Below are 144,179 nucleotides of genomic sequence, written 5' to 3' on the forward strand. Positions count from 1 at the left end.
TTCAATTTTTATTTGTAAACTTATCAAAAAATTGTTATCACAAATATATAAAATGAATTTGATGCCTAAATTCGCTAGGAAAAAAAAAACTCGAAAATTAATTTTTAAAGAAAAAAAGTGTAAACCGCAAACCGCCCGCACATTTGCAAACCCTATCCGCATAAACCGCAAACCGCCCGCACATTTGCAAACCCTATCCGCATAAACCGCAAACCGCACTGCGGGCGGTTGCGGGTTGACTTTTTCCCAAACCGCATAAATGCGGGCGGGTCAAAACCGAACTGCAAACCGCACAAAACCGATCCGCGAACACCCCTAAATAGAGCAATAGAACCAGAGTAAAATTTTACTCTGATTCTGTCAAATGAAATTAGATAAAAAACAACAAAAATAAATAAAAAACAAACAAATAAACAAAAACAAAACAAATTAATCAACAAATCAACATATCTAATTGAGAAGAAAAACTTCTAAAACTCGATTAACAATCACAAATCTTAATGAAAAGAATACATGTGTTCAATAACACTCATACACACAAATATATATACATATATATATATATATATACATATATTCAAAACTCAAATCTGTGTTTAAAAAAATATATATAACTAAACAACTCCACCCGCACTCTTCTCCACGTGGTCATTGCGAACTCGATGGATCTTCAAATTGCAATAGAAGCTTCAAATTGAGTCTAATTTCGCTTCAAAATAGCAAACACAAGTCTGATTTCGATTCAATTAACGAAGTCGATCCGCAAGTCGCTCGAACTTAGAGTTTGCAACCTTTAAGCCAGATGCAAACTGAAATCGCAATTCCAATTAGAACTTGAAATCCAAAGTTCTCATCGAAGTTGACTCAAAGAACAACGAGTCACAAGAGAGAACCCAAGGTCAGATCGCAAAGGACTCCAGTTCGTAATTGCGAGTTCCAGAAGCTTGAATTCGGGTTGATTATCGAATCGGATCAATTTTGCGATGAAGTCCTTGGTTTCTTAACAGACGCAAATTAGATTAAAGCTTCAAACTAAGCTTCAATTCAAATACATAGGTCATATTGTGATTGTTTGAACCAGGTCAGTGTTCTAGGTCAAAGATTGAATGAATCTTAGGCTTAGATGAACTCGATTTTGGCTGGCCAGAGTCATAGAGACCAAGAAGGTGGAGAGAGAGTGGGTGGAGAAGGTGGGAAGATTTAGTTGAGGGTATAATAGTCTGAAAAAATATTTAAATAATAAATTTTGTCCTTTATGTAAGATTTTATAATTATGAAGGGGTTTAGAAAATTTAATTTTTTTCTTAGTCCTTTTAACAATGAAAGGAAGGTAAAGGGAGTTTATAGGCAAATTTCCCTTTTTCGTGATTCCAAAAACAATCGAATTTTTTTTTTTAAGCTTGATAAGGAAATTAGGGAGGGAAGTGAGAGAGAAAAGGTAAAGAAAGAAAGAATATATATGTGTGTGTGTATATATATATATATATATGTATATATTATTGTGTTACTCATTTGGGGGAGGGAAAATAAGGCTCTATTTGGAATAATTCTCAAATTCGTTTTCTACCATTGAGTTTGCGTATGGTGTTTGGATAGAGTTGTGGAATTAATTTTTCACAATTTTGCAGAAAACTCTGTCAAATAGAGTGCGATTTTCAATTTTTTTTTTTGAAATTTGGCCTAACCGGTCGTCCAGCCGATTGACCGGAACTGTGATTTTTTTTTAATTGATATGTTAATTTTTATATATTCAAAAAAAATATTTTCTGAATTTTTAAAAATTTTTTATGTGTTTTAAAATAATTTTGAGTTGTATGTTTGGTTATGAGTTGTAAATTTTTGTATCAAATATCAAATGTCACATCAACAACTCCCTACTCAATTCGAAACTATTTTCAAAACTATTTTCAAAACTCTTTCATTAAACAAATTTTCCATACTCAAATCATAATTCCAAACTTCACAAACCCAAAATACAACTCATATTCTCAAATCATAGTTACAAAACTCTACTAAATGCAACCTAATTTTTTTTTTGAATTTTTAAATGAATTTGGTTTATGTTTTGAGATAAATGTTTAAAAAAAAAATTGGCGGGGGAGTTTATAAATTTTTTTGGTTTATTTGGTTATATATTTTGAAAATAGTTTTGGAGTTTAGGATGATTTGATATGTTGTTGTAGTTGAGTAAATGTGTGTGAAAAAAAAAAGTGATTGAGAAGGAGAGAGTAGAAAGAAAAAGTTATTGATTGATGTGTAGAAAAGAGAAAGTAATTTTGAATTTTTTTTTTTCAAAACATTTAAACCAAACAAAATTTTAAATTTTTTTTTCAAAAATTGTATTTTGATATACAAACCAAACAAGCCCTATATATTTAAGGGTGATTTGGCATCCAAAATAAGTATACACTTTTTATATTTTTTTGAGTCACATCAATTAATATATCCTCTTTACTTTTTTACAAATCTTTTTTATAAAAAATCAAAAAATACACTTATTTAGAACACTTCAAATCACTTTTCACTTTGTCTTTTTACATTTTAAGTTTAAATAGTTTACCTTTTAAATTAATTTTTATTCAAAAATAAATAGACAATTTGACGTCGGTGGTCACATAATATTAAAAAAAAAAAAAGGTCATTTTTCAAAAAGTCTTATTTTTAAATATTATATTTCATTTAATTCATTTTTTTTTAATATTTCATTAGCCCTTGTTTAAATTAAGGGAAAATTATTTATAAGTCCTATTAGGGAGACTTATGTTACATATGGTCCTACTAAAAAACTTATGTTCTCATAAGTCCTGTGAAAAGTTTGTTAACACATTTACCCTCAATATTAGTTGTTAATATCATAAATAATAGTAAAACCATATATAGGAAATTGAATGTTACCATAAATCATATCTATATAAATGTAACGTAACATGACACTTACATAGACGTAACGTGACACCTATACGTAACGTGACACTCATGATCTACGGTAACATGCAATTTCCTATATAGATGATATTTACATAAACGTAACGTAATGTGACACCTACATAAACGTTGAATGTTGCCATAGATCATATATGAGATCATATAGGAAATTGAATGTTGCCGTTGAATGTTACCATAGATCATATCTACATAAACGAAACGTAATGTAACGTGACACCTACATAAACGTAATGTGACACCTATGATCTATGGTAACATTCAATTTCCTATGTTGTCATAGATCATATTTATATGAAAACGTAATGTGACACCAACATAAACCAGCAATATTTTCACATTCAATTTAAAAGAATAAAAACTCATTAAGTTTACGTTTATGTAGGTGTCACGTTACGTTGCGTTTATATAGGTGTCACGTTATGTTACGTTTATGTAAGTGTCATGTCACGTTACATTTATGTAGGATCTTGTGGAATACATTCCTATCTAAATAGGACTTGAGGCTCTATAAGAAATTACACAGGACTTAACCTACCATAAGTGTCTGAAAAATGACTTATAAATAAGTCTCCCTTAAATCAATATGACTAAATTACCTTTCTAAACTTTTTGGGCATATTTCCATTTTGAAACCAATACACAATAAAAAGATAATAATAGTTCCTCGTGGAGAAAATTTATCCATCATTCTAGAGAGAAAATTTCTCCCTTATTTCATGGAGAAAATCTCTCATTTATTTTATTGAAAAATTTTCTCATTTATTCTAGAAAGAAAATCTTTTACATTTTCAAAACCTTAAATCATCTACTTTACTCCGACGTGAAGAAACAATGCTGTGAGCATTCACATCCATCAAAGTATAGATACTGTGAACATCCACATTACTGGTGGTTACTTATATTTGTATACACATAACCGTTGGCTTAATGTGAGTTGTGGTAAATAAATGTTGATGTGAACTTTTACATTACAAATGTATGTTAGTAAAATAACACATTATTGTTTGCACTTGTATGATTATTTCTGAATGTAAATATTAACATTGATTAATAATGTGATGATCACAACACCAATTGCATCACATTACAATGTGATAGTTCACAACAAGCAATGACTTCTTATAATATGAATATTTACACTATGTAATAATCATGCAAAACTTATACAATAATCATTGATATGTAAACATTCACATTATGCAATAACTATGCAATTATCAGTTTACATTGTATGTGTAACCATCACATATGATAATCCAAAACAACAATAACTTCAGTGGTTGCGAATGTTTACATTCACTGAAATACTCACCTAATAAACATACACACTGAAACGCTACAAACATAAAATAACCAATGATATGTGACCATTCACATCATGCAAAAAATAGCTACGTCCATATTTTGCATTGGTAATCCCAAACCGAACACTTTGTTGTCATCATTACACATCAATATAGATTAAATAAGTCCAAATTCACACCACCAAATAATGGCAATAAACAACCTGTAAACATCTCTCTATAATGATATAACCAATAATATGTAAATGTTCATATTACACCAGATCTAAAAACAAAACTATATCTGAATACATTACCAGACAAAACCCATAACCTCATTTAACCAAACAAAGCTTGCATCTCCATCTATTACAAAAAATGAAGTTGAAAACAAAAAATAGAGCATACAATCATTTATATAAATCCAAATATAAATGAACATGCATCCTTTATATATTAACCTTGAGACGATGTTATCTACTCGTTCTCTCCTTTTGAACAATGTCTAACTTTGCAACAATTATGTAAAAAAAAAAAAAACAGAGCGCAAACGAACAATATTAATGCCGCCTTGATTCGTCATATTCCTTACACCCCAACGGAACCTTAACACAACAAAGCAACCCTACAACGTCAATGAAACTGAATCACAATCAATAGCGTGAATCATGGCAACTGCCAAAATAGAATGATATTCAAAAAGGAAATGTGTATATCCTTTTTGTGTAATATATATCAACAATAAACACTAAGGTATAAGAATCTAACAAATGATGTAAATTAGGAAAAAAGGAACTCATGGAATAAAAATATAAACACATGAGACTAAATAGGTTATAAATTTTCTTGATGGACTTATTAGGTTAGAACATCCCTAAATGGGATTTATCAACAAAAATCCCTATAAAAAATATATGGCCTTGTTTGGAAAGTTGATTATTTAATTTTTTAGCTATTTTAGCCTGATTAAAATATTTGTGTTTGGAAAGCTAATTGAATTTTTTTTTTTTTTTTTGTAATTGATTTGATGGTTATGAGAGAAAAAATAAAATATTATCGGTTAGATGTGACATTTTATTTTATTAATTATATTAATATATTTTGTCTTTTAGTGGGCTATTTTAGCCCAACCCTCTTTCCAAACCTCCCTATTGAAATTTAGGTTTAAGTCATAGGTGTGAGTTATATATAATTAAATATTTTTATGTCACGTGACTGATAATATATCATTTTCTATCTAATTTTGGATACAAATTAACTTTTGGAGTAAATTGAGAAAAATTTAAAACATAAATGACCAAAATGAGAAAAAATAAATTTTAAGTGAGAAAATGATCAAACTGATAAAATGTAATTTGCCCATATATATTTTATAACCAATCCATTTATTATGTACTAAATTTCATCACTTTTTGTGAGAAATGAAATATGATTAGCAAGTGAGTTATATTTTTACTATTTTTCATCATTTCTTGTCATTTTGTAATCAATTTATAAATCAAATACAGGAAAATAGTTTTATTTCTCATCTTTATCCCTAAGGCCTTGTTTGGGAAGTTGGTTATTTTAGTTAGCTATTTAATTTTTTAACTATTTTAACCTAACTAAAATAGTTGTATTTGAAAAGTTGATTGTTTTTTTTAGTTGATTTGATGGTTATGAGAGAAAAAATGATTATAAATTATATGTGACATTTTATCTTATTAACTATTTTAACATATTTTATCTTTTAATAAATTATTTTAACCCAATTCTCTTTCCAAACACTCCCCAAATCACCATATCTAAACAAAGTGATGGTTTTGTTTTGCAATGCAAAGCGTGTGCACAAAAATTGCTAGTTAAAGGGTGCTCTAAATGGTTGTTCAAAAAGAAAAAAAAAAGTGTTCTAAATGCAACCCAAATTGATGTCACTACTATTCTTTTTAGCTCACATATTATTACTTAAGAATGTTGCCAAATGCTCCTACTCTTTTTTGGGTTCCCTTATTTTTTTATGATCTTCACCCACTTAAATGGGTTTCCTTTATTATTATTATTATTATTTTTAAACTCCTACTTTAATCTCAATTATACCCTTCTTCTTTGGATTTACCCAACCCTTTTACTAGCAACCTCTTCCATCAATAGTTCCATTTCTCTCACCCTTCCCTTCCTCGACACCACCTCTTTAACCACTTTGATAACCCCTTTTCCTACCGTACCCTTCTCATTCAACAACCATCACCACTATAAACTCCATCTTACCTTCTACCACCGACGCCATTCCTTACTGCAAAACTCGTCCTACCCCTTTCTTGCCCTCATTACCTAGTGATGCCCACTATTGCAGTCTTTAACATTACAATCAACTTTTTTTTTTCTTCTTTTAAAAAAACCATACCCCTAAACCATAAAATACCTTGCAATTTTTCTCTCTCTCTTTTGCGTGTGTGCCTAAGTATGTGGTAGGCTAAGGTGTTGTGCAAGGGGTGGAACTTGTATAGGAAATGGTGTCAAGGGTGCCTCTATTTACACAGTACATTTTATCTCAAGGCAAACCACTACTCAAGGCACACCTTTAGTAATTTGATAAATAAATGTTTTGCTTAATACACACCACAATCTTGCATCTTTACCCTTACTCACACACCCCACCCACAATCTACCCACAATCTTTCATCTTTACCCTTACTCACACACCCCACCCACAATCTACCCATAATCTTCCATCTTTACCTTCACTTACTCGCACACCCCACCCACCCACCCACGATCTTCCATTTCCCTCTTCATTCTTTGTTTAAACTGGTGAAGACCTATTCTTAATTAGGTTAAAGCAGTGGTGAAGACCCATTGCTCAATACACTTTTTTTCTCATCAAAAACGTCATCGGTGGTGCTTAACACAGTTGGAAACAACTCCACATTGGAGATACAGTAGGTGAGTTCTCATTTGGCTTAGATTTAGGGTTTTATGTATTTTTTTCCATTGCCATGAAATTTGTATTTGAATGATTCAGTTTTCGAACCGTTCAACACTGGAATTTCAAACCCCAAACATCTGTACAGTCGACACTTGACTTTTGAACAATAGCAGTTTGTTCGGTCTATTATTGTCGAACATGTTCAACATCTTAGTGTCGAACCTGATATGTAATTCGGATCTAGAATGTCGAACACTAACAACATGTTCGATGTTGTACTGTCAAACAGTATATATGTGTATGTGTGTGTGTGTGTGTTTTTTTTTTTTTTTGTCTTATTGATTTTTTTGTTGTGAACATTAGCTAGAGGGCCAGACCAATTCCCCTGATGAAATGAAATACTGTGGGAACAAAAGTAACCAACTGAATTTGAAAGAATACATTACATAAAATAAATAAATAAATAAACATTTCAGCTCTTATAAATCATTTACTGAAAATCAACAGACTTTTGACTCAACAGTTTGAGCAAGGTGTAGACACCCCATTTTGACCGCCCTTAAGACTTGGGCGCCACTGATTATTTACTCGATAGGGCAGGCTATCTTGTGTAAAGGTTCGATTTCTTCAGTAAGGAGAGCGTCAAATCCAAACCTCACACCCCACTTTTGGACCAAAATATTTTAGACCTTAAAACCCTCTCTTTCAAAACATTTTAAAAAATGTTTCTTCGATGTTCTGAGGCTCGCATTTTGTTAAATGTTGCGCTTTTCGGTAAACCGAGCAAGGACAAAGTGGAATAAATGAAAGAGAGGTGAAGTCTTTGGAAAAAAATCTTTAAAACACCTTATTTGGGGGTTTGGAGTTGAAGAAAATTGGAGAAGAGGGAAGAAACCCAGTTGGGGAAGAAGTTGGGCATGAATCGTTGAGGGAGAGTCGAGCGGTCCTTGCTAAATCAGGCCTATCCGTTTGTACACTTGGATTTCAGCTATGAGGCCACCACCATTGGAAAAAAGACTTCCGGGGCTTCATTTTGCACTCAAGAATCTCCTAAAGCCAAGTCCGGATGAGGGAGATATGGTTGGTTGAAGTTGGGCATCAATCCGATTGAGCTGGAAATGAGCAGTCTTGACTAAAAGGAGCATAACTTTTTTCACACTTGTAATTTTTATGTGAGGCTTCCACCATTGGAAAGCTTACTTCTGGAGCTTCAATTTAGACATAAGAATGACCTGAAAAGGAGTCCAGATGAAGGAGTTATGCCCATTTGAAGTCGGGCTTGAAAAGTAGATTTTTGTGACCGGTCAGCCAGAAAAGTTGTTGGTTGGCCACCAGTAGTGGTCGATCGGCCAGAAAAGTGGGTTGTCGGCTACTAAAGTGGTCGGTCGGCCACTAGTGTCCCAAACTCAGATATTTTGCAGATCTTTTCTCTCCAGCTGTTCTACATAACCTCCAGCTGTCCCAATTCAGATATTTCGACCAAGGCTTGTATTTTTGCTATATATGGAGGCCATATCTCTTATTTTGGAAGGTTAGAAAGTTTGGGAGCCTCTCTCTTTAAAACCTCTCTCTCTACAATTCTCTCTCTCTCCTCTTGTTTATGCTTCAAAATAGGAATTCTCTACATATTAGCATACAAGCCCTTAACCAAATTAGACCACCTTGGAGCCGAGGCATCTTGGGGCTTATTTTGGGCTGTTGAAGGCTAGTTTGAGCCAAGAAAGTGGCTGTTTAAGTGTTGTGCTTCAAAGGTATAAGTTTTACCTCTCTTAAGCTCTTTGTACATAGTTGTTTTGTCATCTTTTTGTGCTGTTTTGAGCCTTGTTTTCAACTATAAGAAGTTCTGAATTTTGGGCCTAAACATGTTAGTTTAAAGCCATTTTGTGCTAAGGGGTTGTATCTCCCTTCTTGTTGCCTATTTGTATGTGCCTTTGCATCATCTCTTAGCATGTAAAAGTCAAACTTTTTAGGCCTTTAAACCACTGAAATTTAAAGTTATTTCAGTGGCAAAAACCATGTTTTGAGGTCCAAAATAGGAGGGGTTGGCCTCCCCTCCTTGTGTCTTGTTTGCATGAGTAGATAGCCTAACATGTGAGCATGTTTTTCTACCATTTTGTGACTTGACCTTAGCATGTTTTTGCTAATTTTTTGACCTACTTTAGCTCTGTTTTGAGCTAATTTGGCCACTTGAGGCTTGCTTTGTATGCTTGTAGTGCATTGGTGCTTAATAGTCTAGTTTGTGCTATGTGTTAGCCTCTCATTCTAGCTTTTTTTAGCCTACTTCAAGCATGTTTTAGGACTTCTTTTAAACTATTTTAGGAGCCTTGTTTTGTATAGCTATAGTGCAAATGGCATCATTAGCTTAGTGATTTAAGGCCTCTAACATGCTTTGCTTGGGATATTTGCATGTTATAGCCTCATTTTGCATGTAATTTCGGCACCATAACTTCTGTCATGTGCGCATGTATTTCACTCTTTCATTACTTTTGAGAGTTGTGCTTTAAGCCTTGTTTGCGAGCCAACAAATGAGCATGTTTTTCTTGCCTTCTATGTTTCGATCTCAGCATGTTTTAGCCATTGTTTTGGCAAGTTTTAGCTTTGTCCAAAGCAGGTTTGGTCAATTGAGCTTGATATTGCATGCCTTTAGTGTAGTGCTCTTCACTAGCTTTGATGTTTTTGGCTTTTAACATGTTGTGCATGTATTGCTTGCATGTTGTAGCACTATTTTTCATGTCATTTCAGCACTGAAAAATTTGTAACCTCCCACCATTCTTCACTTTTTAATTTGTTTTGAAAGTGTCCTTGAGCCCCTTATTGGCTTGAGTGTCGAATTGAAGCTCTCATGCTTAATGGTTTTAATCCTCTCTTGAGGGTTTCTACTAACCAACAACATGAGGCCTCTTTCATGCTCAAGGTACTTGCGGCTTAGGCCATCTTTCCAATTAGAGGACTTCTACATTGGACTTAATCGGTTAAAGAATGGCTTGGTAATGTAAAATGTGTAAAAAAAATGAATCAAGTAAAACATGACCAAAATAAGCATGCTGTGTTTGCATTGCATTGTGTTCAATCGGACGTTATATTGAACACAAGGTAGATTGGTCCATTTCATACTCAAAGTGATGAAATGAGCCAATCTTCTTTGTCTCCATCACCTTTGATCATGCATAATAGGGTGGAGGTCCTTTGAGTTTTATTTGTGCATTCATTGACTTTGTACAAACTTGACTCTTTGGCCATCATGCATTGAAAATGCTTGATTGGTGGCTTGAGAGCCAAGAATTACACTCCTTTGAGCTTGAGAAATGATAAGGAGGGTAATGGTACATATATTGTGTGAGAATACATTGCTTTGCCTCTGTTTGCTCTCTATTGCAGCAAAAAGGAGAATTCCAGGGAAAGGGTGGCCGACAGCCACAAACAGTGGCCGACCGGCCAGTAGTAGTGGCCGACAGCCACTTCTGGTAGCCGACCGGCCATCAGTGGAAAAGTTGTTCAAAATGCTCCTAAGGTGGAGCAGAAGTAGTCTGGAATTTGGTGTATTGTTCAGAGATCAAAGCAAAGTGCAAGCAGAGGCATCCAAAAGTAAGGCGGTGGGTTTTCGGAACGAAGCTAACCCAGCATGCATGTCTCCCTCGCCCGCGAGGCCACTTTATCGCTTCATTAGCTAGTTGTAACTAATTAATACATGAATTGCAATTAATTAGTTTAATCTGTTTTGTAATATTTTAATTAGCTTAGCATAGCTAGTTAATTTGTATTGTAATAATTAATTAACTAGAATAGTTAATTAGTTGTTTTGTAATAATTAGCTTGGCTTAGCCTAGCTTAGCTTATTTATTCGGACCCTCCTTCGAGAGGGCGCGATGTTGTAATAAGTATGTGTGTGTGTGTGCATGTCTTCCAACCCCACATCTTTCTTCCTTTTATTTAACCGCTTTCAATGGTTAGTTTTAGGGCACGTTTTGATTAGCATACTTTATGCTTGCATGTTTGCATCATTCATTTGTCTTGTATGCACCAGGTTCGGTGCATTATTCAAACTGCATCGTATTTCAATACTTCTTTGAATACGTGTATCAAATTGTTGTATTCATATGCCATCTTAGATAGCCGAGCCTATTAGTTGCATTATTGTATGTGTTGCATTAGGCATTTTGTATAGTTAGGATCATGCATATTTCTAACTAGCTTTTGTTTTAGCTCGGAGTACACTGTAAGTGCTACATTTTAGCATATTTGCATGAGTGTGAGTGTTGCCATGATTGCATGCTCGCCATGAGGCTATTTGCTTACTTGCTAAATTGTATGAATGCCTGTGGGTAAAGGCTTTGTTGCTTGAATTGAGACAATTCGATGATTATGAGTTTTAAGCCCACTTTGTGAAGTGACAAAATCATGTTTTAAAGCTCACTTGAGGATGGTAAATCCGCGTTTTAGCCCACTTGCAAGTGGCACTTTTAAACCATTTTTGAAAACAAACATGAGTCGATTTGTTCCAAAGTCTTGCGACTTAGTCTATACTTGTATCTGTGCGTCACATAGTAAAGTTAGATTAAAAACCGGATAAGAACACATGTGTTTATAAAACAACATATCATGGTAGTAGAGGCCGATCTTTGATCGGGCGAGCGGGGGTGCTCATTTCATGACCTTCCCCTCTTGTACCCAAGTTCCCGAGCCGAGGCAACTTTGGTGATGATGGACACGTGGCCTTTGGCACGAGTCAGGGTTTCCTAAATTTTTCCAAAATAAAATATTTAGATGGCGACTCTGTAATCTGGCAAAGCAGTATAATTTTGGCATTATTTGATTTAAAATCTAATTTTCCAAAATGATTTGCCAGATTGGACTCTTTGGTGTTTATCAGTCTCACATTGTACTTTGTGAGATTAGATTCAGAACCGTGACAAGAGTCCGAACTGTAAGAGACCAATTCGCGCCTCTCCGAAAGGGGGGTGAGCGAAGAAAGTCAAGTCTACACAAGGCTAGAATGGTTTCAATAACAAATAACCCATTCATATTCATATATTAAATTATATGAGAAAGAGCTTCCCTTTCTTTAAGCTGATCTTTATAACCAATCATCTTGTTTCTCACCAAAACTCACCACTTTTTTGTGAGAAAACAAAATAAGAAAAATAAGAGTATTATCTTTCTCACCATTTCTCACATAATCAAATAGACTATGTTTGCCATACTAGGATTTGTTTAATTCTGCTATTTTTTTTTTGTAATTATTTTTTTAAAGTAAGGATGTTACCTAATGTTGGTATGCAGTCTCAGTCAATTTTACAAAACAAGTCACTATGAAGACATTACAACTTCTAATTCTCTATTTTTATTTTTCCAAAAAAAAAAATGTAGAAAATTTGTTTTTAAACTGTTTTAGGAATATTTTCTCAACGCAACTCACATTTTTTTAAAAGACTAACAAGTTTGTTGTGTTTTATAGTTTCAAAAATTGTTTCTACACAAAAGTAAAAATGATGGGTTATTTCGAACTTAAAGAAGCAAGAATTTGAATGATTGTGAGTATTTTAACATAAATGATTTGTGTTACTTCTGTTAACTTTATTGTTTTCTGTTTCATTTTCAGAAATTGATGACCATTCGCGTATTCCACCCACTGCCTCAGAGAGACGACGTCGTGCATTAATAAATCCTGCTCGTGGTTGAGGTCGAGGTCAGGGTCGGGGTAGAGGTCGGGATGGTGATATTGTGTTGGAGGAAGCACCTCAAATCTTGGAAGATGATGTGATTGATAATGGTTCAAGGGAGGATGATGATGCTGCTGCTGATGTTGATTAGGCTAAGGAGGTACTCACTGGTCCGTTTCCTAGGGGGCCATTAGATTCATCAGTACTGATGAGCTTCTTATGTCCCCCCTTACTTCAAAGGTTGGGCTTCACATCCGGCTCAATCAGAAAAGTACTTTGCGGATTTGCAATCTCTCCTAACTTATGCAGAATTTTCAACTTCATAATATAATCAGATGCATTGAATCGCTCAAGTATGATATCAAATTTTGGTTCACAACTCAATTCCACTTTATCATTCTTTAACTTTTTTACTATCTCAATAGTCCTCCAGTGCGGGTTAATGCTATCAAGTGGTATTGGACGACCTTGTCGGATATAATCCGCAATCTCATGGGCACACGATAACCCGTGTGTTCATCGAACAACACATCCACATACTGAAGCATCAATGCCAACATCATTCCACTACAAGAAATGACACTTTTAGCTACTAAATTATTGGTCGCCAAAAGTTCGATATTTGGTTGTTGAAACGATTTAGCGACTAAAAAGTTATGTCGCCAAGTTTGTCGCTTATGCCTTGTTGGCGATGGTATTGGTGACTAAACTTTTTTTGGTCGCCGAAACTGAAACATTTGCCTACTAAATTTGTTTTAATCCGCAAATGTTATCTTCTTGCGACTAAAACCTTTAGTTGCCGAAAGTGAATTTTTGGCTACTAACGTTCGTTTGGTCGGGGAAGGTGTTCCTTTTTGCAACTAAACAATTGGTCACTGAAAGTGAACATTTGGCTACGAAACCTTAGTTAGTCGGCAAAGGTGACATTTCGGCGACTAAATTGTTAGTCACTGAAAGTTCTACTGTAAATTTTTTTCCAACTAGTAGAGACTAAAGTGTTAGTCGCCAATAGAATACATATATTTAGCAACCATGGAATTTTGTCATTGTGACTTTTGCCAACTACATTTGATATTAGCCAAAAACCTCTTAGGTTTCACTTCATTATTTTTTGCCACCAAACGTTTTAGTCATCAAATGATGCTGTTTTTTTCCGTGACTAAAAAATTTAGTGGGCAATAGTTTCTTTCTCTCATTCTCAATTGTTTTAGCTACTAACTATTTGGTCGCAAAAACTTATTTGGTTATGTTTTTGCTACTAAATTATTAGTCGCCAAAACATTTGATTATGTATTTGGCTACTAAAATATTTAGTGGCCAAATACTATATCATTTTTTTAAAAAAATTTCTGAACAACCTGTATCCATTATTAGTACAACCTGTACCCTATAGAAACAATATAATCCATCAACTCTAAATATATTATCAACCATTCAACAACATACACACATTTCACTTCCAACCATCCAAAAAATTAATATTGAACGTCTAATTTTATATATAGTACAAATTCCATATGAACCAAGTCTAATCCAACGTCAATAATTTAATTCCATATATAATAGAGGAATAACCAAATTTAATATCGAAAAGGATATATGTACCACAACAAAAATTTAATCTGTACCACCCCAAAACTATTTTGTACCACGTCCTATGCTAATTTCTACCATGCCAAATTAGCTGATATTTACCACACCAAAAAAGTAATTTGTACGAAACCATTATATATACAGATAGAGGCATAAAAACAATACCCTCTCGTACTTGTCAAAAAAAATCATATCCACATTTGTATGTCCAAAACCATCTGCAAAAAAAGAAAATTTCATTAGTTTGGTGCCTATAGAGGTACTTCTGGATGACATATAGCAACTATAAAAGTGTTCAAACATTAAAAGACAAGGAAAGTAATAGCTATTAAATAATGAAAGACACCCAAACATGGATTGGTAGACGAGCATCCATTCTATGAATTAATGCCAAAAGTTTTGTTTATGGCAACTAAAAGGGCCACAGTCAACAAAAGCACTAAACTGAAACCTATAGCAATTTATGGCAAATAAAAGTTTAAAACAATTTACCAAAAATATTGTTCTACATAAACTAATAAGGAAAGAGTTAAACAAATTATAGTTGAAGATGGTAAAACCAAAATAGTTACCCACCACATGGTGTAACAAGCCCGCGGGGGACCTCGCTACAGCTCGGACTCGACTTTGTAGTCACGGTTCTAAGTCTGAACCAAAGAGTCCAAATCCGGCAAATCGTTTTGAGAAAACAGATTTTGAAAGAAGTGCCAAACATGGACTGCTTTGCCAGATACAGAGTCGCCACCTAAATGTTTTTTAATGGGAAATTTAGAAAACCCTGACTCGTTGCCAAAGGCCACGTGTCCGTCATCACCAAAGTTGCCTCGGCTCGGGAACTTGGGTACGATTGGGGAAGGTCACTTCGTGAGCACCCCCGCTCGCCCGATCAAAGATCGGCCTCTACTAACCATGATGTCTATTTTTGAAAACATTGTGTGTTCTTATTCCGGTTATTAGCCTAGGTTACTATGTGATGCGCACAGCATACAAGTATAGACTGGATCGCCTGAATTGGAACAAAAACATTTCATGTTCGCTTTTTGAAAATGGTTTGCTACCCGCAAGTAGGCTTGAAACATTTGATGATTTATTCCAATCCAACTAACCCAACCTTCACCCACAGGCATTCAGGCAGTTATATCACATAAGCATTTAGCCTCATGGTAAGCATGCTATTTATGGCAGTCACTCACATGCATGCAGGGATGCTAAAGCATAAAACTTACCGGGTACTCCAAGCCAAAATAGAAACTACATTAGAAATCATGCATGATCCTAAGTATACAGAAATGCCTAATGCAACACATGCAAAATGCAACTATAGCAGGCTCGGCTATTCTAAGATGGCATATGAAATGCTACAGCTAACATGTATTCAACTTAGAATTGAAAGTACGATGCAGTTAGTATGATGCGCCGAGCCCGGTGCATGCAAAACAGATGAATGATGTAAACATGCTGTCATACTGTATGCTAATTGAAATATGCCCTAATCTAACCATCAAAAGCGGATAAATAAAAGGGAAGAAAGACGTGGGGTTGGAAGACATACAACACACACACGCACACTTATTACAGTTGTGGCCCTCACGCAGAGGGTCCAAATAAATATACAGTCCCGAAATAAAGGAATATTACAGCCCGAATAATACAGTCCAAATAATGTACAAATTTCTAATTAATTAATGAATTAACTAAGAAAGCGGTAAAACTGGCATGCAAGCCAGGGACTGCCTTGCTTCTGATGGATGATGCATGTCCGGGTTGTCTTGCGCGGAAATCCACCGGGATGCCCCAATTAGCCTCTGTTTAACGGTTATTCTTGAAATGCGCGCCAAGCTTCGAAAAGTTGCTGATTCCTGATTTTGCTGCAACAGAGAGCAGGAAAGGGGCATAGCAATGTATTTCACAAATATATGCATACCTCGATCCTCGTGCCACCAATTACGCATACCCAAGCATGATGGCCGAGCAGTCGAATTGCACAACTCAATATAGAATGAATGCACATGAAAACACAGCTAAAACCTAACTCCATCATGGATAATCCGGAGTGTCGGTGACTGGGAATTGAGACACATTCCGTCACTCGGAGTACGAAATGTACCTCGTTTCCCGTGCCCGGGCTAACTTCTATTCCGAACACGATGCAATAATGCATGACATGCATGAAATGCAACTAAGATACAATCCTAACATACACAATGCTATGGAATGACATGCCTCGAAATACGTGCACACGGGCACGCAAACTGAGAAAATGACAGAATGCGATCTAAGATACAACCTAGTATGCACTATGCTGTGAAAATGAGATTCCTCGAAATACGTGCACACGGGCACGCAAACCGAGGCAATGGCATACGCAATGTAATATGGCTAAAATGGCATGGAAGATGTAACATGGACTTACACTAACATGAGAGAGCCTCAGCCACACTCACATAAGAGGCCGATAAATGAAAAATAAAGTGCCTCGAAATGCGTGCACACGGGCACGCAAACCGAGGCAATGGCATACGCAATGCAAATGATATGGAAAATGCAACATGGACTTATACTAACATGAGAGAGCCTCAGCCACTCTCACATAAGAAGCCGATGGATGAAAAATGAAGTGCCTCGAAATGCGTGCACACGGGCACGCAAACTAAGGCGATGATAGAATGCGATGCAATGACATGATAACATGATATGAGCTTATACCAACATGAGTGAGCCTCAGCCACACTCATATAGGATGCCGATGGATGAAAAATGAAGTGCCTCGAAATGCGTGCACACGGGCACGCAAACCGAGGCAATGACATACGCAATGCAATGGCATGAAAAATGCAACATGGACTTATACTAACATGAGAGAGCCTCAGCCACTCTCACATAAGAAGCCGATGGATGAAAAATGAAGTGCCTCGAAATGCGTGCACACGGGCACGCAAACCGAGGCGATGATAGAATGCGATGCAATGACATGATAACATGATATGGGCTTATACCAACATGAGTGAGCCTCAGCCACACTCATATAGGATGCCGATGGATGAAAAATGAAGTGCCTCAAAATGCGTGCACACGGGCACGCAAACCGAGGCGATGATAGAATGTGATGCAATGACATGATAACATGATATGAGCTTATACCAACATGAGTGAGCCTCAGCCACACTCATATAGGATGCCGATGGATGAAAAATGAAGTGCCTCGAAATGCGTGCACACGGGCACGCAAACCGAGGCAATGACATACGCAATGCAATGGCATGGAAAATGCAATATGGACTTATACTAACATGAGAAAGCCTCAGCCACTCTCACATAAGAAGCCGATGGATGAAAAATGAAGTGCCTCGAAATGCGTGCACACGGGCACGCAAACCGAGACGATGATAGAATGCGATGCAATGGCATGGAAAATGCAACATGGACTTATACTAACATGAGAGAGCCTCAGCCACTCTCACATAAGAAGCCGATGGATGAAAAATGAAGTGCCTCGAAATGCGTGCACACGGGCACGCAAACTGAGGCGATGATAGAATGCGATGCAATGGTATGGAAAATGCAACATGGACTTATACTAACATGAGAGAGCCTCAGCCACTCTCACATAAGAAGCCGATGGATGAAAAATGAAGTGCCTCGAAATGCGTGCACACGGGCACGCAAACCGAGGCAATGGCATACGCAATGCAAATGACATAGAAATGGAAAGCAATCATTCTAACAGAATTTCAGCAATGAAATATGGGGTAAAACAGTCCCGAAATGAGGTGAAATGACACCAAATGCATGGAATAGTCCCGAAATGCGAATTTAGGCACCCGAAATGGCCTATAGCTATGCCAAACATGCACGATATGGACATGCAATGCAAAGACAGAAGCTAGGCAGTCCCAAAAAGGATACTTTCACAGTTATAAACATGGCCAAACAGCAAGCATAGGTAGGGCAAAAATGGCATGCAAGAATAGGGGCCAAATAAGGGATAATGAAGCAAGTGATATAAGCAAAATCCAAACTGAAAAATTTCCTTCTACAACATTGAAGAGGGACCAAAAATATGAATGTTTACAGTATATGGCAAACCTCAAATCAATATACAAACATGCTAAAAAAAAGGGCATAAGATTGAGGCTCAAAAGGTGCTATAACATGAAGTATATAAAATAATCACCAAACGGTCAAAGACCCTTAATAAAACATGAAGAATGGGCCAAAATAAGACTATTTTCAGAACTGTAAAATGGCCAAAAACCAAAGCATGGTAGGCTGCCAATTTATGCAAAAATGGGGGCCAAACAAGGGATATAACTACAAGTGGCACATGGAGGCATCAAATGGTGAGGGGCCCTTCAACAATGTTGAAGAAGGGCCCAAAATAAGCACATTCACAGATTATATCATGCTCAAAAACAGATTACTCATGGGCCAAAAATAGCATGCAAGATTATGACATATAAGAGGATCAATGAAGCAAGTGCATCATGGAGGACTCAAACAGGGTTGAGTCCTTAATGAAAAGTGAAAATGAGCTCAAAAGAGGGCCACTTTCAGTTAGGGCCGGAGCTTGAAACAAAAAGCATATAGGGCTTATAAATGGATCAAGAAAAAGGGTCAAAAGAGGAGAAATGTCACTCACCCTTGAAGACTAAAGCTTTTGTTGCTTCTTGGACCAATTTGCAGCTCCTTTAGCCTTTGAGAAGCCCTCCTTGTTGCTGGAAATGAAGTGGTGATGGTAGAGCTTGGTGGTGATGAAGAAAACAAGGTGTAGGACTTAAGGTTTTTTAGGGAAATGAGAAGGATGGAGGGAGATATGGATCTTGAGGCTTGAAGAACAAATTTTCTAACTCCTAAATGTGATGCCACCAGCTGGTTATAAGGATCAAAAAGGGGGTGTAAAGGTGGGGGAAAAGGAGGCCAACTTCCCCCCACAAAATATCCCCCGGATATTGATATTTTCTGGGGGATAAAGCTATACAGCTGTAAAGTGAACAGTGCAAGGATCTCGGCCGGCCAGTTATTTTGGTTGCAGGTGGCCGGCCGGCCACACCCCCTAGCCGGCCGGCTAGGGGTCAAAAGGGTCAAGCAGATTTAGTGGCCGGCCACCACATGATGGTGTCCTCCCATGTGTGTACAATACAACCCTGTGGTTAAAAGTTCAAGAAAATGGGTCAAGGGTGTTCAACATTAGCTCGGAAGGAGGGGTTCAAAAGGGTCAGGTGGAATTACTGGCCGGCCACCAACTTTTAGGATCCTCCCAAGTGTGTGCATCACAAATATGTGGTTCAAAGTTCAAGAAGATGGCCCCAAGGTGTTCAACATTAGCCCGGAAGTGGGGGTTCAAAAGGGTCAAGTGTAATTACTGGCCGGCCACCAACTTTTAGGATCCTCCCAAGTGTGTACATCACAAATATGTGGTTGAAAGTTCAAGAAGATGACCCCAAGGTGTTCAACATTAGCCCGGAAGTGTGAAAAACGGGCGTCGGAGGGCGTCGGAGGATGTATAACTGGTTGCTGCAACAATTACTAGCCTCCCACCCTTTAGTGACCTTCCTAGTGATAAAACAGAGGTACCTGCCAAAAATGAACGAAAACCGTTGCAAAACGAATGCTCGGGGGCCAAAACGCGCAGTTCGGGGCCTCGGAAATGGGATGTTGAGCACCAAAAGAGGCATTCGGCCACGAAGTGGGTTTCTCAGACCCCAGTGTCCCTCAAAAGGGAGAAAATAAGAGGTATGCCAAAAACCGAGGCAAACGGAGATGGTTAGGCGGTCCCGAACCGAGGCACACGGCCAACGATTTCGAAAAACCGGAAACCGGACTCCGAAATGGGCAGAATGGCCTGCGACCACGAAATGTAGCCTACGGACATTGAGAGATGGTCTACGGGACCTCTCCCTTCCCTCAGGAAAAGAAACAAAGAAAACCGAGCCTGGTTCGCAAACCGAGGCAAAGCACAAAAGAGGGTTCGGAAGTCCGGAGGCAGGGCTCACGGCCGCAACTCTGAAACTTCTGAACGAGCACATTATGCAACATCACCAAGCGCTCAATCAGTGACGTCTGAGTCTTAAGGTCGGTCAAAAATGGGGTGTCTACACATGGGCATTTCATGTTCTACCACATAAACACATTGTCACCCCCCAAACACTTTTTTCGACTATTTTTATGACATTTTCAACTCTAACTCCCAACGTAGGTGCCCTATTTATGTACCGTCTATCACTACATGTCACAATTGGCACCGAGAAGCTTCCCGTTACGTACAAACAGTGGTTTGGGGGCTGTTTTGCATTTTCGGCCCACAAACATTTTTTTCAACTAATTTTATGACATTTTCAACTCTAACTCCCAACGTAGGTGTCCTATTTACGTATTGTCTGTCCCTACATGTCACATTTGGCACCAGGAAGCTTCCTGTTAGGTACAAACAATGGTTCGGGGGCTGTTTTGCATTTTCACCCCCCGAACGCCTTTTTCGACTAATTTTATGACATTTTCAACTCTAACTCCCAACGTATGTGTCCTATTTACGTACCGTTTGTCCCTACATGTCAAATTTGGTACCGGGAAGCTTCCCGTTACATACAAACAATGGTTTGGGGGGCTGTTTTGCATTTTTGCCCCCCCCGAACGCCTTTTTTTGACAAAATTTATGGCATTTTCAACTCTAACTCCCAATGTAGGTGTCCTATTTACGTACTGTCTGTCCCTACATGTCACATTTGGCAACGACAAGCTTCCCGTTACATAAAAATAGAGGTTCGGGGGCTGTTTTGTATTTTTGCCCCCTTGAACGCCTATTTTCTTCTAGTTTTATGATATTTTCAACTCTAACTCCCAACGTAGGTGTCCTATTTACATACCGTCTGTCCCTACATGTCACATTTGGCACCAAGAAGGTTCCGTTACATAAAAATAGTGGTTCGGGGGCTGTTTTGCATTTTCGCCCCCCGAAAGCCTTTTTTCGACTAAATTTATGACATTTTCAATTCTAACTCCCAATGTAGGTGTCCTATTTACGTACCGTCTGTCCTTCCATGTCACATTTGGCACCTGAAAGCTTCTCGTTACGTTAAAACAGTGGTTCGGGGGTAGTTTTGCATTTTTGCCCCCCTAACGCCGTTTTTTGACTAAATTTATGACATTTGCAAATCTAACTCCCAACGTAGGTGTCCAATTTACGTACCGTCTATCCCTACATGTCACATTTAGCATCGAGAAGCTTTCTGTTACGTAAAAATAGTGGTTCGGGGGTAGTTTTGCATTTTTGCCCTCCTTACGCCTTTTTTTGACTAAATTTATGACATTTTCAAATCTAACTCCCAACGTAGGTGTCCTATTTACGTACCATCTATCCATACATGTCACATTTGGCATTGAAAAGCTTTCCGTTACGTAAAAATAGTGGTTCGGGGGCTGTTTTGCATTTTCGCCCCGTGAACGCCTTTTTCCAACTAATTTTATGACATTTTTAACTCTAACTCCCAACGTAGATGTCCTATTTACGTACCGTCTGTCCCTACATGTCACTTTTGGCACCGGGAAGCTTCCCATTACGTAAAAATAGTGGTTCGAGGCTATTTTGCATTTTCGCCCCGTGAACGCCTTTCTTTAACTAATTTTATGACATTTTCAACTCTAACTCCCAACCTATGTATCCTATTTATGCACTGTCTGTCCCTACATGTCACATTTGGCACCGGGAAGCATCCCGTTACATAAAAACATTGGTTCGGGGGCTGTTTTTATTTTTCGCCCCCCGAACGCCTTTTTTCGACTAATTTTATGACATTTTCAACTCTGACTCCCAACCTATGTGTCCTATTTACGTACCGTCTGTCCCTACATGTCACATTTGGCACTGGGAAGCTTCCTATTACGTAATTACTTTGTAGCATAGCATGTCATGGTTGTATTGTAATTTTGTAAACTCGTTATTCTTCCTTAATTAGTACAAAATTGTGCTCAGGAAAAAAAATGAAAAAAGAAAGGATTGATCAGAAGCCACAGAATCTGTTCACTTGTTCCAGAGACTATCAAAATGCAAAATCTTGTTATTGTAGTTTGACCATGATACTAGACAGTCAGCCCATAGTCCAGAATATATAACATACATAGTAAACAAAAATTATATATGCATCCATAAGTATATATATATATATATATATATATAAAGTAGGATGAAGGAAATTAATACAGGTATATGAATGGCAAAGGTAATGCTATTTACATAATTACAACCATGTATAGTGGGAACAAGAGTCAAATAAGAATAGTAGGCCATATATTTTAATAGCATCTTATGGTCCAAACACAAAGTACTTGTCTACACTATGCATATGTGGAAGTATGCATGCTTGCATACAAGTGCATATATACAAATTATAAACATTCAAATCAACAAGCCTTAGCCCCAATTGCTTGGGGTCAGCTTTATTATTCCATATCATTTTTAGATTTAAATATTTATATCAAATCAACAAGCCACAGCCTAAATATCAGTTTTAGATTTAAATATTCAGTCTACTAGATGCCTAACTCTTGTTCATTATTGATGTGTTTGGATCTTGAATTCATGGTGGGAAGTAGTTGTTTTTTTTTTTTTTTTTCCATTTTCCCTTCCATTTTCTTCTCCCTTCACAATTTTTAATACAAATTCTAAATCCAAACACAGCCTAAGAGAGCCAACCAGCGGAGAATTATAATTAGAATCCACTTAACCAGTGGTTCGGGGGCTATTTTGCATTTTTTCCCTCCCAACGCCTTCTTTCCGACTAACTTGATGACATTTTCAACTCTTAAAACGAACATATTTAAACAAAGTAAGTGTGACATTAATGAAATTGTTCTTACCAAAAAGCAAACGTCAGATGACCAACTTAGATTCCTAAGAGTTGTGACAGTTTAGCGACTATGTTATTAAGATGCTCGATCTTTGTATTTTGTCTCCTCCCTTGCTTTTTGTGCCTCCTCCTACTCTTTCAACATCTTATTGTAACATTGAAAGCGTTCCTCTCGGTTTTTCAACATCTCATTGTAATATCTCTCGTGCTCCTCTCACTCTTTCATTCACTCGTTATGATCTTTTTGTCGCTCCTCATGAAGTGCCTCTATCTCAGCTCTCATTGCCTCCATGTCCTTATCAAGTACTCGTGATGCAGCTATGGTAGAGGGTTGTGGGCCGCTTCCAAATCCAAGCCAGTACCTTTTCTTCTCTGCAAGCACTTGCCTTGAAAGCTCCTCATGTGTCAATGGTGTCCTCGACTCGATGGCAGCCGCTTGTATATTGACCATCTCTTGCTGTCATTGCAAATAAATAAGACAAAAAAAGCTAACTAACATATATATTATTGGGTACTAAGTAAAGTAATAGTGAATACAACTATTTCATTGATACATACTTATATGCAGCTCACCGCATTTCAGATGGATCCAGTCATTCATTTTCTTGGAAGTGTGGCTGTCCTCATTAAACTTAGGAAAATCCAACTCTCCATTTTTTGCTACCTGTTAAGACATCATTTTTAGAAAACAATGATACTTTACATTGTTGTGTCTGATGATGCCAAATGAATACATACATGTTAGTTCATAAGGGGACCTTTAAAAATGTTATCATATACAGTTATTAATCAATTAAAGGCATATCAATCACGAATCAATATTATATATATATATATATATATTAGAAACAAAACAAAGGGGGCTTGCAAGAGAATTTGGTTTATAAAGCAATCAAACAGTGCATGCATGATCATCAAAGAATGTTAGCTGTCACATTCAAAATCAGTATTTTCTAGCTAGAGCTCTTAATTGAGTGTGAAATGTACCAAAATAGATAAGTAATGATCAAAATCAATGACTTGTAATTCTATAATAGTCGGCTATATCAAAATCCTAACGAGACATCTTATATAAAAGCATGTTAAAAACTACTAAAATTGGATGCAATCATCAAATGTTTCCATTGAGCAATAATATTGTAGTTTAGACAATTTTCACAAGTGGCAAGGGTATCATTAATAGATTTATTGTCAGATTTTTTACACAATTTTCATAGAATTACAAGTCACTGGTTACCTACTACTACATAACAAATTTAGCATTTGAAGCTTCAATTTCAAACACTAGATATAAATAAATAATTTGTTTGATAATTTCCAGCCATAACACTCACACCATAAACCAATTCTCATTCAATTGGAATTTAAAAATTGATTTAATATAACGACTAAAGAACAAGAATAAATTCTAAACACAAAGGTGTATCACTTTCTGGGGATGTTTTATGCTGTTGCTGTTATATGTCCTCACCTAGTAGAATGGATGACAGAGACTGAGCAATCAAATTTCGAAGGAGATATCAAATTTCTAAATACAAAGGTGTATCACTTTCTCTCACTTCACACTCCATTTTTAGTTGAGATATCAAATTTTGAACAACATTACATGGTTTCAAATTCAATTTCCGAATGAAAATTTGTAGTTTAGAAGTTAAAGAGTTCATATAAAAAAAAATTTATTAAAAAATATGTGTACTAATAGAGTCTAAATTGCCCCTAAAAATCACAACATATTATTTATATCCAAAAAACATATAATGGATTTAATTTTAAATAAATTCAATCTCACCATAGCAGCCATTGCGATAGGAAATGAGCAGAACCCATTGGTATGATTGTACGGCAATTGACTCCTGTTACTCTTGCCAGCTTTTGACTGTTTCTAAAAATAAGACAAGCAGATAAACAAATTTTTGATAAATATTAAGGCATATCATCTTTTTGGCATAGATTTATGTACTCTTTCCTTATTATTTTATCTGGTGAGATACATCTTGCCATGCCATGTCAATCAAATGCTTCCAATCATCTAAACTCAGCCCTCGGGCCGGATGAGCATAGATCTCATCACTTGGAAGTCCCTCTAAGAGTTCGAATTCTTGCTTCAAGGTGTACCTCCAATCTTTGTACAACCCATATGCCTTCTTATTCACAATTTGTTGTGCTTATAAGTCATTGTGGAAATCGTCTCCAATATCAAACTTGTCATACAAGCATAACAAATGGAAATTACAATCATTAAATAAAAGTCTTTCTTATAAGTATACATAATACAAATACATCTTGTGGACAAGTAATATCAATTACAAGAATAGCTTGGATGACGATAGATTTTGTAGTCTCATCAAAATCCAGCCACGACTTGACATCTTTCATAGGGCACAAGCTCCTAATATGAATTCCTAACTCGTTAGTTACTGGACTGGCATACTTGCCAGTCATTGCATTCAAAGCACGATCAATGTGAACATAACATTTTTCCCTTTTCTTGGCTCTAATTGTTTTTTGTATTCCTTTGCCAAGTGTCGGTCCTCGTACACGTTTGGGCTTCGAAGTCCCCGTTAACAAAATAATAATACGAATGTAAATAATGACAAGTGATAATTGACACGTGTGGGCTTGGAAGTTAAAGAGTTCAATTTCCAAATGTAAATAATGACAAGTGATAATTGACAAATTTGATATGCTTTGATCTTACCTACACCACTCGGCTGCGTTTCGGATGGGGGTTGTGTCTTATCAAAATCAACCAATGGTGGGCTAGTGGCATGATAAGATGGTGCCACATTTGATCGTACGGTGACAACAGGTTATGGAACGACTGTTAATCCTAAAGGAATAGCAGTCGACGAGTTTGTTATTGTGCTTGTGAGTGTCCTTTTCCGAAGCCGACCAGTCTTTAAGCCAGGAACCATTTTTCAAACTACAATAACACAAGTAACACTATAAAACATTATATACATGAAATAAAATACATTATAAAGCATGAAATACATGAAATAAATTAGACAACAATAAATTAGAAAGCATGAAATAACATAACTAAAAAAAAAATGGTTAAAACATGAAGACTCAGCTAATGCACACCAAAAACCATCCCAGAACAAAAAAAAACAGCCAACATAACAAATAGAACAAAAACATACCAACATTATAGCCCAAAATCAGCAGCAAACTCACCAACAGCCAATTGAACAAACAAGAATTCAAACCAGTTGCAGGACGCAGTAGAAAGCATCACAGTAGGCAGAGCACTTAGTCAACAAATCAGTCCAAAATACAGAACTAAAACACAGCCCAGAATCAACCTCAAGCAGTACCCATGATCAGTCCATGATTATCAATACTCTTTGATCAACTCTTTGAAACTTGAATGTCTTACAGCTTCACCACCAGCTCCCAAGCCTCACAACATAGCCCCTACTGCCCCAGGATCAACAGCAGAGCCTAACTGAGCATATCAGCCTAGCATCAACACGAAATATTTGCAGCCTGAGCATAACTGAGCATCCAAGCAGCAAAACACCCACACAACAAATTCACCAGATAATAGGATTCCTAGACTAGAACCCAAAAATCACAACATATTTTTCATAAGCATGTCATTTTTCATGATTTTATTACCTTAAAAAAAAATTCAAAAATAAGAAAACATAAAAAAAAAACGAAACATCAAGATGACTTGTATTTTCAACAATATCAAACTTTAAGTCTAGGATGGCAAAGGGTCGGGATTTTCAGATTTTGTGCGTGAGTTCTTAACTTTAAATTCAATTATCTTAGTCATACAATTTCAAACTTTACACTAATTTTGACCTCCCTACTCTTGTACTCGACCCTACCCTATCTCCAAAACATTTTCTATTAAAATCAAGTTTGGTCAAATATAAGTAAAATAATTTTACCACCAAGTTTCATTTTGTTTCATTTTAAAAGAATTACACATTTATGCATGATTACAAAGCTCTAATTCTTGGTCCACATTAGACAAAATAATTAAAAATAAATAACAAGCTATGACATGATGTTGCCAAATTAATAAAACAAGTATTTTGGTTCATTATCATATCCCAATCATAAAAGCAAATACATCAAGATTCTACATCAACATTTGTATCAAAATCACTTTGTAGGTCATATTCTTCTTCTGGGTCATCACCCTTTCTCATTAATCCATCTTCATTATCACAGATGAAGGCATCATCTGTAATACCCTTGGCTTCTACACCTCTGACAGATTGCAAAACTTCCATTGGAATAATTTCGGATTCAATATCATCTCGAAGCAAAACCACATCATCATCAATAGCCATAGCTGGTACAACCTCGGTGGTTTCTTCTTGTTGGAACACATCATCAGGTTCTACGTCATTCATCTCTAGCACATCCCAAATTCCTCGATGTTGAAACTTTTCTACGACTCTTCAATTGGTACCTAATTGGTGTCATGAACATAGAATACTTGTTCAACTTGACTTAGTAATACAAATGAGTCATCTTTGTACCATCGACTTCTTACATCAACTATTGTCAAATGTGGTTCTACACGCATAGTTCTGCTACTACCAGTGTTAAACCATTCACATTGGAACAATACAATTCGACGTCTGAACAAATAGTTCATTTCCCACACTCTGCACAAGTGTCCATAGAAATGTATCAATTGGCCTTCATGGTCCCCTTCCACGACTAATCCACTATTCTGACTTTTACGACGGTTGTCACGGTCGATAGTATGAAAACGGACACCATTACAAATACATCCTGAATATGTGTTCACTAAGCCACTAGGACCATTGGCTAATGACCACATCTCATCAGTTGCTTCGGGGGAAACTTGGCTCCACAATTCATTCATCTACATGAAGAACATGCGTCATGTTACAAGCATGCACAATATTAATGTAACGTACGATTGATTCTATGAGGAGAATACTAGCTTACATGATCTTTGAACCATTTAGGGAATTCTTTGCGTTGTCTGTTTTCGATGTCGAATGCACCGACTCTTTATTGTAACAAGTTCTTGTGCTCCCTAGTTACAAGAAATGCGATTCAAAAATATTTACTAAGATAAAGACTAATCAATTTACAACTATAACATTCTAAATACGTTTGAAGGATTCATACTCTACGTGTTTTTCCACTTCTGTGCTATTGTGTAGGACAAACCAATGAGCCACCATCGCGTTCAGCTACGGACACATCGGACGCCCTTGTCATTAGACCAAAGGGACGGACATTTTGAGTGAATATCGCCAACCCTGGGCCATGGTCACCCATGCCATAATTCCTTTCTGAGCGGTTAAACAATGTTTCAACTCCATCCAAATACATTGAACAAAATGTTGTACATTCTTTGGAAATGTAAGCCTCGGCAATAGAACCTTTAGGATGAGCTTTGTTGGCCACAAACCCTTTTAGACGGCCAAGCAACCTAACGATCAAGCCGATGACGATGTTATACTACAATCTTTATATCAACACTAAAGCGTTAATTAAAATTTGACACTAATAAAAGGGTTGAGTTAATACCTCTCAATTGGGTACATCCATCGATATTGCACTAGACCTCCAAGCATAGCCTCTTGAGGCAAGTGAATTGCCAAGTGGACCATGACATTAAAAAAAGCTGGCGGGAAAATCTTCTCATGCTTACAAAGCATGAGAACGATTTGTTCATCAAATTTATTCAAATCTAAACACCTCAATGTCTTTGAACACAACTGTTTGAAGAAATTTCCCAACTCAAAAAGTGTGGTTCCAATTTCCTTATTAAGGTAGCCACGCATCCCAATTGGAAGAAGTCGTTGTATAAGGACATGACAGCCATGACTTTTGAGGCCAGATAATTTACCAGCGTGAGCTGTCACGCAATTGGAGATATTTGCTGCATAGCGATCAGGGTACTTAATTGATTTCAAAAAATCACAAAAGCCTTCTTTTTCTTTCACAGACAATGTGTACAATGCGGGAGGTTTCTCAAAGGACCTATTAGAACGCCTCTTCAAGTGTAACTCTTTACGTATTCTCATGTCCGCCAAATCTAAACGTGCTTTGTCTGTGTCCTTGTTCTTTCCATCTACGCTCAAAAGTGTCCCAACGACATTGTCACATATATTCTTTTTAATATGCATGACATCAAGGTTGTGTCGAAGCTTCAACGTTTTCCAATAGGGCAAGTCAAACATAATGCTTCTCTTGGTCCAATTCAAATTTAGATTTTCATTCGTTTGTCGTTTTTGATTTTGTGGGTGCTTTCCATACGGCTTGTAAGTCCCATAATCAATTTGCTCTAGTAGTTGTTCCCTCGATAAGTCCAAAAGTTTGGACCCATGCTCCATTTGACCGTTGAAGAGCTTATTTGTTCACCAAGTGCGGTTCTCAAGCAAGTAGCGACGAGCACCCATATACCCTATTTTACTTCGTAAACCCTGGGACGATGCCTTATTGTTACAATTAGAGCAAGCCAAGAAACCCTTTGTACTCCACCCTGACATGTTACCATACGCAGGGAAGTCATTTATGGTCCGCATTACCACCGCATGCATTCTAAAAATTTGCCCATTCGATGCATCATATGTTTGCACACCATGCTCCCACAAATTCTTCAATTCTTCTCTTAATGGTTGCGAGTAAACATCAATGTCTCTTCCAGATGCCGAACATCCGGGAATAAACAATGGCATCATGCAAAATGGCTCTTTCATACACTTCTACGATGGAAGATTGTAAGGCATTAAGATTACGGGCCACATGCTATATGATTTGCTCATATTTCCAAATGGATTGAAACCATTTGTTGCCAGCCCTAGCCTTACATTTCGAGAGTCATCAGAAAATGCCGGATGTTGCTTATCAAAGTCCTTCCATGTTTCACCATCGGCCGGATGCCTTAATATATCATCATCCACACTCTTCTCATTGTGCCATCTCATATCTGCGGTTGTTTTTTTGGACGTATACAGTCTTTTTAACCTCGGTGTCAAAGGAAAGTACCGCAATACCTTGTGTGGAATCTTTTTGCCACCATTATCGTTCAACTTGTATCTACGCTCGTCACATGTAGGGCATTTCTCCAAATTTGTACTCTCTTTCCAAAATAGTGCACAATCATTCTTGCACAAATGAATGTTTCATATCCCAAAACCAAGTCACGTAAGAACTTCTTAGCATCATAGAGTGTCCATGGAACAGTTTGATCACATTCTGGTAGAATGTCCTTGAATACCTGCATAACTATATCGAATGACTTGTTGCTCCATTTGTTGTACACCTTCAGATGAAGCATCTTAATGACGAATGATAACACAGTGAACTTTTCACATGTCGGGTAAACTTTGCGTTGTGCATCTTTGAATAACCTAATGAACTTATGCAAATCCTCCCTCTCCAAACCATTAGGTTCCTTATCGGTATGATTATCCATAAGACCATTCACGTAAATTTCTTCCAACATAATAGGCAATTCACCCAAGAGCGGATCATCGATATCTGTCATACATTCGCCACTACCTCTACATTGGTCATTTGAAATACTAGGATGAGACACGGGAACATGTTCCCCGTGGTGCACCCAAGTTATATATGAAGATGTCATTCCTCTTCGGATCAAGTGCATCCACACAACTTGTCTGCTATATTTTGTGCCATTAATGCAATCGACACATGGACACCTAATTTCATCATGTACGCCTAAATTTGCCGTAGCAAAATCAAGGAATAACTTCACCCCTTGTTGATACTCTTTACTTGTCAACCTATTATTTATCGTCATCCAACTCTTGTCCATTTTTTGTCACGTACAACTCAAGCAAAGATTAACCGAGGAACAAATGAGAACACGCATTTCAAGTTGAGATAGATTATGTTATTTTTTCATTCACTATTTGGCTTGTCACACAAATCTCTTTTAGGGTGGGACCAAATGAAACGATTTGTACCATGAATTGCGTAATTATGGAAATTAATTTAAGAAATGACCCCTAATTTTGGACCACTAGACAACATAACTAGTAGAGCACTACTACTAGTGAAACCATGTGGTCAATAATAGAATGATATATCAAAAGAATCAAATTCCTTTCATGCTCTCAACAGTGTGTGTGCATGACATGTTTTTTATTCACAAAAAATTCTTCATGGGCACCTATGAGCTTGAGGCAGTAAAAACAAAATTTATAACATTGGCTGCAAATAGCTTCTCAATATAACCAGCTGTCCATGACTAACATTGTCAATAGTAGTTAATTATTGTTCTTTTAAATTGATTTTTCTTTCAAACTTAGTACATAAATCAACTTTAAATAAACATATCCACCTCCAAATCTAATGTTTCACACGAATATATAAAGAAGAAGAGGAATAGTCATGACAACACACACATAAATATATAGCACCGATGACACCCAAGGAAGTAAGCCTTAAGTATTCAAATGGCCTTGATTTGCTTGTTGTATTAAGAAAAGGGTATTGTAGACACCCCATTTTTGACCGACCTTAAGACTCAAACGTCACCAGTTGAGCGCTTGGTGATATTACATATTGTGCTCGTTTAGAAGTTTCAGAGTCCCAGCTGCAAGCCTTGCCTCCGGACTTCCGGACTCTTTCGTGCCTTGTCTTGGTTTGCGAATCAGGCTCTGTTTTCTTTGTTTTCTCTTCCCAAAAGGAGAGAGAGGTCTCGTAGATCATCTCTCAGTGGCCGTAGGCTACGTTTCGTGGTCGTAGGCCATTTTTTCCATTTTGGAGCCCGGTTTCCGATTTTTCGGAGCCGACGGCCGTGTGCCTCGGTTCGGGACCGCCTAACCACCTCCGTTTGCTCCGGTTTTTGGTATACACCTTATTTCCTCCCTTTTGAGGAACACTGTGGCCCGAGAGACCAACTTCGTGGTCGAACGCCACCTCCGGTGCTTAACAGCTCATTTTCGGGACCCCGAGCCGCGCGTTTTGGTCCCCGAACCTCTGTTTTGCATCCGTTTTAGTTCATTTTTGGTGGAGACCTCATTTTCATAGTTAGGAAGCTTGTAGGAGGGTGGGAGGCCATCAATTGTTCTAAAAAGCCAGCTTTATGTCTTCATCGTTCTTCGACGCCCGTTTTTCTCACTTGAAAGCCAATGTTGACCACCCCAGGGCCACTTTCTTGAACCCTAAAACCCATATTTGTGTTGTACACACCTGGAAGGCCACCAATATTTGGTGGACGACCAGTAATTGTGCCTGACCCTTTTGAACCCCTCTAAAAAATGGTCTTTTCTCTCTCCTAGTTCACTTTTTCTGGGTTTTGACTACATAGTTGTGTTGTGCACACATGGGAGGCCACCTTTTTGAGGTGGCCGACCAGCAATTGTCATTAACCCTTTTGACCGTTGGTCGGCCGGCCATGGGAGGTGGCCGGCCGGCCCCCTGAACCTTCTGAACCTGGCTGGCCATGACCCTCTCACCTGGTTCCTTACAGCTGCACCCTCTGTTTCCCTCCAGATCCTGTATCCGAGGGGTGGTCTTTTGAGGGGGAAATTTGAATTTCATTTTCCCCCTTTTCTCCTCTCCTCTCCTCTCCTCTATAAAACCAGCCCCTCAGCTCCTTGTTTGAGGGTTACAAAAATTTGTTTGGAACTCTTGCATTAAATCTCCCTCTCTCTCTATTTCAACCCTCAAAACACCCTTAGTCCTACACCATTTACCCTACACCTCATAGCACAAGGCCTCCATCCCTTATTCCAGCAACTTGAGGCTGCTTTCCAGAGGTGAAGAGCTCCCAAAATTGGTCCAAGAGCTGCTGGTCCATTGGTCTACAAGGGTGAGTCCCATTTTCTCTCTTTCTTGTCTTGTTTTTCTTTCTATCTAAGCCATACTTGCTAGTATTTTTGGACTCCGACCAAAACTGTAAATAGTCATATTTTGTGCTCATTTCCATGTTTGATTAAGGGTCTTTCTCTGTTTGAGGTCTCCTACTATCACTTGCCTCTTTATGTCTCTTTTAGGCCAATTTTTGCATAGTATTTTAGGCTTATTTGTGAGTTGTTTTGGACTTTTCCATAAACTGTGAAATATCTTTTTTTGAACCCCTCTTCAACATTGTTGAAGGGCTCTCCTCTGTTTGAGAACAGAAGCTACCACTTGTCTCTTTACCCCTCTTTTAGGCCTTGTCTTGCATGATAGTTTGGCCTTATTTGTGATTATTTTCGTGGCTTTATGTAAGCTAAAAAGTGCATTTTTTTGAGCCCTTCTTCAACTTTGTTGAAGGGATCTTTGCCATTTGGGTCCAGCTGCTGTCCCTTTGTGTTCAATCTCTCTTTTAGGGCTATTTTTGCATGATAGATTAGCCCTATTTGTGTTCATTTTTGAGACTTGTTATAAATTGGAAATATGAATGTTTTGGGACTTTCTTGCATCTGTCTTCATGCTTCATAATCAAATAATGCATGCTTTGTATAGCTGTAAGTCATTCCATGTGCCTAGTTTCGAATTTCGAAGTTCATTCCACGCATCGGGTGCCATCTTTCCATATTTCGGGGCTGTTTAGTATCACATTTCAGCGCTGAAATTTGCATGTTTGCATACCATATTCCATGCCTTGCCATGCTTTGGTAGAGTGGCATTTCTATGCCTTAGGTTCGGTTCTCGGTTTGCTTGCATGCACGTATTTCGAGAGTCTCATTTTTCATCTAATGGCTACTGATGTGAGTGTGGCTGAGGTCCACTCATGTTGGTGTAAGTCCATCATGCATTGTGTATGCCATTTCAATTCATAGCATTGTGTATGCTAGGTTGTATGTTAGCGTATTGTGTATGCCGTGTTACCTCGTGCATAGTGTATGCCATTTCATAGCATTGTGTATGATAGGTTGCATGTTAGGATTGCATTCATGCATGTCATGCATATTGCATTGTGTTTGGGATAGGAGTTAGCCCGAGCACGGGAAACGAGGGACATTTCGTACTTCGAGTGACGGAACGTATCTCAATTCCCAGTCACCGACACTCCGGATTATCCATGATGGAGTTTAGGTCTTGTTGTGTTTATATGTACATTCATTTCATATTGAGTCGTGCAATTCGACTCCTCGGCCATCATGCATCGATATGCATGATTGGTGGCACGAGGATCGAGGACTACATTTCACGAAGAGTAGTCATGCATACATATGTGAAAATACTTTGCCATGCCCCTTTGTTGCTCTCTGTTGCAGCAAATCAGAAATCGACAGCCTTCCGGAGCTTGACACGCATTCCAAGAACAATTGCAAACAGAGGCAAACCGGGGCATCGCGAGGGATTATCCGCACAAGGCAACCCGAGCATGCATCATTCATCATCCGGAGCAGATTTGAGGTAGTCCCTGGCTTGCATGCCAATTTATTGTTTTCCTATTTTAATTTTTGTTAATTAATTAGGATTTTGTACATATTTGGACTGTAATTATTCATTTAGGACTGTATATTATTTATTCGGACTCTCCCCGCAAGGGCACAACTGTAGTAAGTGTGCGTGTGTGTGATGTATGTCTTCCAACCCCACTCTTTCTCCCTTTTATTTACCCGCTTATGATGGTTAGATTAGGGCATGTTTCAATTAGCATACAGTATGATAGCATGTTTGCATTCATTCATCTGTTTTGCATGCACCGGGCTCGGCGCATCATACTAACTGCATTGTATTTTCAATTTCAAGTTAAATACATGTTAGCTGTAGCATTTCATATGCCATGTCTAGAATAGCCGAGCCTGCTATAGTTGCACTTTTGCATGTGTTGCATTAGGCATTTCTGTATAATTAGGATCATGCATGGATTTCTAATTAGCTTCTGTTTTGGCTTGGAGCACTCGGTAAGTTTTATGCTTTAGCATCCTTGCATGCGTGTGAGTGACTGCCATGATAGCATGCTTACCATGAGGCTAATTGCTTATGTGATATAACTGCCTGAATGCCTGTGGATGAAGGTTAGGTTATTCGGATTGGAACAATTCATTCACTGTGAGTTTTAAGCCCACTAGATAGTGACAAAATCATGTTTTTTTCTAAGCTCACCCGAGGGTGGCAAATCCACGTCTTAGCCTACTTGCGGGTAGCACCATCAAACCATTTTCAAATAAACAAACATGAAATGTTTTGTTCCAATTCAGGCGATCCAGTCTATACTTGTATGCTGTGCGCATCACATAGTAAATCTAGGCTAATAACCAGAATAAGAACGCATAATGTTTTCAAAAATAGATATCATGGTTAGTAGAGGCCGATCTTTGATCGGGCGAGCGGGGGTGCTCACGAAGTGACCTTCCCCAATCGTACCTAAGTTCCCGAGCCGAGGTAACTTTGGTGATGACGGACACATGGCCTTAGGCAAACGAGTCAGGGTTTCCTAAATTTCCCCAAAATAAAATATTTAGGTGGCGACTCTGTATTTGGCAAAGCAGTCCATGTTTGGCACTTCTTTCAAAATCTGTTTTCTCAAAATGATTTACCGGATTTGGACTCTTTAGTTCAAACTTAGAACCATGACAATTTGAGAGCAAGAACTTGTAGTGAGCCCAAATACGAACAGAACGGGACTCATCCTCCCGGGGCGTTCGGGGACGTCTACAGGTATAGATATAAGAGAATGTGGGCTGCAAAGGAGAAATCGTCGGTCAAAACAATTTCATTGAAATTTGAACAGTTTTGTGAGAACAAATGTATCAAGAACAAGCCAGGGAAACAGTAAGCTATTTATCTTACTCTAACATAAGGCTCACTGAGGAGGAACTTTGTTGACTTCAAAAAGGTAGAACATAAACTGCTAAAATATAAGTTTAATCATACATATAAAGGTGGCAAATCATTAATCTATTAAGAAAATGGATAAAAAGCTATCAAATGCCTAGCTGATTGGAAAAGTTTACACTTCTCATCATTCAAGCAATTCAATCCTCTATTAGCAAGCCATGTAGACGGAATAAGAACGGAGAGGAATCCTCTAATACATTCTAACTGTAACAAAACTAATAATCTAACAAAATGGTGGTAGCACTCACCCAGCATGATTACAAGATGTGTGGCATGAAATCTCAAAAAGGAGGAAAGTGACAAAACTGTTGACGTAGGTGTTCATAATGGAACTGACATTGCCATAGCAGAACTAGATGTCCATGTAGCAGAACTAAGCGTTCAGATGTGAAAACTGGCAAAGGTAACATGACACTATTTGCTCTTCATTTATTCAGTAATCAATATGTAAGATAAAATTTACCTTGTTGGGATTAGACTTTGTTCTCCTAGTATTCTGAAAGGACTAATGTACTAAAGACCAACATTAAAGTAATTTGAGATATAGGGTCTGGGTTAGTCAAGCGAGCTAAAAAATGCAATTGTTTGAAATAATAAATCGATATAAAATCTCATAAGTTGAAAGCTTTGCATTGTTACGACACACAAATATGTTTCATGGTTTTAGTACCCAACTATCTCTTAGATAGAGCATAACATGATTAATAGACAGATTAATTTATATATACACACACATTTTAATATATACAGTCACACATGAACAGATACAGTTATGCAAACACTTTTTTAGCCTATTATTTACCAGTTCTCATACTAATAGAAGTTTAATTATGAATTTCATTATTGTTAAATTATTTTAGATTTTCTTGTACAACATATGGTAAATGATTGCCCTAATTTCAGTATTTCTGTAATTTGTACACCCAAATTCAATAACATTGGCCTAATTTCAATAACATCTCACCCCAAGCATTGCCCTAATTTTTAATTTCAATCACATTTCAATAACAATGCCCTAATTTTCAGCATTTCCTATATGATTTCTATGTGTATATATATGTGTGTGTGTGTGTGTAAACAGAGACAGAGAAAGAGAGAGGGAAATCGAGAGGAAGACAGTGAGAAGGAGACAGAGAAATCGAGAGAGAAATACAGAGAGAGGGAGAGAGAGATGCGAAATAGAGGACATACCTGGGAGGGAGACAAAACGATGATCTAGCAACCCTTGTGGTGATGGCCATGGAGACAAAGCTATCGAGAAGAGGGCAGAGGGGTAAGTGAGACGCAGTCACAGAGGCCTGAGTGCACCAGTGTATAATCGATTATATATGGGATCAAGGTTGTGTATATAGGATTTGTGTGTGTGTATATATATATATATATATGCATGTATGTATGTGTGTGTGTATAAACAGCGAGAGAGAGAAGGAAGGAAATCGAGAGGCCTCTGTGAGAATGAGACAGAAATCGAAAGGGAGATAGAGAAAGAGAGAGAGTGAGAGAGAGAGAGAGACAAAATAGAGGACAGACCTGGGAGGGAGATAAAGTGATGATCCAGCAAGCCTTGCGGTGATGGCGATGGAGACAGAGCAGTGACAAAGGCGGGAGTGAGAGAATGAGGGAAATGGACTTGTATTGCAATAAAAATAAAATGACACCCAATTTATTCCCGACCAAAATTCCATTTTGGTCACTAATGTTTTTATGAAAAATTTAATATTCCCTTCACAAATTTTCGTCACGTTTGGCTACTGAATTATAGTCAGTAAAGATGGCAGATTTAGCGACCAAAATAAAAATAGTTGCCTAAAACCTTATTTTACACGACTAAAACACTTTAGTAGCCAAAAATGAATTTATAATATCTATAGATTGGACATTTTAGCAACCAAAATATTTTTTAGTCTCCCAAAAGTTGATTTTCCCGACTAACACACATTTAGTAGCCAAAAATGAAATAAATACCAATAAAATAAATTTATAATATCTAAATACTGTGCAATTAGCAATCGACTTCATTTTTAGTCGCCTAAAATGATATTTTTAACGACTAACACGTAATTAGTCGCCAAAAGTAAAGACAATACCGACTGAATGTATTTTTAGTAGCAAAATAGTGGACTTTTACCGACCAAAAAGTTTTAGTAGCTAATGCATGTACCTTTGGCGACCAAATATTTTTTAGTAGCTAATGTGTCTACCACTGGCGACAAACAAATTTTTAGTAGCTAATGTGTATACCTTTGGCGACTAAATTTAGTTTAGTTGGCAAAATTAGTCGCCAAATGTGTTATTTCTTGTAGTGTCCGCTCGCTTACTCTCCGCTATGACATGATCTAATGCAGTAATAGAGATATTGCCTCGGAGCTTTCTAAAATGGGATGGTTTGAACTGGTGTTATACAATGATAAAACTCTTCTCAAACAATGCCTTAATATCAACATGCTGCAATTCAAGCAAACTATGGATCTTGGTCCAAGAACACTCAAAATTAACTTAGTTAGAACCAAGTTGCTGTTTAAGTTTTGTATGTGCACTTTCAACCTTTGTACAATGGAAACAATTAACATAATTAAGTTTAAATACTCAAAATGATAATGACTAATAGTGTGAGTTAGACAAACATATATTACCCGTTCGTTGTAACATTCCCGAAGTGCATATAACTATCTGTCTATACAGCAACAAACTTATCCTTATGTGGAATTAACCAACTTTGTGACACGTATTGCACTGCCTCAGGATATATATCAAAATCCGCAAGTAGCATAGCAAGGCGTTCATTGTATTCAAGCTCAGTTGAGGACAGTACTAAGAAATTCCATGAAGAGATAAACTTGTCCCATTTCTCCTTACTCTCAAACATTTTCTTGCATTTCGTTAGTAAATACTAATATGCCATCGGCATAATAAATATCGATGTAGAAAATATCCTGTCAATAGCATTCATCAAAACAAGCTCCCTATTCGTGACAATCACCTTAGGAATAGCAATGTCATCCAAGAGACTACGCAATGGAGTTAACACCCAAACGTAGATATCAATCCGCTCAAATTGGAGATATGCAAAGGCTACGGAGAATGACATATCAGTGGATGTCACACCAACTATCTCAAGAAGAGGAAGACAATATCGATTCGTCTTATATGTGCAGTCCATGATCAACACCTTTGAAAATGAACGGAGCAAATCTAAACTGACAGGATGTGCCCAAAACAAGTCTGTGACAGTCATCATGTTTTTGTGACACTTATGCTATTCAATGTAATTATGCTTTTCTTATTCACCCAACAACTGTTGCATCTGTGATCTCCCAGCTTTCTCAATAACATTATTCCTATGACGTACATTGTAAATGGTTTTCATAGTGGTTACATTCAAAGCATCATTTGTTTCAAGGTAACCAAAATTTCTTTTGGTCTAACCATGTTTTTGGACATATCCACAAATAATGATGTTTCTCCCTCAGATAATCTCCCTGCAAATGAATGTCCTTCAAAATATTTAGCAGGAGCATGGTTATGCATTCCACATACTACATCTACAATCCAATCATTATCAACCATCAACTTACGAGCCCTTAACTCAAAGGGACACCCGCATTTCTTTGTACCCGTTATCTTCTCAATTTTTTTTGTTTGAATCATCTCCTTTTAATTTCTTATGAACTTTGTATTGACCACTTCTCTCACAGGCAAGATATATCCTTGGTGTCCTATGACCACCACCATAGTCCGATGTCTTGATGACAAGCACAAAACCATTTTTCCTTCTAACATCCCGTACCCAACTGAGCAATTCTTCTTTGCTCTTGAAAACCTACATGTCAAATAACCAAAGTCATTAAACTTGCAGGAAAATATATATATATATATATATATACTAATTTTTGACATGAGACTACCTCATTGGTAATAAACTGACTTGTGTAGTCAACAAGGCACTCAGATCCAACATTAATGCATTTCGTGGATGCACAGTTCTGGAAAAAGGAAAAAATAAAATAAAATAGTTATACGTGTTCGGCAGTATAGAGTCGAACAAAGCAGATATGTTTGACTATTGGTAGCCAAACAGATTTTGTGTGTTCGACGCTTACAAACCAAAACATTGGAGTTTGTTCGGCACTAATAAATCGAACAAATACAATTTGTACGGTTGTGGATAGTTGAACATGAATATACTATTCGACTATGGAAAATCGAACTAATACAAACGGTTTACCACTCAGTAAGTACACGACAATGAAAAAAAGCATGAAAAAATAGCATTTTCCTTGCTTCATTGTTCCAAACCAGTATTGCTAGATGCCTCCATCATTCAATCTAATCAAAATCTTCAATAATATGAATATTTTTTGTTGTTTCTTTTAAGGGTTTTGGGTTTTTGTTTTAGGATTTTTGGATCTTTGAGAGACAAGATACGTGAGAAACGTTTGAGATTCTTGATGTGTATTATATTTATTATTGTCCTTTATGGTAATTATACAAATGGTGTGTATCATAATCCTTTGTTCTTTGTGGTCATTTTATCTAAGGTTAAAATTGTAATAAATTAATAAATAAAAAACTAATTAATGGCGTGCCTCGAGATGAAAGGTGGTGTGTAAATAAAGGCACCCAATAAAAACACCTTAATTTTTTTAATTACTATTGTGCCCTCAAGTAAATTATTTTTTGGACAATCTTAAATCTAATCTCCCAATATATATCATTACACATCACCAACCCCCATCATCACTAGTCATTGCTTGTTAACTCACTCTGTCATTCACCGCCACATCCCAAGCCTTGTTGTTATCTTCACCATTTCACAAGCACCACCAAACCCTGTGATCATCATCATTGCAATCTTGAACCCCATCACCCAGCAATCACATTCATCCCAACTCCCAACTCCGATGACCTACTACCATTGTAACTCACATATAGATCTTGTACCTATATGAATGTATATAACAATATTGAGAAAAATTTTAACAATGAAAGTTATAATTTTTTTTTATGAAATAATAATTATTTTAGAAATATTTCACTAGTATGTAGTGTCTGTTTGGTAGAGCTTAATTTTAGCTTAACTTAGTTTTTAGATTATTTGAGCTGTTTTGGTGTGTTTGGTAGAGCTTAAAATCACTTTTTGTAGTTTAAATTAAGCCAAAAAAGTGATTTTTGCTGAGTGGTAGGAGGGGTGCTTTCGGATTCAACTTAAGCGAAAAGCTAAAAATTGAGGGGCATAATTACTTAAATGCCCTTTACTAATTTGAAGTATTACCAAATTGCCATTATATAAACCACAAAGATCACTGTTCATTTTTAGAGAGAGAGAGAGAGAGAGGCAATTTCTGGCTCTCAACACCACTCTCCCTCCCATTCTCTCTCTCTCACTCACTCTCACATTCACGAACCATAGCTCTCCCTCTCTCTCACACTTGCGAACTAGAGCTCTCTTATCTCTCTTTGCTCTCTCTTCGCTCTCTCTTCACCACCACCATCGCGTTGTAAATCCTAGCTTCGCGATCGAGCTTCCGTGTCTACAATCTCAATTGAGGGGCAAAACCCTAACCATCGCGATCTGAAACCCTAGAGTCATGATCGACTGCATGACGATTAAGGATGGCAATTTAAAACCGTCTTGATGGGGGCCTGATCCCCCGACCTCGATTTGAACGGGTTTTTCCCGAAAAATACTCTCGACGGGACTGGGATGGTATTCAAAAATTAATCCCCGATCAATTTCGGGTTGGGAACGGTGATAAGTGCCCAAACCCTGGCCCCAGCCCCATCTCGTTTGTCCCCGAAATGATATATATATAATATATACTTTTTTGACTTTGATAAATTGTTTCTCTCTCTCTATCTCTCTCTCTCTCTCTCCCTCTCCCTCTCCCTCTCCCTTTACCTCTCCCTCTCCCTCTCTCTCTTTCATTTCATCTTTTTTTTTTCATTTCATATCTTCCCTCTGCTCTCTCTCTTTCTCTTTTTCTCACCGTCTCTCACCGAATCGGCGCCGCCACCTCCTTCTCATCCTCCTCCTCCGACGAGTTCCACCCCCTTCGATGACGACGAGCGCCACCTCATCCTCCTCATTCGACGTTGGTTTCCTCTGCTACGACGATAGTTGATCGCATCTCCTTTCCCCTTCCTCTCTCACCCGCTGCTCTACCACCGCCTCCGCCATTCTACCACCGCCTCCGCCATTCAATGACGAGAGTCGATCTCAGATTTGAAGATCTAGTTGCGGTGGTCGGAGATCACAGATCCATCTCTGTCTTTCTCTTTTTCGCCATTTCTACTCTCTCTCTCTCTCTTTATTTTTTAAATGTGTTGTGGTGTTGTTAAATCTGTTGTCGCTGTTGTTAAATCGCAAATCTGTTTTTGGTGCTTTACAATGTGAAGATTTGTGCCTGTTAAATTAGGGTGAGAAATTAGTATGCACACAACTTCACTTGTTTCTGTTTTTGGGCAGAAACTTCACTTGTTTGATAATAATAGCTTTGTTGCATCAAAAAATGTTATCAATAAACAGACAAGCTGCCAACCAACTTGGTTATGAAATGTAAACCTTGTTATTTTTTAAATCAGCTGTAGATAAAAACTATTTATGGACAACCAAACCCCTCTTATATCATTGAGAAGTTCCTTTGTATGTGCTAATATTTGAAGTTTCAATCTATCAAGAGAAGTTATCTATATCAAATTTGGAGCTGATTTTTTTTTTTTTTTTTTTTTTTTTTTTGCAGAGGAATTTTTGGGGTCGGGGAAACCCGATCCCCATTAGAAGGCGGGGGCGGGGACTGTGATAGGTTCCCTGTCGGGGATTAGGGCCGGGGACGGGGGGATTTCTACCATCGAGGATCAGGGACGGAGAGTGTGATCCCAGGCCTCGGCCCGACCCGTTGCTATTCCTAATGATGATTGACGGTGATGATCAACCATTCGTTGTCGTCTCCCATCTCCCATCACCGCTGTGCCTTTGACGGTGACTATCAACAGCCAACTCTCTCTCTCCATCGTTGGTTCGTCGCTCTGTTCTCTCTTTGTCTTTCTCTCTCTCGTTGCCATCGCGATCTGAACCAATGCCGTTGTCATGTCGCTATTGTGCTTAGTGCCACCACGTCGTCACTGTGCCTGCCAGAGCTTGGGTTTTCAGTTTTTTTTTAATTAAACAAAATAATAATTAAGCATTTTAGACATTAATGAAATAAATTTTATATTAATTGATACTAATTAATAATTTTAATATTAATTGATGCTAGTTAAGCCATTAATTGACATTAATTAATTTATAATGAAAAAATGAAATAATTTTATACTAATTGATACTATTAATGAAAATAATAATTTTTGTAATACTCAGTTTATTAATTTTTATTAATGAAATGATTTTTTAAAAATTAAAACTGAAAAAATAATAAAATAATCATTTTTATATTATATAAAGACAAAAAGAATAATTATACAACAAAAAATCATTTTACAATTTATCAACCAAACAATATTCTACTATTTAAATCTATAATTCCATAACAACACCAAATAAATTAACAATTTATATTTAAAATTATAAATTATAATCTGTTAAATTATAATTTATGATATTTTTTCACAAACCGGCACTAATTTCTCTTGGTTAAGAAAGTGTTTTCAAAGCATTGGCCCCGTTTAGTAGAGTTGTGGGAAAGTGATTAGCTTATACCTTAACAGCTTATAACTGTGAACATAAGCTGATTTTTGACTTATAAATTAAGCTTCTTCTTCCTCACTCAAAGAATAAGTTTATTTTTGACTTACAAAAAATTACAAGCTGTATTGTTAAACTGAATCAAATATATCAAAATAGCTTAAATTAAGGCCTCGTTTGGGAACAGGCTAATTTAGTAACTTTTTTAGCTATTTGGCTAAAATATGAGCTAAAAAAAACTAGTATGTTTGGAATGACTTTTTGACTTTTTACAAAAAGATGTGCAAAAAATAGAGAGAAAAGAGAATCTTTAATTTTTTTGTATAAGTTGTTAACTTTTTGATTAATTTAATAATTTTTTTGACTAAAAATGAAAATTTCCAAACAAAACTTAAACTAAAAACTGAAATAAACTGAAAATAATCCATACCAAACAGGGTCGTTACGCTAAAAAAACAACGAAGTGGATCTAAGAAGATTCCAAGAACTTGAATTAGGTTTTTGCCACCACCACCACCTCTTTCTCTCTTCCTTCTCAGCTCGCCACGTGACGAAAGCAATGAGCGACAAAGCCTCAGCTCCAGGTCCACGTCCAGGTCCAGCCAATGATATCTCGGCACATCAGATCTCGCTTGGACTCAAACGTACCGAAACCGAAAACCGTCCAGGTTCAACGAACCTGAAAGAGCCGCCCTTTCTCACCCCCCTGTGGCCATTTTCATGCTTTCTCTTTGCATTTTCTCATCCTTTTATAAATACCCACATCACACAAATACACTTTTCACAATCAAACACCCAAAATCAAAGCAATTTCTAGAGAAAGAGCTTGAGAAATCTGTAATGGCTTTGGCTGTTTCTTCTTCCAGTTCGATTTCTTCTCGATTCAGTGCTTCCCATGAACAACCCAAAGGTAGAATTTTTAGAATTTACCCTTTTGAAATTATCACTTCTTTTGGGCTTCAAATTGGGTTTTTGCCATGTTTGGATCTAGGTAGGTTTGGTGAATGAAAAAGATCAAGAGACAAAAATGGAGTGAAAAAAAATTAAATAAAATTTTATTTGGGCTTGAATACATGAATAGTTTGATTTCATAGCATTAATGGGTTCATGAATGTTGAGGTTTGAGAGTCTGAATTTTATTTTATTTTATTTTTTTAATGTTTTTGATCAATTTTGCAGCTCCAATGGTGGGTTCTTTTCAGCCGTTGGATCGCCCTCATCGTCGACCGATGACGGGCTTGAATTATTCTCGGAGACAGTGTTCTGTGAAGCCATTGAATGCTGAACCCAAACGGAATGAGTCCATTGTCCCTCTTGCTGCAACCATGGTTGCTCCTGGTCTGTGTATTCTCCTTATTTTCTCATATGTACCTTATAACTGCACCGCATAATTACATAAACCAAACAAAAAAAATCATAATCAAAATAATGTGAAAAAAATTGATGATAACTAAATAAGAAAATGGCGTAACCAAGGATCAATCGTATGGAATGTGTATAATAAAATTCGACCTGTCATGTTTAGGCTCGTGAGTTCACGCATCAGTCATTTTGTTAGCACTCCGTAAAATTAGATCAATCTGATACATTATTGTTTTTAAAAATTGAAAAATGCTTGGGAGCACTAATTAGTGCTCCCACTAATTAGGTGGTGGTGGGTCCCGCCATTAATGATGTGATGTTTTGGTCTTGGAGTTGTGTTTTTTTTTTTTTTTTTTTTTACTTTTTAAATGCATTAGTGCTATTAGTGGTGATATTTTTAGTGGGATGAATCATTGTTGTTAAAAATTAGATTGATCTCATAATGATATATTTTATTGTTTTTAAAAAGTACACTTAGACAAGGGCAATTTGGTCCAATGTGGACATTTGACACTTAGCACGAGTCTTGTACATTGAATTATCTCATATATACATATAGTTATGTATTTATGATAAATTATTTTGGGATGTGTAATGACGGATTTGTCCCTTTGTGTTGGATTTGCAGAGGTGGTAGAGGAAGTAGTGGTGGAAGACTATGAGCAACTGGCTAAGGAGCTTGAAAATGCTTCACCTCTTGAAATTATGGATAAAGCCCTTGAGAAATTCGGCAATGACATTGCAATTGCTTTCAGGTATAAATTTATGGAACAAGTTATTCTTACGGATGCCATTTTTGTAATTAAAAGTCATTTTAATAGGTTCTTTCTCTTGAAGTGATAGTATTGTAATCTAGGCACATCGTTTTGTATAAGGTTTTTTTTTTTTTTTTTGGTATAGCATTATTCTAAATTCTTTGCTATATGGAATTTAGGCTCTATTTGGATGAGTTGATTTGAAATGAAGGAATTTGAGGTTTAACTTCACAAAACTATAGAAAGAGTAGCTAGCTAATAGTGCTATGCTAGATTGATGGATCTGTAGTTAGAAGATTGAATAGAGACAGGAGAGATATATGTCGTTGAGAACCTTGTATACACATTGAAGCTTTTATGGAAGGATTTCAAATAAGTATATCTATTCACCATGCTAGATCAAATCAATCAATGTAAGCTGTCAAAATTGTATGTAACCTAAACTTCATTTGTATTAGAATCTCATTTTTCCACATAGAAAATCAAAGAGCTCACCAGGTAGTTTAAGTTGGTTGAACCAAATCGAACACTTAGCTTGGATCATGACAATCAAAGTCTAAACCGGATTTCAAGCAAGATTTGAACGTTGTATATTTTTGGATTCTTATATGAACAGTTGCTGTTGAATGTCATGCCACAGCCTTTGTGAGCTGAATTTTCTTATCCCATGTTCCATCTTTTGCAGTGGTGCTGAAGATGTTGCTTTGATTGAGTATGCACATTTAACTGGTCGACCATTTAGAGTATTCAGCCTTGACACTGGGAGGCTAAATCCAGAAACATATAAATTCTTCGACACAGTTGAGAAGCAGTATGGCATTCGCATTGAGTATATGTTTCCCGATGCTGTTGAAGTTCAGGGTTTAGTAAGGAGCAAGGGATTGTTCTCATTCTACGAGGATGGACACCAAGAGTGTTGTCGGGTGAGGAAGGTGAGACCCTTGAGGAGGGCTCTAAAGGGGTTACGTGCCTGGATCACCGGGCAAAGGAAAGATCAATCCCCGGGCACTAGATCTGAAATTCCCGTAGTCCAAGTCGACCGTTCTTTTGAGGGAATGGAAGGTGGGATTGGTAGCTTGGTGAAGTGGAACCCAATGGCAAATGTCGAGGGCCATGATGTTTGGAACTTTCTTCGAGCCATGAATGTGCCCGTTAATTCATTGCACTCACAAGGGTACATATCAATTGGGTGTGAGCCATGCACAAGGCCGGTCCTACCTGGGCAACATGAGAGAGAAGGAAGGTGGTGGTGGGAGGACTCGAAAGCAAAGGAATGTGGCCTCCACAAAGGAAACATTAAGGAGGAAAATGTAGGAAAACTCAATGGCAATGGAAATGGAGCTGGCCAGGCCAACGGGACAGCAACAATTCCCGACATATTTGATAACCAGAGTGTTGTGAACTTGAGCAGGACCGGAATAGAGAATTTGTTGAAATTAGAGGACCGGAGAGAGCCTTGGCTTGTCGTTCTATATGCCCCTTGGTGCCAATTTTGCCAGGTAAACAATGTTTTAATTAAAAATGATCTGGTAATATTATATGTGTCTCATATTCTATCTGATTTGTACATATGACCTGTTTGCAACCCACTAGGTCTGACCTTGTTCTTGTTATCTTAGTATATATTATGTGTTATTTTGGGTATTAGGGTTAGGTGAATAGAGAGAACTCTTGTTACAGATGGTTTTGAGAGAGGCAACTGCTTCTTGTATTTTTTCCTGTGGACGTAGGCTAAGTTGAACCATGTATATCTTTGAGAATCACTCTAACAACCTGTTCTTTGAAATTTTGAGCAGGGCATGGAAGGTTCATATGTTGAATTGGCTGAGAAGCTGGCAGGGACCGGTGTGAAGGTGGGAAAATTCAATGCAGATGGTGAGCAGAAGACGTTTGCACAGCAAGAATTGCAATTAGGGAGCTTTCCCACAATAATTTTCTTCCCCAAACACTCTTCTCGGCCCATTAAGTACCCCTCGGAGAAGAGGGATGTTGATTCCTTGATGACTTTTGTGAATGCTCTCCGATGATAATAAACAAGGTCGCATTAATGCAAGAGACTTTAACTCTTTAGAGAAGTGAAGTCCAAGGTTCTCCTTCGGTCTACTACGTTTAACTTAGCAAAAGCAGACTTGGAAATATGATCCACAAAAAAAAATAAAATAAAAAAAACGTAGGGAAGGACCAGAGTGCAACTGGAATTCACTGAAATTTCCTTCATTCCTTGCATGCTGTTTTTGTATAGAGTTTTCTCTTTCTTGTCTGACTAGATCACCCTTTTGGGCAGATTTTGTGTTACATTTTGTTTTTTTAGATTGGAGATTCTGTCAGAGAATGATATGGATTCTGTGAGAGAATGATATGTGTGAGTGTAATTCTGTGAAGTTATCAAGTGAAATGAAATTTCAGAGGCTTGATTCTATTTTCTGCCAACAATTTTCTCTTTTATTTCTTGTTTGTTGTTATATAACCATCCTTGGACCATTGACCATGGCAGTGGTAAGATTGTTTTCCTCTAAAAGTACGACAATGGTCGAAATGAATGTCTTGTTCTTGGGTTTTGAGTGGGGGGTTTCATGGTATAATTCGGTTGAGAGTTGAGACTACATGACATTGTCATGTTATAGAAGGGTTTGGAGTGGGCAAGCTGTCTTGTTATTCTAATCTTTGTTGTTCTAGTCCATTTTTATTTTTGCATATGATTTTGTTTAGTTGTTTGAAGGTCTTGTGTACTTGTATTTTTGAATGGTGCCAAGTTTGTTCAAGTAATCCAATGACTAGCTGTTTGTTTATTGTCCAGTTGTTTATTCTTTGCTTTAGCTTTGGATAATAAACTTTTGTTCCACAACATCAGTGACTAAAGTCAAAACCAAAGATATCTAATACTATAGATTTAGTTCATGGCTAGGGTGTTGTTTTGCAGACAGGAATTGAACTATTTAAGAGTGAGGACATATGTGTTTTGGCGTCCTTTACTTCATTAATGGGATCAAATTCTGGGCAGGAGAACTTCAATATGCAAAGTAACATTGAAGTCAAAATGTGTGCCCGCAAACTTGCTCTTTGGATAATAAAATATGTGCCTCTGCTTTTTCTTTTTCCTTTTTTTAAAAAAAAAAAAAAAATCTTTTTATGGACTAATTTTTGAAGTGTGCCTGGACTAATGGTGCTTCTATTTAAAGAATAGAACAAAGTTAGAGTTATCTATAAAGTTTATTGCAGTATTTTATATTCAAATTTATAGCAGTTACCTTTATTTACTATTTTCTTGTTGCTGTTTCAGGCATGTTATGATTATCAAATACTAGGATCTACAAGTTGCACGTAATTGAAGATAACTTGAATATGTGGCAAAGGAAACAATAGCTTTTGCTACGTGTAGATGAAACTATCTCGTGAGAACAAGAAGATTTTAAGTTACGATGTTTGGTTCTGAGAGGACTTAGGGCTGCATAAGAGGATGAATACTCTGGGTGACCTTATTCAACTGCATCCCCCAGATCTAATATGTTTCCAGGTTTTTTTCATTTCCATTTTATTATATATTGAACTTCTGGTTTCTGAATGTTTGAGTTGTATGGAATCACCTGTATTGGTGAATTTGTTTTGTAGCTGCTAACAGATATTTGACCTATCCACATAACGCTAGGCATCCAGTTGATTAATTTTAAAAAATTGGAATAGATTAGTCTGTCTTTAAACTTCTTAGTATCTTGCTCTACTCTAATAATATTTACTACACATTCTCGCCAGTAATCGACTGCATGAAAATTTTTAAGCCTATCAACCTGTTGTTTTTGCAATGTTCCTTATTTTAATGGGTATAGAGTTGCTTCCATTGTTAAGTGATCAAATCATCCTCTTTGTCTGTCTCTGTCTCTGCCTCTGCAAGGCATGGAAAGTTAACCTGTGCAAAATATAGGTCCATAGAACACCATGAGGGATTAAGCGGGCATACTTTTTTTAGAAACCCTAATATTTTCTTAGAAATTGTTTTTGTCCAATATTTTGGGGATTGCTTCTGTATGATTTTTAGTATATTATCAACAACCATGTTTATTCTCAATTCTGGCATTAAATACAAATCACAACATTACGGTGGTTTGAAATCCAATTGAGAAATTAAATTCCAAACGCCAAAGGATTTTTAATACTCACAATTTGAAGATTTGAGTTGTCATTCTAAAAGCTTGTAGATATATAATATATACATATAATGTGTGTATATATGTATATGTATATATATATATATATATATAGAGAGAGAGAGAGAGAGAGAGAGGGAGGGAGCTCATAAAGAGTGAGACAATGGGAGATTACAAAATATAAGGATGGATAGACTGCGGACAAGAGAATAGAATAGAATGAGGTAGTGAAATTATGTTGAATATACTATGTGTAATGGGATACAATTAAGACATGGGACATGGAAGGGGTGTAATGGGACATTGTGGTGCCTCTAGAGGACTGTAACGTGGAGATGATGTTGAGGTGGCGATGACGTGGTGCTTCTAAGGCTCGCCACATAGCAGTGCAGTATAGATACCCACACATCTCATTCATAACTGGATTATTTTTTGATTGTTTGTCATGTGATCTCACATCAAACTAAATCTATTATCTAGATTTTGCTTATTTTCCTTCAAAAAATTCTTCTTTTCTATACCTCAAAATGTCAACTACCTGTTTAGACAGGGTAGCCGAAGTTACCAAGAATTTGATTGTAACAAAGTGCATATTAGTTTTCAAAAAATGCATCTTTAGAACTGTATTCTGGTTGGTTTGCGATTAGCGACAAGATTCATCATATCTGGAGAAACTATATTTAGAATTTTGCAGTATGTTGCCAAAAGAATTGGAGTTTGGTAAATTGCTTGTACAAATGATTACAACAGAAGTATTGTCATGCAATGATAAGTTTGTAAATTGCAGTAACTAGTCATTAGTTATGTGATGATTAGGAGTCACTGGGGCTTCAAGCCTTATATAATCATAGAGGATTCCGCAAAGTGCATCTCCTGCCTTAGTCTGGGTGACAAATATGGAATTGTCTCCCTTAATCAGCAACAATGAGGAAACATCAATGTTAAAAAGCCGGTAAAGTCCATGAATTCCATGTCGACAAACTGTGTTATCTGTCCCCAGGTTCGTCACCTGAAACACTAGGTGTTCTACCTCCATGTAATTGACATAAACCTGTAACAAACTACTATTAGAGATTACTTAAATAATTTTTTAGCTAATTAACATACTCATTGGCAGTGCAATATTTGTGATGCTCTAACCGTGAGATCAGAATGGGTTGCTGATGCAATTGCTAATCTCAGTTTGTAGCTTCCACTGGTTACTGAATTGAGATTAAAGTTGATTTTCCATGTTGATGGAAGATACTTTCCTTGTCCTCTCCTGTAATACTTAATTTTTCTTGTCAGTAGATTTCACTTCATTGGACTTCAAATATGAAGAACATATTCATGAAAAGTCTAGCTTGAGTTTTATGCTAGTATATTATATGTGATTATGGGAAGGAAAGAGAATGGAAACCTGTCGACATGAGCAAAGAACCAATCTTTCTTTGGATCATTGACGCCTATAGTGAAAACTTGATCAGATTCAGGGTGTATATCAGTATCTCTGTCACACAAACCGTATTGCCTGAATCTGTATTGTGGTAAAATGATTTAGAACAGTTGAAATATATGTGAATGGCTTCTATAGGTTAAATGGACAAGAACAAAACAAGTGCTATTGTTTATCACACAAAGAGGATAGAGTTTGCTTACTTCTCAGGGCTGTTGAGAAATAACTTATTGACATACATTGGATTCACATCAGGAACATAACTATCAATAGCTGTACGATCCGGGAATCCAATGTCCCATACAGTTGGACCTTCTCTGACAGGAGCATCTATCAAATTGCCAAGTTGTGTTTGTGATCCTGGGAAACTCGGAACAATCAGTTTGGCAGAATATATGGTGCCATGAGTGATTGAAAACATTTCTTCAAGTGGAATATATATATACAATTAGTTGAAAACCATTCTTCGGATTGATGCTATAGGTGGGGTCATGAGCTCAAGGTCCCTGAGTGAATATCTAGTGTAAGAGCATACTGTTTTGATTTCAAGTTTGTGCTGCAGATGGAAAAAGGAGTAATGAACTTGTACCTGAGGAGATAGTCATGGGTTCTGTGTCAAGGTAATCACCGATGAAACCAGGAACCCAGCCGTGGAGTCCATAAACATTGGGAATAACATTATTGATGCTTGTGGGGAAGTGGTTTGGAAATACTCTTCAGATCCTGGGAGACGCTCATGATCCTCAAATAGACACCTGAAAAGAAATGAACACTCCGGTCGGGGGTGTCGGAATTAGCACTTCGACGGACAAGTCAGTCTCTATTCTCTCTGGATTACTTGTATTTTAAGTTAAGCACACTAGTTTTCACATACCTTTCTTCGATTGTTGTTCCTCTATTTATACTCGTTTCCTGGGCCTCGGGGCCTGGCCCACTTTTCGCCCATTATCCTCTTATTTATTCGGCTCCATAATTCAATAGCTATTCGGCCTATTTATTGTATTCGGCCTTCTGATCGTGCAGGATGGGGCCGAATAATGTCTGTCTCCTAGGCCTCCAAGTGTACTTCGCTTATCTGATTTCGCTATTTATTCAGCTCCCACAATTGCCCCCCAAACTCCTTATTAACGGCAGTTAATTGGCGTGTTTGGTTTCGAATTTGAAAAGTCAAAAGAAACATAAATTAGGCTGCTTCGCCTATCCCAATGTGAATGTCAGAATGCACACGCTTTTTGTTCATCATTATACGTTCCCGCCTCATTCGTGCATTTCTTGCATTTATTACGATTTGAAACTCCGGTCTCTTCGAATGCATGCTTTTTGAATATTTGAGCCTCCTGGACTGCCAGCCGGTATTCCTCCTCTGTCTTGCGTCTTCTGCAACTTCTTCCCATCTCTCCTTGTCTTCTTTGTCTTGCGTAAGTTTTCTTCTCTTTTTCTTGTAGTCCTATTTTCCGTGTTTATTTTTGATTTAGCATACCCTTGAGTCCTTACTAGAATGGCTAAGCATTTGAAAGACCTCCTTTCTGAGGGTCGTATTTTTGGATTCCGACGACATTTCTCTATCCCTGATGATGTCCATCTATCTCTCGTGACAGACAATACTCTTGATATGGAGAGGGATGATGAAAATACAATCGTCTTTCCTCTCCTATCCATTGTGGTGGGCGGAGTCCATTTTCCTCTGCACCCATTTCTTAGGGCCGTCCTTCGCCATTGGGGTCTGATTCCTTCCTAACCCAATGTGAATTTTTTTCGAATCATAATGGGAGTCGTAGAGTTGAACCAGCGCCTTAGGATCAACCTTGGCATTCCTGCCATTCAGCACTGCTATGCTTTAGCCAAATCCTCCGGTCGGCATGGGCGCTACTTTCTCAAGGCCAAGGACACTGACCATCACTTGGTAACCATGCTTGCCAGCTCTGGCAAGCGAGTTGATGATGTGATGGTCCATGTCCGAGGCAACTGGGAATTTGGCGAAGGCGAAGATCGCTTAAACCCTATACCCAGATGAAGTGGCGAACCAGGTTGCCGTGTAGCTCCTTGCGTTTATTGATCCTTCTTTTACTCGGCTTTTTCTCTAAGTCTAATCCTTTGTTTATGCAGGCAACAATTTGAAGAAAATCCTGATCTCGGCCGACGACACAGTCCTTGTGGAAATCAAGACTGCACTCAGGTTTTTTGGTCGTCCAAACGTACAGAAGCAAGGGAGAGCCGCCCATATACTCTTGCGGTACGAGCCAACTTGCATTACGTTCTCGACCGCGGACAACATTTCGATCCCATTCGGCGAACATATTACGGCTCTTTGTCTTCCCCCGCTTCAAAAACCTTAGGCAAATTGGTTTCGAAGCTTCTGATTTGGAGCAAGACGTAGAGCCGGCGGTCGAGGTGATTGCTGAACCAACGAGAGAGTTCGCTGCGAAAGCCGAAGAGGTTGACGAGGCTCTAAACTCAACGTTTGAGGCAGCCGGTCTTAACTAGTCTAACTCTCCGTCCATTTCGGGTCGGGGGGAATTTTCCTTTGGAGATATTTTTACTGGTTTGGAAGATCTTCCCGGCTCCTATCGCGAGAATATGGCGAAGGAATCTCTTTCCCAACTGGCTCGTAAAAAGAACGTTGAGCGTTTGGCCACCCGTCAGAAAGCCGAGGCCATTAGTTCCAAACCAGCCCTTCCTGAATCCTCAGTGCCGATTGTCGTGGTTGAAACGGCTCAAACTTTTTCCGTTGAGACGGAGCGGTCGGTCGAACGGTTGACTCCAGAGGCCGATAAGGGGAGGGAGAAGCGTCCTGCCGATTTCGAGGATGTCTCCGAAGAAAACCCAGTCAAAAAACGGCCGTGCTTAGAGGAGTCGGATGTGGTTGTTCCTTTTGTGGTTCAACCGAAGATAAAAAACATGCTGATCTCCTCTGACGCATCAACTATGAAAGACCCAGCCGTAGCGTTGAGCCTGGCTTCGTTGGTCTTGTTGTCGGCTGACAAGGCGGCTTTCTGCTCGGAGCCGAACGTGTTGGCAATTGCATTAGCCGCTCAGATAGCTCTTCTGGTATATAGCTTGATCTTGTCTTTTGCGTTTTTGCGTATATTGTCTTGGTTTTAATTTTCTGTTTTACAAACAGTCGGAAGGATAGTCGAGATAGGGCGGCGCCAACATAACACTGTCGAAGAAATTGGCTGTTTAAGATCGGAGGTTGAGAGAGAAAGGAGTAGGGCCGATTTCGAAACGGTGAGGGTGACGATGGAGAGTGCGAGGGTGGAGGCCGAGATGGAAAGAGCGAAAAATGCTGAATAGCAGAGATTGGTCGCCGAGCAGAGGGCAAACGCGAGCGATGAAGCGCTCAAGTCAGCCCAAGAGGTGATTGCCCGGCTGGAGACCGAATTGGAAGAATTGAAGAAGACAAAAGAAAAAGCCGACTCCGAGACTTCTAAGACGTACGAGGCCGGGCAAGGTGCCGCCCTTGCAAACTATGTGGAAGAAGTTCCCAAATTTGAGAACCGGGGATTCAAGCACGGCTGGCTCAAAGCCCTTGCTGCTGCAAATGTGACATTGGCTATGCTGATTTCATACGAGCAAGTGGACATTGAGCCGCTGGAGTCTGACCCCGAGGACCCCGAGGATTGATTAGGACGACATATTGGTTGTTTTTGCCAAGGATTTTCGATGTATTTTATTTTATTTTTACTCAGGGTGATCTTCATGCATAAAGTGATACCTTATTTGTATTCAGTTTATCAATGAAATTTTCCCTTGCTTTGCATTATGTCTGTACTTAATTGCCGTTATCAATTCTTGAATGTAGCTCCTTACTTTTCTTTAGACAATCGTTCTATTAAAAAGATGGATAATTTAAGAATTGATAAATATTCATGAGTCAGACTTTGGATTTATCGAATAGGTTTAAGAACATGCCCTTGCATTTGAACCAATTGGTGCCAGGCCTTGCATTATGTGTGAATGGTGAAGGCATGAGATCCTTTCGGCTTCGTGAAATGGCTGAGGCACGATCCTTTCGGCTTATGGCCAAGGGATTTAGCCGATTCGAGTAGAGAGCCATTGGCCGTTAGGATTAAGGAATCTGCCCTTGCCTCAGATATGAATTGGACCACCGAATGAGTCTGGTTTGTGAAATGGCTGAGGCACGATCCTTTCGGCTGAAGGCCAAGGGATTTAGCCGATTCGAGTAGGGAGACGTTGGCCGTTAGGATTAAGGAATCTGCCCTTGCCTCAGATATGAACTAGACCGCCGAATGAGTCCGGTTCGTGAAATAGCTGAGGCACGATCCTTTCGGCTGAAGGCCAAGGGATTTAGCCGATTCGAGTAGGGAGCCGTTGGCCGTTAGGATTAAGGAATCTACCCTTCCCTTAGATATGAACTAGACCGGCGAATGAGTCCGGTTCGTGAAATGGCTGAGGCACGATCCTTTCGGTTGAAAGCCAAGGGATTTAGCCGATTCGAGTAGGGAGCCGTTGGCCGTTAGGATTAAGGAATCTGCCCTTGCCTCAGATATGAACTGGACCGCCGAATGAGTCCGGTTCGTGAAATGGATGAGGTACAACCCTTTCGGTTGAAGGCGGATTTAGCTGATTCGAGTAGGGAGCCGTTGGCCGTTAGGATTAAGGAATTTGCCCTTGCCTCAGCCCAGATATTAAGGTTAAGGAATTACCCCCGGTTTGGGGTGAATCTAGAAAGTCGAAAACCGGCGGCTTATGGAGTGCGTGCATTAATGAGGTCGCCTCGGGAACGCGGTGTGCCCATAAATTATTTAGAGGGGGTTATGTCCAAATAAAACTCGACCCTGTATATCGAATGTGGGCAGCGAAGAGTGAATGTCTAGCAGACTATTCTTCAACAGTAAAGGGGAAGCAGGACACTGGCGGAGCTGGACTCAATGAATCGAGGTGGCGAACCTCCTCGAACGGGAGTTAGAGCATCTGTTGAGCATGAGAGGCATCGTTCTCCTTGTCGACGAAGTAGGTCACCTAGAAGGGAGAAACGCCAACGGGGAAGTTCCCCTCGTCCGCGCAGTGAAGCCAGTGGGCCACCATGCCCATTGAGCTTTGCAGTTTTTGTCGATAACAAACTGATGACGGAGGTGGATTCAATCATCCGAGATCCAAACGTGGCAGTTGAATTTGCACGACAGATTTTTTCGCCAGAAGTTCAGCAGTCGATGGTTGGTCAACGAGACTTCGAAGTGTTCCGAGAGGGCATCCATGGGGCGGTGAAGGGACTATATACCGCCTACGAAATCGGTATGCGCCTTTGTGCTGCTCGGCAGGAGATAGAGCAGAGGGACGAACGTATTCGAAGCCTAGAAGCTCGAGCGGAGAAAGTCGAGCGTGAGCTGAGAAAAGTCAAGACTGGTGGGGAACAGTCGGCCGGAAAGTTTAATCTGATCGTGGAGGAAAGGGTGATCCAACGGCTAATAAGTCTTGCGATTGCCGATCGAGATACGGCTAGCATGTTTGCGATTGAGTCCGCCAAGACAAGGGCTTACGAAAAAGGCTTCCACGAAGGCCGGAAGGTCGGAATAGAAAAGACCAGGGAAACACTCGCCGAGGAGGTCTGCCGATGCGAGAATCGGGGATTTCGGCACAGGTGGATTGAGGCGCTTAAGGCCGCGGATGCCCTCCGTGCAGCAGGTGTTGAGTCGGCTTCACCGTTATATTATCGCTGCAATCTTCCTTTCGAGGCGTACGAGATAGAGAAGAGCGACGATGAAGGTGGCCCAAATAAAATCTTATGTAAAAATAAATACATTTTGTATTTATTTATCAAATTTTTTAATAATGTATTTGAGGCCAATGTAATGTATTCGCAATTGGTGTAATGAGAACATATATTTTTCGCAATGTTTTTGCTGTTGTACCAACTAATTCATGAGTGGATTTAACTATGACAGTATGATCTTTTCATTTTAACTATGATAGTGTGAACATATACTTGTTCATAAAATGACCATAACCAGGACTTCAATGGTTTTGCACGAATTGCTCCAAATTCGGAGGTTTAGTCGATCGAAACGTCAATTCCGCAAAGTGCCGCAAATTCGACCCAAACATATGGATACGACGCTTGGAATCCGGAGTCTTATTCGGCCCAGGCGCGACTTGCACGGATGGGGCTCCGAATTCGGAGTTTTAATCGTCCCAAAAGTGTCATGCACTGATGGGGCTCCGAATCCGGAGACTTGATCGGCCCAAAGGTGTTATGCACCAATGGGGCTTCGAATTTGGAGGTTTAATCGGCCTAAAGGTGTCATGCACCAATGGGGCTCTGAATCCGGAGACTTATTTTGGCCAATCGTGATATCCACGAAGGGCGCTCCGAATCTAGAGGCTTAATCGGCCCAAATGTGTCATGCACCTATGGGGCTCCGAATCCGGAGACTTACTTTGGCCAATCGTGATATCCACGAAGGGCGCTCCGAATCCGGAGGCTTAATCGGCCCAAAGGTGTCATGTACCAATGGGGCTCCGAATTCGGAGACTTACTTTGGCCAATCGTGATATCTACGAAGGGCGCTTCGAATTCAGAGGCTTAATCGGCCCAAAGGTGTCATATACCAATGGGGCTTCGAATTCAGAGACTTACTTTGGCCGATCGTGATATCCACGAAGGGCGCTCCGAATCCGGAGGCTTAATCGGCCCAAAGGTGTCATGTTCCAATGGGGCTCCGAATCCAGAGGCTTAATCGGCCCAAAGGTGTTATGTACCAATGGGGCTCCGAATCCGGAGACTTATGAACTGAGTTGCGGAATAAGGAAATGGGAGACTTTGCATTGCAAGAGTGAAATATGTACATGGTGAACCATTCAAAACTAGTATCATTCCCCACAAGTCGGGTTTGATGATAAAATTTACGCAAGTGCGTTGAATTTCAAGGCCGTGGCAGACTCCCTCCAGACATGTTTTTGAGCCGATATGTCCCTACTCCCGCGATCGAATCAACCTGATAGGGGTCGCCTCAGTTAGGACCAATTTTCCATCAGCCGGTTTCCTGGCAGCTGGGAGTACTTTCTTTAGGACCAACTCTCCTAGGGTGTGTTTGATTGGGGGGATAAGGGGGGGGGGACTATCCACTATTTGGACTCCATGTCCGGCCTTCCTCCTTATCCGTCGTTTGATTTTTTTTAGTCCGGCGGACTCCATGTCGGGCCGGACTCCATGTCCCCCATATGGGGGATTATCCTGTCCTGGGGGGGGTGGGTTTGTTTTGGGGGGACTAATCACTGTTTGGATTAGATGCGAAAATGACAATTTTGACCCTCTACTATTTAATTATGTATTATATTTAATAAAATTTAATAAAATTTAAATGTCTCAATTTAAAAATAAAATAATTTTATTTAACTTTTTATTAATGTTTTATTTATTTAATTTTTTAAAATAATTTTTTATAGATATTTTATTGATGTTTTATTTTAAAATTTTGTTTATGTTTTATTTAATTTCATTATTTAAATTTAATAGATGTTTTAATAGATGTTTTATTTAAACAATTAAATGTTTAATTTCAACAATAAATAATTTCATTTATTTAAATTATGTTTTATTTAAACATTTAAACATTTGTACATCAACATGTTTATTAAATTATTTCAACATCTGTACATCAACATGTATATTTATTTAACATCTATTAAATTATGTTTTAATACGTCAACATTTGATTACATCTACATTTGTTAATTGTTAATTACATCAACATTTGTTAATTGTTTAAACATAATCTGTACATCAACATTTATTTAATTGTTAATTGTTAATTGTTTAAACATAATCTGTACATCAAAATAATTTCAATGTTAATTGTTTATATAAGAATTTAAACATTTAACCATTAGTATGTTTAATTTCAACAATAAATTTTTATTTGTTTAAATAAAAATAATCTGTACCAGTCAATTTTTTATCAATATTAGTATGTTTAAATATCTTTAAACAAAATTTAACCATTAGTATGTTTAATGTTTACTAAAAATAATTAAAATATTAAAAATATGTTTAATATTGCTATTACTTAGTAAACAATTGAAAATGGGTAAAATAGTCTTTTGTTCATTTATCCTATCCAGTCCGTCCAACCAAACGTTGGATTCACTGAAAATAGTCCTATCCAGACATCTAATCCCATGAAAAAACAAACACAGGATACATATCCAATCCGACCAAATAGTCCGGGGGATTCACAGTCCCAGGACTCAAGTCCGATGGATTCTAATCTCCCATTTTCCAGCCCGTCCAATCAAACACACCCCTAGTGTGTAGCGGCGCAGCTGAACACGTTGATTATACGACTTAGCAAGCTGCTGCTGATATCGCGCCAAGGATGCAAGGGCACGGTCTCTTCGTTCTTCAATCAGAATCAAATCCAAGGCCAGCATCATGTCGTTTTGGCCCATATCAAAAACTTTCGATTTCAAGATTGGGAGGCCGATCTCTAGGGGTATGATTGCCTGGGTTCCAAAGCATAGAGCAAATGGCATTTCCCCAGTAGATTGCCTCGGCGTAGTTCGATGAGCCCACAACACACTCGGCAATTCTTCGACCCATTTGCCTTTAGCTTTCTCCAGCATCTTCTTGATGCCGTTTAAGATGGATTTGTTAGAGGCTTCAGCTTGACCATTGCTTTGTGGATAAGCCGGCGTGGAAAAGTAAGGCCGAATACCATACTTGCTGCACAATTCTTGGTAGACCCCACAGTCAAACTGGGTGCCGTTGTCTGAAATGAGTGCCCTTGGCATGCCGAATCGTGTTATGATATTTCTCCAAACAAAACGTTTCACGTCGGTATCTCGGATGTGCGTTAGTGCCTCCGCTTCTACTCATTTTGTAAAATAATTTGTCGTGACAATTAGAAATCGTTTGTTACCCGGGGCACGAGGTAGTGGTCTGACGATGTCAAGTCCCCATTGGGCGAACGGCCAAGGATTAGTTATGGAGCTAAACTCTTCAGCAAGTAGGTGGGTCAAAAGAGAGAACTTCTGGCACTATTCACACTTTTTCGCGTAACATTCGGTATCGGCTCTCATTGTCGGCCAATAATACCCCTGTGTCACGGCTCAATGAGCCAAAGAGCACCCGCCAGAATGGGAACCACAACTGCCTTCATGTATTTCAGTCAGAAGCTCTTCGCCTTTGTCCGGATGCACGCATTCTAAATATGGACCAGAAAGGAATTTTTTATAAAGCTTTCCTTGCGGATCCAAGTAGTATCGCAGAGCTTTGTTTCACAGCTTGTGCGCTTCTTTCTTGTTCTTTGGGAGCTGTTCGAAAGACAAGAATGCAGCAATGGGATCCATCCAACTCGGTCCAGATTCTATGACATTGACCTGAACTTCCTCCGAGGGGCCAATGCTCGGCTCCGGGACGAAACCTACTTTGATGGTCCGTTTAATCTCTGAGTTAATGGCAGAGGCTAGGCAAGCCAGGGCATCTGCATGTGTGTTCTGATCACGTGTTATCTGATTCAATTCATGATGGTCAAATTTTGCCAGCAAGGAGTTAGCCGTTTTCATGCAAGCCGCCATACGGTCTTTTCTTGCCGCGTACTCCCCCTTGAGCTAATTGATCACCAGTTTTGAATCGCAAAATACAAGCAAACGCCAAGCACCCAGAAGATGTGCATTCCGCAAACCGGTTAGAAGGGCTTCATATTCGGCTTTGTTATTTGATGCTTCAAAGCCGAGCTTGACGGCCTGCTCAATTATTGCGCCGTCGGGAGCTATGATTACTACTCCGGCTCCACTGCCCTGTTGATTGGATGATCCATCACAGTACAACTGCCAAATGTCCCCAACATAAATTCTCCAGTTTGACTTCGGGCGAATTTCATCAGACTTGGAGTCGGTAAGACCCCCAGTGAATTCGGCAACAAAGTCGGCAAACACCTGTCCCTTGATTGAGGTTCTAGGTAGAAATTGAATATCGTACTGACCGAGTTCAAGTGCCCACTTTGAAACATGACCTGATGCTTTTGCACTATGTAGTACTGATCGGAGGGGATAATCTGTTAGCACCCTGATGCTATGCCCCTGGAAGTAATGCATCAGTTTTCTTGCCACCATGACTAGGGCCGGGATGAGTTTTTCTAGCGGAAGATAGCGTGTTTCGGCGTCAACCATTGCTTTGCTCACATAATACACTGGCCGTTGCTCCCCCAGCTCTTCCTTTATCAGTACGGCGCTGACGGCCCGGTCGGAAACTGCCAGATATAAAATGAGCGGGTCACCTGCCGAAGGTGTTGTCAAGAGTGGTGCTGATCGGAGGTAGGTCTTACGGCCATTGAAAGCGGCTTCGCACTCGGCGGACCATTCGAAAGCCTTGCCTTGCCTTGCCGTAGTGTATGAAAGAATTGTCGGCAGCGATTTGTGGACCGACTGATGAACCTGTTGAGTGCGGCGGCCATCTCCATCAACTTTTGAACCTTTTTCACTGAACGAGGGGAGCCGAGCTCCAAGATTGTTGTGATTTGCCTCGGGTTGGCTTCGATTCCTCGGTGGTTGACAATGTAACCTAAGAATTTGCCAGAGTTGATCCCAAACGCACATTTAGAAGCGTGCAGCTTCATTTTATACTTGCGTAAAATGCTGAATGTCTCTTCCAGATCGGCTAGATGAGTTTACTCTTCTTTGGATTTGACCACCATGTCATCAATGTACACTTCCATAGTCTGGCTAAGTTGCTCCTTGAACATGGAAGTGACCAGTCTTTGGTAAGTTGCCCCTGCATTCTTCAACCCAAAAGGCATAACCTTATAGCAGTAAGTTTCTCTTGGGGTGAGGAATGCAGTTTTGTCTTGGTCCTCCGAATGCATGGCGATTTGATGGTAGCCTCTGTAAGCATCGAGGAAGCTCACACGCTAATGGTGTGCCGTCGCATCTACAAGTTGGTCAATTCTGGGTAGGGGAAAACAATCCTTGGGGTAGGCTTTGTTTAGGTCCGTGAAATCAACGCACACTCGCCAAGTCCCATTTTTCTTCTTCACAACCACAGTATTAGAGAGCCAGGTAGGGTAGGTCACTTCCCTGATTGTCCCGGCGTCAAGCAACCTGTCAACCTCCTCAACAACGGCGGCAGTGTGCTCTGCGGTTGACCGCCGGCTTTTCTGAATGATCGGCTTGAATTTAGGGTCAACATTTAAACGGTGCTGTGAAACTGACGGATCTACACCCGGCATCTCATATGGTGTCCACGCAAATACATCAAGGTTGTCGAGCAGGAAGGAAATTAGCTCCTGCCTGTTGGCTTGATTCAGGAAGGCACCGACCATAAATAACTTGTCTGGGTTGCCGTCAATCTCAACTCGATCTAGGGCTTCCGTGGCCTTTTCACTTGGGAGCCGCCCAACATTGTCGAGGCTCTCTCGATCTGGCACCTCAATTGAATTCACTTGCAACTCTTTTGGCGTCTTTTCAACAAGGAGATAACATGCTTGTGCCGATTTCTGGGAGCCACGAATTTGCTCAATGTTGCGCTCTGTCGGGAAGCGTAACAGCTGATGATAGGTGCTTGGCACGGCCTGCATAGTATGCAACCAAGTTTGTCCCATGATGAGATTATACGGCGATGGCAGCTTGACGACTAAGAATTCCACATCCACTGTTCGGGAGCCCGCTCGGACGGGTAGTGTGATTTTCCCCAACGGGTATTCTGGATTGGCGTTGAAGCCGAATAGTGGATAAGGAGCCAGAGAGAGATTCGATTCAGAGAAGCCGAGTTTGGTGAATGTCTTGTAATACATAACTTCGGATGTGCTTCCCGGATCGATGAGTACGCGTTCAACGGTGAATCGGTTTACGCGTAGCTCGATCACCAAGGGATCGATGTGGGAAAGTGTCACTCCGGCCAAATCTGAATCATCAAAAGCAATGCTCGCAGTTTCATGGGACTGTTTAGCCGGAGTGAGTTGATTTTGAGGGTCGGGATTTGACTGAATCGCATGCACCGCGGATGACATTGGTAGGCTGTATATCATGTGGATCACGCCAAGTGGAGGGAATCCTGTCTTAAGGCTATTGCTTTGGTTGAGTTGCCTTTTCGGATGTATTGTTGTAGCCGACCATCTTGTACCAATTCCTCCAGGTGATCTTTTAATGCGTAACACCTCTCAATATCATGGCCGTGATCCTTGTGATATTCGCATCGCCTATCTCGTCTTCTCGTTTCGGGAGGTCCACCATTTTGGACGGCCATTTGAAGAACGGAAGGTGTTGGACTTTGGACATAACCGTGCTGATCGGCGCTGACAACTCTGTGTATTTCTTGTCGGCGCGCCTTGTGTGCCTGCCATCGACTTGCAGTTGTTCATTTGCTCGGTGGGGGCATTGGTCTCTCAATTGGCGAGAATCCCATCTCTTGTCCCGTTTAGCCCGATGCTACGGTTCGGCGCTCTGAGGCGGTACGGAACTTATCGGCTGAGCAATTTCAGAAGGGGCCATCTTGTTGGCCACGTTTCCGGCTTTAACCTGCAAGGCGTCATCCTCCACTTTGCAGTATTCCTCAACTTTCTTCATCAACGACCAGACTGTTTTGGGGGGTCTTCTAGTCAAGGAGCTGCGGAGAGCACTGTTAGGATGCAAACCCATTTTGAAGGCGGTGATGGCCATGGAGTCGTTGCAAGCGTCATCAATAAGATTAAAGCACTCCTAGTAGCGTGTTGAATACGCTCTTAGTGCTTCTCCTGGCTGGATCTGCATTGCCCAGAGAGAGTCGGCTTGTTTCGGCTAGACCTCGTTAGTGATGAATCTGGCCCTGAAGGATTTCTGTAATTGATAGAAGCTCTTGATCAAAGCCGGCTCCAGTTTATAATACCACCTGAGAGCCAATGGTCCCAAACTGTTGGGAAATATTCGGCACATGAGGGCCTCGTCGTCTGCATGCAATGTCATGGCTTGTTTGTAGTGACGGATGTGATCGGTGGGGTCTGATTTTCCATCATAGAGAGTGAACGACGGAGCTTTGAACTTTTTGGACAGGACCGCCCTTGCGATCCGTTGTACAAAGGGATCATGCTGGTCTTCTTCGTCTGAACTGTTTCTTCTTCGCTTATATGCCTTATACGTACACTCTCTTCAGAAGAACTGGTAGCTCGAGTCGACCCTTCTTTTTGGGCTCTGGGGATAATGAGTCAGAGTCACTGTTAGTGACCTGTTGTCGGGCTCGAGGTCGTCGACCACCTGCCCTCAGAGGTTGTTCCGGATCTTGTCGTACAGCTTGTTTGGACTTCGCTACTTCCAAGGTCAAATCCTGACGGAGACGTTCTTTCTCAGCGATCATGTTCTCTAACCTCTGTTCGTTTTGCTTTGCTTGCTCCATAATTGCTTGCATTGCCTCTTGTGCTGATGTCGATGGTGAACCGAAGTTTAAGGCCCTTCTTGCGGTAATATTCTCTAGCCCAAGCATATTGCTTGGAGTGGTTTCATCTTGCGGTGTAGGGTCAATAGTGACTGCCGGAGGATCTTCCGTCACGCCTGCCATGGATGTGCTTGGGTATTCCCACAGATGGCGCCAATTGTGGGGAAGTGGTTTGGAAATACTCTTCAGATCCTGGGGGACGCTCGTGATCCTCAAATAGACACCTGAAAAGAAATGAACACTCTGGTCGGGGGTGTCGGAATTAGCATTCCGACGGACAAGTCAGTCTCTATTCTTTCTGGATTACTTGTATTTTAAGTTAAGCACACTAGTTCTCACATACCTTTCTTCGATTGTTGTTCCTCTATTTATACTCGTTTCCTGGGCCTCGGGCCTGGCCCACTTTTCGCCCATTATCCTCTTATTTATTCGGCTCCATAATTCAATAGCTATTCGGCTTATTTATTGTATTCGGCCTCCTGATCGTGTAGGATGGGGCCGAATAATGTCTGTCTCCTAGGCCTCCAAGTGTACTTTGCTTATCTAACTCCGCTATTTATTCGACTCCCACAATGCTAAAATTGGCATCCGAATCTGTTTGTACCCAAAATTGATAATCCTACGTGCAATCAAAATTTTGTATTTTTTAGTTTGGACATTATAATTCAGAGGGATTGATAGAGATGCAAAAGGACTTGAATGAAATCTTACCTTACGATTTGGAGAAGAAAAAAGAAGGTAGCGTTTGGTAGAGTTTTGTCAATGTGATTTGAGAGTATGAGTTGTATTTTGAGGTTGTGTGTTGTGGAATTATGATTTGAGTGTAGAAAATTTGTTTGGTTATGGTTTTTAAATAGAGTGTTGAAATGTGTTTTGAAGATGTATTTTGAATTAAGTTTTGAAAGTTTGATGTGACATGTGAAATAAGAAAATTTGTTTGGTGATGTGTTTTGGAAATAGTTTTCAAAACTTAATTCAATCAATAATTTATAATCAAGCACTTAACTCATATATCGATATCCGTATTTTTTATCAACAGTAATAACCAAACTATTTTTAAAATATTGAAATTAAAAATTGATTTTTTTTTCAATTAATTTTTTTTCAGTAATTTTTTTGAATAATTTTTTTTTCAAATTTTTTTTCATTTTAAAATAAATCTATGTTAATTATTTTGTGTCAATTAAATTTTCTATCAATTCATTTTTTATGCCTGTACAAACATCTTTTACAATACGTTTTTTATTTTTTTCTAAAATTTTGTTAAAAGTCAACAACTTTTGAGAATACATATTAATAAAAATTAACATAAATACACTAAGTTTAATATTTTAAAATAGAAATCATAACGTAAACCTTACAAAACATTATCAATTTTTTTTCTCATTTATTACACGTTATTAATTTAGTAATAAAGTCGTAACAGATTGTTCAGTATTTGTTCAATATACGGATGTAATATTATTAAAAAATTATTAATATTATAAAAAAATAATAGATAAGAAATAAAAAGTAAAAAATAAAAATAAAAAACAACCTGAACCTTCTGAACCTTCAGAGTAGCTTCAGATAGTCGAACACCAGGAAGTCGGACCGGGACAACCGGGCGGTCATCCGGCCGGCCATCCCATCTCACACCAATTCCCACTCAGTGGAAGCTTTTCAGAGAAGAAATATGAGGTTCACATGATACAGAGAAGAAATATGAGGTTTACATGATACAGAGAAGAAATATGAGGTTCACGTTAAATTTTCAGAGACGATGGAGAAGGACATGGAAGCTTTTCCGATCAAAAGAGAAAGAAAGATGAGGTTCACGTGAAATTTTCAGAGACGATGGAGAAGGACATGGAAGCTTTTCAGATCAAAAGAGGAAGAAGGCAGAAACGTTAAAAGTAGAGAACTGAAGTACAAGCTGTCAAACGGGTTTTCAAACTGTAATTTGAATTAACACGCGGAATTGTATTTTGAATGTCCTATCCAAACGTGAAGCGGGAGTTCACGTGTTGAAAGTTAATTTGAAAATACAAACAAACAGAGCCGAAAGTTCTCACCTTGTTCTCTGTTTGCCAGGATCCTTCAGTTCTTGCAGCTGATAGACCAACATATGCATATATTGCCGGGACAAGAGAACCAGAAACAAACCTGTACTTATGTGTTCACAATGCAAATAAACAACAAATCAATCCAAGACTTACATGTTGCCATACCATCAATCCTAGGAGGAATTATGTTCATTAGCTGTCCTGGACAAACAGTCGTCCTGAAGCTGAGCCACGCTCATTAGCAGTAAGATAATAGGGCGATGATACAAAATCATATGGCCATAACGATTCTTGAAACAGCCTCTAGGATGAGTCAACCATGAAAACAAAACCCATTAACAAATCCTACAGATAATGCCTTTAATATACATTATAAATGATAGTTCTTGTTATTTAAGTTGATTAGTGGATAATTCTTAACAATCACATATATGGTCATATTGTGTTGTGATGCCAATGATATAGTACCTGTTTTTTTGCATCTATCCATAAGTTGTGTGCATTTGATACATGTGGTGTCGAATTGAGGTACACGAAGAAGGGGCCAAAGACTTTCCTCCATGTCTCTCCCCCTTCAAAATGAGCTAATATATCAACCCCAATATAATGAGTTCCATGAAACATCTGTTACATTAAAAATTCAAGAACATTCATTTAGCCTGTTACATCTTTCTGTTTAATGATGTCGTTTTAGAATATAACCAAGTTGTGAAGCTTTGAATCTTTCCACAGTTGATTGAAGAAATAATTTTGACCATCTTATCAAGCTAGTTTTTTGGATTCCAAAGAGAAAAATATTGATAAGTTGGTGCTAACCTAAAGTAATTCATGGTTTATTTTTATACATATCAAATTTGTAATACGATTTGCAGCTTAGCAGAGGAGAGTTACAGCAAGGCAGGCTGGACCAGTGTGGGCAGTGAGATTTGCTTAGTTGGACCACCATTGCGAAACTCATGGCTCGGAAAGATGATCCAGAACCCAACATATGGACCAGAACTTATCCAGCCATGCACTCCACTGTCTTTGTTGTCCATTGAGTACTGATACTTATCGTCAACCTGCACTCATCCACATACAAGACAGGCAAGTTCCTTGTTGGTTAATTTTTCTTGTTGGCAATTAAGGTCATATTCAAGGATCAAATTTCATTTCTCTATGTTGTTTTAGTTAGTTTAGAAATGGAAATGTTTCAGAAACAACAGGAAAATGACAAAAAATATTGTAAACGTATGAAAAACGTTTGGGGAAAAAAAAGAAGAAGAGAGACTAAAACCTATACATGCTCAATAACTAAACAATTGAACATGTTGAAGTTTATGAATATTAGAAGTTACAAATGAAAATTTGTGTCATTTACAAAAGAAAATTTCTTGAGGATGAAAAAAAGAAAAGAAGACCATTTAGTTTCCTCTTCATATACTCCATAATCTCCTCTTCTTCTTTCTACCTTTTTAGTTTCTTATATTCTCTTATAAATTCTAAATTTTCCTTTTTTCTTGAATATTTTTTTGTTACCCCCCAAAAAAATTGTAAATAGAAGACCATTTTTGGATATTATTAACAGGTGTCGAAATAACTTCTTGTTTTGGTATTTTTGTGGTGTTTCAGTAGGTTTTCAGTAGAAAAATTGAAATTTTGATATTCGACATATGTTTCATTTCGGTTTCCTAGGAAACAGAATTGTTTTGGCTGTTTTGTTTTCGAAATTTTGTTCTTCAATCATAATACATGCTTGTTTATGCACACACATGTATGTAATAGCACACATTTGGGATAAGATTATTCACCTCGCCTTTGAGATCTGGATTAATGGGATTTGTTAGCAAAACTGATTCAGGTACAATTAGCTGTTTGCTTCTATCTGGGAGTATATCCTCTGGCATTGGCATAATCCTCTGCTTTTCATCCGAAATTGCCATATAATGAAACCTGCTTCAGTCTTTTGGTGTCAATGTACACTTAAAAACACCAGAGAGTTCTGAAATTCACTTAGGAGACTTCATTTTACTTTTCTCGTCGCAACTTGAACACCATTCTTGTTTGAGCAAGATCAAAGGCACGACACCCTGGAGGACGCTCGTATATTGCGTAGCAATAGAAGCCTGAAACACCACTCCTCATAATGTACCTGGACAATACAAAACATTTTAGACAGTATAAGTTGAATTTGGGAGCAATTTATTGACTGAATTTGGGGGAATATAGAGACTAGACCTTAAGTCAACACTGAGCGGAAGTCTGATGCCTGGGGTTGAAGGATCATAAGTACTTCTGAAAGAGAGCTCCAACTTCTCATTACTCGTGTGTATCACACTGTAGTTAGATCCTTTGAGGCTGTGTAGTAAAAGGGATTATGTTTCAGCTTCTTGTTAACATTTCCTACTCTTGGAGTTTTCTTATGCTCCGTTTGTTTTGTCAAAAAATCTTTTTCTAAAATCTTTTCTGAAAAATGTTTTTCTTATATTTGGTTGCATCCCAAAAACTGAAGCGGCAGTGGTGGTGGTGGCAACGATGGTTGCAATAGGGGCTGTGGTGGTGATAAAGGTGATGGTGTTGAAATATTTTCTGGAAAACGTCTCACATGAAAAACATTTGTTTATGTTTGGTTGCAACCTTGGAACTGATGAGCTAGTGGCAGTGGCAGTGTTGGCAACGATGGTTGTGGCAGGGGATGGGGGCGGTGGGGATATTGTTGGCAAGACCTAGTCCGGAAAAGTGAAACACGTATTTCACCAAAATAAGCTATTTTGGAATAATCATGGAAAACATTTTCAGTTCTCTCTCATTTTTCTGCTATACTAAACGTTAGAAATTCCGTAAAATATTTTTCTTGAAACAAATGGAGCATTAGTGCGAAACAGAGGAGAACATATTCAAAATAAAAATCATACTATTGATATCTATCTTGCCCTCCTGGCAAGCTCCAGTTGAGGTCCCAATATCTGCACATTTTACACAGAAAACAGTGTAAATTATAGTGTTTGAACACAATTATGATCACTTGGGAATTGTGAATTTGCTAGCATTAGCTGCAAATGCTTTCCTAATTGCTTCTTACGAAACAAACCATTCATAGTCTCCCAGTAATAGCCTATATATTTATAGATAGATTAAAAAATTAGAAGGGAAGATAATATTAAATATATATATATGTATATATTATGATCTTTGTAACCTTTAGTAGGAAGGATTTAAATCCTTCATACACCCTCACAGTGAAGCTCTCAATTTAGGTCAGGTTTTACCATTGAACCAATGGTCACCCCTCCATATATAAACTGTCATATCTAAATTTTAACTATTCTCCCTGAATTATTAGTGTTCATATCGTTTTATTGTAAATTCATTAGTCCAAATGCAACCTAAAGTCTCCAACGTAAAACCTCCTATATAAATCTAAAATAGACATTTTTTGATATGTCCGTTGCATTGCTGCTTTTGGGAGTGGGTTGTGCATGAGAATAGGACTTAGCATGAGAATAGGAACCTTAGTTGCACGAAGCGGGAGCGGGAGCGGGAGAGGATAGAAGTTTCTTAGGTTGGGAGCGCCTCGGGAAGCGATAATATATATATATATATATATTTTTAATAGTTATTTTTAAAATATATTTATTATATAAAGGTGAGTTAAATAATTATTTTTAAATATATTTATTATTTTTATCTTAGATATTATTTTTATAGATAATATTTTTAATTTATTTATATATATTTTTAATTTTTAATTTTTAATTGATATATATTATAAATAAAAAATAGTAAAATAATAAAATATGTTAAAAACTAGTAAAATAATAAAAAATAGTAAAATAATGATTTATTTTATAAATCTTATTAGATTTTTTTTATTATATTTGATTTAATTAGATTTATTATATTATTATATAACAAATTATATTATTTATATAACAAATTATATTATTTATTATATAATTATCATTATATAACAAATTATATTATTTATTATATGTTAGAAACGGGAGGGGGAAGACGACGCAGATCGACAAGAAAGAAAGAGAGAGAGAAGAAGAAGAAGCAGCAGGAGGTGAGCACGATCGCGATGGCCATGGCGATGACGATCGAAGGCGATCGCGAGCAGATCGTGAGGGCGAAGACGACTGGAGGTTCGACGAAGGTTTGTCTTCTCACTCTCTTCCTTCACACACTCTCTCCTCTGTCTCTCTCTCCTCGCCGTATCTGACACCAACAAGTTAGGGTTTTTGTTCTTCTTCACCAACGATCCCATCTTGGCTAGGATCGCGTTTCTCTCTCTACAGAAACGCGATTCCTACACTTTTCTTTCTAAGAAACGCGGAGGAAGATTCGTCACCTATTAGGACGATTCCTGCAACTAAGGTAGGAACTGCTGAACTGCTGCCTCCAGAATAGGAATTAGTTGTAGATTATTTTCAATAATGGTTGTAATGGTTGCCTATGCTTCCACAATTCGTGCCACGTTTTTATTTATGATTGTTACATCTTGTAGTGGGTGGTTCTCATTTGCCTTATGAATGGCCTGGGAACTTTTGGAATAAGAAGGCAGTTAGTTATAGTCTCAAAAAAACCTCTCTCTCTTACTCCAGTCTCTGTTCTCCTAAGCCTCTGTTCTCCTCTTATACAAAATTCATATTATTTGGTATCAGAGCCAGGTTACATGGATATGCGGGCCAAAAGCAACGCTGAGTTTCGCAGTGAAGTCAACGAAGCATTAGCTCGTCACGAATCCAACTTCGACCAAATCCACGGCACCCTCCAAACTGTTTTGACAGAACTCCAGACCATGCGAGTCTCGCAAAACACGCCTTCCATCGATAACCCATTTGCCCCAGCCGAAACCTCTCATAACCAACCTCTTTCCACTACCCACAACACTCCAGACCGAAATCGCAACAACAGCCCAGATCGAAACCACACACACTTGAAGCTATCATTTCCTAAATTCAACGGAGACGATCCGACGGGCTGGATCTTTAAGGCTGAACAATACTTAGATTTCAAGAGTGTTGCTCCTGACCAACAAGTTCAGCTCGCTTCTTTTCACCTCAAAGGCATAGCTCTCCAGTGGCTTCGATGGCTAACCAAGTTCAGAGGTCCATTAACTTGGAACGAGCTAACCAAGGCCCTTTTGCTCCGCTTCGGTCCCACCGATTATGAGGATCCCTCAGAAGCCTTGACCCGCCTCAAACAAACTTCGACAGTGACTACCTATCAAGAAGCCTTCGAGATGCTCTCACATCGTGTTGATGGGTTGCCCGAAAATTACTTGATTGGGTGTTTCATTGCTGGACTCCGTGACGACATACGCCTGGATGTCAAACTCAAGCAACCCTGCACCTTGGCCGACACCATTGGAGCGGCACGGCTAATTGAAGAGCGCAATGCTCTACAAAAAAAAGGGAATAGCTCCTTCCGTCCTCAAGTGGCAGCCTTCACCCCACGGTCTTCTCCAAACAACACAGCCGGTGTTCTAGGACCCCCACCCACATCGAAGGTGGGTCAAACCTCGGCCAATGCTCCAGTTCTAGTCCGACTAATTACTAGTCAAGAGGCACGCGAATGGCGCGAAAAAGGGCTGTGCTATTATTGTGATGAGAAATTCACTCCGGGTCACCGCTGTCAAAGACCCCAGTTGTTTATGATTGAAGAGTCACCAATCCTCGAACCTACCATTGCCATGGACCCTCCCGAAGAACCCGAAATGGCCGAGCTCCTACCCGAAATCTCATTCCATGCAATAGCTAGGATGACACATCCTCAAACATTCCGGGTGGTAGGCAAATTACAAAATAAAGCAGTGACTGTCCTCATTGACAGGGAAGCACCCACAATTTCATTGATCAAGCCATAGTCACGAAATTCGGGTTGCCCGTTGCTCGCGATCAGAAGTTGCAAGTAATGGTGGCCAATCGGGACAAAATCGACTGCGATGGACAATCCCTTGGGCTCACCCTCCTCGTCCAAGACTTTCCAATTCAAGCAGATTTTTATGTTCTACCTGCAGTGGCCTGTCAAGTGGTCTTGGGAGTTCAGTGGTTGGCCACCCTGGGTCCGATTGAGACTGATTACAGCCGTCTCACAATGTCCTTCCAGCAAGGAGGAAAATCTTGTATGTTTCAAGGCCTTAAGCAACCTACACCCACTGCCTTGAGTGATAAGGAACTACTCCACCTCAATGGCATAGCCTTAGTCTTTCAAATCATTCCAAGCCATGAACCAACTTCAGACAAGGACCACCCCGCCGACCTCGCCCAAATCCTCACTGAGTTTGAGCATGTCTTTGCCGTCCCCAATACCTCGCCACCAATACGAACCCATGATCACCACATACCATTACAACCAAATCAAGAACCAGTGAGCGTCCGACCCTACCGATACCCTTATTATCAAAAAGTAGAAATTGAAAGGATGGTGAAGGAATTTCTTGACCCAGTACCAGCCCATTTTCTTCACCGGTATTGCTCGTCAAAAAAGCGAATGGAGGTTGGCGGTTTTGTGTTGATTATCTAGCTCTCAACAATATTACAATCAAAGATAAGTACCCAATCCCGGTCATAGATGAACTCCTCGACGAATTACACGGGTCCAGGTATTTTTCAAAACTTGACCTCCGCGCCGGATATCATCAAATACGGGTTCAAGAGGCTGATATATACAAAACTGCTTTTCGCACGCATGACGGACATTACGAATTTGTTGTTATGCCCTTCGGCCTTACAAATGCCCCCTCCACCTTCCAAAGTTTGATGAACGACTTGCTACGACCTTACTTGAGGAAATTTGTTCTGGTCTTCTTTGATGACATCTTGGTGTACAACAAAAATTGGGTTGATCACCTCGGGCACCTCCGTGCAGTCCTTCTTGTTTTATCCAGCAATCAGTTGTTTGCTAAACAATCTAAATGTTGTTTTGGCGTGTTACAGGTGGCATATTTGGGACACCTCATTTCATTTGCAGGGGTGGCCGTTGATCCCGGCAAAATTAGTTCAGTTCTCGAGTGGCCAACTCCCATTTCCACCCGAGGTGTTCGTGGCTTCCTTGGCTTAGCCAGATACTACCGAAAATTTATTAGTGGTTTTGGAGGGATAGCTGCGCCTCTCACTCGCTTATTATCCAAAGATGGGTTCCATTGGACTTCTGAGGCCGCCGCCGCTTTCTCACAACTCAAACAAGCCCTCACATCTCCTCCAGTCCTACGTTTACCATATTTTTCACAATCCTTTGTGATTGAATGCGATGCTTGTGGGGTGGGCATCGGGGCTATTTTGTCACAACAAGACTAACCCATAGCCTACTTCAGTGAAGCTCTCAAACCTTCGGCCTTAGCTCTATCGACCTACGAGAAGGAGATGCTAGCAATAGTGAAGGCCATCTGCAAGTGGAGACCATATTTAATCGGTAAACCTTTCATTGTCCGGACGGATCAGAGGAGTTTAAAATATTTGCTAGAGCAACGGATCACGACACCGGCACAAACACGGTGGTTACCGAAGATCCTTGGCTATGATTATATCATTGAGTACAAGAAAGGAAGGGAGAATTGTGGTGCGGATGCTCTCTCACGGGTTGGAGAACTAGAGTTCCTCGCCGTGTCCCTGCCCGTTGCCGATTGGTGGGCTACACTCCAATGTGAGGTAGCCAACGATCCATTTTATAATCAATTACTAGAATCAATTCCATCACACCTCCAGCCGCAGTACTTTTTACGTGATGGGGTTCTTTTCAAAGGAGAGTGCATCTATTTAAGTCCTACTTCGCCACTACTTCCAGCAATTTTGTTAACACATCACTCGTCACCAAGTGGTGGACACTTTGGCTATCATAAAACATTGAGCCGCATCAAAGCAAGCTTTACTTGGCCTCACATGCGAACTGCAATCAAGGAATTCATCAAAAATTGCGATGTCTGTCAACGATGCAAATCTAATTGCTTGCGACCCGCTGGCCTATTACAACCATTGCCAATACCAGCCAAAGTATGGACTGACATTTCCATGGATTTCGTAGAAGGGTTGTCGCTGTCCCACGGTAAAACTGTCATCATGGTGGTCGTGGATCGCTTGACCAAATATGCACATTTTATTCCACTCATGCACCCCTTTACTGCCATCACTGTGGCTAAAGCCTTTATCGAACAAATTGTTCGACTTTATGGCATTCCAGCATCCATTGTAAGTGACCGAGATAAAATCTTTATGAGTTTATTTTGGAAAACTTTATTTCAGATCCAAGGTACAGCTCTTTGCATGAGTTCTAGTTGTCACCCACAAACTGATGGTCAAATGGAGGTGGTTAATCGCACGCTCGAGCAGTATCTTCGATGCTTCACACATGGGCAGCCAAGAAAATGGATGGACTTGGTTGCATGGGCTGAATATAGCTACAACACTTCCACTCACTCGTCCACCAAAATTTCCCCTTTCGAGGCCGTGTACGGGGTACCTCTACCCACTTTACTTTCCTACATTCCAGGGACAACAAAAGTTCAGGCCGTTGACGACCTCTTGCGCAACCGAGATGACATCCTTAGTGCATTGCGTCGTAACTTGACTGTCGCTCGTGACCGAATGAAATCCCAGGCTGACCGACATCGACGAGAGCTTGTTTTTGAGGTCGGTGATTTTGTGTACCTCAAACTCCAACCATACCGGCAGAAATCAGTGGCTTTTCGCAGCTCTATGAAGCTCTCACCTCGGTTCTTTGGTCCTTATAAGGTTCTTGCTAGAATTGGTCCAGTGGCGTACAAGCTCGAGCTGCCAGAGGGTTCCCAAATCCACAATGTTTTTCATGTCAGTCTTCTCAAGAAACTTGACGGTCCCATCAACATGGCTTCCCATCAACTTCTGCCAGTTTCGGACACATCCGAGATCCTTCCTCAACCTGAAGCCGTGTTGGACACCCGTATTGTTCAAAAAGGACGTTACCGCCCCAAAACCGAGATTTTGGTTAAATGGATTGGGGCGCCAATTGAGGATGCAACCTGGGAGAATCGTTGGCATTTTTTGAAGACTTACCCTGCCTTTATCCTTGCGGACAAGGATAATTCCAGAGGGGAGGAATGATATGTCTGTTGCATTGCTGCTTTTGGGGGTGAGTCATGCATGAGAATAGGAACTATTGAACTGCTGCCTCCAGAATAGGAATTAGTTGTAGATTATTTTCAATAATGGTTGTAATGGTTGCCTATGCTTCCACAATTCGTGCCACGTTTTTATTTATGATTGTTACATCTTGTAGTGGGTGGTTCTCATTTGCTAACTGCCTTCTTGTTAGAATTTCCCATCTTTACCTTCACCTACTCCACTACACACTCCACTTCACCTACCTCTACTCCACTACACACTCCACTTCACCTAACCCACTATCACCTCCACTACACCTACTACCACATTACCTTCACCTACTCCACTACACACTCCACTTCACCTACCTCTACTCCACTACACACTCCACTTCACCTAACCCACTATCACCTCTACTACACCTACTACCACATTTTCTTCTATATATAGATTGTATAGGAATTGTAATGAATGAATCTTGTAATCTATCAATCAAGACATCAATCAATAATACATAAATTCTTACATGGTATCAGAGCAAGGTTAAGAATTTAATATTTTTTCGCTTCACCGGCGGGCGGCAACCTCGCCTTGGCCGCCCGCCGGACCTCAACCTAGTCCGCTAGAATTGTCTACTACATACCTACCTCCTCATCATATCTTCATAACATCTCATTCTCTCTCGGCATCATAGTAGCCGTGATACTGCTCATACTTCTGGACAGCGGAGAGAACATCGTCTTTCTCGATCTTTCCGCCGACGCCGGTGGCGAGATCCAAGGCTCCGGCTTTCGACATCACTCTCCCCAAATAGTCCATCGCAGCTTCTCCACCGGAAAGATACTCCTAACAGCAGCGGAAAAAAGGTGTTTCCCTCAGCCAAACAAGGCTCAATAGCTGTGGTCCTCATCAAAATACGTGTAATTGCTACTCCTGAACTTGGTTTCCCTATCCTTGCTAACAAGCTTCTCAAATGCTTCCGGGCCATGTTCTTCTATGTACTTCTCAGCAGCAGTTAGAATGTCATCTGGCTTACTGAAGATGTCCTTCTTCCTTGGGACATACTAGACGTTAACAGTCTGCTGTGGGTTAAGAAAGAAAGGCCTCAAATAATGCTCATAAACATATGCAGCACCACTGATACTCTTTATGATGGTGGATATTTCAATGCCATTACAACACAGCACCTTGAAATTTATTTTATTTTATTTTCTTATCTCTCTTTCTGACCATTACAACACAGCACCAGCACACTTGTTCCCACCTTTCATCATGGTCTCCACTTTCTTTTTCTTTTTTTATATTTATTTTAATCCATCTTTTTGAAAACAAAACCAATATCACTTTTTTTAATTCCTTAATTTATTTTAATAACATGAGTGGCCTCTCTTTTCCACCATCTCCCTCTTTTTCTACACAATATTTTTGTACCACCGCCCACTCCATGATTTCCATATTAATATTATTATTATTATTATTATTATTATTTTCACAAAAAAAAAAAAAAAAAAAAAAAAAAAAAAATCATTCCAGTTGATTTTTCTGCCTTACCACACCTACCATTCGAGTTTGCCAAACACACTTATTTTATTCATGTCAGGATCAACCCCGATCATAATTTTACACGAGAAAAAAAAAAAAAAAAAAAAAAAAAAAACCACCATAACACACCCAACACCCACAGTGGGATTTTTCTTCTCTACTCTGCTGCAGATCTCTTCTTCTTTCCTCCGTCCTGGGCGGCCCTTGACGGTGCTGCCTCCGTGTTTCCTACGCCGCCGAGCACGTTCACTCCTCCATACTCCTCCACTGCAGCATACGGCGGACCTCCAAATCGGAACATCACAGTGGCCTTCCGCTTCAGCTCCTTATTTTCTGCTTTCAGCACACTTATCTCTGCTCGCGCATCCTTATACATGCGTTGGAGCAGAGCCAGCTGGGAATTTAAATGCTGCACCTCATTTGTCCTACTCTGCAGCCGGTTCGACAAATTTGTGACCGCCGTCATGGTTTCCACGCATGACTTCAGAGTATACTGATTAGCCTCAATATCAGTTTGCACCGCCATTTTTTGCTCCACCGACCGCATCGGAAAGTTCAATGGAGCAAAACCAGAGGTGTTTGGTTGAGGTTCACTGGCCACCGCACCAGTTATTTCTCTTGTGGGCTCGTTCAGTTCTGGAAAGAGCGTGAGCAGGTTCTGGGTAGCTGGACGGGAAGAAGAGGCCATGTTTTTGGGTTGCTAAGTGTTTCAGCGAAATAGCAATTTCAGACTGGTAATGTTCGGAAGGGTTGGTGACAGAATGGCAACAAAGTGTTCCACAGTTTCTCTCTCCGCAGAGGCAGAGTTTTTTCAGCGAAGGGTTGGTTTCAGAGGTTTCAGAATGGTATGCCTCAGCCTCAGCCTTCGTCTTGGTTAAATAGCCGAGGCAGCCACGCGTATCGCGCGCCTCTTGCCGCCCGACAAACTGGCACGCCTTTTCATGGCACATCTTTTGACAAAGTGGACACGCCTTTTGATGGCACGCCTTTTGATGGCACGCCTTTTGATGAATTGGGCACACCTTTTGATGGCACGCCTTTTGACAAAATTGGGCACACCTTTTGAGGGTGCAACTTTTTAAGAGTCCGACAAGACTCTGTAAACTGTCCCGACATTGATTCCGGTTAGTTTTTACAAGTGTCCGACAAGACTCTGTAAACTGTCCCGACATTGATTCCGGTTAGCTCCTTTATGGGTCCGACAAGACTCTGTAAACTGTCCCGACATTGATTCCGGTTAGCTCCTTTATGGGTCCGACAAGACTCTGTAAACTGTCCCGACATTGATTCCGGTTAGTTTCTACAAGGGTCCAGCAAGACTCCGTAAACTGTCACAACATTGTCTTCTACAACGGTCCGACATGACCCCATAAACTGTCTTCTACATCGGTCTGACACCACCATACAGTGTCCTCTACAACGTTATGACACCCCATACAGTGTCTTCACCAACGGTCTGACACGACCATACAGTGTCTCCTATCCTTTTTTATTTTTATGTATTTTCTTGTTTTGTTACTCTCTCCAAACTCAAGTTGGTTAGTTTCTCTCCTCCTTCCCAGGCCATTTATAAGGAAAATGAGAACCACCCACTACAAGATGTAACAATCATAAATAGAAACGTGGCACGAATTGTGGAAGCATAGGCAACCATTACACAACTAATTCCTATTCTGGAGGCAGCAGTTCAACAGTTCCTATTCTCATGCTAAGTCCTATTCTCATGCATGACCCACTCCCAAAAGCAGCAATGCAACGGACATATCATTTTTTAAAGGTTACCCTCTATTTGTTTCACTTGACTTGAGGTCTAGAAGGTTGCCCAGTCCTCCATATTTTATGCCAGTTACAAATCCTTGTGGTTTTGCTATTGTGAGTCTGACTAACCCATTATCCAGTATAACCTGCACCAAAATATGATATGAAAAATATGAGAGAGAGAGAGAGAGAGATGGATTGGTAGAGTAGACACACGTAGGAGCTTTTGGTGATCAAAGTCACATTCTTCTTTGCCATAACAGAAATGAATTTCCTACTCTGCGCTTTCAGTACTCAGGAGAAATGAGAATGGCTAGCTGGAAGTATTGAAGTGCTTTTTTCATTTTTTGTTTTTAGAACTAGTCGTTGGTTACTATGAGCATTAGGGGAAGCATTGGCAACCAAATTCTATATTTATTTAAACATTATATGCTTTTGTAATTCTAGTTTATATCACCTATACATTGGAGCTCTATCCGAACAAAGTTATCTAAATAAATAGATTCTTTCCACTATATGCTGGAAATTTGTGTTAATGCATATAATAAGATAGTGGCATATGATAGTGGTGTTGGTGGTAGATAGTGGCATGTATAGAATATGATAGTGGTGTTGGTGGTAGATAGTGGCATGTATATAATATGATAGTGGCATATGATAGTGGTGTTGGTGGTAGATAGTGGCATGTATAGAATATGATAGTGGTGTTGGTGGTAGATAGTGGCATGTATATAATATGATAGTGGTAGATAGTGGTAATATATAATATGTAAGTGGCATATAATGGGTTATAATGATGTTTGTAATATCTCCTATATAAGGAGTATCATTTGGTCTTGTAAAAAAAGAAGTTTTGAATATAACAGAAATATATTCCTTCTTCTTCATATTTTCGGAGTTCTTCTTCCTCATATTTTCTAAGTTGGTATCAGAGTTATAAAAAACACAGCAGCCCTAAAACTGTCATAGCCATGTCGGAAGTCACGTTCGAAACCCACTTCAACCCCTGCCGCTGCCATTCCGGTGAAAACGTCAAACTCTCACTCTGTCCAAATCACCACCATCCGCCTAAATGGTGATAATTTTCTCCGCTGGTCACAATCTGTCCGGATGTATATCCGTGGGCAAGGAAAGATCGGTTACATCACTGGTGACAAGAAGGCTCCTGCTGTTAATGATCCGCTGTTCGACAGTTGGGACGCTGAAAATTCCATGGTTATGACATGGTTGGTCAATTCCATGGAGGAGGATATAAGCTCTAATTACATGTGCTATCCTACTGCACAAGAATTGTGGGATAATGTTAGTCAGATGTATTCTGACCTAGGAAATCAATCTCAAGTTTTCGAATTAACTTTGAAGTTGGGAGAGATTCGTCAAGGAGATGATTCCGTCACCAAATATTTCAATTCGTTGAAAAGGTTGTGGCAGGATCTTGACATCTTCAACACATACGAATGGAAATCGGTTGACGACTGCAACCACCACAAGAAAACTGTGGAAGACAGCCGTATTTACAAGTTTCTTGCCGGCCTCAACATTGAGTTCGATGAAGTGCGAGGAAGAATTATTGGCAGACCTCCTCTCCTATCCATTGGCGAAGTATTTGCCGAAGTCAGAAGGGAAGAGAGCCGAAGGAGCGCCATGCTTAAGAAAAAAGGTACTGGTGAATCAATTGAAATTTCTGCTTTAATTAGCGATGCTGCGGCCAACAAGGCTGCAAATTACCAGCGCAGGTTTGATGATAAGCCACGGGTCTGGTGTGATTTTTGCAACAAGCCTCGCCATACATGCGAAACGTGTTGGAAGATCCATGGCAAACCTGTCAACTGGAAAAGCAGCAAACAAGGAGAGAAGAATCGTGGCTTTCCTACCGCTAATGAAGCCGATTCAGGTCCCTTCAACAAAGAGCAGATTGATCAACTCTTAAAGCTGATAAAATCCAACTCCTCATCCGGTACTCCTAGTGTTTTGTTGGCACAAACAGGTAGAAATCCTAAAGCCTTCTCTTGCTTAAACTTCTCTCCGTAGATCATAGATTCCGGTGCCTCCGATCACATGACTAGTTTTTTCCATTTATTTAGTACCTATTTCCCTTGTTCTGGTCATGACAAAATCAGAATAGCCGATGGTAGTTTTTCACCTATTGCAAGAAAAAGATTTATTAAACTAACTGAGAAAATTAATCTCAATGCTGTTCTTCACGTCCCCAACTTAGCCTGTAACCTTTTGTCTGTCAGTAAACTATCTAAGGATTCTAATTGTCGTGTTACATTTTTTGAATCCCATTGTGAATTTCAGGACCAGAACTCGGGGATGATGATTGGGCGTGCTAGGATGCTTGAAGGTCTTTACTACTTTGATGAAGTACCTGTTAGTAATAAAAAAACTCAGAGCTTTAATAGTACTAGTTCAATCTTTGTTCGAGAAAAAATAATGCTATGGCACTATAGGCTAGGACATCCTAGTTTTCTTTATCTGAAACATTTATTTCCAGAATTATTTAAAGGGATTGATTGTTCTTCTTTTCATTGTGAAAGTTGCATTTTTGCAAAATTTCATCGCTCTACTTATTTGCCAAAACCTTACCAGGCTTCCAAACCTTTTTATTTGATTCATAGTGATGTTTGGGGCCCTTCTAAAATCACTACTCTTTCTGGTAAAAGATGGTTTGTTACATTTATTGATGACCATACCCGCTTATGTTGGATTTATTTGATGAATAAAAAATCTGACGTGAAAAATTTATTCACAAATTTTTACAATATGATTGAAAACCAATTTCAAACCAAAATTGGTATTTTACATTCTGATAATGGAACAGAATATTTCAATGAGCAGTTGGGTGAGTTTTTGGAAAAAAAGGGGATTTTTCATCAATCTACATGTCGGGATACCCCTCAACAAAATGGCATTGCAGAACGAAAAAATAAACATCTACTTGAAGTAGCACGTGCTATAATGTTTTACATGCATGTTCCTAAATATTTATGGGGTGAAGCAATTTTAACAGCCTCTTATTTGATAAACAGGATGCCTACAAAGATGTTAACATACAAAACACCTTTCGATTGTCTCAAAATTTTTTTTCCTGACACGAGGTTGTTTTCTGATTTACCCGCCAAAGTTTTTGGATGTACTGCCTATGTTCATGTTCCTAGTCAATTTCGTTCAAAACTTGACCCCTGTGCTATAAAATGTGTTTTTTTGGGTTATTCCTCAAACAAAAAGGGGTATAAGTGTTTCGATCCTCAAACCAAGAAATTTCATGTGAGTATGGATGTGTCATTTGTGGAAACAAAATCCTATTTCCCCAACACTTCTCTTCAGGGGGAGACAAGTGGAGTAGAAGACCGTTTTTGGGATATTTCTATCCCGCTCCCCAATGTCATTTATCCTACACAAAAACCACATTTGTCTGATAATGATCACTTAGGAGAACCAAGTTCTATGGTGCCTAGTCAAGAAGATTCTTGTTTAGGGGGAGAAGTACTACAAAATGATCTAAATCCTGAGCTTCAGGTTTATACTAGGAAGCGATTTCATCTGAGGAATAATGGCCCGAATGTCCATCCTAATGACCCGAATGTCCACCCGAGTTCTGGCATCGAAATTTTAGGTAATCCTATTCCTTCTATTTCCGACCTTGATGTTCCTATAGCAATTAGGAAAGGTGTCCGAAATTGCATTAAACATCCTATTGCAAATTACCTCTCCTATCAAAGACTGTCTAAAAACCATAGAGCTTTCACATCTAGGATTTCACACTTGTTTGTTCCAAGGAATATACAGGAAGCATTGGATGATCCGAATTGGAAATTAGCAGTCATGGAGGAGATGAATGCTTTAAGGAGAAGTGGTACTTGGGAGATAGTTGATCTACCCAAAGACAAGAAAACAGTTGGGTGTAAATGGGTGTTTACGATAAAATGTAACGCAGATGGAAGCGTTGAGAGATACAAGGCGAGACTGGTGGCTAAAGGCTTCACTCAAACTTATGGGATCGACTATCAGGAGACGTTTGCTCCTGTTGCTAAAATAAATTCCATCAGAGTACTGTTATCTCTTGCAGTAAATTCAGATTGGCCTCTACATCAACTTGACATTAAAAATGCATTTCTCAATGGTGATCTTGAAGAGGAGGTGTTCATGAGCCTACCGCCGGGATTTGAGCAGAGACTTGGAAGCGACAGAGTATGCAGATTGAACAAGTCATTATACGGACTCAAACAATCACCAAGAGCATGGTTTGAACGCTTTGGGAAGGCAGTTATCAGTTGTGGCTTCTCGCAGAGTCAAGCAGATCACACAATATTTTATAAACATTCAAAAAACAGTAAAATTGTAATTTTGATTGTTTATGTTGATGACATCATTTTAACTGGTAATGATGAAGCAGAGTTAGCAGCCCTCAAAGAGAAACTCGCAAAAGAATTTCACATTAAGGATCTGGGAGCCCTCAAGTATTTCCTCGGAATGGAATTTGCAAGATCCAAGGAAGGTATATTCGTTAATGAGAGAAAATATGTTCTTGATCTCCTTGGAGAAACAGGTATGCTTGGTTGTAAGATGGTGGAGACTCTGATCGAGCCTAACTTGAAGTTACAAGCTGCTAAGGCTGAAGAAGTCAAAGAGAGGGAACAATATCAGCGACTTGTCGGGAAATTGATTTACTTGTCTCATACGCGGCCTGATATTGCCTTTGCAGTCAGCATGGTAAGTCAGTTCATGCACTCACCAGGGGCAGAGCACTTTGAGGCCGTTTATAAGATCTTAAGATATTTGAAAGGAACTCCAGGGAGAGGCTTACTGTTCAAGAAACATGGACATCTTCAAGTTGAAGTATACACAGATGCAGACTGGGCAGGAAGTGTTACAGACAGGAGATCAACATCCGGATACTGCTCCTTTTTAGGTGGGAACCTAGTTACATGGCGGAGTAAAAAACAGAATGTGGTAGCTAGAAGTAGTGCAGAAGCAGAGTTCAGAGCTGTTGCCCATGGAATCTGTGAAGTAATGTGGATTAAAAGAATTCTTGAAGAATTAAAGCTTTCTCACCTGACACCTATGAAGGTCTATTGTGACAACAAAACAGCTATATCTATAGCTCATAATCCAGTTCTACATGATCGCACAAAACATATAGAAGTGGATAAACATTTCATCAAGGAGAAAATCAATGCTGGCATAATCTGTATGACCTACCTTCCAACAGGTGAACAATTAGCTGATGTGCTAACGAAGGGACTACACAAGAAGCAATTTGATAAGCTGACTAGCAAGCTGGCTATGGAAGATATCTTCAAACCAGCTTGAGGGGGAGTGCTGGAAATTTGTGTTAATGCATATAATAAGATAGTGGCATATGATAGTGGTGTTGGTGGTAGATAGTGGCATGTATAGAATATGATAGTGGTGTTGGTGGTAGATAGTGGCATGTACAGAATATGATAGTGGTGTTGGTGGTAGATAGTGGCATGTATATAATATGATAGTGGTGTTGGTGGTAGATAGTGACATGTATATAATATGATAGTGGTAGATAGTGGTAATATATAATATGTAAGTGGCATATAATGGGTTATAATGATGTTTGTAATATCTCCTATATAAGGAGTGTCATTTGGTCTTGTAAAAAAAGAAGTTTTGAATATAACAGAAATATATTCCTTCTTCCTCATATTTTCGGAGTTCTTCTTCCTCATATTTTCTAAGTCTATATATTGTTTCTTGCCTATTCATTGGTATTGCTATATTTTTAAATTTATGTATGTGTTTTTTTGTGAAAGAAAGAAGAGGAAATACCACTTGAGCAGCCTTCAACGAGAGAGTTAGACTTCTCAGACTAAGAAACTCTGAAATTTCACAGTTTCTACGTTTGAAAAACAGCTTAGTTTTACAGTTTTTGCGCATAAACCGTAAAAGTTCAGAAACACCCTTCATTTTTTAATCAAATTCACTGGAGTTCTCTCTCTCTGTCTCTCTCCATTGCGACTGTTGTGACAACTTCCATATTTTCATCTCCAATTTGACTTAGGCATTGAAGCTATTTTGTATACATGCTGAAACTGCTTATCAATTACTGATGAGATTTCTTTCCAACTTTGAGTTCACTTGCTTCCTATATTTCAGGTCTTTCAATTCAACTTTGTTGGCAAAACAATGTCGGTGCCTTCTAAAGTCTCCAAATGCTTTCTGGGCACAAACAAGCAAAGGTCATGAACACCTGTCCCCAGAGGTCACGTACTAGTGGTGTTGGACATGGACATGCACAGAACACACTCCGATTAGGAGTTGCTTTCTTTCCTCGACAAAGTTGAAATGGTTGGTTGGGGAATTTGGAAAACGACAAATAGGTGACGGGGAAAATGACAACTTCATGAATGACAAATAGCTTTCCTTTAAGCATAGATTTCAACATTTCATCTCTGAAACCTCAAAGGCTGCCTAGGACACGGGTCGAACATGCTACAAGAAATGTTTCATATATATATATTTATTACAATCAGACAAATGGGAACTCGCAATGGAATTGTTGGCACCTATTGGGGACATGTAGTGTCCTATTAAAAAAAATTATATATATATTTTCATCATGCTAGCATACGCAAGATTGATGAAATTGATGAGAATAAATATATAATATTTAAATATATGACAAATATATTTTGCACATGTATCTTGTGTACCGTATCTTACATTTTAAAAAAATTTACATGTCTGCATGTTATGTACCTATTGTGTTATATATTCATATCCGTACTTTCTTAGGTGGCCAATCATGTGTTTGTTGAATATTTGAATTTGAACCGGAAACAGTAGAACGCATTTTATTTGGATGATGCTAGTGGACTGTATTTTATTTGGGTGGGTTCAATACATTTTCTGAATGAGGACTAGCCATTTTGGATTAATAAAAAGTTGTGTTTTATTTACACATTTTCAAAACACACTGCAAAGTTGTCTTTGTGATTATGCTCAAATGGTGAGTCGTTCAAGTTCTACCCAATGTCTGAGTTTGCGTTCCTGAGATAGGTCCAAATTGTTGAAATTGGTCCCTGGGCACAACACAAATAACCTTGCCTAGGATCGTTTGTTGGTTCTGTGAAAAAAAAAAAAAAAAAATCACTTTATATCATAAATATATCAAATAGACACTACATTGTGTTGCAATAAAAAATATCAGTTTGAGTTATAATTAAAAATTCCAGTTATAGTCAATAATGCATTGATGTGTACCTCTCATATAACATTCGATTATAACGAAAACATCAATTTAAATCATAATCGAATCAATCCCATATATCCTGGTAACATAATCACAAATTTTGGAATAACTTTTCAAAATTACGGGCATAGGATGCAAAGCAAAGGTACAAAACTCATTGGCTTGTCCTCTTCAAGCATTCAACTTTGCTGAGAAGTTATAGAAGTGCTTTTGCTTTACCAATGTTTATAGAAGTGCTTCATATCATAGCTTTTTTGTTAGCATTGATTCCTTAGAATTGGCTTGCTTTACTGACTAGTCACATTCAACAGTTTAAAAAAGATTACTGCTATTCACACTTGCCTAAATTTTTTGAACTTCTTAATTTTTAATTTTTCTTTTATCATCATTTTATTTTGAAGTGAAATTACATTAGAATACATTATTTAATGAAAAACTCACCTACCAAATAAGAACTGACACTACACAATATTGTACACCCACCCACACCTCCACCTATATGTATTCCACCTTTCTAACTTTAAACCTGTTATTCTTCGTAACCAATCAATATAAACCCTAAATCTGTTACTCCTCATAACTATCTTAAACCTTGAATGTATTTTCTTCATTACCATCATAAACCCTCCTGAACCAGAAACCTTGAACCAGAAAGCTCTTAGCAATGGAGGATGATGCTAACAATTCTGATGAAGTTGGCGTTCCATTGATAAGTTTATCTGTTTTGCATTAACATTCTCAGTCGTTTTTAATTGTTATTGTTTTGTTCGAACTGTTTGGTACTGGTTTGCCAACTGTTAAGATTATGTTTGGTAACACAGTACTAAACACAAACATCTAATCAAGAGATGGGTTCCAAACTATAATGTAGATAGTCGGTACTGTTGAATTGAACATGACCTTTATTTTTGGCATTGGGGTGCCGAACGGTTCGATTTTTGTATCTTCAACATCAGATTATATTTTTCGTGAGGGTTTTTCCTCCTAAAACCCCCTTTTATGTCAAAATAAACCAAAAATAAAAATGTGATAGGAAGAAGAGAGGCAATGTTGTTGATAAGATGGAGAATTGGTATTTACCTGAGAGGAATTTTTGATGAGTTTTCTGCAATGGTGGACAAGAATTTCTTACGAGTTTTTTGACCGTATTCTTTGGACACCATTGAGGCAATTCTTCCTTTCATTGAGAGTTGATAGGAATTTCAATGATGGACCGTCGATACAATGCTCTTCACTGAGGTAATAGTGTTTACTGATACAATGACCGTTGGTATTCTTTTCAACCGGAGATGGTCGGTCATCAAAAGGAGGAGAGAGGGTATTCAAAATTAGGTGTGTATGCCTTGGGTATGATAATATTATGAATAGAGATAAATTTGATATTAAGTGGGGTGTCTAAAGAAATCTCATTGAAATTTAGGGTTTAGAGTGAGGGCTCAAAGAAATGGGAGGTCCAAAAAATTTAGGCAGGTGCTAATAGCAGCCCTCTTAAAAAAGTCATGTTCCTTTGCTCCTTTTTGTTTTTTGAATTTTCACTTTTTTTATTTTATAATTTTGTCTTTAATAAATTTTTTAATTGTTTAATCTTTTTTTTTTTTTTTACTTTTTAAAATCACATAATTTAGATGCGTTTAAGAAGTATAACATTTGTGAAAAAATTTGAAAAAAAAAAAATTCACCGTGACAAAAAAATACATAAATACCATTTTTTTTTTCTTGTGAATAAATTACACTTACCTTTCTTGAGGTTTAGAGAAAATAAAATAAATCCCACAGTTTTGACATAATTACATTGAGTTCCTTTGAGATTTTAATTCATATAACATTTAGCCCTATTTTCATCAATAATTTGTTAGTTATATGTATGAGAAAAAAATGATATAGTTATATCTTTTATACGAAAATGTATATTTTACGTTGTTTATTTTTGTATTTTCGCATTATTTGAATTAGTTTCGATTTGTTTAATTTTACTAAAAAGGAAGTCAGTATAATTATTTCAAAATTATATTTTTTCCAAACCTTTGGACAGGTTAGTGTCATTTACCCTTTCTAACAATTTTCTTCCCACCAAATTAATTTTTTTAAAATTTCAAAAGGAGTGTTAATCTGTTCTTATCCCTCTCTTAACTAAACCAATCACTTCTTAGATGAAGCAAAGAAAACTAGATTTTAAGATCATATTTGTTTGGCTCTTTAGAAAAGAAGATTGGAATAATAACTAGTAGGATATATTTAAAGAGTGTTTGGTTGTAGACATGAGTGAGGAGATTAACTATTCTTTTGGACTAGTAATCCTCCCAGTGGTAGGACTAACAAAGTCATAGCAGGGTTGAGATTAAAAATTGAGTGAGGGGATTAATGCAATTTTAAATGACTTTTAAGCAAAAATTATATTTTTTAGAATAAAAAAATAATTATAATATTAAAAAATACTAAAACTTAAAAAATATTAATTTTATATATTAATACTATCTATAGTATTGTCAATCCGGTACTGAATAAACAAATACTATTTATCTTATATCTCCAACTTAATACCACCATACTAATAATTTTCTTACTTAATTTTACCGTACTCTTAATCCCCTCCATCTTATGAGCCAACCAAACGTGGCCTACACTCATTCAAACTTCATTCAAAAGCTAAAGCTAAAGCCATCATCCTCATCTTCTTATCCTGCCCCATCTTCGAAGCCATCTTATTCTTCTTGTTTCGCCATGGCGGCTTTATTTGAGACAGTGTTGGTTTCTCAGGCAGCGGAAGAGGAGGAGGACTCAATTGGCACCACCAGTGTTGAAGTTTCTATGGCTACATCTATACTTGTAATTGTACTTTCAATGGGTATATTTTCCATGGCTGTATCTGCTGCACTACAGGTTTCAAGAGCACTCTATAACTACTTCACTCGTACTGGTTAGCTCCCTCAATTAATTCTTCATCATCATCATCATCATCATCATCATCATCATCATATATAAATAGATCTTGTGATTTAGTAGTAAATTTCATTTCATTTCGTTTCATGGCATGATTTGATTTGCATTGATTTGTTGTAGAATTACAAGTTTTGCGGAACTATGGAAGTTAATATAATTGGAATCATTAAAAATTTAGGCCTCGATTGTTTTCAGAGCTAGAATTGGAATCCTTAAAAATTTAGGTCTCGATTGTTTTCAGAGCTAGAACGAAAGGAATTGATAGTGAGGGGATTAAGTAAGATTGTGTTTGTTTTGATGATAGTTGTTGGTGTTGTGATTGTTAAATTATTTTTATATAAAATAATAAAACAAATAAAAAAAATACAAAAACATTAAACATTAATTTTCAAAAAAAAAAAAAAAGGCCAACATGTAAAAAATAAAAATAAAATAGAAAAAAATAAAACAATGATTTTTTACTTAAAAAAAAATACAAAAAATTAAACACTAATGTTAAAAAAAAATAAAAAATGCCTAACATGTAAAAAATAATAAAATAATAAAAAAATAGTCCGGCGGACTATTTTTTTAATACCACCTCCATCTCCACCTCCTCCATCCCAATCCCCTTTATAAGGTTCAATCTAATTCGGACTTGCATCTCAATCCCCTCCCCAGATCTGCAAACAAACACCACATGAAATGGGTCCTACCTCTATCCTAATCCCATTCCTCCCTCTATACCCAAAACAAACGGGGCCTTAGGGTGAACTACAAATGCACTCTCTAAAATTTGCTTGAAATATGGATTGTTCGCTATGATTTTAGAAATTACAAATACTACAGAGAGTGTATTACAAATACCGTATTGTCAGCATTTTTTATTTAATAAATTAACTAAAAAAAATAAAATTCCTAATTACTTATTTATAAAACAATAAAACTATTTGAATTGTTAATTGAGATATATTTTTAACGTCTATTAAAAACTATTAATTGCCTTGATAATTTATTAATAAAATGCGTCATTTGTTATAGGACTAGAAACTTGAAGGGGTAAAATGTAATTTCTAAAACTACACATAAGGTAATTTGTATTTTAAACAAATCTCACGAAGTGTGTTCGTGGTTTATCCTAAAATTTATGCTTTACTTTAATGCTCCATTTGTCTTAGCAAAAATTATTTTCTTATGACATTTTTTTTTTAGGTTTTTTACACCACTGATCCCTCTAATTTGAGTGAAATTTTACTTTGATCATCGTAGTTTTAATTTGAATAATTTGGTCCTTACACTTTCAATTTTGTTACAATGTGGTTCCTTTGTAATGAGTTGTTAACACTTTCAGTTTTGTTATAATGTGATTTCTCTGTAATTAGTTGTTAACATTTTGAACGAAAAAAAGTCATTTGTAAAACTAGAAAGATAAAAGTGGAATTTAAAACAAACTATAGAGACCACCAGTATAATGAATATATTACACCAATGGTACCTGTAATTTGTTTTAAATTTCATTTTTGTCCCTTTAATTTTACACATGGTCTTTTTCCGTTTCAAATTCTAATGGTAAGTGATTGAGGGATCACATTGTAACAAATTAAAAGTATAAGGATCAAATTGTTCAAATTAAAACTATGGGGATTAAAGTGACACTTCATTTAAACTACAAGGAATAATTGTGTAATTTACCTTACTCTTTTTAAAGAAAACATTTTATAAAAAAATCCTATTATATTTTTTTAAAAAAAAATATTTTCTTATATTTAGTTACGACTTTGAATTAATCTACTAATAAATAGTAGTGGTGGTGAGATAGTGGCTGTAAAGTGACCACCTCATGTGATGTGTTCCGCATATATGATTAGGTTGAGTCCGAAAGCCCTCTTAGCCTAATTAATTATATATCAATCACAATGCATAGTGGTCAGAAGTAACTTAGTTTTCCATGTTGTTAGGTTGTAGAAATTTTGAATTAGCACTATGTTTGGAAATTTAGGAGAGAAAAGAAAAGAAAGAATTACTTAAGTTATAAGAGAAAAGAAAAGAAAAGAAAATAAATGATTGTGGTTTTTTGTTTTTGTTTTTGTTTGGATAAGTAAGAAATGAAAGAAAAGAAATGATTATGATTTCTCTTCTTCTTATTTGGTTAGGTTTCATAAGAGAAAAGAAAAGAAATTATTTTATGTTATATTACTAAAATAACCTTTTTATATTTTCTATCATTTTATTTCTTTTATTTTTACAGGAACAAAATTGGTATTATAAAAATATTAGTTTCTTTTCTTTTTCAATCTCTTCACTGTTGGGAAGATTGAAAATGAGAGTTATAAGAGAAATGAGTTTCTCTCGGTTTCTCTTCATTTCTCCTCATTTCTCTCCAGTTAAGCTATCCAAACAAGTAAGAGAAATACATATCTCTGTATTTTTTTTTGTCTTTTCTTTCCGAATCACTCAATCCAAGTATAGCGCAATGCCTTCATAGTGTGTAATGTGAAACACATTTTTTGTGGAATTAAAGTCAGCAAATTATTAATTACAATAAGGAATCATATTCTCTCTAGTCCACAGTGAATAGGACCGTGCTGCTCGAGGAGGAGACCAATGCAATTAAGATATTGAGTTACAATGTTTTGTTCAAGAATCACATGCTAAACGAGAGGATGGAGGCTTTGGGTGAAATAATTCTATGTCATTTGCCAGATGTCATTTGCTTTCAGGTACCATGAAGTTTCCTTCTTGTCCCAAAAGTCATTAGACCTATTTAGTGTAACTTATTGTAAGTTAAAAATTGATAATAAAAAAGTAGAAGTCCAAAATATCTCCTTCCAAATTTTTGAATAATAAGTTTTTTTTTTTAAAAAAAAAAAAAAAAATTAGTTTTGCTTAACAAGTTGTAAGTAGAAACTGTATTAAATAATCTGACAAAAATTTTCAGAATAGAAAAAAAAGGTTATGCACAACTTAAATAAGTTATACCAAACAGTCCTCGTAGACTAAGGACTTAGTATATCTAACCATTATATTACATGTAAGATTGCTTCCATATGACCCTTTTCACATATAAGATTCTGTTTTTGTTTTTTTTTTTGGGATAATTTTAAGGCTCTGCAACATGATAGGAGACTCATACATTAAACTGTCTTTATAAAATAATTATCATACTAAAGAGTTGATTTGAGAAGTGACTTTTTAATCAAAATATACAGTGAAAAAATTAAAGAATTTGGAAATAGTGAAATCGAAACCATTTTTCTGTGCAGGAAGTTTCACTGGAAATTTACTCCATTTTTGAGCAATCCGAGTGGTGGAATAAATATAGTTGTTCAGTTTTGCATGAAACAGTAAAATCGGAACCATTTTTCTGCATTCAGGTAAAAAAGCATTGTTCAGGTGAAAGTTCTTTTATTAGTATTTTTTGATAATTTGTCTCGTTAAGGATGTTTAAAGATTCAATTGAGGGTAAATTACACTTTACACTCCTATATTTTGTACAAAATCTCACGTTGATTTATACACACGAAATCGTAATAGTCAACTCTCTACACTTTTAGTCAAATTTCACTTTTACACATAAAATCGTGACAGTTAATTCTTAAACTTCTGGTCAGTTGTCAATTTGCCTCTTCTGTTATTCCATTATTTAATTTTTTAACAGAATCTAGTCATGTAACAAACATGTGACTACGAAATGAGAGCAAGAAAAGAAAATCATTCTCATTTCCCATCAATATATACTTTGTCCCTTGTGATAAGTATGTGAGAGTTATATAATATATATATATATATATATATACACGTGTGTGCATGTTTGTATGTTGAAAATTAGGACAAAGAGATAAGAAAGTAGAGTTTTTCAAATAAAAAAAAAAGTACCAAAGAAGTCGAAAATTCTGCTACTATAGAAAATAAAGTTTTATTATTTCAATTTTTGCAAAACCCTAGATTATATCCTTAATCGTTCACAATTTACGTTTTATTTTAGCTGAATACAATTAAAATTTGATGTAAATTTTACGACTAAATGTGTATAGACGGAAAATTTGGGTGATTTTTCTCTTTTGCTATCATTTTATAGTAATTTGCTTGTCACATTACTGACTTCTGTTAAAAACTTATATGATGAAATAACAAAAGGAAGACATTAACACTTGACTAGAAGTACATGGAGTTGATTGTTACGATTTCATAAGTGCATGGAGTTAACTGTCACGAATTTATGTGTAAGAATCAAAGTGGAATTTGATCAGAATTGTAGGATGTTGAGTGTCACGATTTCATATATAGGGACTAAAATGAAATTTGGTGTAAAGTGCAGGGTGCAAAGTGTAATTTACCCGTTCAATTGACTTTTTAAAAGATTAATTTGAACAAATTACACCTCCAAAGATACTTTAAAGTGCAATTGATTGACCTAAACGATCTTTTTGAGCAAATTGCTCATTGAAAATTTATTAAAAGGTACAATTGATCACCTACAAGATGTTCCAAACTATCTTTCAAGGGATCAATTACACTTGTGAACATTTTTCATAGAGTAATTTGCGTCAATTGTTCTTTCAGAAACCAAGCAAAATGACAAAAGCCCTTTATGTATATTTTAAATTTCACATGTCATATGTAGTTGAGCAAATTACCAGTGAATTCCATCGGCTTCATAGCCTTCACAAATTTTGGACCCCGGAAAAAAATTTCTATGGTTGAGATTGAAGTTTGTCGGGGCAAACCATTGGTCGTTGCCACTAGCCATTTGAAGAGTCCTATTCCTGGTGATGATCAGATGTTCAGCAAGAAACGCACAGCACAGGCAAAGGCGGCCCTTAACCTCCTTAAAAATTATCCGAACGTGATTTTTGGCGGCGACATGAACTGGGATGAGGAGTTGGATGGAAGGTTTCCTCTATTAGATGGATGGGTTGATGCTTGGATAGAGCTAAGGCCGCGTGAAAGTGGATGGACATATGATTCTAAGTCTAATCCAATGTCTAGGTCTCCTATTAATAATCCCTTGCAAAAACGGCTCGATAGGTTTATATGCAATCTGCAGGACTTCGAATTGAAGAAAATTGACATGATTGGAACAGAGGCGATACCGGGACTGCCACGTGTCCTGCCAATTGACCACTATGGCCTACTCTTAGAAGTTCAAAGCAAATACTAATGGTTTGCCTAGTAGAAAATCCCAGTAATTAAGTGTAGCTAGCCAAGGCAACTTACTGGTGTGTTTATATATGTAGTCTATTAGTGTATGATCTTGTTATATGTGCACTTCCTGTTTTGGTGATATTTGGTACATGTATTAATTGTTGGAACAATTTTTTTTTTTGTGTATAATAAATAAATTGAAATAAATCAGACAAAAATAAATAAATTACTTACAGAATTTATTTTATCGAACCGAATAAATAATTAAAAGATCAAGTGAGTGTGTGACACTCTATCCTTAAGACAGATTCGTCCCGCTACGGTGCTTACGGACAAATGATGTTTATCTTTCAGGATACAATGATCTTCACAAATTGTAGTAGCACTCCAAACAATTTGTACGGCGAAGTAAACTGTGTTCTATACTCTCTGAATTTTTCTCTAAAATTAGAATGAAGAATAATGCAGTGAAAGAGCAAAACCGGGAAGGAGATAGATTTTTCTGGATGTTTTTGATGATGTTTTCGGATGTAAAACACTGCTGGAATAGGCCTGGAATTTATAGAACTGAACAAGTTTGATTTTCAAATTGAAGAGGTGTGTATTTGAAATGAACATGCGTAGTTCACATTTCAACAGAGATGCAAAATTGTTTGATCTGTCCGAACTGTATGAATTTGTCAAAAACAGTGCAGTTTCAAATCTGTGTAACTGCAGCAGTTTCGAGCAGTTTCAAGCGGTTAATCTGTTAAAATTTCAAACTGAAGGAGGTAAAATATAGACAAAAAATTAAATTCAATTTTGGCACACAATTTTGAATTTAATTTCATTAAGAATTTCTGGAAAAAATTGAAATAAATTTTGTCCAAAAAATTAATATAAGAATCGACCCGACTCACAACCCATACCTGCACTCGGCATGGCCGGCCAATGGAACGGTAGCGGCGGCTCGCGCACGTGTATGGTAGTTTGAGACAAGGTTCATTTTGTTCATAACTTCTCCATTCTACAAACTTGGGGTACCCCTTGGGGCCCAATCCAAGTGTTGCCACCTAGAACTTATATACACACATAAGTTCTCTTAAGTTTCCAATGTGGGATAACCATTTCAAGGAAACCCACATTTTACTTTCTTCAATTTCCTATTCCACGAATCCGAAAACGACATCAAGTTTCCATTCACTCATAATTGGTTTTGACGAACCGTCTTCACTGGGTGACTTGCCATGTGGCTAGGAACACGTCACATCTTTGGACCCACCTCAAAAGATGTGTGGGACCCTCTCTATTTTGAGCTCAAAGTTGGCCCAAAATAAGCCTATAAAAAACCAATTTTCCAACAATCCCCCACATAAATGGAATTTGACGGAGAGAAAAATGCAACAACATGATCTAATTACAGAGAGTACAAAAATTAAAAATATTCTGCAAATGATAGGTAGTTTTTGGCTTTGAACCTTCCCTTGTGAGACACTATCGGATTTACTAGCTAACCAGTGAACATGATGTTTTGAACTGTTCAGCCGTTTGTGTAAACGAAGACAATAGAACTCACACAGTATATTACCAGACACAGTTTAATTCTCACTATTGTGTTCATTTTGGCCCTGAACAACCTGGTCTTTCATGAGTGCTCTAAAGACTTGTAGCCCTTCACAAATCTCATAGAACCGGCCCAATTCACACTTATATAGGTGATTCTTATGAAGAGTATCCTACCATACTCCACTAGGTATTCCTAGATAAAAGAATCATTAAAAGTATTTACTTAACCTAAAATGTTGCAGACATCACTATTTTATCATAGAAATGGGTTAGAGTTTAACTTCCTAGTGATCCTTATGAGTCATACACAACTTGGTTGTCCTTTTGAACCTAGATATTGGGATCTCCAGTCAACTAGGTGGGTTTCCGTTGTGGTAACTCTTATTTAATAGGCTTAAGTCCCATCTCCATCGATGAATTCTCAACTAGCTCTCTTGCTAACCTTTTAGTTAGTGGATCCGCTATGTTGTCTTTAGACTTCACATATTCAATGGAAATAGTTTCATTAGAGAGTAATTGTCTCACGATGTTATGTTGACGACGAATGTGTCGTGACTTATCGTTATACATATGACTTTGTGCTCTACCAATTGCTGATTGACTATCATAATGTATGCATATAGCAGGCAGCGGTTTTGGCCATATCGAAATATCTTCAAGGAAATGGCGAAGCCATTCTGTTTCTTCCCCAACTTTATCTAAAGTTATGAATTCTGATTCCATAGTAGACTTAGCAATGCAAGTCTGTTTGGAAGATTTCCAAGATACAGCCGCTCCACCAAGAGTAAAGACATACCCACTGGTAGATTTTGAGTCTCTAGTATCCGATATCTGGTTTGCATCACAGTATCCTTCAAGTATTGCTGGATACCTAGTATAATTCAACCTAATGTTATGAGTAAATCGGAGATATCTTAGAACCCTTATAATTGCTTTCCAGTGTTCTACTCTTGGATTACTCGTATATCTACTTAATTTACTTACTGCATAGGCTATGTTTGGGTGAGTGCAGTTCATCAAGTACATTAAGCTTCTAATAATTTGGGCATACTCTAATTGAGAAATACTTTCTTGTACATTCTTAGAAAGAAACATATTAACATCCATAGGTGTTCTAGTAAGATAATCATCATCTTTGCTGAATTTGTCAAGTATTTTCTCAATGTAATGAGATTGTGACAAAGCATAACCTTCTGATGTTTTGGTAATTTTCATACCAAGTATTACATCAGCAATCCCCATGTCCTTCATGTCAAAATGTTTATTCAACATTTTCTTGGTAGTTTTAATCATTTCATTATTACTACATATGATGAGCATATCATCTACATAAAGACATACAATGACATAACCTCTGTCTGTATTTTTAATATAAACACATTTGTCACATTCATTAATTTTAAATCCATTTGACATCATTGCCTTGTCATATTTCTCATGTCATTGCTTTGGCGCCTGTTTTAAACCATATAATGATTTAACCAATTTACACACTTTTCTTTTCTTTTCCTGGAACAGAAAATCCTTCTGGTTATTCCATGTAAATTTATTCATCTAACTCACCATTTAAGAAAGCGGTTTTCATATCCATTTGATGAATTTTTAGATTGTACAACGATGCAATAGCAACTAGCATTCTAATGGATGTTATTCTAGTAATCGGTGAGTATGTATCAAAGTAATCAAGATCTTCTTTTTGTATAAAACCTTTGACTACAAGTCTTGCCTTGTATTTGTCAATTGATCCATTCGCTTTTATTTTTCTCTTGAAAATCCACTTGTACCCAAGAGGTTTACAACCTGGAAGCAGATCCACCAATTCCCAAGTGTGATTTTGTAGGATGGATTCAACTTCGTTGTTTACAGCTTCTTTTCATGAAGGAGCCTCAGGACTAGGCGTAGCTTCTTTAAAAGTTAAAGGCTCATTTTCTAACAAAAATGTTAGGAAAATCTGGACCAATAGATTTTGAGGTTCTAGCACGTTTACTATGCCTAGGTTCCTCTTCCTCATTTTGATCTATCTCTATCTCTTGCTCTCATTCTTGATCATATTCTTGATCCTGACTAGTAATAGTATCATGAGATCTTTTGTTAGTACTAGTCTCTTGTCCAGTTTTATTTGGAAACACATGTTCAAAGAAAGACGCATTTCGAGATTCAATAATAGTATTTACATGCATTTCAGAATGTTCTGACTTCTGAATCAAAAACCGATATGTACTACTATTCTTGGCATAATGGAATCAACTGTTTTAGGACATATCTTAGTCTTTTTAGGACTAGGAATAGCCATTTTAGCTAAACACCCCCACACTTTTAAGTATTTATAGGATGGTACTCTCCCATGCCATAATTCATAAGGTGTTTGATTTACTTTCTTTCGGAGTACTTTATTAAGCATATACTTAGCAGAAAGTATTGCTTCCCCCCACAAGTTCTGAGGTAATCTAAAACTTATTAACATGGCATTCATAATTTCTTTTAAAATCCTATTTTTCCTTTTAGTAATTCCATTTTGCTGAGGTACGTAAGGAGCGGTGGTTTGATGAATTATTCTATGTTCTTTACAAAATTCACCAAAAGGTGATTCATATTCACCACCTCTATCACTTCTAAGTTTCTTAATTTTCTTACCAAGTTGATTTTCAACTTCATTCTTGAATTGAATGAAAGTTTCTAAAGCTTCATTTTTTGTTCGAATTAAATAAACATAACTATATCTAGTATAGTCATCTATAAAAGTGATAAAATACTTTTTCCCACATCTGATTTGAATTGATTTAAAATTACAAATGTCACTATGAATTAATTCAAGTGGTTCCGTACTCCTTTCAATTGTATGAAAAGAAGTTTTGGATAATTTTTTCTCAACACAAATTCCACATTTATGATTTAAATCAATGTTAGATTTAGGTAAATATTCTATATTAATTAATCTACGCAAAGATCCATAATTAACATGTCCAAGTCCACCATGCCATAAATTTGAAGATTCAAGCAAGTAAGAAGAAGATGTATTTTTATTAATAACAGAGGGTACAATAGTCATTACATTCATTTTGAAAAGGACATCAGACATCTAACCTTGTCCTACATACATCCTGTTTTTGGTAAGTACAAACTTGTCACTTTCAAAAACTAGCCTAAACCCATTTTTACTCAACAAAGATTCGGAAACAAGGTTCTTGCGAATGTGCGGTACATGCAGCACATTGTTGAGAGTAAGTTCCTTTCCAGATGTCATCTTCAGAATAGTCTTTCCTTGTCCTTCAACTTTAGAAGTCGAGGAGTTGCCCATAAAAAGTTATTCACCGTTGTCTACTATAGAATAAGATATGAATATCTTTTTGTCGGCACAAACATGGTGAGTAGCACCAGTGTCCACCCACCATTCTTTAGGATTTTTGACAAGGTTTGCCTTGGAAACAACTGCAGAAAGATTTATGTCATCAACATCATTGGAATTTTATCCACTTCGGTCATATTGGCTTGAGCAGGTTTCTTGCTTGTTCTTCTTTTGCTTTTGCCTTTGCTATGGCAATCTATGGCCCGATGCCCTTTTTGTCACAGATGTAACACTTGCTATTAAACTTATAATTTTTAGTTTCCTCCTCTTTAGAGCCTTGTGATGAACTTTCTCCAGAAAACTTCCGTTTCTTTGCTTTTGGAACATGTTCCACCACATTTGCCTCCGACTCCATTGGATGCTTACCAGCCTGCTTTTCAGAATTGCAACTATCATTTTTCAATCCTCAAACGCACAATTATTTCTTCTAAATACATTTCTTTGCGCTTGTTTTTGAGGTAGTTTTTGAATTCCTTCCAGCCTTGTGGTAATTTCTCAGTTAAGGCTACAACTTGGAAGGATTCACTAAGAGACATGTCTTCTGCGTGAATGTCATGCAGAATGAGTTGGAGATCTTGAACTTGGCTGATCACAGTCTTAGAATCAATCATCACAAAGTCTAGGAATTTGCCAACCATAAATTTTTTTGAGCCAACATCTTTTGTTTTATACTTTTTTCTCCAAAGACTCCCAAAGTTCTTTTGCTGTGTTGATAGGACTGTAGACATTCTATAATGTGTTGTCAAGTTCGTTCAAGATGTAGTTCCGGCAAAGAAAATCAGCATGTTTCCAGGTATCGACTACAGCAACCACTTGCCGGTTAGTTTCAGCCTCTTTCAAAATAGGAGAATCCTCACGGAGAAAACGAGCCAGGTTGAGAGTAGTAAGATAGAATAACATTTTCTGTTGCCATCTTTTAAAATCAATTCCTGAGAACTTTGCTGGCTTCTCATCGTGATTGACTGGCACAATCACTACAGAAGGGGTTGGAGCAATTGCAGCCACCACACTAGTACTTGTTTGAGCATTAGTTTGACCAGTTTCAGTAGCCATGAATTCTAAATTATAAAATAAAATTATAATTATAATTTTATAATTATAATTTTATACTAAACATAAAATTAAACCATAAACACATAATTTTAAATTTAGTATAATAAAATAAATAAGAATTGTAACTTTTATTTTCAATTAATTTGCAAATAAAAAATTATTTAAACAAATTAATTCTATACAGAAAAATTATTTCTGTAACACTTTAAAAATTAAAATACTGAAAACATAATTTTAATTAATGAACACTTAGAAATTATTTCTTAAAACCAAAATTAATTTCTGACAAACTATACAAATAAATATTCTGAATTGTTAATGACACCAATATATTATTACTAGTTTTCAAAGAAAATAGACAGTATATTACTACTATCCGTCAAACAGTATATTACTACTATTTGTTTTTCCAACCAGAATATTATTTTGTAAAACTACAGAAAATAATTTCTGTAAGAAGAAGAAAGAAGAAAGGAAACAAACGAAAAATTCGGTATAAACAGAATAATTCGAATCTATCTTAAGATTTTGGAACAATCTTCTGTGTACAATAAATAAATTGAAACAAAAATAAATAAATTACTTACAGAATTTATTTTATCGAACCGAATAAATAATTAAAAGATCAAGTCGAGTGTGTGACACTCTATCCTTAAGACAGATCCGCCCCGCTATGGTGCTTACGGACAAATGGCATCTATCTCCCAAGATACAATGATCTTCACAAATTGTAATAGTACTCCAAACAATTTATACAGCGAAGCAAACCTGTGTTCTATACTCTTTGAATTTTTCTCTAAAACTAAAATGAAGAATAATGTAGTGAAAGAGCAAAACCGGAAAGGGGATAGATTTTTCTGGATGTTTTTGATGATGTTGTTGGATGTAAAACACTGTTGGAATAGGCTGGAATTTATAGGACTGAACATGTTTGATTTTCAAACAGAACAGGTGTGTATTCGAAATGAACAGGTGCAGTTCACATTTCAACAGATCTGCAGAATTGTTTGATCTGTCTGAACTGTATGAATATGTCAAAAACAGGTACAATTTCAAATCTGTGTAACTGTAGCAGTTTCGAGCAGTTAATCTGTTGAAATTTCGGACTGAAGGAGGTAAAATATGGACAAAAAATTAAATTCAATTTTGGCACACACTTTTGAATTTAATTTCATTAAGAATTTATGGAAAAAATTCAAATAAATTAATATAAGAACCGACTCGACCTGACCCACAACCGAGCCCGGCTCGGTTGGCCCATCGGAAGGACGGCGGTGGTGGCACGCGCGCGTGGTGGTTTGAGCCAAGGTTCATTTTGTCCATAACTCCTCCCTTCTACAAACTTGGGGTAAGTGTTGCCACCTAGAACTTATATACACACATAAGTTCTCTTAAGTTTCTAATGTGGGATACCTATTTCAAGGAAACCCACATTTTACTTTCTTCAATTTCCTATTCCACGAACCCGAAAACGGCGTCAACTTCCCATTTACTCATAAATAGTTTTGACGAACCGTCTTCACCGTGTGACTTGCCATGCGGTAAGGAACACGTCACCTTTTTGGACTTACCTCAAAAGACGTGTGGGACTTCCTCTGTTTTGGGCTCGAAGTTGATCCAAAATAAGCCTATAAAAAACCAATTTTCCAACATTAATTGTAGCACTATTAAGTCAATCTCATGTATTTGGAACTCTTCAAGCTGGGGATATATATATATATATGTATAATTATAGGTCGCTATCTTTCAGATTAGGTTTGAAATGAAAATTCTAGTCGGACTTAGCCTAGTCCATACATTTATAAAATATTAATTTTTTGTTTTATTTTTATAGTTAGAAAAAAACAAAACAAGAAACAAAGATAGTTTATGTATATTTTTTTTTTCCCACGACTTAAATTGAAACATTTGTTAAATTTTATTAATGATCCAAATTCTTTTTTTTTTTTCAAGACCCAAAAATTGAATTAAGAATTTATATGTATTGGGTTAACTGGCCAAACATTTAGAAACTTTTTAAGATTGAACTTAAGATGAGTAGACTAGATATAATATTAGGTTGTGTTGGACTTGCAATAATATTTGGAAAATGCTATAAACTCCAAATAATTTATCTAATTTTCTATCAAAGCTCTCACATAGCTGTGAGACCCACACACACAAACCCACATGTGTGTGGGTCCCATTCCCATGTGAGAGGTTTGGTAGAAAATTTGATAGATTATTTGGGGTCCCTGGCATCGCTCATAATATATTATTTGGAAAATTCTCTAGTATTGCAATGCATATTGTAAGCAACCATATCACAAAATTACGTAAATTTTCACGAACTTGCATAAGAAATCTCACAAAAATGAGTAATTTAAATATAAATTCGTGTAAGTCTTAAGTTTTCACAAACTCACTTGAATTAAGCTTACGTATTTTATAAAATCACTTATGTAAATCTGTAAAAACTTACATAATTTTGTGAAAGGGTTACATACGATGTGCATTGCATACCAGAACATTTTCCTGTATGTATTAATATTATTACCATATAATAAAAGTTCAATCTAAACAGAATTGAGCGCAACCCGCTAGGGATGGAAATTTGAACCCGGCTAGACGGGGACTCGATCCCCGGACCCCGATTTGAGCATTTTGTTCCCGAAAAATATCCCCAACGGGGCGGGGATGGTATTCAAAAACCAATTCCCGATCAGTTTCGGGCCGAGGACGAGGATAAGTGTTCCATTCTCGTACCCGGCCGTCCCTGTCCCCATTTGTCTCGAATAAAAATTACTATTTACCCCCATCTCTCTCTCTCTATATATATATAAACCAAACCCTCCTCATCCCACTTCTTTTTGTCTCAGACTCATTCACTCACTCAGATTTCTCTCTCTCATTCTCTCACTTCTTATCATCATCATCATTATCATCCAAAATAGATCTGAACAGATTTGCCGATCCTCCACCACCATCGCCTCTACCGCCATGGCTTGCTCTTCGACTCCCCAACGCCGACGCCTCACTCTCACATCCGCCAAAATAGTGGCCGCAGCACCGCTTTTGGCCGTCCTTCGCCGCAGATTTTGACATCACTTATTGCCTCCTCCGTCGTAGTATTGCCTCTGTCCGGCCTCCGTCGCAGCTCCAGTGGATGATTTGGATTTCGATTTGACCCAAACGACAGCATACGGCTTGAGCTAGCCGGTGCGCGAGTTGATCTGTGAGAACAACTCAGATCTATATATGTGTGATGATGATGATGATAGATACATATATATGCGTGTGTGTAATAAACAATTTCAGATCTCTTTTTTTTTTTTTTTAAGTTGTTGATGATGATTGTTGATAATGATGATGATAGATACATATATATGTGCGTGTGTGTATGTGCGTGATAAACAATTTTAGATTTTTTATTTTTAAGTTGATGATTGTTGATGATGATGATGTATAGCGATCCTGGTTTTCCCCTCATTAATTATTGTATTCCGGACTCGGTTCCGTAGATGTTTGTTGTCATATAGGTTTCATTTCCATCTTTTAATTCTTTGTATATGAGTTTTAGGATATGTTGGGCAGGTTTGTAACAGGTTGGTTGTGATTAGAAACAAAAGGTTGCTACCTAGTTTTTGGTGTCTTAGCTCGAGCGAGCTCCGTGTTTTAGCTCCTTCGCTCGAGCGTGCGTCTGCGTCTAGTTTTGGACTTGAAGGTTGTGTTTCTTGGTTCGAGCGAGCTTTCCTTCGCTCGAGCGAGCGAGGACTATGTTTTGGGTTTCTTCGCTCGAGCGAGCTTTCCTTCGCTCGAGCGTGCTTCTGGGTTGCAGACCTGAAGCTTCGTGTTGTTGGCTCGAGCGAGGCTTCTTGCGCTCGAGAGAGGTTTCTTTGTGTCTGGTCGCTCGAGCGAGGATCAAATGTATCAGTTCGCAGCAGCAGCTTCTTCTTCACTTTTTCACCATCTCTTTTACACAAACCCCAGATCCGGTTGCTTTTCTCTCTCTATACACCTTCTCTCTAAGAACACACCTAGTTCTAGTGTGTTTCTATCCTAGTTCCTTTGTAAGAAAGGTGGAGCTTGGTGTGGGCTATGTTTTGATCCGAAAATCATTGGGTTTGGAGCATCTTGAGTTTTCTTCATTTTCTCCATTTGGTCTCTTCTCTTGAGGTAGGGATACCCTACTTCTTCTTATGAGTTTTGACATAGATTTTAGTCATTTTGTATAAATGGTGGATTATGGTAATTTTGGGAAAGTTAGGGTTTGTTTTAAAGTTATAAAAATAGGGTTTTAAATTGTTAAACTCCATGTGTATGTGAGACCTTGGAAAATGAAATTATTGTTGTTAAATTGATGAAATTGAACCTTAGGGTTGATATTTGAAAAAGAGGGGAAAATGCCCTAAATGTGTCGAATAATTAATTTGGAGAAATTTGAAATAGTGTTGGAAATCATGAAATTGGGAATTTATGGGATTAAATGGCGCAGTTGGATAAATAAATCACTCACCTATGAGAATGTTGATATTTTAGCTTTTTGATAAATATATTCTTTGTTTAGAAATAACTGCTTTGGGCTATCGGTAGAGGATAGTCTTGATTGCTGTAGACACTGTATGTTGATTAGGGAAAACTGAAACTAATTACCTGGAATATGTCATTAAATATGACGGTTGGAATAATACATCGAATATGTATATTGATTGATCATTGTATATGATAAGTGTTTAAATACATTATATATGTATATTGTTTGGGAGAAGATAGGGGATGTACTTCATGGTTTGAGAGGAGATAGGGGATGTACTCTCAAACTTGTTTGGGAGGAGATAGGGGATGGACTCCATTGATAACTAAGTTGGCCGGAGTGTTTAGGGTGAAAGTCCCGAAATCTTAATTACGTTTGCATGACGTAGATAATTGAAGTATGGAAGTGTTTAATGTGAGATGTAGTCTCATTTGAATTGTGGATAACGGAAGTGTTTTAATATGAGTTGTAGTCTCATGTAATTGTTTGGCTAGATAATAAGCCAGGTTTATGAATGTGAATTGGATAAGTAAAAGAAAGTGGAATGAAACGCAGATGTATTTGTCATGGAACTGGGATGTGTTGTAAAATTGGTTTATAGTGTTAACCATTTATCGAATGTTAATATTTTAGTTATTGCTCATACTTGGTTTAGTATATCTCTGCTAGGTTTTGACTCACCCTTTATGGGATATCATTTTCAAGTTCAGGTGATATGCCACCTTCAAAGACGTAGCTTGGGAGGCTTAGAGGCCGAGAGATCTTTTGTTGTTATCTTTTTGGTATTACATGTAAATTCAAGCCAAGGGCTTATTTTGTGTAAAGAGTTAGACTCTTCTTTTGTTATAACCAAGTGTTGACTTGGAAAGTTGTAAGCCCGTAGGGCATTTACTTTTAATGTCAACATGTAATACTTTTGTACTTAATACTCTGATAAATGGAAATATGCTTTATTCTCTTATGTCTATGAATGTCAAGAATGTGGGTTTTATATGTACTATTTTGAGGGCGTTACAACTTGGTATCAAAGCGTACCGGGTTTGAATACTTTGGGTATGTGGGAAGTGGTTAGTACCACAATGGGTTTGTCTCGCTTGTTAGAGACTTATGTATGATGTTATGTATTTAATTGATAACATGTTTATGTGGCTATATGGGTATGGAATTTAGTTTCTAGAATGTTGATTGGATCCTTGGGTTTATGGGAGTCCTGTTAAAAAAGCACTTGATCAATGTTGTTTCTAACCGAAACTCTAGCAACACCTCGGGACTGTTATTATCCGGAAATGAAATTCGTAAGTGCTTATGTGATTATGTGCTTACATGGAGTGACTTACTGTTGTCCAATGCATTAGGACACGAGTGAAATAGCTTCGGCACATTTGTGAATGTGCTAATGTTTTTCGTTACCTTTATTAGGATGTCAGGACGAGGACGTGGTGGTAGGCGTGGTAGGCCTAGGAGGCAGGAGGTGCCTATACCGGATAAGATTCCGGCGCAGCAAGAGGGTGATGGTCAGGCCAATGTGGCCGAGCCAGTAGGTCAGCAGGCCATGGGCGCCTTAGCCTGCGAGATGGTAGGAGCATTGAGGGAATCCATGGGCATTCTCAAAGCTGAGAATCAAGCCCAAGCCCATATAGCTGAGGCAGGGCCATCTTTTCTGAAGAGGGAGTTTTTCCGGTCAAATCTAGACGAGTTTCTGGGGGATCCTAAAGAGCCATTTAAGGCTGATGAGTGGCTTGAGCAGATGATGAAGATGTTTGAGACGCTAGGCATTGAAGACGGAGCTTTGAGGGTGACCTTGGCGTCTTTCTAGCTAAAGGGAGACGCGGGTCAGTGGTGGAAGTTTGTTCGGGGACGTATTGGTGGGACTTGGGAGGCTTTCGTTGATGCCTTCCAGGAGAAGTTTTTGCCTCCCGCTGTTAGAGAGAAGTTGAGGGATTAGTTCTGTCAGCTCAAGTAGCTGAATACCCCAGTGGCCGAGTTTGAGGCCGCATTTACCAGTTTATTGAGGTTTGCCTCGGAGTTAGTGGCGTCTGAGGAACGCCGTTGTCTTGAGTTCGAAAAGAAGTTGAGGACCAGGCTCAAGCTTAGGGTTGCTAGGTCTATGACTCGGGAGTATGGGCGCCTTGTAGATGCTGCGGCCCATCTTGAGATTATTATGCATGAGGAGGAGGATAGGATGAGGGGCTCCAAGAGGAGTCAGGATGGCCAGGGGGATGGTAGGAGGCAGAGGGGTTCTAACCCTCAACAATCCCAGGGTGTGTTTGCGAGATCAACCTTTCCAGTGTCGAGTTCAGGTTCTGGGAGAGACAGTTAGAGAGACTTTACTTGTTACAAGTGTGGTCAGCTGGGCCACAAGTCTCCAGCTTGCCCGCAGAAGAGGGGAGGGCAAAGAGCAACTTCATCTTCGGCTTGTCCTCAGAGCCAGAGTTAGGGCAGAGACTAGTCGCTCTCTTGTTACCAGTGAGGTCAGGCGGGGCACCTGCAGAGGTTCTGCCCGCAGTTGAGTGGCACATCTGGTGCGTCTGGGTCGAGGCAGAGTTATCAGCCCGCTCAGTCTGTTCAGGTCTCGAGGGCCAATCAGGGAGCCTCATCGTCTCAATCTGTGCAACAGTCTTCTGTTCCGAGAGGAGAGCAAGTAGATCAAAGACCTTCAGGGCATGTGTATGCTATTACCGCGCAGGGTCTTGTATCGGCTCCATTTGTTGTGAGAGGTACCTTTTTGTTTTACAACTCGGTTGCTAATGTGTTTATTGATACGGGTGTGTCCCATTCCTTTATATCTGCTGCATTTGCATCTGTTTTGGGGTTGGAGTTGGCGCAGTTAGCATCTCCTATTTGTGTTGTATCACCTGTTGGGGATGAATTGATTTTGAAACAAGGGTGTAAAGGCTGCGATATTTAGGTCACCGACCGCCGACTTCCATTTTCTTTTGTAGTTATGACTATGTCGGGTTTTGATGTGATTTTAGGTATGGATTGGTTATCGTCATACGGGGCTGTTATTGATTGCTACCGCCAGAGGGTTACTGTATGTACCTTGAGCGGGGAGTATTTTCATTTCTTGGGGGGATCGAGTTGGTAGTGTTTTGCCATTAGTGCATGATTCGCGAGGGCGGAGTGAGCTCAGTTGCCTTCTCGTTAGCTGTATGAGTAGTGAGTGTGATGAGACCCAGGTTGAGTTGCCAAGAGTGGTTTGTGAGTATTCAGAAGTTTTTCCCAAGGATCTTGTTAGTTTACCACCTCATCGAGAGATCGAGTTCTCTATTGACTTAGTGCCTGGCACGACACCGATTTCCATGGCACCATATCGTTTTGCCCCAGCTGAGTTGAGTGAGTTGAAGATTCAACTCCAAGAGTTGCTAGATAAGGGCTTTATCCGCCCTAGTATTTCGCCGTGGGGAGCACCAACCCTCTTTGCTAAAAAGAAAGATGGGACTTTGAGACTTTGTATTGATTACCGGAAATTGAATTGGGCTACGGTTAAGAACAAGTACCCTATGCCTCGTATAGATGATCTGTTTGACCAGTTGAAAGGATCTCGTTGTTTTTCTAAGATAAACTTGAGATCGGGTTACCATCAGTTAAGGGTCAGAGAGGAGGAAATCCCGAAGACGGCATTCCGTACGCGGTATGGCCATTATGAGTTTCTAGTGATGCCTTTTGGGCTCACCAATGCACCGGCAGTATTTATGGACTTGATGAACCAGATCTTCCGAGAGTTTCTAGATCGTTTTGTGGTCGTTTTCGTAGATGACATTCTGATTTATTCACCTTCTGAGGAGGAGCACGAGGAACACTTGAGAGTGGTGCTTGAGTTGCTTAGAGCCCATAAGTTGTATGCTAAGTTTGAGAAGTGTGAGTTCTGGCTAAGAGAGGTAAAATTCTCAGGCCATGTAGTCTCTGGGGAAGGGGTGTCTGTTGATACATCCAAGATAGAGGCAGTGCAAGATTGGGCACAACCTAAGAGTGTTTTGAGATCCGCAGTTTTCTAGGTTGGCTAGGTATTACCGTCGGTTTGTGAAAGATTTCTCCAGGCTAGCTTCGCCGTTGACTAGATTGACACGGAATGAGACTTGTGAAAAGTCGTTCCAAGAACTTAAAGTTAGACTTACTACCGCTCCAGTTTTGATTATTCCGGAGAGGGGTTTGGGTTATGCAGTGTATTGTAATGCTTCACGAGAGGGTTTGGGTCGTGTGTTGATGCAAGAGGGGAAGGTGGTAGCCTATGGCTCGCGGCAGTTGAAAACACATGAGAGAAATTACCCTACACATGACCTAGAGTTAGCAGCTGTGATTTTTCCCTTGAAGATTTGGAGGCACTACCTTTATGGTGAGAGGTTCGAGGTGTTCTCGGATCATAAGAGTCTGAAATATCTGTTTACACAGAAAGACTTGAAATTGAGGCAGAGGAGGTGGATGGAGTTTATTGAGGATTACGACTTCGCGTTGCATTACCATCCGGGGAAGGCCAATGTTGTGGCCGATGCTCTTAGTACGAAATCCATTAGCAATGTAGCTTGTATAGCCATCCGGGAGTGGGAAATGTTGGGTGCAATTTGGAGAGTTTGACTTACTCTTGGGTGAATCCGTTGAGTCTGCGGCCTTGTTTTCTGTAGTTGCGCAGCCTACACTTGTGAATCGAGTGTTAGAGGCACAAATGAGTGACTTTGAGGTAGAATCCCTCCGAAAGAAGATCTCTAGTGGGAAGGTTGAAAAGGGTTTGACTGTGTATCCCGACCTGAGTGTGAGGTACCGAGACTGTCTGCTTGTGCCGGAGTCTTACCGAGAGGAAGTACTCCGAGAGTTTCACCATTCACGCCTTGCGGTACATCCGGGAGGCACTAAGATGTATCGTGATTTGGGTCGCCAGTTTTGGTGGCGGGGTATGAAGAAGGATGTGGCAGTTTTTGTGTCTAAGTGCCTTACTTGTCAGCAAGTGAAGGTCGATCATCAGAGGCCAGCGGGTTTGTTGCAACCCTTGCCTATTGCCAAGTGGAAGTGGGAGCATGTCACTATGGACTTCGTTGTAGGTCTTCCGAGGACTCAGCGGGGTAGTGATGCTATTTGGGTGGTAGTTGACTGGTTGATTAAGTCGGCGCTTTTTATCCCTATGCGCGTGAGAGATTCGGTAGATCACCTTGCCGACTTGTATATTCGGGACATAGTGAGGTTGCACGGGGTCCTAGTGTCGATCGTCTCAGATAGAGATCCACGTTTTACTGTTAGGTTGTGGCAGAGTTTGCAAAGTGCCTTGGGCACTAGACTGACTTTTAGCACGGCTTATCATCCTCAGACTGACGGGCAGTCTGAGCGTACTATTCAGATCCTTGAGGATATGCTTCGAGGCTGTGTCCTTGACTTTAGTGGGTCGTGGGAGAGACATTTGCCCTTAGTAGAGTTTTCCTATAACAATAACTTCCAATCGAGTATCGGTATGGCACCATTTGAGGCCTTGTATGGCCGACTGTGTAGGTCTTTAGTGTGTTGGGCCGAGGTGGGTGATGCACCTTTGTTGGGCCTGAAGTTGGTTCAGGAGACGACGGAGAAAGTTGAGCTTATCCGTAAGAGGCTTGTTACCGCCCAGAGTCGCCAAAAGAGTTATGCCGACCGTAGGAGGAGGCCTTTGGCATTTGAGGTGGGTGATCATGAGGTTTGGGAAGAGTGGGAAATTGTCCCCTCGATTTATTGGTCCCTTTGAGATCCTTGAGTGGATTGGGGAGGTTGCATACCGTTTAGCTTTACCGCCGTAGTTGTCCGGGGTGCATGACATGTTTCATGTTAGTATGCTTCGGAAGTATGAGCCGGATCCGTCACATGTATTGGATTGAACCGACTTAGAAGTTGATGAGGATGCCTCGTATGAGGAGAGACCGATGAGGGTCTTAGATAGGCGGGAACAAGTCTTGCGAGGCAAGACAATACCCTTGGTAAAAGTTTTGTGGAAACATCAAGGGGTGGAGGAAGCCACTTGGGAACGCGAATTGGAGGTCCGAGAGAAGTATCTGGATCTATTTGTGAATGTTTGAGCATATGCTGAATATTTTGTTGTGTTCATAAACTTTAAGAACATTGAATATGTCTTAAGTTGTAAAACGTTGTATATGTTTCGATTTATGGAAGTATTATTGAATATGCCTTGAAAATGGAAGTTTAAGTTGACATTGTATATGTTAAATGTATTGTAGAAATGCAAATATATCATTAACATTGAATATGTTATGGAATGGTGGAATATGGTGTTGGAATTTGTTGAATTTCAAAGAAAAGCATGTTGTTAATGCATATTGAATTATATTGTGAATTGCCTCTTGAAAAGAGATGGGATGACCGATAATGGGTCAGGATGTTAAGTATTGAATTGCAATATTGTTGAGAATTGAGAAATCATGTTTTTGAAACTTATAACTAATTTCGGGAACGAAATTCTTTAAGGGGGGGAGGTTATAGTGATCCCGATTTTCCCCCCATTGGTTATTGTATTCCGGACTCGGTTCCGTAGATGTTTGTTATTGTATAGGTTTCATTTTCGTCCTTTAATTCTTTGTATATGAGTTTTAGGATATGTTGGGCAGGTTTGTAACAGGTTGATTGTGATTAGAAACAAAAGGTTGCTATCCAGTTTTTGGTGTCTTCGCTCGAGCGAGGCTTTTGTCGCTCGAGCGAGCTCTGTGTTTTAGTTCCTTCGCTCGAGCGTGCCTCTGCGTCTAGTTTTGGACCTGAAGGCTGTGTTTCTTGGCTTGAGCGAGCTTTCCTTTGCTCGAGCGTGCTTCTGGGTTGCAAACTTGAAGCTTCATGTTGTTGGCTCGAGCGAGGCTTCCTGCGCTCGAGCGAGATTTCTTTGTGTCTGGTCACTTAAGCGATACTTCTGGCACTCGAGCGAGGATCGAATATATCAGTTCGCAGCAGCGGCTTTTTCTTCACTTTTTCACCATCTCTTTTGCACAAACCCTAGATCCGGCAGCTCTTCTCTCTCTATGCACCTTCTTTCTAAGAATACACCTAGTTCTAGTGTGTTTCTATCCTAGTTCCTTTGTAAGAAAGGTGGAACTTGGTGTGGGCTATGTTTTGATCCAAAAATCATTGGGTTTGGAGCATCTTGAATTTTCTTTATCTTCTCCATTTGGTCTCTTCTCTTGAGGTAGGGATACCCTACTCCTTCTTATGAGTATTGACATAGATTTTAGTCATTTTGTATAAATGGTAGATTATGATAATTTTGAGAAAGTTAGGGTTTGTTTTGAAGTTATAAAAAGGGGGCTTTAAATTGTTAAACTCCATGTGTATGTAAGACCTTGGAAAATGGAATTATTGTTGTTAAATTGATGAAATTGAACCTTAGGGTTGATATTTGAAAAAGAGGGGAAAATGCCCTAAATGTGTCGAATAATTAATTTGAATAATTAATTTGGAGAAATTTGAAATAGTGTTGGAAATCATGAAATTGGGAATTTATGGGATTAAGTGGCGTAGTTGGATTAATAAATCACTCACCTATGAGAATGTTGACATTTTATCTGTTTGATAAATAAATTCTTTGTTTAGAAATAACTGCTTTGGGCTATCGGTGGAGGATAGTCTTGATTGTTGTAGACACTGTATATTGATTAGGAAAAACTGAAACTAATTACCTGGAATATGTCATTGAATATGACGGTTGGAATAATATATCGAATATGTGTATTGATTGATCATTGTATATGATAAGTGTTTAAATACATTGTATATGTATATTGTTTGGGAGGAGATAGGGGATGTACTCCATGGTTTGAGAGGAGATAGGTGATGTACTCTCAAACTTATTTGGGAGGAGATAGGGGATGGACTCCATTGATAACTAAGTTGGCCGGAGTGTCCAGGATGAAAGTCCCGAAATCTTAATTACGTTTGCATAACGTAGATAATTGAAGTATGGAAGTGTTTAATGTGAGATGTAGTCTCATTTAAATTGTGGATAACGGAAGTGTTTTAATATGAGTTGTAGTCTCATGTAATTGTTTGGCTAGATAATGAGCCAGGTTTATGAATGTGAATTGGATAAGTAAAGGAAAGTGGAATGAAACACAGATGTATTTGTCATGGAATTGGGATGTGTTGTAAAATTGGTTTATAGTGTTAACCATTTATCGAATGTTAATGTGTTAGTTATTACTCATACTTGGTTTAGTATATCTCTGCTGGGTTTTGGCTCACCCTTTATGAGACATCATTTTCAGGTTTAAGTGATATGCCACCTCCAAGGACGTAGCTTGGGAGGCTTAGAGGCTGAGAGATCTTTTGTTATTATCTTTTTGGTATTACATGTAAATTCAAGCCAATGACTTGTTTTGTATAAAGAGTTAGATTCTTCTTTTGTTGTAACCAAGTGTTGACTTGGAAAGTTGTAAGCTCGTAGGATATTTATTTTTAATGTCAACATGTAATACTTTTGTACTTAATACTCTGATAAATGGAAATATGCTTTATTCTCTTATGTCTATGAATGTCAAGAATATGGGGTTTATATGTACTATTTTGAGGGCGTTACATGATGAAACATTGAAAACAGATTAATTTTTTTTTTTTTTGTGTTGTTTTTTTGTTCAAAAAAAAAAAGTCGAAGATTTTTCAGGGCCGGGAAACCCGATCTCCGTTAGGGGATGGGGACGGCGGTGGGAGGGAGGGGGTGATGGCGCCTCTGCTGGGGATCGGGGGCGGGAACGAGATTTTTTTTGGCTTCGGGGATCAGGGATGGGGAATGTAATCCCCGGCCCGGCCCGTTGCCATTCCTATAGCCCACCCAATGTGTAATCATACAAAGTTATATCCGAATTAGGTAGGGTCGGCATTATGAATTTTTTTATTATCATTTCATTTTGTTAGAGGTTATATATATGGTTCAGTTAAATTAAATAAATTTATATATTTATTACTGCATCCGAAATGATATACATTGTTTAATCTGAATTATGAAGCTCACTTTTACTCTTGCAATATATTGAAAAAGAAAAGAAAGAGTAACTTTTGAAAAGAAACAAAAATGATACTCGCATCAAAGAACAACCTACTAACCGTTTGTATGTGATTAGCTGAGTTACATTTTTGTTGGTTTTTTTTTGTCTTTAATTATTATTTTTTTAATTTTTTAAAAATTTTATACTTTCAAATTCTACTCGATTAGATGTACTAGAATAATAAAAAAAACTCACTAAAAAACAAAAAAATAAGTTATTTTTTGGCTTCTTTTGTTTTTTTTAGGCCTTTCATGAACCCTTTTTTTGATTTTTTTTTTTCTTCTTTTTAGATCTTTTTGCATTAAGCAGATCTGAAAAGTTTTTTTTTTTTTTTTATACAATTTCTTAAAAAACAAACTTAGGAAAAAAAAAAATCTGATTTTTCTAGCTTGATCCCAAACTCACCCTAAATGAGTACAAAAATAGTTCCAAATACAAAGTAATGGGTAACAATATATATAAACTTCCATCATTATTCTCATAATAAAAAAAATTGTTAGTGACATCATTTTGCATGTGTTTTTTTGTATTTAATTTTTGTGCAAAAATAATTTAGGAAAACCTGTTCATAAAGAGGGGGAAAAAAAAATAGTTTAGTGTAATTTTTTTTTTTTTAATTTATAAAATTAGTGCAAAAATGATTTCAATTAATGCGGTGAGCGTGGATCGAACACGCGACCTTCAGATCTTCAGTCTGACGCTCTCCCAACTGAGCTATCCCCGCTGATGTGCGTTAGTTGCTAGATAATAATATTTAAAAACTCAATTGAAAATAATGTTTTTAGGGTAGTCAAATTAGGAAAAGGTAAATTATTCCTCATTTTAGTTTGAGCAAAATTTCACTTTGATTAAATATTAAACTTTTAGTTTTGCTGTAATTTGATCCCTTTGTTACTTGTTACAATTTTAAATCGAAAAAAATCACGTGTAAAACTAAAGATACTAAAATATATTTTAAAAAAAATTATAGAGATTACCGGTGTAATAAATAAATTATACAAATAATCTTTATATATTTTTAAATTTACTTTCATCTCTAATTTCGTACATGATCTTTTTCTGTTTAAATTATGAACGGCACATAACAAAGAGATCATATTACAATGAGAAATAAATTGAAAGTGTAAAATTAAAATTGATCAAATTAAAAAACTGTAGGACCAAAGCGACAATACGCTTAAAACGTTCAGATCCTCTAGAGGGCGCGACTAAACTGTCATGCCACCGCCAGCAAATGCGCCGGCCACAAAGCTATTCTCGAAATTCCTTCAACACATTTGAAATAAACACAGATTGTTTTTCCAAACTTGAAAAATTAAGGTTTTGATTTCAAAAGGGTTTTGCAACTGATTATTGCTCTAAAGAAGTAGAATTTTTGGTTCTTGAGTTGAGGCATTTGTATATTGGTTGTGAATCGGTGGAGATTGTTTTCACTTCATTATTACCTGACAGAATTAGAGGGTTTTGCAATTGATTATTGCTATAAAGAAATCGAGTGTTTTTGTTCTTGAGTTGAGGCATTATTGTATCTTGTTTGTGAATCGGTTGGTTTATTTGTTTTCATTTGATTATTGCCTCACAGAATTGGAGGCCTTTTGGTTCTGGGATTTCAGCATTGTTTGGATTCATGGAAATTTTTGTCTTTGGGTTTTTCATGCTGAGAACTGAAACAAAAAGGGAAGTTTGTATTGTGGAACTTGGGTAGTGTTCTGGCTGGGGGCAGGGAGAGAACACATGGATTCAACCCCGGGGGAATTTTTTTTTTGTTGGTTTCTCCCCTAAACAATGCAACCGTTTTGAGTACGTGATGATATCTTCGTATATCGATATTGGAACTTACCATCTTATTTTTGTATTTATTTATTTATTGAAATAAATATCCAATGTTTTACATTTTCTGTAAGCTTGAAATTAATTATATTGTAAATGATTTTTTTTGTTTTGTTTATTTTTGCAGATGCAACCCTTTTGAGTACGTGATGATATTTTCGCATATCGATATTGCAGCTTACAATCTTATTATTTATTTATTTTTTGAAATAAATATCAAATGTTTTACATTTTCTGTAAGCATGAAGTTAATTATATTGTAAATGATGAGTTTTTTTGGGGTTTCTTTTTGCAGACGCAACCCCTTTTGAGTATATGATGATATCTTCGCATATCGATATTAGAGCTAACTATTGATATTAAAACAAGTTATAATGTATATGTTTTTTATTTGTATTGTTGATACTTTTGTTTTGTTTTAGATATAAAAATTTAAGTTCTTGAATATAAAAAATTATTAATATTGTTTGATGTGTATAAGCCCATAAAGGCCATGAACAACCCACGGCCCATCACTCGAAGCACAGTGATGTGTATAAGCCCATAAAGGCCATGAACCACCCACGGCCCATCACTTGAAGCACAATGCATAACCCAGCTGACGAAATCCAGAACAGCTGGAGTCCAACATGACACAAAGAGCCAATGACATTCAGACACACGGCAAGAGAAGGATGAACCACATCAGCAGACAAAGATCTGCAAAGTTATTGACACTGCACAACACCATTAATGCAGCCCATCACAGCATTTATTACGACAACACCTCTCCGCCGGAACAGGACCCCCTTACCCTGAGCAAGGCGAGCTACAGCATAGGCTTTCGACAAGGAGAGCAGGTCGGAAGGGACAGCGAAATGATTGCCAAAGGATATAAGCGAACGTCGTAGACAAGGAAAAAGGTTAAGTTCTCTATCTCAAATCCTCTCCCATATACTCTGCTTCTCTTCCTAACTTGTTCGTCGGAGAGTTCGCTGGGGGACTATCTCGTTCCTCGTTGAACTTGTTTGCAGGATATCCGGTGGGCTCGATCTTCTGGGCTTGGCCTTGGGGAGCTTGGACCAGTCTGATCCATCCATTGAGACGAACGGTATCAACAGTTGGCGCCGTCTGTGGGAACGCTTTGCTCCACACGCCGGTTGTGATCACTGTCGCCGGAGGCCTCGTTCCAACAACCTCTCTCTCCTACCCATCAAAGTGCATGGTTACGACTAGATCCATGGCTTCTCACAATAATGATACCGACCATCAAAATGACCCCCCCAATCCAAACAATCCACCACAGTACTTCATCGAGCTTACCAACAGCATCAACCGCATGGCCGAACAAAACCAGGCCTTGATAAATGCCTTACTCCAAAGGAACCTTCCGATTCCTCCTCCACCACCTCCAGATATTCCCTCCAACAGAGAAAGAACCCCGAGCCATACTGCCCCCCAACCCCATCCACCCAACCTGGAAGGTTTGCAACCCCCCACCCACACATAAATCCACCATCGCCACCCCCACACCCGTTGGTCGTAGCACCAGCCCCTAAAGGGGAGGCCAGCAGCGTCCAACCTCTACTGACTGACCAGGGAGACCACGTTCCACTCTGGGACGCTGAGCTCTGAGCAATGAAGCTCCAACTCCAAGGAGTCATCCAGAACATTCAGAATAAACCCTCTACTACGGCAAATTCACCATTTGTTGCCTCCATTCGGGACAAACCTTTGCCAGCCAAATTCAAGATGCCCACCATTGACTCCTTTGATAGTACGACAGATCCAGTCGACCATCTGGAGACCTATCGTACACTCATGATCCTTCATGCCTTCCCCGACGAGATCATGTGTCGGGCTTTCCCCGTGACACTGAAGGGGTCAGCCCGACTATGGTTCAGTCAGTTACCGGCGAACTCTGTCTCCACTTTCCAGCATCTCACCGACTCCTTCCTCAGCCATTTCATTGGAGCCCAACGCCAACGCTGTCCTGCAACCCAACTCCTCAACATCTGTCAGACCGAGGGGGAGTCACTACGTAGCTTCGTTACTCGCTTCAACACCGAAGCCCTACAAGTAGCGGAGAATGACGATAAGGTCATCCTTACGGCTTTCATGGCCGGGCTGCGATCGTCCGATTTCCTCTTCTCCCTCTCCAAAAACCCTCCGCCTCTATGGCAACCCTATTATCCAAAGCTCAGAAGTATATGAATGCCGAAGATTCACTAGCCGCTCGCCAAGATCCAACATCCAAAAACCCGCCCCCCAGAGAAAAAAGAAAAGACTCAGAACCAAGAAACACCCAGCATAACAGCCAAATGCCCCAATATCCCGACCGACCTCCTCGCACTGACCGGCCGGCACCAGCACGACCCCCCGGTCGGTTTGAGCGGTACACACCCCTCAATTCTCCTATGGAACAAGTTCTCCACCAAATCCAACGGGATTACCCCCTCAAATGGACCCTGCCTTCACGGATCCCTTCCAACCGGAAAGACCAGTCCAAATACTATCGCTTCCACCAGGACTACGACCACAACACTGATGATTGCATTAACCTCAAGGATCAGGTCGAGACCCTCATTCGTCAAGGGCGTCTCAGCCGATTCACGGACACCCGCCCGCAACAGAGGCAATGAACCGAGCCCCTTAGAAACAACCGCCGACGTACCCCACCTCGGTAGCCAGCCCAACCTGCCCAAGGCCATGACTGCCTCCCACAACAGCCTCGTCCCCCAGGTAACCCCCCTCCACTAGTTGGTGAAATCCGAGTCATTTCTGGTGGCCTTGCTTGCGGCGGACCGTCCCGCTCCGCTCAGAAAGCAGAGCTCAGGAAAATAAGGCAAGGTTCGGACAAAGCAGTGGACACGGTAGACCGACTTTCCAAGCAGCCCAGGAAGTGGACAGAGCCCATCACCTTCACGGACGCCGATTGTACAGGCATCCGTTATCCTCATGATGACCCCCTCGTCATTTCTGCCCTTCTCTCCAACTATAAGGTCAGGCGGGTTCTCATCGACAACGGTAGTTCGTCTGACATCATATTCCTCAGTTGCTTCCGCCAGCTAAAAATTGGGGAGGAAAGCCTGTCCCCTCTCCAAACACCCTTGGTCGATTTCATTGGCGACCGGGTGACCTCCATCGGCTCCGTTGACCTCCCCATCACTATTGGCGAATACCCACGGCAGATTACCAAGTTACTCACCTTCCTTGTGGTTGACTGTCCCTCTGCTTACAACATCATCCTCGGTCGTAGCGCCCTCAACGCTTTCCAAGCTATCACTTCAACCTATCACCTCGCCATAAAGTTCCCCACCGACCAGGGGGTCGGGACAGTACGGGGAGAGCAGACCATCGCCAGGGAATGTTATGTCGCCTCACTCAAAGAAGTCAAGTTGAAGGAGGCCATGATTATTGAAGGACTTGACGCCCGAGATGAGGATGAACTGATCAGGGGCGAACCGGTGGAGGAGCTCGTTGAGATTCCCATCGATCCCACCAACCCAATGAAAACTGCTAAGATCGGCAGCCAGCTATCCCCCCAAGCCAAGGCCGACCTTACTGCACTTCTGATCGAGCACAATGATGTATTCGCCTGGACTCATTCAGATATGCCAGGCATCGACCTTTCTTTTATAACTCATCGCCTCAGCGTTGAACCTCATTTCCGACTGTACCGCCAAAAGTTGCGCATCTTTCATCTGGAGCGCAACACTTTTATAGCCGCAGAGGTCGACAAACTCCTTGAGGCCCAATTTATCAAAAATGTTGACTACCATAAATGGCTGTCAAACGTGGTCCTCATCCGTAAGAACAACGGCAAATGGCGACTTTGTGTTGATTACTCTGACCTGAACCGAGCTTGCCCCAAAGACAGCTATCCTCTGCCCCGCATAGATCTGCTGGTCGATGCCACGGCCGGTCATCAAATGCTCAGCTTCATGGATGCTTTCTCCGGCTACAGCCAAATTCTCATGCACCCGTCCGACCGGGAACATACATCTTTCATCACCGACCGAGGTACCTACCATTACCAAGTAATGCCATTCGAATTGAAAAACGCTGGGGCCACCTACCAACGGTTGGTCAATGCCGTCTTCCATCACCAAATAGGTCGGAATATGGAAGTATACGTCGACGACATGCTAGTCAAGAGCAAACTCTCCACCGATCACCTGATAGACTTGCGGGAGACCTTTGCCACGCTACGCAAGTACCAAATGAAGCTCAACCCAGAGAAGTGCGCCTTCGGCGTCGGATCTGGGAAGTTTCTGGGTTTTATGGTCAGCCAGCGGGGCATTGAAGCTAACCCTGAAAAAATCAAGGCCCTGGTTGAGATGCAGTCTCCTAGGACGGTCAAGGAGGTTCAAAGACTCACTGGCCGAGTTGCAGCCCTCAACCGTTTCATTTCCCGCGCAACAGATAAGTGCCTTCCGTTCTTCAAAGTTTTTCGGCAAACTTTTGAATGGACAACTGAATCTGAAGAGGCTTTTTAGCAGTTAAAGCAGTGCATGGCCAATCCACCTCTCCTTTCACAAGCAATTACGGGCGAGTCCCTCTTCCTCTACTTAGCCGTCTCAAGCACCGCAGTCAGTGCAGCTCTTATCAGGGAAGACGACTCTGTCCAACGACCGGTCTACTACATCAGTCGGGCTCTCAGGGGAGCAGAGCAGAACTATCCCCTGTTAGAAAAATTATCCTTGGCCTTGGTCACCACCTCTAGACGACTCCGTCCTTACTTCCAAGCCCATTCCATAGTGGTCCTTACCGACCAATCTTTGAAGAAGGTCATGTAGCAACCAGAACTTTCCGGCAGACTTATGCAGTGGTCAGTGGAACTCAGCCAGTTTGACATCTCTTACCGACCTCGAACAGCAATTAAGGGACAGGCTATCGCCGACTTCATCTTGGAATTCACTAATCTTACCCCAACTACTGCCCCTCCACCCCTTCTAGCTCCCATCGAGCCAAAAGACCCTCACTCTTGGACTCTCAACGTCGACAGATCATCCCGTAGGCAAGGTAGTGGGGCTGGCCTCATTCTCACCAGCCCTGAGGGTGGGTATTTCAAATGTGCGCTCCGCTTCTTGTTTGGAGCCAGTAACAATGAGGCCGAATATGAGGCACTAATAGCAGGCCTTCGCCTAGCCAGGGACATTGGTGTCAGCCACATCCGAGTGCTCAGCGACTCTCAGCTCATCGTCGGACAGATCACGGGCGAATTCGACACCAAGGAGGGCACGATGCAAACTTACAGGGATCTCGCACTCCCCCTTGTTCGCCTCTTCAATACCTTCCACATCAAGCATATTCCTAGGGCAGAGAACTCTAAGGCAGATGAGATGGCCCAACTGGCTTCCGCAGACCAGTCCGCCCTCAGCAGGGGTGTCCGCCTCGAATACCTGTCCCACCCCACCATTTCCCCCGACCAGCATGAAGTACAATTCCTCCAAATTGAGCCCATCCCTTGGGCATCGGACATCTTTCGATTTCTGACAGCAGGGGAACTCCTAGATGACCACCAGCAAGCCGCCAAAATCAGGGTACGATCCTCCAGTTACATCCTTGTCGACGACATCTTGTACAAACGTGGTTTCTCACGCCCCTATCTGCGGTGCCTCAATCCGACTCAAGCAACTTATGTGATGTAAGAAATTCATGAGGGTATCTGCGGCAATCACTCGGGCGGCAGGTCCCTGGCCCACAAGATACTTCGCACAGGATATTTCTGGCCTACTCTCAACCAAGATACGGCTAACTTCGTGCTCAAATGTGACAAGTGTCAGCGCTTTGCCAACATCCCCCATGCTCCTCCTACAGAGTTGATCACGCTTTGCAGCCCCTACCCATTCGCCAAATGGGGAATCGACCTGGTCGGTCCACTTCCCACTGGCCGAGGTCAGACCAAGTTCGCAATCGTCGCCATTGATTACTTCACCAAGTGGGTAGAGGCAGAACCCCTCGCCACCATTACTGAACGGAACACGACCAAGTTTATCTGGCAATCAATCGTTTGTAGGTTTGGCATCCCCCAGGGCATCGTCTCCGACAACGGTAAACAATTCGACAACGCCAAATACAGAGAGTTCTGTTCGGACCTGCAGATTTAGCCCTGCTTCTCTTCCCCCGGTCATCCCCAAGCCAATGGCCAAGTTGAGGTCACCAACCGTTCCCTTCTGAAGATCATCAAAACCAAGCTAGAAGCTGCTAAGGGACTTTGGGCTGAGGAACTTTTAAATGTACTCTGGGCTTATCGAGCTACAGCTCGGACTCCCACTGGGGAAACCCCTTTCCGCTTAACATACGGCGCTGAGGCGGTTATCCTAGTCGAAGTCGGTCTGCCTACCCCCAGGGTTTTACATTCGGATCCAGCACTAACTGAAGAACTCCGTCGGGCAGACCTGGACCTAATTGAAGAACTCAGAGACACCACCGCTGTCCGACTGGCCTCATACCAACAAAAAATGAGAACACACTACAACCGCAAGGTCCGACCAAGGGAGTTCACTGTAGGGGATCTTGTCTTGAGAGAAGCAACCCTTGCCACCAGAAATCCGACCGATGGTAAATTAGCAGCCAAATGGGAAGGACCTTACATTGTGAAAGCTCGACCCCGACCAGGCACCTACCGACTTCAGGACATGGAAGGCCGAGACCTCCCCCACCCATGGAACGCCGAACACCTTAAACGTTACTTTCAATAAAGCTCCTATTTTTGTATTGCTCAGTCACTATATTTTCTTTTCGGGAAACTCACACATTCTTGATATTCCCCCACGCAATGTAACTTCTTGATTATATATCTCAGCTATCTATATGTTGTCTCAGTAACATTCTTATTTGCAGCATTAAAAGCCTCCGCACTAAAAGCCTCAGCCAGACTGAGCACTCAACGCCTCAGCCAGACTGAGCACTAAGAGCCTCAGCCAGACTGAGCACTAAAAGTCTCAGCCAGACTGAGCACTAAGAGCTTCAGCCAGACTGAGCACTCAAAGCCTCAGCCAGACTGAGCACTAAGAGCCTCAGCCAGACTGAGCACTAAGAGCCTCAGCCGGACTGAGCACTACAAGCCTCAGCCAGACTGAGCACTTAACGACTCAGCCAGATCGAGCACTAAATGCCTCAGCCAGACTGAGCAAAAGCCACCTCGGGCAGTCCGACCGTTAGCACACTCAGCCAGACCGAGCGCTGAAGACCCCATCCAGACTGAGCGTGAAGCACTCGACCAGGCCTAACATATTGGGCTCAGTCAAAACCACCCCTGCAAAACTTCACACGTGTGGAATTAATAGTCACCCTTAATCACAATTCCAGGTCCAAGTCTTCACAACACTCTTTATTTAGTCAAATTCCAAAGACGTTCTTATCACATTTTAAAAAAAACAAAACAAAACAAAAAGTTCACAGGCTTATCATTTTAAGTCTCACTTTGCTTTGTGGCGTTCTCAACTTTAGTCTGCATTCAGTCTTTATTACAAGTTTAAATCTCACTCTTATTAACCAAGAGTTCTATGCACACTACGCCCACGCTCCATTCATCTCAGACACACAAACAGAAACAAATCAAACGAAACTTTATTCATTCACAACTTTGTGTAAAAGTTCATTACAGCAGTTCATATACAAATATTCATTACAAAAAAAATAATAAAAACAAACAAAAACAACAAACCAACAAACTATCTTTTTCTCCTGCCGCCCCAGTTACTCCTCCTCACTGGAGAGGAGGTCTTCTTCTTCAATGCCTTCATCCAGGGGGGTTTGTGCCACACCGTCTTCGCCGATTGTTACACTACTAAGGTCTAAGTCTAGGAACAGATCTTCAGCTCTACGTTTGAACATCTTCCAGCCACTATCCCAGTACTCAGCCATTTCGTGCTTATAAAAGTCCGACTGCTGGAAGCTCTCAATAACTTCTGCTTCAGTTCTGCCTCCAGCAGTCGTCCTCGATGGGCCCGCCCCCCTAGATTCCTGCCTAGCCAGGCTACTTGCAACCGCGGCATCAACCGTCGTCTGAAATTCGACCGACCCTTTGAATTGCTCCACTGCTGCGACGCACAGATCGGGATAAGCCGCCCTTTCAAAGGCCGCCTTTACCCTTTTTTCATCCAGTTCTTTCTGCAGGGCCGACCTCTCTGACGCAGCCTTTGCCCGTTTTGCCTCCAACTTCTTCCGCAGGCTCTCCTTCTGCGCCGTCGCCTGCACTCTCTCTACTTCCAACTCCTTCTGAAGCCTCTCATTCTCCTCCACTGCCTTGGCGCGCTCTCCCTCGAACTCCTTCTGGAGATCGCCCACCTTGCCATCGGCCTCATCTTTTTGCCTGACCAGCTCTTCGTTACTACTCATGGCCTCTTCATGTCGTTCGACCGTGACGGCGCAAGCTCTTTGGGCCTCCTCCACCTTCTTCTGCTCGCCAGAAAGCTGGAACTCGAGCGACACAACCTGGCGGCATGTGTCCTCCAACTCCGCCTTAACCGTTTGTAGCTCAGTGTGGGCACTCTCCCAACTTGCACTCTTCTCCTTTAACTTTGCAAGCTGGGCCTTGGCCTCATCTGCCTTGAGTTCAGCAGCCCCCGCCTTCCTCAGCAGGGCCCCTGCTAAGGTGGTTACCTCTATTTGAGCGGAGTATAACCCCCTTAGCAGCTCAGCCTCGTTGAATCTGGAGGCCGAGCGCAGGGCTGCCTCTTCTACAATCCCTACAAGGCGATCTGCCCCTGCTCTGGCTGGGCCTTCCTCTCCCTCCAGCCGGCCCGCCACCGCACGAGCGTGGTAGATCGCCGTGGTCCCACTGACTCCTCCTTCTTGAGGTACAAGACCCCCTTGGGGCTGTCCCTCCCTCCTTGGCCCAGGGCCAACAGCCTCACCCTCCACTTGCCTTTCGAGGACGACCTTTGTGCCCTCTGAGGCAACATCCACCACTTCTGGGCCACCTACCCTTCCTGGGGCCCCCTCTACTTCTCCCCCTTCAAACCCCACGGCCGCACTGGTTTCTTTCACACTCTTCTCCCTCCTTCTCTTCTAGGCAGGCACTTCCTTACTCTGACTCACTCTCTTCTTCTTCTTTCCCACGCCCAATGCCTCTATCTCCTTCAACGACCTCTCCTTCAAAGGGTCTGCTGGGGGCGGCAGCGGCAGAAAATCGCCCAAGTTTTTCTCTCCCAACGGTTTGGGGCGAGGTCGAATCCGCTTCCTCGCAACAGGTTTGGGTGGCCGGTCGGCCTGGGACTCTTTGAATTGTTGGGCTTTGGCAAGAATGGCTTGATCCTCTGCCTTCTGCACCCTTCTCCTCGCCTCCAACTCCGCTCGATCAAGATCCCCACAACTTGGCTTTGGCCCCAACCCCGCCTCAAACAATGTCGACAGTTGAACGAGCTCGTCCCATTTGGCCTTTTCTCTCTCCCTCCACTCCTTCACCCTCCTAACCCTCCCCTCCGCTGCTGCCCCCAGTTTCAACTCCACGGACCTGATGGGCACTTTCCACACGGTGCGCACTCCAAGCCCCCCATTGGCAGACACATAGAACCACCGCAGCCGCCACCCCTTGATTGACGACGGCAGACCCGCTACCAACCCCTTCCTCACTGTAGCCTACAGGGTGACCCACGTCTCCTGTTGCCCCGACGCCTTATAACACGCAAAGAATTCGTCGACTGTCATGGCCTCCCCTCCATTTGCCTTTGGCCACGCACTGGCACAGGCCAGTAGGATCTTCTATGCGTTAGGCATTAGCTGCCTCGGTGCTACCTCCAGACGGTTAGGCACATCCACCACCATTTGCAGTAGTGGTAACCTCAGTCCACCCTTCAGAGCTTCCTCATAAAGGAAAACTCCCCTGGCCTGGCATCAGACGGCCTTTCCGTTGTTGTCGGTAGCAATAACTCCACATCCCTGGGGATCTGGTATTTCTCGCGGATAGCCTCCAACTCCACCTCAGTAATCGTGGATTTGTCAGCCTTCGTGTGCCAATGATCTGGTTCCACCTGGCTGATTGGTTTTGGCGTCGCTATCATGGTGGAACCGTGGGATCGTACCACCGACTCCCCCACCCTCTCTGTCCTATACTGCGCCGCTAGCTCCACAGCATCGTCATCGCCAAGCGGGTCCACCCTGACAATCACACTCCCTTCTCCAGCCATTTCTGTGGTATGTCTGCGAATCGCTTTGGCGGAAGGAACAAGGAAATTGAAAAAGTGTTGCAAAGGTGTATTGTGAGCAACAAAGGAATTCACACTTGGAATATTTGGATTTTTCGAACACAGGTAGGTGAATCAAATAATGCCAAAAGCCCACGGTTTGCCCGTATTCCAAGGGTCCCAATTAATTTTCGCCAGTTTGAAAACTTTTCAAAATCATCCGCCAAAACCGTCTCTTCAACAACCATAATGACTTAACGTTTCATTTTTTATCCAACGCCTAATCTTCCCCCCCTACGGGATGCGGCCACGTGTACGTCCACGATCCACTATCCCCCCACCTTACCTTGTCTTTTCCACTTCAACTCACCACGTGGCCCGTCGCGTCTCGAGCCCCACGCCCCTCCACCTCACACTCCCCACGGTCGGCCCTCCCCGCGGTCAGCCTTCCCGCTCGGCCAACACCGCGGTCGGCCTTCTCCTCGGTCAGCCCTTCGGTCGGCCCTCCCCACGGTCAGCCTTCCCGCTCGGCCAACACCGCGGTCGGCCCTCCCCTCAGTAAGCCCTCCGGTCGGCCCTCCTCGCGGTCAGCTTTCCCGCTTGGCCAACACCGCGGTCGGCCCTCCTGTAGACACCCCATTTTTGACCGACCTTAAGACTCAGACGTCACCGATTGAGCGCTTGGTGATGTTGCATATCGTGCTCATTCAGAAGTTTCAGAGTCTCGGCTGTGAGCCTTGCCTCCAGACTTCCGGACTCTTTTGTGCTTTGCCTCGATTTGCGAACCAGGCTCTGTTTTCTCTTCCCGAAGGGAGGGAGAGGTCTCGTAGATCATCTCTCAGTGGCCGTAGGCTACGTTTCGTGGTCGTTGGCCATTTTTCCCGTTTGGAGTCCGGTTTCCGATTTTTCGGAGCCGTTGGCCGTGTGCCTCGGTTCGGAACCGCTTAACCACCTTCGTTCGCTCCGATTTTTGGCATACATCTTATTTGCTCCCTTTTGAGGGACACTGTGGCTCGAGAAACCAACTTCGTGGTCGAACACCACTCCCGGTGCCTAACAGCCAGTTTTCGGGGCCTCGGGCTGCGCGTTTCGGCCCCCGAACCTTCATTTTGCATCGGTTTTGGTTCGTTTTTGGCAGGGACCTCTGTTTCATTAGTAAGAAGGCCGTAGAAGGGTGGGAGGCCAGTAATTGTTCTGTCAGCCAACTTTATCCCTTCATCGCCCTCCGTCACCCATTTTTTCTCACTTCAAAGCCAATGTTGACCACCCTTGGGCCATTTTCTTGCACCCTAAACCCCATATTTGTGATGTACACATCTGGGAGGCCACCAATATTTGGTGGCCGGTCAGTAATTTCTTTTGAACCCCTTTGAAAATTGGATTGTTCTCTCTCCTGGTTCATTGTCTCCAGTTTTTAACCACTTGGTTGTGTTGTGCACACATCAGAGGCTACCTTTTTTATATGGCCGACCACTAATTCTCATTCAACCTTTTGACCCTTGGCTGGCTGGCCATGGGAGGTAGCCAGCCGGCCACCTACAACCTCAATAACCGGCTGGCCATGCTCCTTGCTGCAGGTACATTCCAAATATGCATCTCTTTTCCCCCCAGATTGTGTATCCGGGGGGGGTGCATTTTTGGAGGGAAACTTGGATTGTTTTCCCTCCATTTTCCCCCATTTTTCCCCCCCTTTTGTCTATATAACAGCAGCTCCAACTCTGTTATTAGGGTTACAAAAATTCCCCCCAAGCCTCTTGCATTACATCTCCCTCTTTCTACACTTCAACCTTCCAAACCTTTAAGTTCCTACACCCAATTTCTTCACCAACCCATAGCACCATACCTCTAACCTCCATTGCAGCTACTTGAAGCTGTTTTCCAGAGCTAAGGAGCCACCAAACTCAAGCCAAGAGGCTGTCAAGACTAGTCTTCAAGGGTGAGTCTCTATTATCCTTTTTTTTGTGCTTTATTTTGCTCAATACATTAGCCATACTTGCTTGCTGTTTTGGGCTCTGACCCTAACTGGAACTAGGCTTATTTGGAGTTATTTTTCATGTTTGTTTAAGGGCCTCTCACTGTTTGAGGCCTCTTTGTTGCACTTGCTTCATTGCCTCTCTTGTATGCCATTTTCTTGTGTAGTATTTTTGGCGTATGTATAAATTGTTTCGAGGCATGTCATAAACTGTAAAGTTGCTTATTTTGAGCCCTTCTTCAACATTGTTGAAGGGCTCATCACTGTTTGTGGCTTCCATTTGCCACTTGCCTTTATATCTCTCTTTTGGCTCCATTTTTGCATGATTTGTTAGCCTTTTATACTTCTGTTTTTGGGTCCTGGTCCGAACTACAAATAACATTATTTTGACCCCCTATTCATGTTTCATTAAGGGTCTTTCACTGTTTGGGGCATCCTTTCTATACTTTGTGTTATAACTCTCTTTTTGGCCTTATTTTGCATAGCATTTTGAGCAATCTTGTACACTGTTTTGGGTCTGGCCACCAACTGGAAAATATCATGTTTTGGAAAATATCATGTTTTGGGCCCCTCTTCAACTTTGTTGAAGGGCCCTCTCTTGTTTGGGGTCAGCAGCTATGACTTGCTCCTTTATCTCACATTTAGGGCCATTTTTGTATGCTAGTTTTGCCCTATTTGTGTCTATTGTTTAACCTTGCTTAGAATTGTGAATGTGCTTATTTTTGGGCTGTCTTGACTCTGTGTTTACATTCCATGTTCAAATAGTGCATGTTTCGTATAGCTATAGGCCAATGCATAGGCCTAGTTTTGTATTTCGGTTTCATTTCATGCATCGGGAGCCATGTTTCCATGATTCGGGACTGTTTTGGGTCATATTTTAGCGCTGAAATTTGCATGCTTGTATGCCATATTCCATGCCTTGCCATGTCTTGTTAGAGTGGCATTTCGTGCCTTAGGATTGGTCCTCAGTTTGCGTGCATATGTGCACGCATTTCGAGCGTCTCATTTTCATCTCATGGCCTCTTATGTGAGTGTGGCTGAGGGCCACTCATGTTGGTGTAAGTCCATTGTGCATTGTGTATGCCATTTCATTTCATAGCATTGCGTATGCTAGGTTGTATGTTTGCGCATTGTGTATGCCATGTTATCTCATGCATCGTGTATGCCATGTCATAGCATTGTGTATGCTAGGTTGTATCTTAGTTGCATTTCATGCATATCATGCATATTGCATCGTGCTTGGGATAAGGGTTAGCCCGAGCACGGGAAACGAGGTATATTTCGTACTCCGAGTGACGGAACGTGTCTCAATTCCAAGTCACCAACACTCCGGATTATCCATGATGGAGTTAGGTCTTGTAGTGTTTATATGTGCATTCATTCTATATTGAGTTGCACAATTCGACCCCTCGGCCATCATGTATCGAGATGCGTGATTGGTGGCACGAGGATCGAGGCATGCATACATTTGTGAAAATACATTGCTATGCTCCTTTCTTGTTCTCTGTTGCAGCAAATCAAGAATTAGCAACCTTCCGGAGCTTGGCGCGCTTTCCAAAAGTAATTGTGAAACAGAGGCTAATTGGGGCATCCCAGTGGATTTCCGCGCAAGGCAGCCCAGACATGCATCATCCATCATCTGAAGAAGAGTCAAGGCAGTCCCTGGCTTGCATGCCAGTTTATTATTTTTCTTAGTTAATTTGTAAATTAATTAGGAATTTGTATATATTTGGACTGTATTATTTGGACTGTACTATTTATTTGGACCCTCTGCGCGAGGGCATAACTGTAATAAGTGTGCGTGTGCGTGATGTATGTCTTCCAACCCCACGTCTTTCTTCCTTTTATTTACCAGCTTATGATGGTTAGATTAGGGCATGTTTCAATTAGCATACAATATGATAGCATGTTTGCATTCATTCATCTGTTTTGCATGCACCGGGCTCAGCGCATCATACTAACTGCATTGTATTTTCAATTCCAAATTGAATACATGTTAGCTGTAGCATTTCATATGCCATGTTTAGAATAGCCGAGCCTGCTATAGTTGCATTTTTGCATGTGTTGCATTAGGCATTTTTATATAGTTAGGATCATGCATGGATTTCTAATTAGCTTCTTTTTTGGCTTGGAGTACTCGGTAAGTTTTATGCTTTAGCATCCTTGCATGCGTGTGAGTGACTACCATGAATAGCATGCTTACCATGAGGCTATTTGCTTATGTGATATAACTGCCTGAATGCCTGTGGGTGAAGGTTGGGTTATTTGGATTGGAACAAATCATTGACTGTGAGTTTTAAGCCCACTAGATAGTGGCAAAATCATCTTTTCTAAGCCCACCCGAGGGTGGCAAATTCACTTCTTAGCCTACTTGCGAGTAGCACCATCAAACCATTTTCAAACAAACAAACATGAAATGTTTTGTTCCAATTCAGACGATCCAGTCTATATTTGTATGCTGTGCGCATCACATAGTAATCTAGGCTAATAACCGGAATAAGAACACATAATGTTTTCAAAAATAGATATCATGGTTAGTAGAGGCCGATCTTTGATCGGGCGAGCGGGGGTGCTCACGAAGTGACCTTCCCCAATCGTACCCAAGTTCCCGAGCCGAGGCAACTTTGGTGATGACGGACACGTGGCCTTAGGCAAACGAGTCAGGGTTTCCTAAATTTTTCCAAAATAAAATATTTAGGTGGCGACTCTGTATTTGGCAAAGCAGTCCATGTTTGACACTTTTTTCAAAATCTATTTTCTCAAAACGATTTGCCGGATTTGGACTCTTTGGTTCAGACTTAGAACCGTGACAATTTGAGAGTCCTGAGCTGTAGTGACCCCAAATGAACAGAACGGGACTCACCCTCCCGGGGCGTTAGGGGACGTCTACAGTTTCTGGCGACTCTGCTGGGGATTTAGAGAACTTGACTCGAACTCATGATATCTTGTTTTGACTACACTTATGTGTTTCTTTGCATTGCATTTGCATTGGTGCGCTTAGGACACCGTGTTTGCCATCTGCTATTCCTGAACGGTTTGCCGGGGGCTTGTCTTGTCAAGACATGACCATAAAGCTGACCGGTTGTGGGCTCTGCCAGTATGGGAACACAAACCCCGGTTTTACTGGGGCACCCTTTTGACCATTCGACCTAGTGCATATTCGGAATCCATAGTGACCATTCCAAACTAGGACAGGTTGCTTACCCGATTGTAGGTTGTTTGAAACCACTGCGTGCGTAGTGAAACCCTAGCTCCTGACAAAATAGGACAGGGAAACCCCAACATAGGGGTGTTTTGGCTCTCACTTATCTGTTATGTGCTTTTAGAGTGCGTCTCTACAGGAATGCATGTATCAGTTTGCAAGTTTGGGCATCAGGCCTGCGAGCACCAGTTCAGTATTTTGGGATTCAGTTTACCCGAGGGTAACAGTTTACAGGCCGAATTTTGGGGGCAGAATTCAGTAGAGGGCACAGTCATCCTACTATGCTCGTATCTGTTTTGGTGAAGTTAGGCTGAGATGCTGCATGTTTTCTCTTTTGCTAGGGTAGTCTGGGAACCATAGCTTCAGAAGGCTCCGATATCTCCCGAAGTTCATCGAACTTGTGCTGATAAACTTTGTCAGGTCAGAAATTCAATTCAAGGGCAATCAGTGTTCCTTTGCCAAAGGCAGGGTAAAAGGGCCAGTCAGGTACAAATCACCAGTTCAGCAGTTACCAGATCAGTGGCCCTTATCCACCCCACCAGTGAACAGTCAGGTTGAGGTCTCAGTTTCTACTGCAGGGATAGATACTAGTCAGTTAGATGGATCAGCAGAACACATCAGGGATGGAGGCAATGATGCGCCAGATGCAAGAAAGTATGAAACTCATGCAGCAAGATGTTGTCCGCTAAGCGGAATTCGCCAAACAACAGGCTGTGGTCATAGCCCAACAGGCAGAGACAATTGCTAGGTTAGAGCAGCAAACCGGAGTATCTACTTCACACCAGGCTCCTCCCCCACCAAGAGTTCCCATACTCGGGGAGGCAACCCACGTCCAGGATGATGCGGACATTCCAGGCGGGCCAGCTCTGCCCCCGGTTCTACCCCAGCTGTCTAAAGCACCAATCAACCCACCGGATTCCCCCTTTGAGTTCGAGACGGATCCCATGGCATTGAAAGTGAGCAAGCTTGAGAAATTGTTCAAAAAGTCTCAGGGGGCCCACTCTATTCCCGATATAGAGGACGGTTATACCGACTCAGTGGTGACATTACCGGATCGATTCAAGATGCCACATATCGATCGATTTGATGGCTCTGAAGACCCAATGGTGCACCTCCAGCTGTTTTCTGATATCTTGAGGCCAATGGGTTTGACCACAGCCCAGAAATTGTCACTATTCGGCCGAACCCTGTCTGGGATAGCCGCAATCTGGTATGCAAAATTGGAGAACTCCATGAAATGGAACTGGGAAGAGCTAGCTGAGGCTTTTATTGCTCAATACTCCTACAACACATAGATCGAGGTCACAACTCGTGATCTTGAAGTCACCCGCCAAGAGCCAAAGGAGGGTTTCTTAGAGTTCGTGACGAGATGGAGAGCGAAGGCCTCAATGATGACTACAAGGCCTTCCGACAAAGATCAGATCAGGATGATTATCCGAAATTTGCATGGCGAGTTGCTACAAAAGATGGTCGTTCTACCTCTGTTTACCTTTCCAGCCCTTCATGAAATGGGGGTTCAAATCGAGGACGCCATCAAACAGGGGGTCTTGTAGAAGATAATGAGCCTTCGAAGAGGAATGTTGCTCGTGGTTCCAATGCTACTACTGATGGTAGCACAGCTGCGAAATGCTCAGAAGTAGACGCTATCACCACTTCCCTCAATGGCTAAAAACCAACCACTTCAACTCGGCCCCAAGCCCGAAAGTTCAACCCTCTTTACATGAGTCTTTCCCAAGCTTTGAAAAAGCTGCAAGAAAAAGGACACCTAGAACTCCTAGAACCCCAACCCCTTCCAAATCCTCTTCCACTAAGATACGACCCAGCTAAATACTGTGCCTATCATCAACAACACGGTCATGATACAAACCGTTGCATCCGCCTCCGTCATAAGATCCAGGATCTTATTGACGAAGAGACCCTAGCTCCACCCAAAGGACCTCAGGTTAGTACTGACTCGTCACCTCCCCATCTCAACCTCATCCATATACTGCCGTCCACCTATGACCCCAACATATACATCACCCCGGCCCATTTACCCAAGCCTGAGGTGTTTATCCCGGAAAGCATGGACTTATGCATGATGGGTACATCTGAACCCCAATCATCCCAAACCCGTGAACCCACTACTTCTGAGCTAAAGAGAATGATCGAAGACCTTCAAAGAACTGTGACAGATCTAGCCTCTGGGACATTAGCTCCATCATCGACCACAGCACATGCTAGGAGTTTCACGACAAAAGGCTCCCCAATCTTGGGACGGGCTGCATTTGAAGAAGGCCGATCCCTTGACCAAGTGGAGGCAAGTGGTGAAAACAAGATAGGGGCGGACATGGATCCCCATGAACATCTTCTGTTGGCTATTGAGGCTTTGAAAGCCGAGGGACTGAACAAAGAGCAAGTGCTCGCAGTTGTTGCAAAAACTGTGGACGACACTTTTGCCACTCAGAATGAGAGCATTTTGAATCAAGGGGCAAGCCGGGAGAAGGGTCGTTGTATCAGAAACGTTCCTTTCAGTTATAATCCTACACTCGGAAGAGATCAACAAACCAGGCCAGCACCTGCCAATCCCTTTACTGGTGCGTCCAGCAAAAATCCACAAACCTCGAAGTATCTACCCCGAGGTCAGAGAGTCTTCCATGCTCTCTATATGCCTTCGTCCAAAGCTCTCCAAATCCTTGTTGGACAAGGCCATCTCAAACCCCTTGAGCCTCGGCCTCTCCCGAACCCTCTTCCGACTATGCATGACGCTACCCAGTACTGTGCTTTCCATCAATAAACCGGTCATGACACCGACAGTTGCGTCCGTCTCCGCCATGAGATACAAAATTTGATTGACAACGGGGTCATCCCCGCACCAAGTCCTGCAAAGCCTATCGGCACTTGATCAGTGAATTTGGGGGATAATGTGATGTGATTGGGGGGATGAACCACCTACGGGCAGCGCTCAGTTTACTCCAGATATGGTGGATGGCATGCACTGTTTTGAGCATTTGCGAATGCTAGCTTTTGTGCTTTCTGACTTGGGTATTGGGTCAGTCTTGTTGTTTTGTTTTGAGTCTGTCTTTTTGTTTTGAGTCAGTCTCTTTTTTTGTTTTGGGTCTGTCTTGTTGTATCGAGTCAGTCCTGTTGTATAGGAGTCGGGTGATTCCAGGGGGTGTTGCCTCGGGCATCACCATTTTGTTTTGTGTTTGTCTTTTTGTTTTTTTTTTGAGTCTGTTTCTGTCAGGGAGCCAGTTGTGCCAACAGATTTTGAATGAAACAGCAGTGATTTTCACGCTCTCACATTTGCTTCTGCCTTGTGCCAGTTGTACCAGAAATTCCAAATGAGATGGCAGTATTTGATTAGAAGCTGTGTCTTTTCTGTGCTTTGAATTCATTGCATCGACCTAAGTTTTTCAAAACTTTTCGAACACTGCGGTGAAAACGAAGAGGAAAGAATTCCTCGGGTTTTGTAAAACTTTGATCATTCGAGAGAAAAAAAAAAGGCGTGCTAAGCCCTTAATGAATGAAATCATGCTTGTTAGTGTGAGTACTGGGAAGGATCCTGGCTTGATCCAGATTGGTTCTACACTGTTTTCAGCGTGAGCAACTGGTCGCTTTCTTAAAAGATTTCAAAAAATGTTTTGCGCGGTCCTGCGAAGACCTGTGTAGAATCGCTCTTGAGATTGTGCAGCTTAGGATCGCTCTCAGCCTCGAGACTCGACCCCTCTACTTTCAAAACCTTCAACTCGAATTCAGAACGTTCGACAGTCAACTACAATGTGAGGCCTGTGTGGCCAGATTCAAAGCAGCCCTCGAACAAGAGGCAAGGAAGTCAGATCAAGAAGACCAGATGTCATCAAAAGAAGCTTTCGAAGCTAGGTCAGAAGCACCCTTCGAACTAGGGGCAAAAAAAATGTCAGACAGCTCGAAGAGCCAAAGGTGGATCATTCCGCAAGTCAATGAAGATCGGCAAGAATGCCAAATCCCAGAAGGGAGGAAAGAAGAAAATATTGCTGAAGGACAACCGAGTTCCTATCCACAACACTAGGGGCAAATTCAGCCCCCATTGGATGGACTTCTACTTCGTCAGCAAATAACAGCCATTCTCCTGGATTCAGATGACTTCAGGATCTCAAAACCATTGGACATGGACAAAGCTACACTTTTACCTTTCAGAGGCTCGCTGGGCCGAAAACCCGGAAGGGCGACCCAAGCAAAAGTTAGAGCAAGAAAAAAAAAAGAACAAAAAGAACAAAAAAAGAAAAAAAAAAAGTGCAAAGAATGAAAAAAAAAAAGAAGAAAAATGAAGAAAAATGCAAAGAAAAGAACAAAAAAAAGAGAAGAAAATCAAAAAAAAAAAAGAATTGAAAAGAAAAGAAAAACAAAGCTCGCAAGGTCGAAAACCCGCAACAGGCGCCTTGGCAAAAGTTAGAGCATAAAAAGGAGAGGTTAAATACCCGAGTGTACCTTAACCCCGAACTACGTAAGGCTTGATTCCCATGTTTGGGATACGTAGGCAACTTCATTCTGAAGTCCAGCCATAAACACTTCCAAATCGACTGTGTCCATGCGATGGTTCTGGTCATCTTTGTCTTCTCTGTATCTGAGAGTCTGGTTGTGTTCGTCGCTCTGAGGACTGACTACAATACGCTGCGGTGCTATCCAAACAAGGGGCAACTTTCCGTTGCCATTCAAAACACCGCAATATCATTTCAAACAAGGGGCAACTTTCCGTTGCCATGCAGTGTCCTTCAAACAATGGGCAATTTTCCATTGCTATGGATCCAAGGTTGTGCATCTCAAGAGTAGGTTCCGTGCTCGTTGAGCAGTGGTCGTTTGCAAAAATAGTTTTTGAGAATTTTTACTGAGGTTGACTAATCTTCTCGAAAAGTACTCCATTTTTCAAAACTGGACCATTTCTTGGACCCAAAAAAGGAAAACTCTCAGTGCTCATAGCCTAACTTGCATGATTTTAAATCAGAAAATCGAACAAGCGCGTTAATCTAACTCTCATGTTGGTCAAAACTGTTTTAGTAGAAAGCAAAAAACAAAAAATGGTCAAAATGATGAACTAGGGGCACAGTTGAGTCAGGTGTTCTGTCTTTTTCCCTTTGTCAAAATACTTGCCAGAAAGGGCACTCTACTTGTCGGAAAGGGCACCGTATTCGCCAGAAAAGGGCATAACAAAGGGCAGAAAGCTCTCACATCCTTCAAGGGCACAACAAAGGGCAGAAAGCTCTCACATCCTCCAAGCAATGAGGTATCCAGCCAAGTACGAAGCACGAACTGGAATGGGGCAAGATATTCCACCCCATCATCTGGACAGATCTTATCACATCCAAACTCCCCAGTAGAGCATTGTCAACCGGTCAGCTGTAGATTTGCTACACACCCAGTTGTAGCACAACCCCTCTGTGGGAAAAGTTCACTGCTATGCGCAGGAGAAAAAGAATCTAGCAGTATGCTAGGGGCAAGAGCCTACAACTTCCTGTTTATCCATCAACCACCCAGGGGAGGGATGAAAAATGAGAGATCGAAGAATAGAGAGATGTGCGATGAGAGGAAAAGTGAGAAAAAGGCTTTTTTTTTTTCCAGAAAAACAGAGCTTGAGGGCCGAGTGATGTGAGAACCACAAATGAGAAAGGGTGGGAAACACTACCCGGTGAAACAGGCTCCCTGTGCACGTCTGAGTGTTGTGTCCTTTTGTTTTATCTCGATTCTTGTTTTGAGTCGTTTCGAGTGTTACTCGATATGTCTAGGTTGTGTGCCTTTTTATTTCCTTGTTGAGTCGTTTTGCTATGTTCAGTCGTGGGCTCAATACCTGGTCGAAAACTCATCTCTCAATTTCAAAAATAAAATCGTTTTGTGCTTCGAGTGCCGTGCTGTTCTCCACATTTGTGCAAAACAGAATTGGTTCTTTCATAAAGTCGCAAGGTTCAACCTAGGTCATGTGAGAACAGTAAAACCAAGACCTATCTGAAGCTACATGGGTTCCGGACTGCAAAGCAAAAGAAAAGAGGAAAAATGGAAGCATCTGAGTGTGTTTCACCTTCAGCAAATTTCATGATTGTATTCCGGATGTACCTTTTCAAAGCCTTGTCAATTCTCCGAAGTATGAGTGTGCCTCTACCTCAAGCGCAAGATCAAGCCTGCTTCAAAGTTATGCACCCTTCCACCTGCATTGTTATGCACTTTTCCACTTGTATTGTCATATACACCATACTTCCATTTATTTGCATCTTGTGTTATCTTCTACCTTTTATCCTTTTACGCTGAGCAGCGTTTGGGATCGTTGTTCTCCGGGACTTTCTCGGGTTGCGTTGTGCGCGCACCTGGGCAGTTGTTGTTTGGACCTCCTCTCACGATTTCAGTGTGGTTTGAGTGTCCCGTTCCTTTCACGATTTCAGCGTGTTTGAAATTTATCTCAGGTTGCGTTGTGTACGCACTTGGGCAGTTGTTGTTTGGACCTCCTCTCACGATTTTTGCGTGGTTTGAGTGTCCCGTTCCTTTCGCGATTTCAGCGTGTTTGGAATTTATCTCAGGTTGCGTTGTGCGCGCACTTGAGCGGTTGTTTTCAGACCTCTTCTCACGATTTCAGCGTGGTTAGAGTGTTCTTTTCCTTTCGCGATTTCAGCGTGTTTGGAATTTATCTCAGGTTGCGTTGCGTACGCACCTGGGCAGTTGTTGTTTGGACCTCCTCTCACGATTTCAACGTGGTTTGAGTGTCCCGTTCCTTTCGCGATTTCAGCGTGTTTGGAATTTATCTCAGGTTGCGTTGTGCGCGCACCTGGGCGGTTGTTGTTTGGGCCTCCTCTCACGATTTCAGCGTGGTTTGAGTGTCCCGTTCCTTTCGCGATTTCAGCGTGTTTGGAATTTATCCTAGGTTGCGTTGTGTACGCACCTGGGCGGTTGTTTGGACCTCCTCTCACGATTTCAGCGTGGTTTGAGTGTCCCGTTCCTTACGCGATTTCAGCGTGTTTGGAATTTTTCTTAGGTTGCGTTGTGTACGCACCTGGGCGGTTGTTTTTTGGCCTCCTCTCACGATTTCAGCATGGTTTGAGTGTCCCGTTCCTTACGCGATTTCAGCGTGTTTGGAATTTTTCTCAGGTTGCGTTGTGTACACACCTGGGCGGTTGTTTTTGGGCCTCCTCTCACGATTTCAGCGTGGTATGAGTGTCTCGTTCCTTACGCGATTTCAGCGTGTTTGGAATTTTTTCTCAGGTTGCGTTGTGTGCGCACTTGAGCGGTTGTTTTCAGACCTCTTCTCACGATTTCGGCGTGGTTAGAGTGTTCTTTTCCTCACACGATTTCAGCATGTTTGGAATTTATCTCAGGTTGCGTTGTGCGCACACTTGAGCGGTTGTTTTCAGACCTCTTCTCACAATTTCAGCGTGGTTTGAGTGTCCCCTTCCTCACACGATTTCAGCGTGTTTGGAACTGATCTTAGGTTGCGTGGAACGCGCTCTACTCACGAGTCCAGCGTGGTTGGAATATGTCACCCTTTGCATCTGTTGTACTCTCTGTTGCATTGCATCTATTGTCTATTGCATCACATCTGTTACATCCATTGCATCATATCTATTTTATCGTCCGGTCTAAGCAGACCTTAAATCCTGCATCATCATTCGCGCCATTTTGCGCATCGCACTTGCATTTCATCGCACTATCTTGTGCACTCCCGGTCTAGGAGACCTTAAATCCTCTAAAGGTGCAATTCCTTTGGTGTTTGTCGTGCCCGAACGACTTCCAGTGGTCTGGTATAGCCACCTGCCTGTGTTTACGGTGAGTTCCTGGGAGACCAACTGAGACGGTGGAAACTAGAGTTCGAATGGCTCTTGCCTAGAACGCAAAGGTTCGGGATTTCCAAGACTAAAGTTTGGTTTAAATACCCAGGGGTATATCCTCGGCTTGAAATCTGTATGGCAGCGCCATAGATTGAGATAACATGTGTATGCGCCTCAATTCTGGATACTGAATCAACCTAGTCTGTCACCCTGTTGGAGAATAGGAAAAGCTGCGACCATAGTCAGGGAGAAAAGTAGTACCTTTGGTTCAACCAAGAAGAAACGAGAGATCCCCAGCACCATGAGGCACGATATTGTATGTACGGTTCATTTGAGGCTGGTGCGACCAGACGAACCGCGCATGTATTGTGTCTTCTCCGTGTGAGACGCGACGAGAATTGAATAATTCTCTGCATTCTTAACTGCATGAAATATAGTTGTTGCTTTGCATTCTCGCTTAAAACTGTTGCATCTATTTGCGAATTCTTGCTTCGTTACAGCTTGCTGCATTTACACGATCATTGAGTTACCTTCGGCTTCTTGCATTGTCAGTTGCATTTTGCCCCTGCCTGCGGGCATGCCTGCGGGCACATCTCTGTTTATCACGCCTGTTTGTCTAAGTCTTCGGCCTTGTCAAAAATGGGTCGTCTCTGGGCTTTGACATTCACTCCCGTCACTTATGACTTTCGAGTTCTGCCAAAGAGGGGTAACTGTAGACACCCCATTTTTGACTGACCTTAAGACTCAGACGTCACCGATTGAGCGCTTGGTGATGTTGCATATCATGCTCGTTCAGAAGTTTCAGAGTCTCGGCTGTGAGCCTTGCCTCTGGACTTCCGGACTCTTTTGTGCTTTGCCTCGGTTTGCGAACCAGGCTCTATTTTATCAGTTTTCTCTTCCCGAAGGGAGGGAGAGGTCTCGTAGATCATCTCTCAGTGGCCGTAGGCTACGTTTCGTGGTCGTCGGCCATTTTGCCCGTTTGGAGTCCGATTTTTGGTTTTTCAGAGCCGTTGGCCGTGTGCCTCGGTTCGGGACCGCTTAACCACCTCCATTCGCTCCGGTTTTTAGCATACATCTTATTTGCTCCCTTTTGAGGGACACTGTGGCTCGAGAAACCACTTCGTGGTCGAACACCACTCCCGGTGCCTAACAGCCAGCTTTCGGGGCCTCGGGCTGCGCGTTTCGGCCCCCGAACCTTCATTTTGCATCAGTTTTGGTTCGTTTTTGGCAGGGACCTCTGTTTCATTGGTAAGAAGGCCGTAGAAGGGTGGGAGGCCAGTAATTGTTCTGTCAGCCAACTTTATCCCTTCATCGCCCTCCGTCGCCCGTTTTTTCTCACTTCAAAGCCAATGTTGACCACCCTTGGGCCATTTTCTTGCACCCTAAACCCCATATTTGTGATGTACACATCTGGGACGCCACCAACATTTGGTGGCCGGCCAGTAATTGCTTTTGAACCTTTTGAACCCCTTTGAAAATTGGGTTGTTCTCTCTCCTGGTTCATTGTCTCCAGTTTTTAACCACTTGGTTGTGTTGTGCACACATCAGAGGTTACCTTTCTAATATGGCCGGCCACTAATTCTCATTCAACCTTTTAACCCTTGGCCGGCCGGCCATGGGAGGTAGCCGGCCGGCCACCTGCAACCTCAATAACCGGCTGGCCATGCTCCTTGCTGCAGGCACATTCCAAATATGCATCTCTTTTCCCCCTAGATTGTGTATCCGGGGGGGTGCATTTTTGGAGGGAAACTTGGATTGTTTTCCCTCCATTTTCCCCCCCTTTTCCCCCCCCCCATTTTGTCTATATAACAGCAGCTCCAACTCTGTTATTAGGGTTACAAAAATTCCCCCCAAGCCTCTTGCATTACATCTCCCTCTCTCTACACTTCAACCTTCCAAACCTTTAAGTTCCTACACCCCATTTCTTCACCAACCCATAGCACCATACCTCCAACCTCCATTGCAGCCACTTGAAGCTGTTTTCTAGAGCTAAGGAGCCACCAAACTCAAGCCAAGAAGCTGTCAAGACTAGTCTTCAAGGGTGAGTCCCTATTATCCTTTTTTTGTGCTTTATTTTGTTCAATACATTAGCCATACTTGCTTGCTGTTTTGGGCTCCGACCCTAACTGGAACTAGGCTTATTTTGAGCTATTTTTCATGTTTGTTTAAGGTCCTCTCACTGTTTGAGGCCTCCTTGTTACACTTGCTTCATTGCCTCTCTTGTATGCCATTTTCTTGTGTAGTATTTTTGGCCTATGTATAAATTGTTTTGAGGCATGTCATAAACTGTACATTTGCTTATTTTGAGCCCTTATTCAATATTGTTGAAGGGCTCATCACTTTTTGTGGCTTCCATTTGCCACTTGCCTTTATATCTCTCTTTTGGCTCCATTTTTGCATGATTTGTTAGCCTTTTATACTTCTGTTTTTGGGTCCTGGTCCAAACTACAAATGACCTTATTTTGAACCCCTCTTCATGTTTCATTAAAGGTCTTTCACTGTTTGGGGCATCCTTTCTATACTTTGTGTTATAACTCTCTTTTTGGCCTTATTTTGCATAGCATTTTGAGCATTCTTGTACACTGTTTTGGGTCTGGCCACCAACTGGAAAATATCATTTTTTGGGCCCCTCTTCAACTTTGTTGAAGGGACCTCTCTTGTTTGGGGTCAGCAGCTGTGACTTGCTCCTTTATCTCACATTTAGGGCCATTTTTGCATGCTAGTTTTGCCCTATTTGTGTCTATTGTTTGACCTTGATTAGAATTGTGAATGTGCTTATTTTTGGGCTTTCTTGAGTCTTTCTTTACATTCCATGTTCAAATAGTGCATGTTTTGTATAGCTATAGGCCAATGCATAGGCCTAGTTTTGTATTTCGGTTTCATTTCATGCATCGGGAGCCATGTTTCCATGATTCGGGACTGTTTTGGGTCATATTTTAGCACTGAAATTTGCATTCTTGTATGCCATATTCCATGTCTTGCCATGTCTTGTTAGAGTGGCATTTCGTGCCTTAGGATTGGTTCTCAGTTTGCGTGCATGTGTGCACGCATTTCGAGCGTCTCATTTTCATCTCATGGCCTCTTATGTGAGTGTGGCTGAGGTCCACTCATGTTGGTGTAAGTCCATTGTGCATTGTGTATGTCATTTCATTTCATAGCATTGCGTGTGCTAGGTTGTATGTTAGCGCATTGTGTATGCCATGTTATCTCGTGCATCGTGTATGCCATTTCATAGCATTGTGTATGCTAGGTTGTATCTTAGTTGCATTTCATGCATATCATGCATATTGCATCGTGCTTGGGATAGGGGTTAGCCCGAGCAGGGGAAACGAGGTACGTCTCGTACTCCAAGTGACGGAACGTGTCTCAATTCCAAGTCACCGACACTCTGGATTATCCATGATGGAGTTAGGTCTTGTAGTGTTTATATGTGCATTCATTCTATATTGAGTTGCACAATTCGACCCCTCGGCCATCATGCATCGAGATGCGTGATTGGTGGCACGAGGATCGAGGCATGCATACATTTGTGAAAATACATTGCTATGCTCCTTTCCTGCTCTCTGTTGCAGCAAATCAAGAATTAGCAACCTTCCGGAGCTTGGCGCGCTTTCCAAGAGTAATTGTGAAACAGAGGCTAATTGGGGCATCCCAGTGGATTTCCGCGCAAGGCAGCCCAGACATGCATCATCCATCATCTGAAGAAGAGTCAAGGCAGTCCTTGGCTTGCATGCCAGTTTATTATTTTTCTTAGTTAATTTGTAAATTAATTAGGAATTTGTATATATTTGGACTGTATTATTTGGACTGTACTATTTATTTGGACCCTCTGCGCGAGGGCATAACTGTAATAAGTGTGCGTGTGCGTGTGCGTGATGTATGTCTTCCACCCCCACGTCTTTCTCTCTTTTATTTACCAGCTTATGATGGTTAGATTAGGGCATGTTTCAATTAGCATACAGTATGATAGCATGTTTGCATTCATTCATCTGTTTTGCATGCACCGGGCTCGGCGCATCATACTAACTGCATTGTATTTTCAATTCCAAATTGAATACATGTTAGCTGTAGCATTTCATATGCCATGTTTAGAATAGCCGAGCCTGCTATAGTTGCATTTTTGCATGTGTTGCATTAGGCATTTTTGTATAGTTAGGATCATGCATGGATTTCTAATTAGCTTCTTTTTTGGCTTGGAGTACTCGGTAAGTTTTATGCTTTAGCATCCTTGCATGCGTGTGAGTGACTACCATGAATAACATGCTTACCATAAGGCTATTTGCTTATGTGATATAACTGCCTGAATGCCTGTGGGTGAAGGTTGGGTTATTTGGATTGGAACAAATCATTGACTGTGAGTTTTAAGCCCACTAGATAGTGGCAAAACCATCTTTTCTAAGCCTACCCGAGGGTGGCAAATTCACTTATTAGCCTACTTGCGAGTAGCACCATCAAACCATTTTCAAACAAACAAACATGAAATGTTTTGTTCCAATTCAGACGATCCAGTCTATACTTGTATGATGTGCGCATCACATAGTAATCTAGGCTAATAACCGGAATAAGAACACATAATGTTTTCAAAAATAGATATCATGGTTAGTAGAGGTCGATCTTTGATCGGGCGAGCGGGGGTGCTCACGAAGTAACCTTCCCCAATCGTACCCAAGTTCCCGATCCGAGGCAACTTTGGTGATTACGGACACGTGGCCTTAGGCAAACGAGTGAGGGTTTCCTAAATTTCCCCAAAATAAAATATTTAGGTGGCGACTCTGTATCTGGCAAAGCAGTCCATGTTTGGCACTTCTTTCAAAATCTGTTTTCTCAAAGCGATTTGCCGGATTTGGACTCTTTGGTTCAGACTTAGAACCGTGACAATTTGAGAGTCCTGAGCTGTAGTGACCCCAAATGAACAGAACGGGACTCACCCTCCCGGGGCGTTCCAGGACGTCTACACCTCCCCTCGGTCAGCCCTCGCGGTCAGCCCTCCTCGCGGTCGGCCTTCCCTGCGGTCAGCCTTCCCGCTCGGCCAACACCGCGGTCGGCCCTCCCCTCGGTCAGCCCTCCGGTTGGCCCTCCCCGCGGTCAGCCTTCCCGCTCGGCCAACACCGCGGTCGGCCCTCCCCTCGGTCAGCCCTCCGGTCGGCCCTCCCTGCGGTCAGCCTTCCCGCTCGGCCAACACCGCGGTCGGCCCTCCCCTCGGTCAGCCCTTCGGTCGGCCCTCCTCACGATCGGCCTCCCATTCAGTCTACATCGCGGTCGGCCCTCATCGCGGTCAGACCCCTCATTTCTTCCCGGTCGACCTCCATCCTGCCAATCCCTAACACACTCATCTATGTCACTCATAATCCCTTCATTAGACTAAAGCTGCACTCGGGACTGGGGGACTACTGATGTGTATAAGCCCATAAA

At 40.1% G+C, this 144,179-nt stretch overlaps 2 protein-coding genes and 1 non-coding gene across 9 annotated transcripts; 2 read left to right on the forward strand and 1 right to left on the reverse strand.

The window, feature by feature from the left end:
* The first annotated feature begins 44,176 nt into the window (after positions 1 to 44,176).
* Positions 44,177 to 48,220, forward strand: LOC114259072 (5'-adenylylsulfate reductase 1, chloroplastic). The gene is made up of 5 exons (XM_028199071.2): positions 44,177 to 44,583; positions 44,853 to 45,011; positions 45,664 to 45,790; positions 46,476 to 47,289; positions 47,587 to 48,220. Exons 1-5 carry the CDS (start codon positions 44,394 to 44,396, stop codon positions 47,815 to 47,817), a joined length of 1,521 nt encoding a protein of 506 aa, XP_028054872.2. The 5' UTR covers positions 44,177 to 44,393; the 3' UTR covers positions 47,818 to 48,220.
* A 724-nt stretch (positions 48,221 to 48,944) lies between these two features.
* LOC114259073 (uncharacterized) lies at positions 48,945 to 94,655 on the forward strand. 7 transcript variants are annotated; one of them, XM_082888256.1, is made up of 6 exons: positions 48,945 to 49,304; positions 67,648 to 67,865; positions 89,127 to 89,282; positions 91,856 to 92,004; positions 92,548 to 92,658; positions 93,909 to 94,655. In XM_082888256.1, the coding sequence occupies exons 3-6, from the start codon at positions 89,174 to 89,176 to the stop codon at positions 94,443 to 94,445; spliced, it is 906 nt and encodes a 301-aa protein (XP_082744382.1). In that variant the 5' UTR covers positions 48,945 to 49,304; positions 67,648 to 67,865; positions 89,127 to 89,173; the 3' UTR covers positions 94,446 to 94,655. The 7 variants fall into 7 exon arrangements, 6 of the variants coding, with proteins under 6 accessions (XP_082744382.1, XP_028054877.2, XP_028054874.2 ...); XM_082888259.1 differs by lacking the exons at positions 48,945 to 49,304; positions 67,648 to 67,865 and adding exons at positions 87,478 to 87,604; positions 91,533 to 91,685 and having other exon boundaries at positions 89,123 to 89,282; XM_028199076.2 differs by lacking the exons at positions 48,945 to 49,304; positions 67,648 to 67,865 and adding an exon at positions 85,401 to 87,697 and having other exon boundaries at positions 89,123 to 89,282.
* A 19,878-nt stretch (positions 94,656 to 114,533) lies between these two features.
* TRNAF-GAA (transfer RNA phenylalanine (anticodon GAA)) lies at positions 114,534 to 114,606 on the reverse strand. Its single transcript has one exon. It is a non-coding gene; the product is annotated as a tRNA-Phe (tRNA).
* Between the last annotated feature and the right edge of the window lie 29,573 nt (positions 114,607 to 144,179).

The sequence above is a fragment of the Camellia sinensis genome, chromosome 9 (assembly GCF_055761805.1).
Source record: "Camellia sinensis isolate YWXY chromosome 9, ASM5576180v1, whole genome shotgun sequence".
NCBI classification, from domain to species: Eukaryota; Viridiplantae; Streptophyta; class Magnoliopsida; order Ericales; family Theaceae; genus Camellia; species Camellia sinensis.

Excerpts from the sequence above, each read along its gene's own strand:
- LOC114259072 (XM_028199071.2), top strand. The coding sequence starts at position 44,394 with ATGCTTTCTCTTTGCATTTTCTCATCCTTTTATAAATACCCACATCAC. Across the intron at positions 45,012-45,663 it reads TGCAACCATGGTTGCTCCTG|AGGTGGTAGAGGAAGTAGTG; the intron begins GTCTGTGTATTC and ends TTGGATTTGCAG. Across the intron at positions 47,290-47,586 it reads CTTGGTGCCAATTTTGCCAG|GGCATGGAAGGTTCATATGT; the intron begins GTAAACAATGTT and ends AATTTTGAGCAG.
- LOC114259073 (XM_028199072.2), top strand. The coding sequence starts at position 88,964 with ATGAGCCAACCAAACGTGGCCTACACTCATTCAAACTTCATTCAAAAG. Across the intron at positions 89,283-91,855 it reads TAACTACTTCACTCGTACTG|TGAATAGGACCGTGCTGCTC; the intron begins GTTAGCTCCCTC and ends TCTAGTCCACAG. Across the intron at positions 92,659-93,908 it reads AACCATTTTTCTGCATTCAG|TTGAGCAAATTACCAGTGAA; the intron begins GTAAAAAAGCAT and ends TGTCATATGTAG.